Source organism: Argopecten irradians, chromosome 13, assembly GCF_041381155.1.
Source record: "Argopecten irradians isolate NY chromosome 13, Ai_NY, whole genome shotgun sequence".
NCBI lineage: Eukaryota > Metazoa > Mollusca > Bivalvia > Pectinida > Pectinidae > Argopecten > Argopecten irradians.
The window spans coordinates 4989096-5133274 of NC_091146.1; the positions used below are offsets into that span (position 1 = coordinate 4989096).

The following is a 144179-nucleotide window of genomic DNA, read 5'->3' on the forward strand; positions in this document are numbered from 1 at the left end:
TATACATGTCCTACTGTCATCGCCAATTTAACATGCTGCGATTGGTCTTTTAAGCATCCAAATGAATCTCAACGTTGCATACATAACTCCATGTTTCATATTTTGTATAATGTTTCTCAAACAGAAATGAAATTATATTCAAATTATAGAACGCTATTGCAATTTCAAAAGGCGTAAATATTCTGTAGCATTATGATAAGATACACGTACACATGGAATACCATAAAAAGTGATAAATTGCATTGTGATAAGTTTTCCCACAAAGTTTATGTAAGCATGATGTAAGAAGGGGAAGGGCATTCTTCATAGTGGTTATGAATAAAAATGTACGTCCGGGTTTTGTCTATGACGTTATAAACTAAAATGACCTTGAAAAAAAAAAACATTTGTATTACAATTTGATCTGGATAGATCGGTTAGTAAGTAATTGGCCATTAATTTGCGCTTTTTCTTATTTCTATAATAAAACAAATTCAGTTAGTATACAGTTGTTTCGAGCCACATCAGTCTACAGTCAAAACACTTTTACCCAAGATTACAGAGCATATGATTCTAAGATCTGTTTAAATACAGAGAGTCGGAACACCGATTCGATAGTATCTGTTTCGACATTCATATCATTTGTGGCTATGGAAAACAGCCTTCGAATGTTAATTTATTAAAGATGAATAAGAAATACAAAATACGGTATCATTTTTCTTAGGATTGTTTCTAAGTCATAAGCACACATCGTTTTTAATGAATGAACACTTCAATGCCATTCTCTTTACTTTTTAACTTCTGATTAATACAAATTTACCATTTAGAAGGATACTTATGAATATCTGATCATAAAAGATTGTTGTATTATACTGAAATGAGCCTCTTTCTGTTTTTAGATTAAAATGTAATACCTCACTGAACTAGTGTGTGCATTATCTGATATGACGTTAAATCTATGAAAGTTTATTGGCACACGAAGAAACGTATGCCATATATCCATGCATGGATATGGTATAACTGCAGAACAGCATGCGGTCTTGAGAATGTAACAACATAAACATGAGTAGATTAAAGTTTATATGACATCACACATGATTTATTCCTATATTAATGAGATTCATAACCCCACCACTCATCCATAATACCAAGGAAACAGGAACAGCGACAAAGCTTTTTAGTGAGTGAGTGTTGATAGATTTATTATACAATAAAGTCGGGTCATAGTACCCCGTACCGAAAACATAATGAAGCTTATTATTTGAAGCTCCTTGCCTATTCTGTATGCATACGCATAAGGCATACGATGTGTATGTTTATAATATGCATGCAAACATTGAAGATTGATCGGATAACATTTTAAAGCAAATTGTTTTTTACATAACAAATGATATAATATAACGGCAACAATCATCACGATCTTTCGGTGGTCAGGTATATCTGATAAACAGAAAACTTCTTTACGTACGGGTGCACATTCCTTCTATGTCTCATGGATGATATACTTATGGCAATGTAAATGACGATGAAGTTCTAGTGGTCACGTGATAGATATACACATACCGCCTACGTGTGCAACAGTAACATGTCTATTGCTGAGATGGGCCAATGTTACAGGCTCATTGATTGGTTGGTTGTACGGCGGATGCTGGGTATTGATGTTGAGTCGCGAGCTATTTCCCGCGGGGCGTTTTATCGTCACACAACACACAACAGAACGGATCCAACGCACGTGCAACCCTATTCTAAATCTCTTATTGGTGATGTTCGCTTTCCGTTCGGTGAATGTGAATGTGCACTGAATTATATAGCGACACAGCCTGTGAATTGTCTTTAATGTGGGAACGTATAGAGATACATGATTACGATTTCATTCGACCATGTGATTGACACACCTTTCTTGACGGAAACTTTTAAATAACGCCTTTTTCAATCGCCGCTGCAATTCTTTAAGACAGGAGGGGTTAGGAAACGCTTTGTCTTAGCGAGATTTTAATTGTTAATGAGAGAATATCTGAATAAGGATCAAACAGATTCCATCACTCATTTGTCATTACTAAATAGTTAAATGCTACCTTAGAGACATTATATATTCTGGATACTTGCGTATTTCGATTTCTTTTTGTCTTGTCATGATTTGCAAGTTGTGCCGTAACCTTTGATGTCTGAAAGAAATTGATATAAGGATTCTGAAAATATCCGTCGACATACAGTACATATTGAGCATTGTGCGAGAGCAAACTGAACGGGATTGTTTCTAACATATGTATATAGTTTAATTATGTATTTCTCTACATGTTAAACTCTTTGTAGGTCAAGCAATTTGAGTTTTACTTTTACATTTAAGCCTTGGTAATATTGAAATTATATTAGGATATCTTTACTCAGTATCGATTATGTCCTAGACGTTTATGAGTGGATTCTGATTTTATTTTTATCTGCAGGTACATTACGGAATATACGAGAAAGTTAATTGATATCGACACGAATGACTTTAAAACCAGTGTAGTATATAACAGCAAAATTTGGTTTCACAGCATATCGTCAAAAGTTAATGATTTAGAGAGCAAGTGATTATCACAATGTTTTGATAGAAAGCTGTAATTTGTGCCACTGGACGATCTGAATTATTAAAAAAGGACAATACAACGTGATATTGTATCGAACATATCAAGACAACATGGATTTCGAGGAATACAGAAAAAGAGGTAAGTGTTTTAAATTATTTCTCAGAACTCTATAGAGTTATTCTAATACAACCATTATTTATTATTGACATTATTGAAATACGGTAATATGAAGTTAGTAATTTAGAAAACAAGTTATTATTAACATATTTTGATATAAAGCTTTTTACAATAAATAAAAATACTGAAAAATAACACTCAATTGGCAATAACTTGTATGAGTTAAGATTACAATGACTTTTTTACATCATTTTTGTAATTCTTTTTATGAACAAAAAAGTAACGATCGTTTTTTTCCTGTATACAACAAATCATTAGGATTTGTCATTTGTTGGTCTATCAGGGCATCCAGTCGACCATTTACTTAAGGCAGATTCAGGAGTCAAATCATAATTTCTCAGAATTCTGGAGAGTCAAAATCAAATATTCACATGCTTCAAACTCAAATTTGAAATCTGATATTTGAGAGTCAAAAACATACTCTCAATGGTGTGCTGGATGCCCTGGACAATATAAACTCTTCTAACTGGTGACTTGGAGTCATGGTGGGTTGATTAGTTAGTTAGTTAGTTACCAGACTCAGTCTGTTGCCGGGTTTTGTGTTCACGATTAAAGTCATGGTTTACCCTCTGTGTGGACCATCATGTAGAGTAGTGTTATATAATAATGGAATTTTGAAATAAAGAAAATGTTGTACCAGGTCAGCATGTTTAGTCAGCTATTTGTATGAGGTGTTTCTGTAAATGCTCAACGTCCTTGTTTCCGTTATAACCGAGTCTAAATACATTTTAACATAAAGATCCGATACGCACATGCTCGGCCAAATTCGTCACCATTTTTACTTCTCTTTGGTTTGACCAACACATTTTTATTGAGAGTTAATAGGTGATTTCGGAAATATATCCCTTTTACTCGTATGCTGATTTGATAGATTAATTGCTAAATATCCTTGTTCCGGTTATAACCGAGTCTAATATACTACTATACAACTCGCAACATCTAACATACAAACGGTATCTCGATATCCACAACTCGTAACATCTAAATTACAAACGGTATCTCGATATCCTTATCTCGAAACATAGGTATCTCGATACAAGATCCTCGACTCCTCTTGTATGTATGTATCATTTTAGGTTACTTATCCATAACTCGCAACATCTTACTTACAAACGGTATATCGATATCCACAATTCCAAATATTTAACGTACAAACGGTATCTCGATATTCTTATCTCGAAACATCGGTATCTCGATACAAGATCCTCGACTCCTCTTGTATGTATCTATCATTTTAGGTTATTTATCCATAACTCGCAACATCTTACTTACAAACGGTATCTCGATATCCACAATTCCAAACATCTAACTTACAAACGGTATCTCGATATCCACAACTCGCAAGCAACTTCTAACGAACAAACGGTATCTCGATATCCACAACTCGTAACTTCTAACGTCTATATCCCCAACTCGCAACATCTATCGAACAAACGGTATGTCAATTAAACACCAATGTAAATGAAACGCCATCACTCGCATCAAATCGGAAAGATAATAAGAGTTAATGTAATTATGAAGCAAAATATTAACTAAGCGTTAGAGTTAACGGACATTATTTAACAGGACGTGTAAGCTAGTGTTCGTCACAGCTGAGCGTCATTTGGAATCCATCGTTAGTCTGTTATTTTCTGCAGAGACAATTTGAAATACTTAAATTGACCTATATTGATATAGCCGACTGTTACCTTTGAAAGCACTGTATTAATAGTCTATTGTGTTGTTACAGACTTACATTTGTATCGTGGAATGGAATGCTTTGTTTTAATAGAACATTTCAAAGAGATCCACTCTTTTAATTTGTAGTTAAATTTCAATTTAGTTTAACATAGTTCACATCGCATCTGGATTAGGGCTTTTTGGCAATTCACACTATGTGACGAATCAAGAATTCTGATTTTCCCCATAAGATTTATCTATACAGTAGACAGACGTTGGCCACGAAGTACTTATAATCCTATAGATCAATAATGTAGCAAGTTATCAGATTATGATAAAAAGCAGAATTGATGACACAACACCTAATTACAAAGGAGAAGAAATAGAAAATATTTTATCAATGTATGGCCTAATTAGAATGTGTTTCCCTGTTCTTGGAGTCACGGTACCTTGACAGTAATGAATATTACAGACTTCACTGTTTTCTCGTATAAAATATTTCACATCTGTGTTATTTTCAACATATTCGAGAATACATAAATTTGCGATCAAGGACTCTTAATGATAACCATACATTTATATCTGAATATTTAAATTTACTTGTCACTTCTACTGTACAAACTTACCAAGGTAAAGTGAAGTATGTGGCGGTATAACTGACACCAAAAACCTGACCATTTTGACGTCAGTAATGTTGACGTGGTGACGTCATCTGTTCACCGTCAAAATTGCTGTTCCATCTCATGGATTAAATCCTTACATGACCCTGGCTGCTAATAGGATACTAAACGAATAAAACCCAAACCCGTGAAACGATTCCATGTGGTCTGTAAGCGTCATTTCAAAATAGTTTATTTCTGTGTATACAATACTTTGTATCGCGAAACATTATATCTCACGAAAGAATTGTATCTCAAGAAAATAATTAACTCACAAAAAATCATATCTTACAAAAATTGTATTTCACGAAAAAAATTACATCTCTCAAGAAAAACAAATGTTTTATTACAGTGCAAGTATACATGTACTACAAATTAATAAGGGCGCAGCACTTCTAAGGTAACAATAACACGAAAATATAAGAAAAAACACAACCTTCAAAATTCAATCCTAAACACTGACAGCTTTATTTTGCGACCGCTATTTTTTCATACATATGGGGAGGTTGCGCGTTGCTCCGGTACTGCCCAGTAAACATATTTTTTTAACTAATGCAAATGCATAACAGGGGTAATAAAACATTTTTTTTTTATTATTTTTTAAATAATAGTATTAACACTTTGAAAATTAAAAGCTATAGAATGCAGTCAAAATATCCACCAAGGCGGAGATGAGCACAAGGAATTGTGACGTCACATAACGTCAACAAACGGCGCGAAATAATGGGATTTGCATACACGGCACTCCAGGCCTTGAATGGACACAGAGAAATCCGAATCTTTAAGTTCATTTCTTTGAGTCATATACTTCTATTGTTGAAAGTGTGTCATTCAATTTCTAATGTTTGTCTTATACATGAAATAGAAAATAAAATAAACAAGTAGAGCTTCGCTCTTCCTTTGCCGTGCATGATTCATATTAAAACATCTGGCTGCGCCCTTTAAGGCCTTGCCTTCAGTCATATATTATAGTCATGTACGCTCTATTTATAAATCCGAAACGTATGTATTCTAAATAATTTACTGTTTATATTAAAGCTGTAAGACTTTCGTCATATGAGACTATTTAATACCATGAATGGACGATTCTATATATATATATATATAAAGATCAACTGTGGATAACGTACGTGTAGGGCAGTGTTTATAGCCCGATCTGTATTATTTATGAACCACATTCTCCGACAGATTTTATATTCGCCGTAGTGTTAATAAAAGGCTGCTGATGGTATCATGAACATCTTTGTGTATGACAGGTTGACTGAATAACACCTTAAAATGTTTGCAATACCTGCTATAGAAAGTTACACGGACACAACGAATCCTGCTCGGAAGATAATGCTAGGTTGACGTTCTCAGTCTGAGTGCATTGTCATTATTTGTTTCAGAGGAGTGCTCAAATGTCACTATATCACGTACACGTGAAATCTACTTACCACACTGATCCAGGCACAATATCACATAAACACAGTACCTAGGAGTTGGTGAACTCCAAATTTAACCTTTTTGTATTGTACATAAACATAATAGCTAGGCATTGGTGAAGTCAAAATAACACAGTAGTTAGCTCCTGGTGAATACCATGTTTAACCATTTGGTATTGCCGATCATGAGTTTACTTGAACTCATGCATCTTTCCCTGTACCCATTTCTGAGCGAGTATGCAATGCTTTTTAATAATTCTCAGATCCTGATAAATATTACAAATTCTTAGATGTGGCGTTGGTACCTCTTTGCAGCCATTAATTGATATAAAATAGGCCTATATACATATAGGTTTAGATATGAAATGGAAATGTAATGTTCATCATTTGAACAACAGCTAGGTTTCACATGAGTACTTCTAATAAGGACGCCAAGAAAGCCGGGCATGTATTCTTATATTTCGATTTTCAAATGTTTTATAAGCAAAAATATAGAAAGCAATGTGATTGGACGTCAGACATAGCCTACTATCCCCTTAAAATGTTCGTGTATTCATGAAATGGTGATGTAGTGATATGTTTATAAAATGTATAGTCATCAGGTTTTTGTCACTTAATGTTTTGTATTCTATTCCAAACGATCGTTCGCAATATAATGTAACAAAACTAGTAGCAAGAGACAAGACTTAATTATTCATGATGACTTTCAACGTTATTTGCGAAAATCTAAACTGCAATGGCAACGCTGTAACTGATTCATTCCGAAGATAGTCATTTCCATTGATAAGGAATCTTTAAACGTTTTAAAAATGCCCAGACGATTCATGTAAGGCAGAGTATGTATGAGTAAGACTATGTAAAGGTAATGTTCTACTTACATCATATTCCAAGTATAATGATACCCAATGACAACATAGATACATCCCAAACTGGTGATCCTGAGTTAAAATGGACATTTGTATTTCACATTTAGCTATCACCACATCTGCTGGTTGTCAAAGGTTGTATTTTTCATCACGATATTGGATTCTGATACAAAAGATCCAACGTATTTAACCATTAACGAATTGACATGTTGTTATATTTTATACAAGTTCAATAATATAAGCAATTACAATATACGTGTACATCCTATAAAATATTCTAAGACTATTGGAATCTAGTTAACCGTAAGATACATCCATACCTATCAATTTAAGAACAAAATGTACGGCTAGTAGTGTAATGGAATTTTTCAAATAATCATAAAAATAAAAACAACAACAACAAAAACATCAAATTTGTTTTCTCCATGACACTAGTCAATCTCAGTGTTTAATTATCTCGTTTTCAGTGTCTTACTGTTACATATTTGTTCAAAATGGTGACAGAATCGTTATACATAATGAATGGATTTGTCAATACGCCGGAGGCATTCGTGTGTAAATCGGGTCATTCTGTTGCTCTAAGATACGTTCGCTGTTCAATGTTAGCTCAGGCATGTACAGTGAACGGGACGAACTATCACTAGATAAGGAAATTACAAATTGTTTAAATTCCACTCCGATATCCATACTATTTGTAGAGATTTAGTTACAATAAATCTAAATCAATAATATTTATGACGATTTCTAATTAAACTAGGTACAACAATTAATCAAGCCCAATGCCTGTAAAATACGCGTTTTAATGTTAAACTGGTCGTCATATAACTGACGAGCGTTGCCAAACAGAAGTCGAAATATTCATGAGCCGTTCTTGGGAGTTCTGTAGACTCGTTGTTACAATGTCGGATAACGTCGAATTTAATTTTTTATCAAAAGTATCCGATTCGTTACGACCCTGCTTGTTGTCTACGTAATCTTATTTCCACATGTTTTATAACACGAGTTTTTTCAATAATCTTCTGAATCATGACGAAATCCCAGCAAATACGTATATTACGATTGTTAAAGATATACACGCGGTGATGAAATTTCGTGAATTCAGCGGAAAATATTGATTGTGAATGAAAGCTGGGTTACAGTTGACATTATTTGGGTACATGTTGATTTTGTTCATACAAGTATTTGATCACTAAGACAAGAGTGTGATTGACACTTATCTCTTCTATTTGTTGATGTCCTCAATATTTGACCAGATAACAAAAACAGTTTGTTATTTCCCTAAAATACCATTTAATTATATTCACAGTAGCAGTTTTAGTTTCCAAACAAAAGTATTGTAAGATCTCAATACTTAATGTTGGTACACAAGAATGTGATTACACACCGACTTGTCTAGTCCATCAAATAGAGCATTTTCAGGTCAAAGTCACGTTACGTTCTCGCGAGACTATATATGTAATATAATATAACTACACCATCTTGGTGTAACTAGTAGTTCACATATGCCTTGCTGGGCTGATATGCATATCAAATCTCGTTTCTTAATTTCAAATCTCGTGAGAATATAATATAAACTCTCCGGATTACTTATTGATCATTTTGTGATATGTAGAATGTAATGGGCGCCATTTTGTCAACATGAAAAGTCTCGGTACACCAGACGTTTGATTTCCGCGAAGTACATACCCATCGGTTTGTGAGAGTTGACTCTGGACAGTTAGCAAGAACATTACTGAACAAGTCAACTCGATAATTAATCAAGACAACCCATACTGGCGCTAAGCCGGTCAAGTGGTCAAGTGGTCAAGGGTGTCTAAACCACACTCCTATTGTAAAGTAGGGTCGTGATAATAATACTTGTTATTAGAGTGCTCCTTAACAGATTACGTGTGCGTGGTAGTAATATGATTTGACAGTATGCTCGTGAGGTGGTATGTGAGGCAGGACATGTGTACCTAAAGAACGGGGCAAGATCGTATGTTCTCTTCTGAGAATTACGGGACCCATAGAACGGGGCGCGATCATAACTTCTCTTCTGAGAATTATGGTTACTAACGTTTACAGTCATTTCAACTTTGAACAAAAATGTCATCTTTCGATTAAACTATTGTTAGTTCCAGAGTTACTTACTCATTCCTAATTTGGAAATATATCGGGGCTAAAGGTAATGTGTATCGACCAAGGTAGAGCTGAGTCTGGTACATGTTTCTTTTATACCCAATGTTGGTTTTTCGTATAAGATCGAAGGCCCTAAAAATCATTAGAAATAACTGCAGAATTATGACCAAAGTGAATTCCGCAATGTTTTTCTTATCGAATGCATTGAGTAATAAGCTAAAATCATTCGTGTTGATAACTCATCCATCTGTCGTTGCATTTGAAATTGTAACCAGTGTTGAAAAATTTTACACGATTTGTTTCCATGCACCGTCTGCGCGAAGAGCGTCTCGCATTGGTTGTCATCTTGTTGTGAATGATAACTTTATCGTTCAAATACGAGATTCTACTAGTGCAACATCTTAGATATTTGCATATTGCAGAGGTAGCTCCCTTGCGTGTAGGTATTCATTGTGACGTCATATTTGTGAGCGCAATTTACGTCGATTTCTTCTACAATTATGACGTTACGCTCGCAAACAAATGACGTCACAATCAATACCTACCCACAAATGTAGATAACTCTTTAATATGCAAATGTAGAATAAAGTGAGTTCTTGTTAACCATTAAGAATGCAAGATTCTGGCTGGAGTCGGAATATATATATATGATACTAAATAGGAAGTGTCACAAATGTAAATAAGCAAGCTAGACTTAGAAGGTAATGCATGCATGGTATAATGCCTCTAGAAAACTATGATTTTCAAAATAATTTGATAATAAATAATGAAGTATATAAAATCATTAAACAAGAGAAAATGCCAAATGATTATAGAAATATTAGCATACATTCGAAAAATTATAATGGTTTGACGTAAAACTGAAGAACCAATTAATTCGGTTTTAGATATAAAAACACTTTCAACAAAAAAAACTTTTTGTCATAAGTGCTGTAGACTGTGTGATCAAAAATCTGAATGGTCCAGTGTCGAGCGAGCTTTACATTGTTGTAACGGGGGTCAGCAATGTAAATAGAAATATCCAAGTATAATTGCCATGACAATAGATACAGGTCAATTATCATTATCATAATTGATCATGCCATCTTTAAATAAATCTATTGCTTCACCATTCATTACAATCAGTTATTACTAGCTCCCCTCGAGGAGGGAGACAATAGTTTTAGCAACATTAACAATAAACATTGCCTTTTATAATCATTTTCAATATTTGAACTTAACCACTATAGCTGATGCAACCCGTGTATTGGTTGTACTAATTAGTATGACCGCACTGACAACATGAACGTTAATATTGACAGAGGCCTTCGGTATGTGAAATGCACTCAAATTTCGTCGTGAGAAATTCGTAACTGTCTATATATTTATTTGAACCACTTAACAAGACGTCAGGATGCATTCGAAGTGAAAATGTCTCCTCTAGATATCATGGACAAAATCACTGATAAGTTAAGCTGCATAGTAATTAGCTGCATAGACTTCAGAGTAATGTTATCAGATGATACCATCTGTTCGGTGTATTTTGACTGTACCATTCAGCACTTCAAGGTTGGCTTAAGTTTTACTGACACATGGATACAAAGGACAAAATTATCATAATACAGTGGGACACTACACTAACATACGGTATAAACCCCAAACACATGAGGTAAAAACATAACACACACACATGATATCAACGTTTCAACGTTTAAGCGTTCATTTTTCAGTTTTGTTCCAGTCGAAAACATAAGTTGGAATTTTGCTCTAATCAATGATGTATACTACATGTAAAATAACGTTTTTGTCATTATAAAAATATACAAGTGATATTGGCATAAATGGCACTTAGATCACAACATTTATGGTATTATTGATCCTTACCAAGGACCGAGCCGAGAACAAAGGACTTTGACAATCATTTGATGTTTTTTTATGTTATGTATACTCACCCCATTGTCAGCTAAAATGAATAAAATTACAAAGATGTGAAAAAAATACAAATTGGAACTATTTCCACGGATGCAATGGAGACGAAACAGGAATTCACACCACATCATATATCACCACATCATATATTGAATGCCTGAAGACTGTGCACGATACGTTGTGGTAGGTAAGTTGAAAGGATTCAGCATAAAGATTCCAGAACTCCAGTATAGAAAATAGTTAAGAAATATACCAAATCAAACCATAGTACAAAATACTTACCCAGATTACCGCTTAACTTTGTTTGCTAATAGAATAATAAAAATGACAATTTAATTTATTAAATTTATCGATCATCGCAAATTAGTCCTATTGCTACCTTGAGATAGAAATATTCAAATTGTTGTCATCAAACTGACATTTTGTCGATATCTGATTATGATATTTGTACTCAGGGTGAGTCATTCAACCAACTTAGATAATGTTGTATTCAAAATATTCAACAGATTCAAAATATTTTTTCTTCAGTTTTTATCGAGTAACCTTGTCATTTTCTAGACATTTTAGATTTGCATACAATTAAAGCAACGTATTGTTCACCTCGATATTTAACATCAAAGGCTATCTAAATTAGATTAACTATACAATGGAGTCCCTATATTGTTATCAATATCTGCACTTCTTTCGTATACCATATCAAATATACTTTTAACATGTCCTCATTCTAGAAAAAAGAAGAAGTAGTTCCTCATCCCTAAATGTCACAACACGATGTTCCAGTCTTAGTATAATGTACGTTTAAATAAATTAATGACCTGCTGTATTCTACGAATTGTAAAAAATAAAAGTCGGATTGTACGCATTCTGTTTACAGTATAGATGCGACAGCTTATAGTTAAAGTATTTATCTCTCTTTTTTGGTGTGTGTGTGGGGGGGTAGTCAGTCGGATGACTAATTAATTTATTAATAGTTTGGGGCATTTAAGCACGGCCTACCATGCATACTGTATGTTGTGTGTGGTTGAACGCTTGTTGCCCTGTTTATAGTTTTATCGCACTAAAACATCCTGCCGAAGACATCGGAAAAGCACACTTCATCCGGTCATATTATAATGAAAACGGAATAATCCGTCGTCCCACTCTCCAGGAATATACCATTTTCACACAGCTAACGTAAGCTAGATCAAAGTGTTCCATGTATGCATTTGGCATAACCTCCAAATACTGTTTCCAATTATCTACCTTTAGTTTATTTTAAGGACACGAAATGCCACGCCACTAGTGTTCCTCATAGCCCTCTAGGCAAGGCATTTATAATTGAACAACTATAGTAACTGCATTGCAGTAGGCGTCCAAATTTAGGATCGTATATGCCCTGCTCTTCCTAACTTACCTCTCTCTTACGCCTCCCATGATACCAACTGAATGTTCTGAGCCCTTGCTCCTGTGCGGAAGACTCTGGGTTCTGTTCCTGGACCGATATACACAATAGTCTATAAAAAGGTTATTTCTATTACTACTTTAAGATGCTCATCCGCCGACAGGGCATAAATGATACCCATCATTTTAACAATAATTGGTGGTTAATAGTATATATATATATATGAACAATTAACATAAAAAAATTATTTAAAACAATTTATTTTGCTTTCGGTGCATGCGCAATCAGTACTGCATTTCATATAGGACATAGTTCCAGGGAATTTTTTTGGGATGCATTCAATTATTTTTAATATTTTCATATTGATATAAAATTGGAAGCTCAAAGTTTTTATTGGTTGTAATTGTATAAATTAAGTAACTTTTGTAACTGAAGGAAATAGCAAATCGTCTTCTCCTGTTTTTGCTAGAGAAAAAATACATTTTTTCAGCGGTGGAGCATTTTTTGTGAAGAATTAAGGGAGTGGGACGACTGGTTAGGCCGTTGTCAGTATAATGTTACCGGATGTTATATGATGGTCGGTGTCCTTTGCGACATGCTTTAGTGAAATAGCACTGTAATGGTCCGACTGACACAACACGAGCAAAACATAGCGTTTCAAACTTGTCATAGCAATATAAAGACCACAACAGCAGAAGACACATCTGAATAGTTAGTAACACGCTGTAACAATGAATTTATTTCTGAGCTACAAAGAAAAGTTCACATACTCATTGTTTTGTTCATGTAAAATTGTTATCACCATTTCTGCCACAGAAGACAGTGTCAGGGGAAGTAATTAAATACAATCGACAAGGGAGGTAATTACATGTTCAACGCATTTCTTGTTGGGATTTATTGATTTTTAATATCACCGCACGAACGTCAATGATGTTGCACTTGCGAAAGTACATTTATTATTATTTCTATTCCAATGAAAATGCAGTCTTAAGATTTTCATATTTGATATGATGAAGGTTTCAACTTTTATAGAAGATATATAAATGTGTTTGTCTTAAAGAACAAACGTTTTGGTGACAGCTTGCCTTTTTATGAACAAAAGACAGGTTTGTTCCAACTGTTGCCATTATTTGACTAAATCTGAAAGATATTTAATTATTTGTGGATACAGCTGTTAATAGTCTATTTTGTTAGAAGTCAAAGTAACAGAGCCTATCATGTAAACCTTACGGGGTTTCACAGGTAGAAGATTGTCATAGTACCCGGAGGAAACCCACCGACTTAGTTAACGAACCAGCGTAGGTTTCTTGTGTTAGCAATATTACATGTCGGAACACGTTAACCATTCTACCTCCAAGTCTCGCTGGATATCAAATTTATTTGTGTCGTTGAATACCTGAAATAAGAGATCCCCCATTCATATAAAAATGGAAAATACATAGAATGGATGTAAAACAAATCTAGGTCAATCAACGAATAATTGTATCCACCGTCTACAACGGAAATGATAGGAAGTAATCTGATACCACAACACCACAAGGTCACATTGTTCTTCGAATTAAAAAAGTGAGATTTATCGTGTGCTTTATTGCCATATAAATTCTTCTGTGAAGTTCAGCTCATTATACTGTCATTTGATCACTTTATTGCACAAAAAAGCGAATGTTCAAAGAAGGCGTCGAAAAATTACATCAATGAAACCAATCCAACAAGAAAAGAAATTTCCGTGCATTTAACGAAAACGGGCGTCTCCAAAAATACTAGAACATCGTGTAACATACGAACAAGTCGCGCACTGCCCTGAAATGACCTTATTCGTTGTTAGAATGGCCAAAATCAAACCAGACATTTCGTTCCGACTGTTTTTAGATTTCGAATTGTCGTTACGACCAGTATTGAATAATTGAACTCTACCTATTAAGAGTATTACGTCATGTCTGCGTATATTACGACATTATTGATCGCGTTGAGTTCATGACCGTAACCTTAATGCTGTCGCCTCTAGTATATGTGTTTATCCAAGTGTATTTTAAGGAACGAACTTTTGTTTACTTCGACTTTACAAGCACATGCTCTGCCCACGAAACAATAAACGTTTCCAAAAGTGCTATTTTCATGGGGTCATAATTCGAATGCAAGTTTATTAATCTTTTAAATTATCAAAATCTTAATTAAGATTTGTCTTTTAAGAAAGAGCTGCCTTGATATTCAAAGGCCATGCATTCTGAAAGATAAATAGTATATTTCCATACCTTGAGGGAAGGACGGCCGAGGAAGAGCTAGGTTCATGACTGTCTAACTCGAGGCTTGCTTCCTCCGAGTGTGGATACTTCCCTGTCCTACCCTCAAGGTAAAATGTGTTAATTTGTCTGTAATTTCCAAATCAATGTTTAAAACTACTAAAAGTCTACCCGGACATAAACTCAAATTTAATGGTTTTCCTTTTAATTTTGTCAGAAACTTTGTTAAACTCGTTGCATTGTGACACACAAGAATCTGTACCACTATGCAATATTCAAAGTCAAAGAAATATTGACATATTAATTTAGTATCAAAACCATTTATACACTTTAACTGGTAAACATCAATGAGATATATGAAGGCTGTCGATGATCATTAGATCAAAGTTCTGCACGCGCATGAAGCACCAGCTTGAGGTCAAAAGTGATATAAATTATCCAATTGGACTACACAGATTGATGTTTATTTGCATACGACGGTTTAAAACTTTCTGTTTAGCACGCGAATATGTTATACGCGTGCAAACGGTCTTGCCATAGTTAAGACAGAGAAATCCTATCCTCACCGGAAGTGTAGACATCTCTGTCCGATGGGGTAGAAAAGCGTCTCTACTTCATTGTTGCCATCCGACATACATATACTTTAAACAAACTTATTTCCGCGTGCTATTGAACTTCGCGTATCTAGTATACACAGTTAGAATGGACACAACTTCAAACGGCGTGATGAAATTTACGTCAATAGTACGTGCTAGTAGTTCAATTTTGACTTGATATTTCATTTCTATTGACCCAACAGCACCAGTGTAACATTTTTAAAAACCTTCACTTATGTCATTATTATTATAATATTTTGATATTTTGTATAAGGAAAATACATGTAATGCACTTTGAGTATTTATTATATATATATAACATTGAATTCGGCTCAAGTTTGTAAAATTATATACCTTATATCTAATGAAAGAACTGTAATGATATTTTAATCTTTGAAATGTACATGTAAAGATTTCAATAATTGGTAGGTACATGTACCAGTTATATACCCATACTTAGTTGCATTGTTCTAGTCGATTAATGATTGACTTTAAATAGAATTATGTTTTATAGTCCAAGCTGTCGTCTTTATATTTAGCCCATAGCATCTCACTGACACGACCTAACGATCGAAACAGCTGTACAATAAACAAATATCTGGTGAGGAAAAACACTGTTACAAATGAAATTGTATTCAACGACGGCAAAAACATAAATTAATATTCGTACAAGAATTAGGATATTTTGGTTACTTTAAAATGTGTTGTGGTTGCTCACTTAAAGCTGATCTGTATCCGTAGTATATCCACAACTTTACCGACGGCAATTGTAGCCTTCATTATATCCAGGTCATGTTGTAGCCTTCATTATATCCAGGTCATGTTCGATTTATGTCTCATGTTACGTTTAATGATAAATCATGTGAATTTTGTGATGACAAAGGACTTTTCATCTTATCTTCATTTGCCAGGTTTATATACTAGACACCTTAACTCCTATCTATACACGTGTGTTTAATAGATTAACTTTTATATTATCAGTATGCAGTATTGTTTACATCATTTCCAGATTTGTGTTATGTGTAAAGTGCCCATCACTCCTATGTACTTTTAAATGATATGGAGATGGTGATTAATGATGACACTGTATAACTATACAAACCACCCCATGGCCATGTGCATAGTTAGATGGATAACTATCGGGTAGGTTTAAAGCAACATATAAAAAGGGCTAATATATCAATTAAGGAGTTATCGATTATGGAGATTTTCTACAGCCAATGTTATAATTAATAATGTTATTTGTATAAAAAGGGGATGGGATATCTGCCTCAAAGGTAGCGCCAATGTGTTGTAAAGGATGTCCACTTTACATGCCCGAAAACAGCGATTAAATTGGGAATCTTGTTATTTTTTCCCATTCCAAAATAGCATTCTCTTTTAAGATTTCTCTTAACGTCAACTCTCATTCTGTCTTGGTTCAATGTATACCCTTATGAAGGTTCAGGGTTATGTACCCAGGTTGCATAAAACATCAAAATATTGTTTTTGAAGTATTATTTCCTGCTATTTTGACTCCTTGCAGGAAGTTGTCACATCAAAAATATTGATGGGAATTAAAGAAGCTAGTGATGTATAGTACTTTTGCATTTATAAGAACCTATGACTATGTTTTATGTTTAGAAAAAAATATATACGGAATGTTGGTTGGGCAGTGCCGTCCAGTTACCAGCCAATGTAATTTAAAGATTTGCATGTAAGGTGTACCATGTTTGTGATATTTGAGATTGCAATATGTATTTATTGTGACAGAGTGACTCCTGACCTTCTATAGTGTTATCTCACCGCAGCCTGTCATTAAAGACACAGAACACCTCACCCGGCCTCATTATAGCGACACCAGCAAACCAGTCGTTCCATTTCCTTTATGCTGAAAGCTTAGAAGTAGTAAAACTTAAACGAATTAACAATTATGATCAGAATCATTAAGATCTTAATGCAATACAAAAGGTAAAAAGGAAGACACTTTGAACACTATATCACATTATTGGCAAAACAACATTTACTTTGACTCAAATGTACGTCAATGAAAACATTAATTAAAAAACTCATATACAAGGAATATGTTAAGTACCAGATGACCTACTATATCACTCTATTGAACCATAAAGTAGTAAATCAATAAGTATATATATGTAAAACGTATTGATATCGTCCTAGTCTAGTAGGTGGATACTGTAAATATTAACAGATTTTGTCTGTACACATACTATGAGTTATTTAAAAGTATATTGCTAAATGTGTTTACACTTATGTTATCCTATGTCTTGTACACATTGAAAGCACTCAAACAGTATGTACCGAAAGTGGGTGAATTGCCACAGCATTTCAAAAGACCCAATTTGAAGAGGAGAACGTTCGACGTTTATTCCGGTAACAAGTCCTGGATATTCTCATAATTCGGTCTTCATTTATTTCAGTGGGTTGGGATGACTTTATTTGTTTTTACTTAATTGTCATATTTAGAAAAGAAAACATTACGTTATTTACACTGACAGTGGTGGGAGTTACCTTAATACTAAATATATTGATGGTTGCTTGACATGCTTTATATATAGTGGATGGTTCTGTGAGGTCTGTATAATGTACAATGAATCTAGTAAGCATTCTGTGTATAACCAGACAACAAAAACTCCCCATGTCGTATTTGAACCATTATTAGAATATTAGAAGCTACGTCTATATCGTTTCATAGTGATAAAAGGAAACCAAAATGTACAAAGCAAGTGACCATAATTGTAGTCAAAATAATGTGTAATATTCAAGAAAAATAAAATACAAAACAAAAGCCGTGTGTACAGTTGAATATTTTGGTTCTCGGACATCATCTGTGCATCATCTTAATGGATTAATACATTGTACATATAGATATGCAGTAGTTCTTTCAACATCAAATGCCAAAATATCAGTAAAACACAAAGAAACAGTAAACGTTAATTGTAATGAAGTTTTTTTTTTCTTTACTTATTTTTTTCCTACTTCAAAAAATTTCTTTGGACATATTTGTGTTGCACTGATCATAGAAATGGTCATATCCGAGCATGTTATTATTAATAAGACCAATTAGAAAACAAACGTCTGTAAATTGTTGTTTCAAAATTCCAAATTCATCTTTTCCATTGTTTCCATTACCATTAACGTACGTAGCGTAATAAAATTCAAATAATATTTTGCAGAAACTCGCGAAATGATGAATTGAAAACTCACTATGACAGTTCTATCAAAGACTTACAGAAAAAAATGCAATATGCGTATTCATTTAGTTCAAAGTGACTAATGCGAAATGCGCTAAAATGATTTCCCCGCTGAAATGTGCACTTTTTCAGTAACTGTTAGACATTTACACATTACACCAACTAATAATACCGAAAACAACAGGTATAATTGTTTCACGGGAGTCAGATTCAAACTCTGGATATCTGTGATAAGTTTCAAATATTTTAACTGTGTGTCCACTCCCCACCTTTCAACTATCGACAAGGAGAGTTATTTGCGGAACCTCCTTTCTATTTATGTACATGCAGAAGATGTGATAATATACATTGTTTGGATTGGCATACTAAGCATTGTAACAGTGATTTTAATCTATATACATCCTTATCCTGATCCCGAAGCCTTGGGTAATTAATGGTTGTCAGAGATCTTGGCCGGTGTTAGACTCCAGACCCGTCCTCTGTCCAATTTATTACAGCATGAGACACATACACCCTCGGGCAGTGAGTTATCTCAAAAACACAACGCATTGCAAGCTTGATATACAACTTATTTAAACATTAATAGGACAGGTTTAGTATATGCTGTAAAACATGTTTATAGTAGCAACTTTGTATAACGACCACCTACTAATATGGCCACTTGTCTAGGATCCCAGACGACCAATTTCATCACAATTGTACATTTTAAGACCGTCTAATTATATAGAATGACCGGTGTTTCCCTCTGTCCATTGGGCGTCTATAGGCAGTTGTGACTGTATGGATATCGATACCATTATGAATTATGATTCATACATCTATACAATTTATATACAAACTAACTGTATGGACGGATTAAACAAAGTTGAAATATATACAATTTGTATCTTGCTGTCGTTGCTATTGTCAAGCTAACAGTGCTTGTCCACGTCACTGACGGTGTTTGGACGTTTGAGTGAAGCTCCACGCCATATGTCACTGCCGCGTGTGACATGCTAACCACTTTACACTGGCCGGAGGCCACTAGGCACTGTCTCAAGTGTTTGACTCGTGTGTTTCCGGAACACGTTCGGCCGCATTGTGTAGTATGTATCCTTCCACCTGAGAACAATATATAGTTCAATTAGTTTCTTAAGTTTAGAAAATTTACATTATTTAAGATACTCAATCGCTGACAAATGGTATGTTTTAACTATCAAAAACAGGAGCAGACGATTAAGTATTTTTCTAAAGTTACAAAAGTTACTTACTTTACACAGTTACCACCACTGAAAAGTTTGAGCTTTTAATTTGACTTCAAGTTAAAGATAGGAAAAATAATTAATTGCATCCCGAAAAAATTCCATGGCACTATATCCTATATGGAATGAAGTACTGATTGCGCATTCAACAAAGGCGAAATAAAACATTTTATATTTTTTGTGTTAATTAGACATATATATATATACAATTAAACTCCAATTATTGTTCAAATTGTGAATATCATTTATGCTCTGTCGGCGGTGGAGCATCGTTAAGTAGTGTTTATAAACAGAGTAGGAAAAATGATTAAAAAGTATTTTCGAAGAGTTAAACAAAAATATATATTTCAGGTTCCATGTCAATTATTAACATTTAGCAAAGTGAATTCAACAATTTGATTAAAGCTTTTTGCCACGTTCCTTACAAATATGTGTGGAATGATTTGGGGCATGTTGTAAATATAGTTTGCAAAGAAAATTTTGTCAAGAAATGATATACTTCCGGTATTTCCTATACCATTTTAGTGACTATTTGGAATACGTCAGTGTTACATTTTGACCTGAAACCAAAGCAGTTCAAAATGTTCTTTATTAACATCTTTTAGCATGTTTTCGTCTCATTCCAGGTTTTCAATCAAAGTTCCCCCGATAGAAAACACCATCAAATACATTCAGAATCGAGGAGTTATATCTTAGTCAAATCTTTCACCGGTTTCAAAGTTCCATTGTCAAATGATAATTTAAAAATCCTCATTGCAATTCGTTAATGTCCGTTAGTGTCCGGGAAATTCCGGGATATTTCTCAGAAAGTTCGTCTGCCGGGCACAGTATTGTTTCCATCGGTAATTGATAGCCTCGATGTCATGTGTTAATCATCTCCTGTATTTAGTCAACTTATTGGAATTAGAAGTGTCCATGGCAGTCAGAGTTGAATCAATTTATTCAGTGTCCATTTCCATGTTAATTCCGACTTACTCCCACACAAAGTATTGTCATCATTCCTTGGTTCTTATACTGGATTCGTATGATCCTAATACGGGATCGTTAAACGTAAAAATGAAGGAAGTTGTAAAACTATGGACAGAAAGTTGCCATAGTTTAAAAGTATGATTGTCATAAAAAAATATATCTCGAATGTTATAACACGCTATTCGTGTATTCCTGGTGTAACGTCTAAGGTCATGTATACCGGGTCTCCATGACATGCACAGTATTGCGCGCATGTGGGAATGTCTATCTGTTTTTTAAAACTGCAGTATACTTGTGATATGTTTCCTTGTAATAGTGAACCCAAATTAAATTGTTTTCCTACCGTAGACAATGGATATGTGATCATGCAGTGGTAGCATATTAAACACCTTTATAGCACTGGACCATGCTAACGTTAGCAAACTTTGTTCTCAAAATAAGACACTAGTTAAATATAAATATTGTGAGATTTATTTGTCTTATATATAACACATATATATATCAAATATGTATTATTTGTTTTATCTTCCACTAGTTAGGTCTCTTCATCGATTATTAAACATAATATCATTTTTACTGGTATAAACTGACTCAAAACATTCATAAATGTTATTCCCACGGGAAGAGGTGATACGTTAAATGTGTATAACCAATATCGTCGGTATGAAAAAATGTTATAAATAGAAGCACAGCCTGTACTTAAATTTATAAGATTAATTATGCATGATTATATGTATGTTTTGTTGCGATACAGGCCCGATATGGAAACACCAATGAATAGTGATTTTGAATAGATTCCGTGTCTATGTTCAAGAGAAAACTAACTTATCGTGCGGTTTACTTTTGATCATACGACGATAATCAAAATGGAAAACATGCTATCGATATCACGAACCTTATGAGATGTGGTGATAGGTTTATAAATCATTTGTTTCATCTCCAACCTACAATTATTGGTCTACCAATTGTAAGATTTATGAAGGATGACTATTTTACCATATTTAGACACATGTGTACCTATTGTCAGAACACACAGGCAGGATACCAGTTGCTGTGCCACATTGTTTTCAAACCAAGGCCAACGCTTTTCTCTCCAATTGGACATTTTTTGTCCAATGAAATTGTGGATTTATGTAGTATAGAAAGAAATGATGAGGCTGCGGTTCTGACAGTATTCCACACAATGATGAAAAAGCCATTCATCCCTGAAGTCGCATTTGAACCCTTTCAACTCAAAGGCTGGACCAGTTCATTATGGATTTAAAGGGACGAGTGCCTCAGTGTTAGTCATATTCAGATATGTGTTGTACAGCAAGACATACGGATACTTAAGATTTACATAAAACATATCTTATAGATTTTTTATACTGAAAATTAAAATGCAATAATATCTACGTAGTAAGTTTAATCTTATGAGAGAATTTACAGAACTGAAAAATAACTTGGTCAACTGTAATATCCAAAATGTCCATCTTCATTGATATTTATCAAACGATCATCTAGCAACATTTTTGTACAAATGCTTTTCATTCGTGATTGATATAATTCCATATTCCTTATCGAAAATAAATGAATTGATATTTTAATATGACTCCAAGTCTGCGGTATGTAAAACACACAACCAATTCATGACGAAAGAACAGGTCTCCATTCTTCCCTATGTTTGAGTAACTAAATCTATATAATCCAATCCCCCGTTGATTGAATGCTGTTATTTCCCAGTCTCTTATTGAGTTCTTTACTCAATGAAATGATTTGTATTAGCACCATGGTCCCTTTGGATAACTGCTTTCTTCTTTTATACATATCGATTAGAATTAAATATTAGTAATAATCCAAAGTTCCTCACATGCATTTCGATTATCTGTATTTCGGATCGATCCACAAAAATAGGAATAAACTTAATATATTTTTTCAAAATTGATCATTTAACGAAACGACCTTCAATAGGTACACACTTCATTCGATGGAAGCCACAACATGTATCTGTAATTATATAGTGAACGGCTTGTTCAGTTCTGTTTCTATTTCTGACGATTAATTCAGAGTTATTTTATGACTTTGTACGTTAATTAACGGGTTAATTAGATAAGACAATGGTTATGAGTATTGATCAACCCACAATAGCAACACATAATACGATCAAATGGCCATGCAACGTTGTATCAACAGGTCACATATTCACTGTCCCTCCTTGATGATCTGCTACTTCGATTTATGTTTCTCTCTCTCCTTGAGACTATATTCACATTATATATAATGTATAAGTATATATAATGTATAAGTATATTCAAGGACAAAGCCTTATTTTTATCGTTCATGACTTCTGTACGTCCTGTTTCTCTAGAATCACTTTATTTAACATGCAAGAAGACCAAATTATATGCCACAGTTTATTTGATTTCTCAAATGTAAATAACAAATAAATATCTATTTCACAAATTCCACATGATGGATAAGAAAAGAAAATGCAGGCTCATTAAGTTTATAAGTTCGCATTCTGTCTTCATACGTATTTTTTTTATAAACCTCTTGTATGCTTCCATCCGGGCATTCGAAAGTGATCTGTGAAATTCATATAACTTTTCATTCAAATGATGAAAAGGCATAAAATTTATAGTTTAATGCTATTTGAGGAAGGCCATATAAACTGCATCATATTTATGTGTAATACACTTGTATACATGTGTGACATGTATTTTAGAGGACTATGGTGTATTCGTGTTATACCAACTTTTGAAATCATGCCACCACATCGATCATCACACCTAACTGATCATATCACGCTGACTCAATAGAAACAAATTTATGCTTGTCGAATGGTAATAAATCGCCGATGTCGTGCACTGTGCATTCTAATATATTGTTTGTATTGGTTAAAATATAACCAAAAACATTCCACACATGATACAACGTTCATTTAGAAGGCAAAAACAAAACCTTTGAACTAAATGAAGATGTTCGTGACATGTACGTTAAAGTTATTCATTTACGAATTAATAATTCAAGTTTGTCTGTTACGAGCATTCTCATTGGCTTAAAAATTTACTTTATCAGCCCATAAAAGAAAAAAACGGCGTTGCCGTTTGTAACGTTGCTTCTGATTGGTCGAGTTGACGGCGTAATGATTTCATAGACAAGAGTCCCAAAATGAATTTTGAATAAAGAAGAGATTATCTTTAGTAAATTGAATTATAAGGATTAATTTGAACAAATTTTTTATGTTATGGAGATAGAACCAAAAATCTGAGTGTACTCTCATCATAAACCGCTTCGTGGTTTATTTAGAGTACACTCAGATTTTTGTGTTATATCTCCATAACATAAAAAATCTATTCAAGTTAATCCTTAAAGAATTTTAGTTTGACTAACGTATTTAAATATAAAATATTAATTTGAATAGCGTATCTTAATTTAAAACATTAAAGAACTATTTAAAAAAATCCTTAAATTCCAGAAAACATGGAAAAGATATCACTCTATTGTTTTTAGTTTTCTTTTCCACAGGTAAGGATATGGTGGACTACATTGCCGATTATCTGAAGACCATCAGGACGAGGCGCGTATTCCCGGATGTTCAACCTGGGTACATGCGCAATTTGGTACCGGAAACGGCTCCTACGGAAGGCGAGCCTTGGCCAGACATCTTCAGAGATATAGAGAGAGTTATTATGCCTGGGGTAAGTGTTTAAGCATCATCATTATCATTTTCACAATTGCTGAAAACGGAATATTTTCGTGGCGAACTAATTTCGCGGTTTCGTGTCTAACGGTTTTTTAATGGTGAAATGAATGGCGATTTAGAGTAACATGATTCCACTAATTGTATTCAGAATATTATCACGATATCTTGATGACTTCAGAAAAGATTTGGGAAAAATGCAACATTTGTTTCGTACTTCAACAGGTATATTTCTGAAAGTGTCTGGGCTTCAGTTAACTATATCCTTTATCTAATTTCAGATATATATGATGTCAATTTTAAAACTAAATGTTGCATTATTTGGGAATGATATAGTGTTTTTGTTTGTTTTAGCACAGATGATTGGATGTAATAAATATTGAATTGCCTTTCTCATGCTAGACCGGTATAATGTAATCAAAAGACTCATACATCCATAGACATCACTACTACCAACAAAAATGGAAAGCCATCAATAATTGCGTTCAACGCCAGAGAGCATATTGTAACCTTGACGATTCACTAACTTCTGGTAATAATAAAGAACGGAAAAAAATGAACAGAATTTATGAAGAAAGGAAAAGTAGATCATCGACCTATAGTCACGGTTCCGGCGATTTTCTCATTTCCGTCGATCAGTTGTGTAGTGTGGACGATTAGTGGCCTTTTCTCAGCACTCTGCGTAACATGAAAAATTGTGCTTACAGTATTGTAACAAAAAATTTGTCTGTACAAGAAATATCTATTTCCTACGTTTGTTTTCGAACTTTATGTAAGATGTTACGTCAACATCTTTGCACATCGCTTACAAAAGTTATAGGTGGATGGTTTACCCTGAATATCACCGTATGTTTCCTTATGAAGTCACTTCAAAGTTGAAAAAAACATAATGTGATGAAGACATAGAGTTCATAATTACTGAAAAGACAAGTCTAAAATTAGAAATGAAAAGATCGGCGATGTCATAATGGTAGCTTTGTCTTTAAAACAGTTAAAAATAATATATAAATGTTTACTGCACAAGACGTCGACGACTATTTAACTACATATCCGCCCTGTACCTCCGGTTTTTGCAATATACTGAAATGTATAAACAAATTTTAAACATTGTGTAACATACTTCTTAGTGTATAAATAGCATCCAAAGGTCTCAGCAATCTAGATGTTCCAACAGTCAAGATGATGATATACCTACACTGTACATAAAACATTGTACGTTACAGTAAGAGATGAACAGCTATATCGCTCTGCGTACTGATTTTTTACGAATATGTAAACTACGTAACTACTACTACCATTACCATTATAGTTTTATCATTTCCAATATCACTTACACTTTCCATATTGAGAATTTCTATACAAAGTTAAAACACTTTACAAATCAGCGAAATATCATTGATCTACGGTACCGCTAAAATTGGCACGTATGTGATGGATGGGTTTTGTTGTTTGGTCCGACCAGTTCCAATGGCGTAGGGATATATTTAACTAGCTGTCTGCGCTGTGAATCACACACTATATTGAATAAAATCACTCGTCCATTTAAACAGATAGCGTTATTGTATAAACAACAAACATATCCCAATAACTCCGTTAATGCAGATGTTCGGATATGATTTCGGTGTTCTATTTTTTACCTCACTTGTCGTTCTCACAAGCAATCAAGAATATGAATGAGGTTATAATTGATGTGTATAAAAGTAAACATTGTACTGGGTTGGCGATGTTCGTGGATATGATTAAAGATAAATCGAAGCAACTTCGTTCTTCAAATTTCCATTATTTCTCCCGGAAACCGGAAGTTACCTTCTAAATACAGAAAACAAGATACGGATATGAAATACGACATAATACACAAAACAGAAAGTTCCAGATATTCCATTAATAGTATTTAATAATATGCATACGTATATATTATGTATATCATAGTGCTGTACGACAAGAACTACGTAATAGCTGTTTCATTTGCTGCAGAAACTAAGATGTAATCTGATTTACCTTTCTACCCATGTGCAAGAACTTTTTGTAAACGGTGTTCTTGACTCGCTTTCACTTTTGCCCTTTTGGCTAAGTAGTGTTTCAAAAGTCTTAACCCGTAAACTGTCTGAAAATGGCCTAATTATAGAAAATATGTCAGTTTTAATTTTGAATTGAAAGGTACGAAAGACTCATGAATATCCCTTCCTGATTTCTACATCTAGTTTAAAATATAACATTCTTGAAAAATATAGAACCTTTTCAATATTGCAAATTATTTCAAAACTTGTGTTGCTATTTGGAAACGAATACAATTACGATTTAGATATCATCCGATGTCAGTGAATATTGATATAGTAAGCAGTTTGGAAGGATTCCGAATGTCATTGTTTATCTTTGGAAAGCCTCTGTTGCCATGGTAATGACGAAGAGACGTTCGATTGGTCTAAATGTATGCATCCTCCTACTTCAATACAGTTTTTATGTACGGGTTTTAAGGAAGAACAAAAATGCAATTGTACGGTCTTACGTATTGGCCATCCGTTTAATATCCGCTATGATATGCATGGATTTCCTATTTGGTACTTTTGATATAATTATCCACATATGTTACAATTGATGTGATGTTTACATATAAACCATAGGACTTGTAATTCTTTAATTTTATTATTACAAAGAGTCATTATAACCCTTCTCTCGTTGCTAGGTTACGCATTGGCAGAGTCCGTACATGCACGCCTATTTTCCCGCCCTCAACTCTTTCCCATCACTCCTAGGGGACATGTTGGCTGACGCTATCAACTGCCTTGGATTCACGTGGGTAAGTTTGATGTAACTCGGCTTACTCATCTAGCAGGGTAACTCAATTAATTCCTTGAATATCATTATCTTTGTGCGAGTATCTCTGATAATCGGGTCATTATTTGTGATCTAATAAACGCTTGTATGGATTAGGATATTTTATTGACAATGGCTGCGTATCTAGGTTAAGCGTCCAATTGCTTTGATGTGACAAGGCTATGATGACCTATGATTTAATTTCAATCTAATAATGTGTATATAGGTTCTTAATCTCACTTTATTTTATATGGGGATCTGGCAACATCCAAGTATGATGTTCAACTGTATTCATTCCATCTGACATTTCGTCACAGAATGCCTATGCTATTAACTATGTTTCGCTCTAGGGGTAAATGACTATACACACAGAAATGATTCTGACATTTTCTAAACTATTCCGTTCGTGAAATTCACCCTAAATTTTTTTGTGAGTTGATAAGTCAATTTGATGGATTACCAAGACCCCGAATTCAGATCATTTGTGATACGACATTAGAACAAGAATCTCCAATGTACCCAAATAGATTTAGTTTAGAACTTATAAAGTAAATGAGATATATTTAACATCTACTTAATAGTAATATTATTTATGGGAACTAGGTTGTCTCTTTAGATCTGAAGCTTGATGTTAAAAATTATATCATGAAAAACAAGAGGGATATGAGTTGTTGTTCGCCCCTGTGAGGTAGGCTCTGGGTTCTGTCCGCTGATCGAGACGCACCAAAGTCTATAAAATTGGTAGTTTCTGCTACTGCTTGGCGTTCAGCATACCGGGAGTGGAACGACTGGTTCGCCCTTTGTCAGTATAATGTGATCTGGTTGGGTGTGTTGCTTAGTGTCTTCCGCGGCATGCTACAGTGTTTTAGCATTACAAAAGGACAACAGTTCCACTATACAAGAAGACACAACATGAATATACCGCAGTCTCCCAAAACACACCTCGCACAACATACATGCAACACATCGCATACATGGGAGGCCGTTCTTACATGACCATACCTGTTAATAGGACGTTAATAAATCAAAGAAACAAACAAACAAATTAAGCTTATTGTATGTATAACATACGTTAAATTGTCACACTGAAAAATTAACACATAAATATGAAGTACAATGACTTCTAATAACATGTATCCGACAATGATAGGATACAACAGTAGGCATCGATGAAGGGAATATGGAGCTATTAATATGCTGTAATGCAAACGACCGAATACACTTTGCGAACAACGTATTTATTAGACCAAAAGCGTTATTGTTTAGTGTTTAATGATTTGGATTATAGTAATAAGTTTACTCAATATGTTGGGAAACAGGTGCTCAGAATGTAGTATTGCTGCAGAATGGTAAGACGTGACGATATAAAAAAACACAGTACCACCTCGTTTTTAAGTCCGTCGAGGATTCAATATCAATATGACACTAAACGGTTTTAAGCTTTACCGTTACATCCAAGATGCACTTCTGCCTGAACTTAGTTGAGATGCTTTTAAAATAAAAGGAGCAAACCCAAACAGGAATAGCTTGCAAATGATCATCATATTCAACATAATTTGATTTCATCCATCTTTACTTCTCTAATTGATTCTCAAATTATACAATGTAACTACAGTAACACAGATCTAGTAGTTATTTTTATAACAATATGCGTTTCAAATCTATAAAATATGATTATCCATTCTTTATTTAAGGCGTCCAGTCCTGCCTGTACGGAGCTGGAGACGATAGTGATGGACTGGCTGGGGAAAATGATTGGCCTTCCGTCGGAATTTCTCCACAGTAACAAACAGACAATGGGAGGCGGAGTAATTCAGGTCCGTTTGACGTCACGGCTTTAATAAACATGAAATCAAATTTAAAAAACATCATCGTAACAAGACTAAAGTTTTCCTTTGAAGAATGTAAAATTAATAGTTAAAGTACCATAGACATGTTCAAGTCTTAATTCTGATAGTTAAAAACTTCATAAAATCCGTTTTCGAAACAACGGGCTTAACATGGTTTGATAAAGAATAACAATATGACTTTATAAATGTTTAGTTAACGGCGAGTGATTCGACATTCATCGCTTTACTTGCTGCAAGAACTGAGGTTTTCCGAAAGTACAAGTGTTTACATTCGGGACTAGACGACGCTGAGATCAATGCGAGGCTGGTCGCCTACTGTTCTGACCAGGTAAACAATCACCCCAATCAAAGTCCTACGCCATCGCCAAGTGATATATCATTTCCAAATAAAAAACATTGCCTTAAATCTAAATTATTCTGTTAAAGTATTATTAATATAGCGTCTTATGTTGTTATCTCATAGTTTATGCTTCAAACAATGATGATATTGATTTTTTTGTGAAATTATAATAAAGTAAATTGCAAATATTAAGATAATCTATAGCATCACTGCAGAACAAACTGCATCATGGAAACACATTTTTTCATATATGTGTTTGTAGTTGTTTTTTCTGGGTTTTCTTTAGAACGGATAAGTATTTACCAGCATTTTTGTATCTGACTGATAAGCATTATGTGTTTATTGCTAACATGATATTTTTCATATGACCTTTTCCAGGCTCATTCCTCGGTCGAGAAGGCTGGCCTTATAGGGCTTGTGAAAATGCGGTTCGTGTGTAGCGATGATCAGCTGAGCATGCGCGGAGAAAGTCTCCGAACTGTCATTGAACGCGACCGTGAAGAAGGACTTATACCGTTCTTTGTGAGTATTTAAACTTCATTTTGAACCTCCAGTCTATGGGTTATGTGCTAGTGTGGGTCATGTGAATGACAGAATCCGTATAAGTCACGTGTCCTTGTTTTCAATCAATTAGAGAAAAACCGTTTATTATATTATATCACCGCATATATTCCTTTAAAGTCATATGTGCCGCATGATTCATATTCACGAATCAAGATAAGCTTTTAATAAATATGTTACTCATCGCCAAAAGTTACTAACATTTTGAAATTTACAGTATTTTCAATGGATTGGTTTAAATCTTACAAATATATATAAGAGCAGGAGATAACTTTTGCAGTACTGCCAAAAATCGTTATATATGCATCAATAGTGTAGCGAAAGGAGCACCTACAATCAGACCATGCAGGCAAACAGTAGTCTACAATTTCATTTAACATTTTACAGTGTCATCAGTAACTGTAAAGCAATTTCTGCAGGAAAGTTTCCATCTAAACATACATAAAGCAAACAAAACAATTTAACAGTTCATAATTTCTGTGTTGTAACTAACGTTTATAAGGCATCTGAAGCAATTTGAATGATTTTCACGGCTTAATTCATCAAACCGTACGGTTTTCAATAGATTAATTAAGAAAAATAAGCATGCAAAATTTTCAACCAACCACGGCGCATATAACTTTAACATAAACTGAAAATATCAACTTCGTCACGACTTTAAAAACAAGAGCGAAATGATTTTTTTCTTGTTTTAAATAACAAATTTAATCACATTATCAACTTTTATGACAGATGAATTTTGATTCCAAGGCAAAAACAGTCTACAGATAAGGACGTTAGCATTGCCCATGTTTTCACCACTTCATGGTCATAAGAGCAGATTAGTATACTGCAGATATAATTTTCGTTCTCATGTTTTGAGTTGCTATCTTTAAATCTGTACAATGCATAACTGAATACATGTTATGTCACTATTTTTTTCGGACACAGGCACCTGTCATTACAATTATTTCTTCAATAAACCAACGAAGATATGACTTAATCTTGACACCTGTCATCATATAACCAATTCGTTGTTTTAGCACATAACTAGTTTTACTTATATCGCTATTATAAAAAGTTATATGATAGATAGAATCTTACACTCGTGACTATGTGATATAAAATTTATCAAACTCATTAAATTATCTTATATGCTACTCGCCTAAAGGCTCGTGGCATATCAAATTATTGATAAATGATTTCATTTGATAAATTTCATATATAGTCGCCACTCATGTAAAATCCTCTATTTATTAAAATCATATTTCATTACGGGAAGCGAGTTTCCTTAACAATGTCTAAATATTTTCCTATATATAAACATTTTTTTCGTGTTCCAAAAACAGATAATCCACGCGTTGTATTCTGGAGTGGTACCAATGTTATTTAGTTTTCTTGTATAGAATTTAAATGTTTTATATAGCACATCCAAATGCTTGGAAAACTATTGTTAGTTTTTATTTAAACTTTTCAAAACATTTCCTTCTCCATCCATCAGACATTTCTGGAATCGAATCTTATGTGATTCCGTATTCTAAGCGACGTGTAGATCGTTATTTAGGCATGACACGCACAAACCGGAACTTATTCTTAATCACTCGAGAGTTTGTGTCGATAGCATTGTTCATAGATCAGAAGAGAGCTTTTACATCAGCATGATTAGACATATGCCGGGGGACAGAACTCCGTTTAACTAAAGAGGCTCCGTGATCAAATGAATTATCCCTGCTGTAAACGGCTGGAATCCTCAATTATTCATTTACGATAGAAATGAACTTGTACACATAGCACTTACTAGTCATCGAAATGTCAATCATGTCGCCAGACCGTCAGGGAGAGATCATTAATTGGTAAATACAAAAACAAAAACGTGTGAAAAATTTATAACAGCAGGAGACCAGGAGATTGACGGGTACAAATACTTAAATATTGTCCATACGGTAGAAATGGCTCCAGTAATTAGGTTGTAACGGACATTCTGAATACATCTCACAAGTATATTATTAATCGATTTGTCCTCAAAAGAGAATGGATAAAAACATCGTTCAAAAAGACAATAATTGCATTCCATGACTATAATAAGACGTTCGAAAGCTATTCTTCTGTAGAATGCTCTTAATTCAATAATGATTTCTTCTGATCTATTTCTGCCACACTTTTAGATAGATAACTAGAAATTAACACAGACCGTATACATGGAGAGGGATAGCTAAGTGTGGGGTTGACGATGGCCAAGACGTAACGGTGTTTGATATACCTTTATTTTGCCCCGTACCCTCTACCTTAGAATTCGAAACACACATTGGGGCAGTTACAAGGAACTGAGCTAATTGATGGTTTTTCTCATCGTACTCTGTTTTTTCTCCACATTCTTGACCAAGCAACTAAAATGACTGATGATTGATAGAAGATGAAATAATACAACCTTAGATTAACTTGACAATTTTGATGTTTAAAAACTTAGTTTGGCTATTATAAAAAAGTTGATTGCTTGTGTTACCATGCATCAAACGTAAACATTGTTTATTTTATTTTCATCTGATTGAAATGTAAATACTTATTCCGACTAACACTACATTACGAGTCACGATGTGATGACGCTTTTGTTTCTCTAACTTAACTTCATATATATTTCCCCCTATCTGTCTATATCAACAGAAAACGACTCTACATTACAAAATACCTGTCAATTTAACTTTGTTTTACGTGCAAGTGGCGACCTACATACTCGAAACTGCATTCTGACAGCTCTGCAAATTATTGCGTCTCTTGTTAACTGCCAGTTAACTTCGATGCATCGATTTGAAAGTCACTGAAACATGACCCTCATGGGATTGGAACTTTGGAGATACAGGACTAGGGGAAATATGATGTCTTACCGCGGCCTTTTAGCAATGAGAACAAAAAACAAATCACATAAAGGATAGCTAAATAGGTAAATATGTGATTGAAAATATTATGGACTCGTTTCATCTTGCGATGAGAGACTGATATTTATTATAGAACAGAAGATGTGAACTTCCTTTTTCGGGTGAAACATTCATGCATTATTCAGCGTGTCTTTTGTACTTATCTAAGTAACAATCACATTACCTACAAATCCTCATCGTTGTGTGAAACATTTCATGAACCGGAAATATAACTCTTTGTTGTATACCATTCCCATCATGGTTAATTGCGTGCTAGTTGTTACGATGTCAGTATTAAATCACGTGTAAATACGTCATGTATCACGTGTGTGGTGTAACTTATATAAAGATATCTATATTAAGAAATTTATAACAAGGGATTCTTATAACAACAAATATATTCTACGAACGAAATGTTCTTGTTATATTTATAAACGTTAAATTGTTTTCAACGAAAGATCAACTATGTACGCCAATTCTATTAATCAAAAATGTTAATCCAACACCTAGTTGCAATCCATTGTGTAATGAATAAACAAGTTATAATTAATGTTTCATTGTCCGTGAAGAGTCAAACACAAGTCAATATAATTGACTATAAGTCTATAAGTCCATTTAACATTGATATTGGCACTTATTTTAGGTTATGAACAGACAGATATTTGGAAAGTTATATACAAATATGCATGTTGCAGAAAATACTAAAATTGTTTTAATATAGATATAGTTTGGGTCACTGGTTTATAAAAGTCCCCGATACAAACGAGTTTACCAATGAGGCGGGTGCCATCCTTAATTCCAAAATATACGCCTTGAACAATCTATGACAATCCATATGGGTCTGAATGACTGCTTACATCAACATTCGTTAATTAACAAGTCTTCAACTGATAAGATGATATCATAAGACATAATCTATACTTTTATGCAATATTTGTATACAAATCTTGAATTTATCCAAAAGAAAAAGAAATATTAAAAAATATTAATCGATTAACTTTTCATAAAATCATAATCAGTGAATTTTTAAATGCACCGAAACTGTTACGTCCTGAACGCCCTCTATTCCGTTGTAAAGGGGACATAAATAAAAAAAATGTTTCTCAATGTATAGCATTTGTCGTTAGACTCAGATGTGTATACAATTGGGTTAAACCTTGAAATCTTTCGGTATATACTGTACATCAAATTGAGTTGGTTCTGTCAAGTAGTAAGTGTGAAACCTATACATTAAGTGATCATGAACTGATTATCTGGCAGCTCTATTGAATGATCATTGTGGACAATTCAATTCAAAGCTTTTAAGAACCTATGCATAACGATATCTTTTTCATCCTTATTGAAATATTTTAAAGTTTAAAACAATTCAAAAGTCGAGAGCAAAACACACTATTTTTCAATGAGTATTCCATTTTACTACCGTTGATCTGATACTGTTAAGTAGAATGATGTCGTGAGATTTTATTGAAGTATTACTATTTCACTGCTTTATATCTGATGATCAAATGATTACAAGGACCTTTATAATGCCCACTCCCTATATCATACGCTAAATTTGGCTTTGTTTACAAACCTTTTAAATGTATTTACCAAGGCAGTCGATCGAAACTTCAAATCTGCCATACATGTACTTCTAGTCAATATAATAGATATCTTATTTGCTTATTTTTGTTGAAGACATTTTGGTGGTATCCGGCAGGGGAAGTAATTTGCTTATTGATGTAACCTGAACAAAAGAGGATCAATAAGCCAGTGTATGAACTGTTTATTATAAGATGTGGTGTTTAAAATGTCAAATCACTTAGGATAGCGTCACAACCTAATGACGTGGAGTAAGGAAAGCCCTTCGTTTTCACAATCCTAGTACATTGCGATGACTAAAAAACATACACAATGGCAAAGTGTCGTCCATCGATCTTTAACGGCGAAAAAACATTTAGCAAACCCACATGAGGTGGAATTTTTTTCTATCTATTTTTTTCATTTTTGATGTAGTTAATCTAACAGCATTATGAACAACGTAGTTACTCATGAATCGTATTTTATGGATAAGCACAGGTTGTTTTGATATTCTTTCTCAAACGCATATAATCTCAATATGCATGTTACAAAGGTATCTGTCTTTGCGGGTAGCTATTGAATATCACGTCATGTGTTTGCGAGCGTAACGTTATGATTTTCAAAGAAATAATGCATACCTACTGGGAACGATCTAACTAATATAAAGACTGAATAACTAGACATCATATGCACTGTTTGGGTTTTAAGTATATCATAATGTCTTTGAAAACAAAATTCGATGACAAATTAATGTTTTTTCCAAAGAAATTTCTAATTATGAAGTTCAAAAAATGAATGAATATATTCCTTGACAATATTACTGGTTTCTAAAAATGACATTATATTTTTACCGATAAGCCATCCGTTCCGTTGACGCTGTGATTTGATGATGTTGTAAAGTATCTGTAGTTGCATAATACAGTCTCAGACGACATCTGTTTAAACTTTAATACACCCATATGAGAAAATGCTATAAGAGAAAACATATTAGATACATGTACATTTGTATGATAACTAGATTTTAAACTGCATACCCATAAAGTCTATAGGTTTTCATGCCGATCTATCGCAGCCTACTTGATAACTCTGACATATATGTTTTCACACTTTTTTCCACTCTGCTTGTTGGAGCCAAACTTTCTAACATTATGTTTTTGTCATTGAACATTTTGGTTGAAAATCAAATAAAACATGAATATGTGTTTCCAAATACTTATATAATCACTTACCTCTTTTAAGACTATGTTGTTGTCATTTGGCTTAGCATTCAAGTACCTTTCAAAATAAAAATTGTGATTTTAATTTTTTTTTCATTGATTATTTATATACTTTTGACAATAACATAGTCTCAGAAATATTATGAAATGTCGAAGAAACGTTGTCGCTGCAACAGTACCATTTTGGGTCATCATTTTTTCTGATACTGACTATTTTCCAGGTCTGTGCGACTCTGGGAACCACTGGAGCCTGTGCATTTGACAATCTTACGGAACTGGGACCTATTTGTACGTTATACATGTCAATATATTTGACTCATGAACATGTTTTGCTGTCTTTACCGACACAAATTTTGGTGATAAACTGTTATACTGTTAATGAATTCAATTGAATCTCAAAAAATATTGACAATAGTCATAAGGATAAGATATCAGGCATTGTACATATAAATTTTCTCTCTAAATTCCCTAAAAACTCTTCTTCGGCAATAATCGCTGTTCATCTGGAACTCTGTATGAAAATTAATGATATATACCTGAACGTAAATGAAATAAAATACAATGTAAAAGTATGCATTTTTCTTAATCCATCTGAAGTCACCGATGTTCTGAATCTCTTGGCAGGTGAAGCAGAGGGATTGTACTTGCATATCGACGCTGCGTATGCCGGAACAGCGTTTATATGCCCGGAATACCGGAAGTTCATGGCTGGAATAGAGTATGCGCATTCCATTGCATTTAATCCTTCAAAATGGCTGATGGTTCACTTCGACTGCACGGCTATGTGGTATGTATTTCATGTAGCTGTCTGTGTTCCTTTTTGATATGTTAACGAACCTGCTGCATGATACATGATTTAATAATGCAATAGCAATGCCACCAATGTATAACAGACATTCATAAAGGCATCTCCTCGCAAGCACCTATCTCACTCCAATTATTCCGATATAGGTTTCTGTATGACAATTTATACATATAACATGTTCCATGTAATAGAGAATTCATGGATATGGCCTAGCATCATTATCATTTATGTATTCGTTATATATGAATGAACTATGTTTTAGAACAATAGACCGCACTGTCCTTCATATTAACGATTCTTTAAAATTTGTCTCCACTGAACATCGCGTCATTTTAGACATCTTGCAAAATGAAGTATAAGCCATTTAACATTCGACATTCAAAATGAATCGTTTTTGGCTAAGTCGACAGCATCGTCAAAATGATAACATGTCGGTAGAATTAGATTAATGTGAAATTGGTGACAGTAATTAAATAGCCCTTTAGAATCGAGGTTTATAATGACATCAAAGTCAGATTTAGATCTTTCGTATTTGAATAGTATGTCCTCGTGCTTTTTATTTACACTTTAATTCAAAAGGAATAGAAATTATTTGCGACACTGAAAACCGCATCGACAAATTGTAATTCGATGTAATGAATCCATAAGTAAATTGAATCTGTATACTCTATATCAGATTTTAAATGTATTCTGGAAATTATCTTTATATGATAGATATCAGTATTGCCTGTTTCCATATTCTACATTGTACTTCCTAAATGCGAGTTAATTTTTCATACCCAGGGTGAAGAATAGCGGCTCTCTTCATCGTACTTTCAATGTTGACCCGCTCTATCTAAAACATGAAAATTCAGGTAAGACATTTCCCCAATATTATGACTTTTTTATCATTATTCTTTAATCGTAAATGATTTCAGTTGATCAAAATATCAACTAAGATATTTTTTCTCGATATGATTTAAAGATGATTAACAAAAATATTGATGTCTGCACACCAACTTATTTTTTCGGAGATAATTTTTTACGTTTTTATTACTAGGGATGTTTTCAAGGTTATCTAGTTTCGCGATAATGATTTCTACATGTATATGCTTCTATTTTACCTGTATTTCATATTACCTGTATTTCATATATTTTTGCAATTATTTAACGTTCATGATTTCTTACTGATAGCGATGGAATATCGTACGTGGAAATGTGTTTTCGATTTCCAAATGTTTTATTGACAAAATGTGTTAATTGTCAATAGTATTAGACATCAGGCACAGCCTATCTTAGTCTTCCCCTGATATTATATATATTGCTGATACAGGTTCGGTTTATAATGATCAGAAAGTATTTATATTTACAAAGATGAAGAAATGTGTTGATGTGCACTCCATCTGTCGAAAAACTATTGCTGGTATTGATAGAAGTGTTGTTGTTGGGTTTTTTTTTGAACATTTTTTTTTATTCAATTTCAATTTTATCAACAACACATTACATATACATGTACATTCAAACTTATAAGCATGCAATCATATCCATTTGTATAGAATTTGACAACTAAACATTAGTATAGGGTTGGCTATTTTATATGCCTTTACTTACTCTCTCACACACATATATAAGACAACACATACACAATATGATAGAAGTATTTATCCGTAAATCAAATATAGTAATATATGCATTCTAGTATATGGTAAAATAAACATAAACTTTTTTTAACTGTAAGAATTCATTAATAAAGCATCATTATTATTATAATTGAGATAATTCACGTACCACGTGAAACCCGATAACGTTTATGAGGGACTATTGTTTCTATTGGCGATGGAATGATGTCAAGAGATGATATCCCCCGCTAACATTTCAGCGGAAAGATTACAAATCTTTTACGTTTCATCACCAAGGAGATACTAGTCCCGCACAAACGTTATCATTTCACGTGGTACGTGTATAAGTCCAATTCAATCGGGGTAGGAATTGTATGAATTCACGAAGAACCCGGTGGAATAAAAAAATAATAGTGACATCAATGATTTTAATTTGGCATATTACTTGATAAGATAGATAGAGGTTACACAACGAGTAGCTGTTGGATATGGAATTTATTCCACACGAGTGAGTTATTTTTTAAAAGTTACAATAGACACGAGCTTTTGCGAGTGTCTTTTGTAACTTTTAAAAAATAACTTACGAGTGTGGAATAAATTCCATATCCAACAACCACGAGTCGTGTGACCTGTTTCTACCACAATTATATCCGCTTTTAGCTGATAAAAAAACAGCAGTTTTGGCGTCAAGCGGCGATCACAGCATAGCATGACGTCACTCGATTATTGATGACGTTGACAAATGATGACACGACACTCATAAAGACGTAGTTCGGTCAAATTTCACCGTGTCAGCCAATCAGAATGCGTACAGAGTTTATACCACGTGTGGTATAAACAAATTGTTAATTAACAGCTGCATCGTTTATTTGATACCCTGAGAGTTGAATAACACTGACTATTGTGGTAGAAAATGCATTTAAACGCGTGATTCCATTGATTTTATAAGGAAATATATTTATCAAATCAATACGCAACGATTGGTATAAAACAAAGAAAAAATACCTTTACAATATTACGTCGAATACCATCGTCTCCAACTATTTAAAGATTTGTCCGTTACGTCTGTGCAATGGAAAGCTTTCGTTATAATGTTAGATCAAGAGACAGATACTATCAGAAAGGCGTAAGGACGTGTGTTTTTATATACAAAACAAATCGAATGCATTTACAGTTTTGCTTAATGGCTTGCTATGGTACTGTGGACACCAACATTATTATTTTTACTACAACAAATGTAAAACCATATAAAATACATGTTGCAAAGTAGTATTTTTACATGATTTGCCTAATTTTCAGTCTATATAGCCGACAATACCTCTCCCCCTTCTCAGATTGACTTGAGTCACAAAATAAGGTTAAGCAGTGGGATTTGAACCATCATCGGTTCACAAGTTAAGTTATTAAGTCCAACTGGTTCAATTTATCATTATTTACATTTCCATATGTATACCGTGATCATGCCTCTGTATGTACATGTACAATTTGCTGTGTTGTTGCATTACAAAATTGACTAACTTACTACTTAATAGAACTAAATTTTGCAAATTAAAAACCAAATGAAACAATTTCAAAGTGTATCTTTCGACTGAAAAAAGACTTCTCTTTGGCGCGATCCGAGGTCCAGAGTTCGATCCCTGATCCGAGGTCCAGAGTTCGATCCCTGACAAAGGTAGTGGTTATGTTATTAAAACTTGCCCTCTGTTGCATAAACATACCCTTAAGTCCGGATATCACATGTTTTATAAAATAATGTATATAGACTTAATTGTACTTATAACTAGAACCGAAAAATCTCTTTTTTTTTTTAAATATAACTATAAAACGAGTTAGATAATTTGAGGAATTTCAAGCATTATTAGCTTACTGTTAATGCTACACTTATCTTCAATCTTTTTATAAATATAGATAGATGTATGTAATGTTGATTTGTATATCTTACACCGTCTGATGTTCCTCGGTGTCTTCCTCATTACTAAACAATAGTTCCCTATCTTAATTAATGAACCCCTGCCCTAGCAATGACTTACAAAGACAATTATGCATTATTTTTGTTGTATTTTCATCAAATATCATCTATATAGAGAGCCTGGTGTGATGATTATTATTATGTTTTTTCGGAAAAGGAGTGCAGCTTAAAAGTTGAATCAGATAAATACAAAATACGTGATATAATTACATCTGTCATGAACAGAAGATGTCTTTCTTCCTCTGTCTTATAATAAAGATAATAACGAAAATAAAAATTAAAACTGCCTTAAACTATATCCTTAAAGTTTCAGGAACATCTGCTCAAAGGAGCTTGGAAATTTAAGATACTCCTTTATTGAAATAAAACTTCTGCTACAACTCCGGTTCCCTGTTGATCTGTTGTGCTTTAGATATTTCTCATCCGGTCTGGCATTCGTGACAGAAAGACATTAGGCTAAGCTCGGAAATTCATTAAAGGTTTTATCAAAAGGCGTTAAAGGATTATATGCAAATTACGACAATAATTGTTACCGAGCAAAGATAAAATTTACAATTGAAATGCATGTGGATGGCGACGATGTGTATTAAGGAATTCAATACAGGGACGACTCGTCTATTTCAGAAATACCACACACGAGATTTGGAAGAATTCTACGAGAACAATACCTTTTCACATATCTTTACAAAGAGTAATACATATTATGAAAATCACTTTAACAGTCATAGGATAAATCAATATAACTGTACATTCATCTCAGCAAATCATCATAAATATTTGAATTTTTCATCATTTTTGAATAAAATCTATTTCGTATGTTATCGTACGGCATTCCTGTCATGAACTAAACAGTTTAATTACATAAAAATGCTATTGTCAAATTTGAATTACATTTAAGACACAAATCAAAATCCAATTTTCAATGTTCTTTTTATCTGACAGAGTCTAAATGTCAGTAAAAAGAAACTCGCGTATTGTAATACACATTAATTGTTTTCGAACATATTCCTGTTAATCAAAATTAAGATATGTAAGACATAAAACAATGCGTTAGTTGTATTTATAACTGTTATAAAAGTATATGTCCTCCCTGTATGTTCAATGTAGGTGCACAGTTTATGGCGTAAAGAAGACGTGGGAGTGTGTAAATCTTTAATTGCTATACACATTAATATAAAAGTCTCTATGTATAGATTTATACGTAGGTTTTTCATGCAAATAAAATCATACCGAAAAGGAGAATTCTAATATTAATGATGAAACATGACTGCATCGATGCACCTCAACAACGCTCGGTAATTGCGGACGTTCCTTGAACCAGTGATCCTCATCGTGGACTGTAAATATTTTCGCGTTCCACTTATTGATAAGGTCAATTCAGTGTTAAACAATTGCAACCGCCATCTATCTTCATGTCCTAATTGTCGATATTTTATTGAGGAAGACATATTACCATTCCCTTACGTACAGACCATGCAATTTAATTTGACGTCTTTATTCTTATTTGATGTAGAATCCCACAGTCTGACATTTTCTAATCAGTTTCACCAAAAAGCTTCATTATTCTGTTTGTGTAGACAGATTTCGGGGTCTCATTAATGTTTTATTGACCATCCCAAGCTCCGGGTCCTTAATGTTTACCGTGCATTTTTTCCGGACGTGTTTGAAATCTCTTTACCCCTATTAAACCACTATTTGTCAGGTTTATGGTTGGCAAGTGACTGGCCAATTAATGGCTACCGCTATTGGATCAATCTTATCAGGGATTTTGCACACTTCACCAACAAAGACCGATCCGCACTCGAAAGAAGCTGACAATACGATTGGATGATAAAATATGTGATCTGTCAATAAAATCACTCGGAATACGTTAGTGCGGACCTGTTATCTGGCTCTCAGATAAACCACAACTGACACCTACGTAATTTTGAGTACACTTCAAACAAAATTAGACGTAAATTAATTATAACCTGGACAGGGCTTAGCGTGTCAGCTGAACCATAGTCTCCCGTACAACTGTCTCCTTTTATTGTGCGATAGTTTGATCGAGATGTGGTCTAGAGAGGAAGGCTTACATTCGATTAAAATCATCTGTGATTATTATAGATCAGTAAGAGGGTTATCATTTAAATCTTATCATTGCTGATTATTTCATTCGATGTGTCTCATTGTTCGCAAATAAGAAACTCTTAAAAATGCAAATTCTGCACATTTTGTTCGCAATAAAATTTCTATTCAAGTGTACATGCCTTTTACTTTTCGAACGGTTTGTCAGACGTAAGAGTATATAATAGTTTCATTAAAAAACAGCTAGATGTCTCTCACTTCAATTTGTTCAGACATTTTTAACTTTTGTTTTCTTCTTAAATTTTTTCATGTCATATATTGCATAAGTCATTCAAACATTTTCATTGAAAAAAGACAATTTCGCAATAAAAATGACAGAGCAGGGTATACACACAATAGACGAGATACCAAAACCTTTACGAGTCAACTCATTATCGTGCGTAATTGAATTCTAAGGAATATTAGAAGAAAACTAACCTTAATAATGGAAGATTTGCGATTTTATAATTGCAAACTTACATAATTGTTAAATTGAATAAGGAAAAATGGTGATATAATTATATCATATAACATTAAATCAAATAAAAATGAAACGAAACCAATGCACTTAAACAAAAAATCATTTGAAATATAAGATTAGGCAGTTCTTGAAAGGACAGTACTTTTTGTAATTGAAGTTAAATGTTGACAAAATAAAAAAAGGGTTCATGATTACCTGGCATATTAACAAGCAAGGTAAAAATTCCCTGCATATAATTGCCGTCTTAACTCGTTTTATTATTTAAATCGTAAAAGAAGCACATTTTTTATTTGTTTTAAGAATTTTTATTTAGTCACGATATTGCAATAAGGAATTATAGTGTTAATGTTGTTGTTTCTGCGTGTGTATCTTGATACCAATAATAACACTACCACGTATATTAGGTTACTGTAAATCGTTCTTTTGTTGTCTGTTCGTTATATGCCAAACATTTTAATTTTGCGTTCAAACTCACTCGCGAAGTTACGATTTCGCAAAAAATATGTCATATTATGGATACTTTGTGATATGGACCAACTAAGACATCGCTGCCTGTAATATTATGTTATAACTATACTGTTGATATGACTACACTTATGGTATAAAGGAAGAAATATTGGTATATATATTACAGGTGCTGCCATTGACTACATGGTGAGTAAAATTAACCTGCCCACAAAAAAAAACCCTTTATATTACATCTACATATTCTCTGAGACGTGTCGCATTACCAAGGTTTTGAACAACAAGTAATCGAAGTTGGATACTCGTTTATGACATAACTGTTTTATTAAATCAGTGATCATTTTACTTTATGGATCACTAGTGCATCGATATTTCATACTGTTAATGTGGGGATATAAAGGAAAATTTACACTAATGACTCGAACCACTTTTTATCGGTAAAATCTTCCTTGTGTGTAATACATTGGGTGTAAACTTTGAGTTTGAGTTTAAACGTATTTTATTGCAAAACTAATTACAATAGGATTGGGCCCAAGTTTTCAGATTCAGATTAGATTCGGATTATTGCAAATTGCTTTAAGTACATATAAACGTTAGATTATGAATAAATACGTAAATTTTCCATTACATAACAAATGTTAGGGCATGGATAAGTTTTATAACTCGTGGCAAATTTCTTTTCAATGTTTTCAAATTAAATATGCTTAAGCTAAACTAACAGGTTTCTGTCTTATCGTTTCAATATGTTTATATAATCGTTTCTTATTCTATGTCGCACTTTACAGCACTGGCAGATTCCGCTGAGTCGGAGGTTCCGGGCCCTGAAGCTGTGGTTTGTCATCCGTTCCTTCGGTGTGGAGGGCTTACAGGCCCACGTCAGAAAGGTAAAACATGGCACTTAAAATGACACTTAAAGGCAAATAAGGCTTAAAGTTCAACTAACTAATTAACAGTGAACTGGAACAACAGCGAATTACTATTTTTGTTTTCAAAATAACCGATCGATAATTGATTTAATTATCTCTTAAATTATCCAATAGGATATAAAAGTATATTTTAAAACGACACAAGTCAGATACTCAATTCATTCTACGAATAAATCGTATTTGAAATTAAACATTAAGGAATCAAAATTCAAATATAATATCGTATCAGCGTAGGAATAATACAATTAAAATGAAATTACATGTGTATGCATTTGAATCCAGCGCTAACGGTAAATGTAAATCAATTTTTGTTTTGCAGGGAGTGTGTTTGGCCGAGAAGTTTGAGAAAATGGTCCGAAATGATGATAGATTTGAGATGCCTGCCGCTCGACATCTTGGAATGGTCGTATTCCGGCTTAAGGTAAGAAATGTGTATCGAAGTATATGTAATATTGCACATATGGAAGTATGTTTTAAATCAGATTGATATTTGAGTAAATTACGTAGTATAATGTGAGAAACGTATGTTTAAATATTTACTATTAAAAAAATTGTTTTTTTATGTAATGTGCATTGTAGACCATATATTGATATTATCTTTTTGGCGTATACTTCCATTTTATTCAATATATTCAGCTGTAACAAATATTTGATGTCCGTTTTTGTTTTAAAACAAAGAAAGAGTGTTTAGCTTAACCCAATTTAAAACAGAAATAAATCAGGTGATTCCCAAACATATTCTAAATTGTATCTTTATTTCGTTCCAGGGCGACAATGATCGCACAGAGATTCTGTTAAAACGGCTGAACAAAAGTGGGAAAATTCACATGGTACCTGCCGCACTGAAATCAAAATACGTCATTAGATTCACAGTGACGTCCCAATACACAACTGATACTGACATCGAACGCGATTGGAAAATCATTCAGGACATGGCGACTAAAGTTCTCCGGAACGAGGAATCCGACGAGGATGATGTGTTCGAGGAAACACCGCCAATTCCTGTTGTTATCGAACCAGAAGTTCTAAAACGTGTCCCTTCCTTGAAGAAAAAGGACTATGGTATGAGCTTGTTGCTAAGCAACGTTCCGTCTTCACCAAAACTCATCAACGGAAGTTTTGCCGCACTTTTTGACAACAATGATGTCATTGTTGAATTTGCTAAGGAGATCACCAACAGTGATTTTAATGGCCGGCCGATTCGGTTGTCACCAAGACGACGGATGAAACTCCGGGATCAAAACAGACAGCGGAGTCTGGATTGTGACGTCACTCCACATCGATCAATCATCAGCCGATTCAAGCAAGCATCTCTTGACTCCAAAGTTGACGAAATCCTAGAATGGTCAACTCTACAGGAAATGTCAGGAGGTCTAAATGAAATAGAGGACGGGAACGAAAGTGGAGCGGATTCGGAGAGTGACCATGGGTCAGGGGTCAAAATGAAAGTTTCAATCAATGTAGCTAATACGCTTGAAAATGATAATGAACCGGATGTACAAAAAGGTGAACTATCGAATGGAAAGGGAAATAATTCGACCAATGAAACTCTTAATGGACACATATTCTGCAAACATTGCGGTCACGTGATTAATGGGTAAGCACGTGTTATGGATCAAACTGAAACTTGTGCATAGGAAATCATCATGTCAAAAAATGTATGGAACAATTGCTGTGCAATATACAAGATATAGATATAAATAGATTATTACGCAGGATTTTATCGACTGGTTATGTAGACATTATCGTCGTTGTATAAACAGCTTAAAATGTGTTCATAACAGTACAACGCGTCCAGAACAATAACATACATGGCTAATAAGTCGTGAGCTTTGGGTAACCAACTTTCATTTTTGCTTTCAATTTGAATGTTTAATGTATAGGAACCCCCTAACGATTTCGTTGGTAAATAATATTTTCTTTGGTTGCAATGTTTTACGGAACATAAGAAGTCCAAAAACATATCAATACCTAGATGTATTACGTCAAATTAAGAAATCGCGTTTCTCTGTTTAGCTATGTGTCCTGTCATTCATCACTCCTTGTGTTCGATCTTATTTTAAACAGGCAACAGTTCCCAGTACTTTGCACTATGAACTTGCCCGATGCTGAATCCATTTTTGCGATAATAATTTTTGGTGAAATTAATAAACAATTAGTATTGTGTACTAGGTCATCATATCTACATAATAAATTTAGGACGTTTGCGGGAACCTTTGTTGAAGAATATCGTAATAAGCACAGCAAAGCCAATACTGTTCTGTGAGGAACCTACCTTTGGTAGTGTATGTCACCAAAACGGGATAGAAACACTTCCTGCCACTGAGGTTTCCAGATTATTACACAAATTGTCGTAAGTTGATTAAGAACATCTACCATTTCTGCAGTCAGCTTGTCATTTGTATGAATCTCTCCTCTTGACTCCATGCAAGTTAATAAATCCATATTCAGATTTCTGTTTTTCTAACGTTTAACTGATTTTCAAACTCAAGTTAGATTTTCTTAAAATATTCTAAAGTGACGCCGTGATGGTTTCTTTTATAATCGAAACGTAATTTTGATAATGTAACTTTATCTATTATTATTATACAGCATAAGTTCCTATGCAGTTTGTCTGTAAATCACGTTTCTTGATCCGGATTGATGCCCGATATGGGTTTCTGTCATTACATAGGTAATTGTAACAGGCAATGTGAATACTTTATGTTATACACATGGTGTTGAGTTTGTACCATGCTATACAGTGTAAGGCATCTGGTATTTTAGAAACTCAATCTTCCATGTAACACGTCTTTCCATTCGTATGGTGTTTATCACCCCATAATGAAAATAAAATCGTCATCGTGTGTAACGTTGTTTCTGATTGGCTGACAAAGTGACGTTAAGATCTCACAGTAAAAATAGTTCAGCAAGAGATGTGGTGTCTCAAGGAAACGTGTCTAGCAAATTTAGTTTTTCATTATTAACTAGGTAATGAGTATCAAGTTTCTGTAAATGATATTTCTACGATATAACTGCTAAATTATTATGCATCTGTATTGCTCTTTTTGACCTCTATCTTCTTAATGATCAGTAGACGGTATATATTGAATCTGGCCAAATTCACAAACACAAATACTTTACCAATCGAGTTTCACTAAATTTTAAAAGCACCTACTACTTTCTTTACCCCGAATCCTTTACGTCCGTGGACGGTCAATTGTCATGTATATATACGCTATATATGCTTTGTTGAGAGACATACTATTAGCCAACATTCTTTCGCGGCTACCAATTTTGTGATTTCCATTTCAAATCACGTCCGCGTTTAAAAATTTGATATAAATTCCTATAAATGTTGTAGGTAATAATTGCATTGCGGAAATTAATATTCGCAAATTCACATGGATAGCAGAATTCGCGAAAGTAAATAGCACTCGAAAGAAAGGTGGTTTATAATATATCCAGAGAACTGATGACTTTCAAATTAAAATGACTGAGCATGAACGTTTTTGTCGTTTTTATGAATTTAGTTGTAAAGCTTAAACAAAAAACCAACGGGCAAGATTCTTTTTATACGTGAACAAAAACCAAAGATGAAAAAAAAACAAGTAAACGGAAACAAGTTTGTTTTAAAGTAAGTAAACAATTATCACTTCTTGGCTACTGTCCCACATGGGATTCTTACTGACAATCTGATTAAAGCTGACAATGCAAGTTAAAAAGCATGCAATTGAAATTGAAAAAAAATAATGATTTTTTTTTTAAATTTATTTTTTTTTTTTTGGAAAATTTTTTCTGAGACATTCCCCAGTTATGACAGAGTCATATCCAAGGAAGTGGCAGCCATTTTTATTTTTGCTCTGCTTAGTAACCTTCACTGGCCAACCCCCTATATAAAGCAGGGGACTAGACACACGTGCGTCACACATGCCCCGATATTGCAAATAACAATGTCAAACTGAAAATAAACACTGCACTCACCTGACAAGGTTTCATTGAAATAATACATGAATGTGTTGTCAGCTAAATCCCAATTAATATCCAAAACGAGGTAATGAAACACTTTTTTAATATACACTAGGTTTTACACGTACACCGACACGTGTGTGTCCTTGGTACCGTATTTGTCGCTTGTTCGGGACAGGTAGTCACGTGCACATGGCAAGTCGAGTACATCGGTTACGATAATATACGTGGAGATATGTGGACGGTTAATCATTTGGATTTCTATAATTTGTGTGGAAACTTTATTTTGACAAACATGTAAATGACAACTTAGAGGATTTAATGTATTTTGTTTACGTAATAGTAGGTGATACACAGTGGACAACTGCCAGGTGTGCATGTACGTATATAGACTGAGCGCACGTGTGTCGATTCACGCGCTTTATATAGGGGTCGGTGAGAGCACCGGATACAGACAGAGCGAAAAACAAAAATGGCTGACCTCGATAGGGGATTGTCTCATAAACGATTCTTGAAATACAAGTGTGCTTAATTTTTTTTAAAATCTCAATTTAAAACTTTTTAACTTGCATTGTCAGCTTTAAGATACGAATCCTTATTATCACTTCGTTTGAGAATCTGACAACATCCCATTAGGGGTCACGTCCTAACATTTGGACGTGACCAATCCTTTGCTACCTGCAGAATATTAAAATAAAACACAGAATTATATCTGTGTACGTATTCATCTCATCCAAAGAACACAACAAAGCTAATTGTCTATGTACACTGGTACGAAATGGCGTTTTCAATTGATGTAAAAGAAAAAGGTGTAGAAAAGCGTTTGATCTGAAGTACAGTTGGTATAAAGGTCATACGAACATGGCCACGAACGGACTGCTTATTCGGATCATGATATTGTCTTACTGATGGAGGTTTGTGAAAATATGTATCGGGACATCTAAACTAACCGATCGGCTCCTGCGCCCTGTGTTTCTTGGTATGGCCATGGAGTACAGCAATACAGTTTTCGGGATGAATTAGAGGAAGGACATTTCACCACAGCAGTTGGCACACTGTTATCACAGTGTCAATACACGTACCATGATACTGTAAATCATCTGTCTTTCGCCTGCGATTTATTTTCGCGATTGATGTAACTTCGAAAAACCCGCGAATCATCTTTTACCTTGATACTATTGATTCAGAATATTACTATTTAATTGTTATTCAATGAGCAACAATTAATGTCCACGAACTTTACTTGACACTGAAACAGCGAAGTTTAGCAGCCGCGAAAGAAAGGTGGTTTTCAGTAAGTGGTTGCTGTTCATTAACAGCACATTTCAAATACAACAGTATATTTTAGTATATAATTATATATATATTTATTTAACATAAACCACTCACCACGTTATACATGTTAAAGAGTGAAACAGTGACTAGAAATGGACACACACAATTTAGAGGACCTCGCATACAAATCTACAGAAAATAGAATGGTAATTCAACCACGCGTAACGCCGTATGTCATTATTGTATGTTGTTTCTACAAGATGTAAGTTATACACCTCTGCTAATACATTCGTTATATTTCGTACACGTGTTTTCTGATATGTCCAATATGAAAGGATAAACGGTTAATAATACTCTCTAATTTTTTATAATTTAGGATTTTATAAATGTAGGAACTAGATCATACTTTCTGAAAAAAAATAAGGTAAAATATATACCTTTGCAAGTGCTTCACTATTTTCACCATCACTTTGGTCATATAAGATTTAAAGAAAAATAAGATATATTTTCAACGTCTCCACGTTCTTTTTGAGAATCAAATAATTGATATTTGGACTAGCTTATACATCAAAAGTACTGACAAGAAATGAAAACCAGTAAATGTATGGCGATAAACAACATACATGAATTCACCTAAATTCAAAATCAGTCAGTAACACGAACTTGAATCTACATGCAATAAAGATATATACCTTGCTGATAAAGCCACATATCTGATCTATAGAGGCTTAGCTATATCTAGTAACTGTCAACAGTTTTACATTCAATATCTTTTTATTAAAAAAAGAGAGAAAAACAAATTTTAAGTCATTTACATTCGAGTATCATCACTTAATCTTGGTTTTATTAATTAAAAATATAGCCTTTTTAGCAAGAATCATATGAAAACTGTTCCTCTGTGGTGTCGTATATACCTCACGAACTTATCACTTCCACAGAGAATCATCTAGACACACTAGGTTTATCAACTCTCATATTTATCCATCATTGACACTATATATACACTGATTGGAATCACATTTACTGTAACTACACATTCATACCACAAGTTTTAAACAGACAAAGAAATCCTCTCAGACAAAATCTATTTTGAAAAAAAACGTTCTACAGATTGAATACGACAAACAAATACTGAAAACGTGGTTATATTTGCCAGTGTTATATCGCAATTTTATTACTTTCGCGATAGGTGGACCTGTTAAATATTTGCATATTTACACCACAAAAATACGCGCAGATGAAATGTCAAAACGTCGTTCGTGTAAATAGTGTAAATTAAACCCAAACGTAAATTTCCACGTTTGCAGTAACTATTGGTAACAAGGTGAATATTTTGAATTTCAAAATACATATATATATGTGTATTATTCTAGAAGCTTGAAGTGGTCTGTAATAAAAATACTATTTGAGATTTAGAGTTTTTTGTCGTGTATGGTGGTATGTAAAATATCAATGAGACAACTGAGCATATGGCACAGAATGTTAACAGGAGAATAAAACAAAACATGATTTAGTTGATAAAGCACATTAGCAAATTAAATGAAAAATTAGTAATCACTAGAATATCTTTGATCAATTATATTACGTTTTATGGAGGTAAACTATAGACAATATAGGTTTTATTAATACACATATGCCTTATGCAAATACACACGCATTGCCATTTTCGTATGCAATAATGATCAACTCAATAACTAATTTTATTGTTATATGAAGGTTGATGGAGTTAACTTGAAATGGTTCACAAACCAATGTGTACTATTGAGCAGGCTGCTTGGATAAGAGGACATGGGGCAGAATGAAATGAAGATAACAGAAGTTTGTTTGGTTGGTTGAATGCCCTATTAACAACTAGTATACAGGGGCATTGCACTAAATTACCTTCGAATGTGTTACCTTACCTCAAAATATGAGGCAGACATTTTAGTTGATATTGTTATACTTCTAAGCTATTACAATTTTTATAACATCGTGTTTTTTACATTTTTCTAACAAAAATACATTTAATATCAAAACTACAAATAATGAAAGCTTACACTATACTGCACAACATGGGATGTTCGTCGTGCAGCAATGAACGTTTTTGTTGATGAACCACTAATATTAAAACGAATGCTAATTTATGCACTATTGCAAGCACTTTGGTATTAGTTAATACTGGATAGTTCTAACAACAAAGTAACTTGAATGTTTTAATCCAGGCAAGAAAGTATCGACGAACACTTCATGTTACACAGTACTGTGGTCTATATTAGTTAACAACTAAAGGTTTTACCAACAAAGTACATGTACTAGTAGATTAAATGTTCCAAATCATGGGAGAAAGTATTAAACAAATATTTGATGATATGCAGTACCGTTTTCTATATTCAGGATTCACATCATCAAATCTCTAATACTGTAAACTAAGTGTATTAAGTAATATTCCGTCTTTGCATATTACAGAGTTAGCTCCCTTGCGGGTAGGTATCGATTGTTATGTCAATATTTTGTGAGCACAATTCACGTCGTTTTTTCCGAAACGTATGACGTAACGCTCCCAAACACATGACGTCAAAATCAATACCTACCCGCAAGTGCAGATAACTCTATAATATGCGTATTAAGTAATATACGTAAATTATCTTTGATTAAAGCTCTCTTATCCTGATGTTATCATCAAATATTAGGTAGGTGATAATATCCTTTAGTAACGTTTTCAATACTGTAAAAATAATAACGCGAGATGCAAAATTACCTTCATCAATCGTTTGCTTGATGTGGTACTTAATATAAAGTAACTAAAATTTCAAAGTCACCGCCCCCCTGGTAACCTGGTTTACCTTTTTCATTTAAAACTAATTAACGTAAATAGTTCACTGTTTTTCCCATTTGTTTTGAAAATCGAATCTTAGAACGCCTTTTTTTCTTCACATAAAACTAAATTCCTGGAGGATATTACACTGAAATTGAAAGATCTGATATGTAATGATGGAATGTTTAGAACGGATGGACAGTGCCTGTCAGATATTCAGTGGCGTCAGTTATACAGCAAAGCTAGCAGCAGCATCGTATAATTGCAAGTGCCTTTACAGTAACAATTTCGTGCTTTTTGAGATGACATATTTTCAAACCTAGACTATACTAGTAAAGTTCGACATAGTTGATGCAACTCTCATGAGCAATGTACAAAAACAATCATGATGTTAACGTTAAATTCACTGCTATCAATCATTCGTATAAGAATCACATCAACCATCTAATATTAGACAGTGATTGTTGAAGTGCAGGTGCCGACATATAAAGATACAAAAACTAAAATTTAAATTTAAAGTTCAAAATTGTCATCAACAGCCAATTGTTTTGATGAAGTTTATCATTTATGGCATATTTGTAAATAAAATCTCTAGCATATCTTTTGTTTTATTTTTATTTTTGGTTCGAAAAACTGAAAAATGCATTGAGGAAATAAATTACTGTTGGCGATATGGAGATAAATCGATATTATGTAAATATAAAAATACCTGATCGTGGAGAAATTATTTATATGGTGGACGAAATAAATTCTTGGCCGAAAATGAAAGTATCACATTAATGCAAAAATATCCAATTAGTTGTTTTAATAAAACGTTTTCTCAGATCATTGAAAGCATGCAAGATACTATAATTCAGATCTATGTTCAGTAATCAATTGGATACAAAAAAGAATCGCATTAACAGATGCCTACAATCACCATTTGTTTATTCATGTATCTGAGCATAAACCACATCTAAAGCAGCTGAGGTCTTAAATCACAGTAAAGTTCACAGTAATATAGTAAAGGAAAATGAGCAAATCAAAACCCGAGATCAACTGGTTTTGGAAAGTAAACACATGTAAACATTGCAAAACATATACTACCTCAAAAGTAAAGTACATGTAATTGAAATACCGAAAGTATAAAATAAAAAGAATGTTAAATGCATGGCTTAACAATTTTTTTTAGAAATCAAAATAAAAATGAAAATATAATATTCTTGATTTTTTTCTTATCAATGTGCCATACAATTTAATAACCTGAAAATTATGCAGTTTACATAATAACACAGGCTGTTAGTCTCTCGAGATAATAATTAGTAAATCATTAAAGTAATTGATGAATTAAATTTACATTATTCAATACCTGTATCTTATTTTGTATTTGCTGCACCAAATTATGAATATACGAAATCTTATTTCGAAATCAAGTACCATTAAATATAATTATATTATACAATAAATTACGACTAAAATCTACTTCAAAACATTGATTAGAAAACTCCCGATCAAGCCTCCTCCAAAAATAGCTGAATGGATAAATAATAAAGGAAATAACTATTAAATTAAAGGAAATAATTATTAAAGGGAAGAAGTATTCATTTTGCAAAGGCAGTAGTCTACTGTAAACATACTTAGTTTGACACAATCAATTTTTAGTCTCAAATTGATGTTTAACAGGTTAGCATGGTGATAAATTTGTGCATTTGAAATAACGGTCATGCTAAAATACGCAATCATATTTTGGTCAAAATATCAAAAGCGAAAAATGCTAAAATATGTACGCTTACAGTTTTTTCTTGGAAAAACTTAATATCAAAATAATTTTACATAAATGTTTACTGATTTTATAATACAATCCTCACATTACCTACTATTTAACACTACTTAACAATGAAAACATAAAAAACTACAATCAGTCACATTTATATGGACAAACTAAACCATCATTTGAAATTAATTCTCAGACTCAGTACCTAGGGTTATGAAACATTCTTATAATTCTATTTATTATTAACCAATTTACCTTTAAAAACACAAATTAACTGTTCTACTTCTAAGAGTAGAGCAGTGCATTATGGAATTTCAGGTGGTTATTCATTATCTTTTTAGTAGTTATATTTTCAATAACAAACGTGCATTGGCAACATTTTATAGAAGGGGAGATAACTCTTATACTTTTCCCGTCTGGATGGTAATGTGTGTTGTCAAGGATTCTGTTAGCAGCATCTATTTTATCATATGCAAACGTCATCTTGATAAAGTAACCTTACTTGGTTTTAAATTACATTATATAGCTAGTATACTAATGATTGAAAGGAGACACAAAGATCTTCCAATCAAAATGAGCTGAGAACCCTGAAGGGAGACACTTATCATCCAATCAGAATGAGCTGAGAACCCTGAAAGGAGACACTTATCATCCAATCAGAATGAGCTGAGAACCCTGAAAGGAGACACTTATCATCCAATCAGAATGAGCTGAGAACCCTGAAAGGAGACACTTATCATCCAATCAGAATGAGCTGAGAACCCTGAAAGGAGACACTTATCATCCAATCAGAATGAGCTGAGAACCCTGAAAGGAGACACTTATCATCCAATCAGAATGAGCTGAGAACCCTGAAAGGAGACACTTATCATCCAATCAGAATGAGAGCTGAGAGAACCCTGAAAGGAGACACTTATCATCCAATCAGAATGAGCTGAGAACCCTGAAAGGAGACACTTATCATCCAATCAGAATGAGCTGAGAACCTAAGGAGAACATATCATCCAATCAGAAGTGAGCTGAGAACACCAATATCATCCAATCAGAATGAGCTGAGAACCCTGAAAGGAGACACTTATCATCCAATCAGAATGAGCTGAGAACCCTGAAAGGAGACACATATCATCCAATCAGAATGAGCTGAGAACCCTGAAAGGAGACACATATCATCCAATCAGAATGAGCTGAGAACCCTGAAAGGAGACACATATCATCCAATCAGAATGAGCTGAGAACCCTGAAAGGAGACACATATCATCCAATCAGAATGAGCTGAGAACCCTGAAAGGAGACACATATCATCCAATCAGAAAGAGCTGAGAACCCTGAAAGGAGACGCATATCATCCGATCAGAATGAGTAATAAAGATGGAGAATTACATGTACGTCAAAAATCAAATCAGGTTTGTCTCATATACTAACTGTGAGCGAGTTAGTTTCTAACACTTACATAACAATGATAAAATATCTATGGTGGGTACGGATGTCAGGGTGGGCGAGGACAAAGCCTGTCTAGTCATCATATTTTCTATTAAATGCATCAATATTCCTATTTTTTATAAAAAAATAAAGTTAACTTTGACAGTAAACAATCAATTATAAATATCAGGTATTTGAAAAGTTTAAAATGGTTTATTGTATCATACCAGAAGAACATTCGAGTGATTAAGAATATGTGTATGTTAATATAAGGGATTGTGAAGAGATAAGTTCAAGTTGTAAATGTTACAGCAGACAAAAAACAGATGTATAACAGAAAAAATCAGGGAAAACGTTAAAAGTGAAATTTACATGTAGAACGTATAGCATTAAAAACATGAGACTAGGGGAAAGCTGTTAAAGTGAAAGCATTGCACATAATCATTAACTTCACATCCATGCACAAACCATTTATAAAACAATACCGGAATGCTTAATACAAATTACCATGTCACATACAGTATAAAAAACCATATCAATTTTCAATCATTTTTACTTCATGTTTGTATTTGGTGTGAGAGAGAGACCCTGATTTGAGAAATCTGTATCTAGTATAATATCATACACTGATCCACTCAAATCTTCCACACCTCTTAACATACCACCCACACAATCCTCAGAAGTTTTTTTTTCTTAATCTGTGGATTTCAGATTTTTATTTTTTTCTGAACAATTATAATTTCATCGCGAAATTATAATCCTTGCAAATGTCTGTGACTTCATTCATAAATTCAGAGACATTTGTGCTGAAAGGATACTCAATTTTACACTTAGTTAAAAACTGAATTTAAAGGTACACCATCTGCCATGAGATGATGTTTTTACATGATCCAGCTAATACCACAGAAAAAAAAATAGCAATTGAATTATTGATTAATAGCCTAATTGTCGTCCAGTGATATATATCTTGGATACATGTTCAGTTAGTTTTATGATTACTTTTATTTTAGATTAATAAATGCTCAGTTAAAATATGTTTACTGAAATAATCTGCGGATTTCAAAGCAAGTTTTCAGTTTCTAAGGTAAAAAATTTATGCAAAATCACTGTTTTCTAACAGAGTTTTTAGCATTATTGAGCCCAACCAGTTACCGTTTGTTTCTAGAGCATGGCGTTAACAGCACAAACATATCATAAAGTAATCATTTTTCTTTAAGTCTTTCATTGCTCCGTGATAATATCATATATCACTGTTTTTTTTGTGTAGGCCAAGCATTTCATATCTTTGACTTATATTTTTTTTACGAAATCAAAGTATTTAGTTTTAAATGATTTAGAATTATGTTATCAGGAAGAGAATATAAATATCTTTTCAGTTGAATACTTGTAAAAATATTTGCTGAATTAAATTGACTAAATTGGGAATTCTGTCAGACAAGCCCAGACAAGTTCCATAATTCTTTTAAGTAAAAATACTGGTTTTTTTTAAGGATTATCATTTTTTGAATGAATTCATTTTGCTGTATTCATGGTCACAACTCTACGGCATAAACAGTACCCATCAAACTTAACAAACTCAATAACAAATATAATCATTTACTGATTATTTTTTCTTTTAGTGTTGTTAGTATGTGAAAATATCTTAAATATGACGCTGAACAACACACTGTGATCTCACAAAAGGATGTCGCAAAGTTTGAGGTAAAACTAACTACCAGGTACATGTAATAACTTTAAAAGTCTTACAAAAATATTTCAATCCATCTTACATATTGCCAATACTGTATATGTAGTGTTGTTACAATGTACTTTCTCTGACTTCTATCAAAATTTGACTCCTTCCAAAGGAGAAATTCAGAAATTCAAAGCCTATATATTACTGATGATTGTAAGGAATAATCAATTCAAGTAGACTAGTTACTTAATGAAATGAATTGACAATTTTATGAACAGGGAATGATACTTGATGTAAATTACAATTTGTATGAGTGTTATTATAAATGAGAAATTAACATTTGAACTATTGAAGAATATATTTAGGATTCTGCAGGTTAGTCTAGTAAAACTTCTTTGCTTGATTTTCTTTACTTTGTCTGAAAAATAGGAAAAAACAATTGAAACAATATATTCCTTTACAGTATCAATACTCAGGTCTAGAGGCAATATTCAACAATGTCAGTTTATTTGTTAAACACAACTAATAAAAGAAAACACAACCAGAATATCAAATCCTTTTGAACAGTGTTCTTCCTTAAGGATTTTTTCATGCTGGTCCTAAGGACCAGTTGACCCTAAAAGTTGCCAGTCCTGACTGAAAGTTACTGGTCTTTACGAGGTTAAAGAGTTTTTACACAAAGTATTAGTTTTACTTTATATCTGCGTATCCAGATTAGTATAGTTCACTCTGAACAAAGTTGACTAAAAACAAGAATACTACGAAAATTTGTTTTGTAAATCTGATCTTCAACCTTTCTACAATTCTACTGCCATTTTTGTTTTGTATCTATCTGTACCAAAGTTACCAGTCAAAGGACCAGCTACATGGTAAAAATTGTCTGCCCTATTATAAAGTTGCCAGTCACGGCAGAGGGACAGGTATTAATTTTGAATGCTCCTTTTGAATAGATACTATAACAAGACAGCACGTTCCGAATTAACACTCTTACAATTAGGTTAAAAAGGTTCTGAGATGGTTAGCCTAGCCATCCGAAAATGTACACTAATAAATACCCACAAATTCACTAAATCTTTGGTGTTGATGCTTCATCCTTCTTCATACTTGTACTATTACAATTAATTCATGGGTATAATTTATGAAATTATTCTCCATAAAATTACTTCTGTGTTAAGAGGGTTTTCAAGCATTTTAAGAATAAAAAACACTTACCTATAAACCATGTATCCTACTAGAATTATAATTTGTGCTCCTAGAGCAAGGAAAAATAGAAAAGGTGATACACATCCGGACTCCACAGGGGGACAGTTACCCGCCGTCGGCTGTAACAGTCAAACATGTTATAAATAGTCAAGTCATTTAAGAGTGCTATATAATTACAATTAAAGGCCCACTACCTTTCCAAAACAAAAATTAAAAAGTTTCTTATCATAATCAAAACAATAAAATTGATACTGATGGCCTAAGATTGGGCTACAACACCAAACAAGAATCATGTCTGACAGGGAAGATTCATTTGGCTGTTTTGTTGTCGTGTGCCAGACAGTCAACTAACGCACAGTGATTAGGGGGAGGAGGAGAAACATAAGACGACCCGCGTAATGAAATTTTATTTTATTTACATTGTTCAGAAGTTGATAATTAGTGTAGTATTAAGGATACATTCCTATTTATGAAATTAAAAGCCATATCATAAAGGTAGGGGGCCTTTAAAATCATAATTCTTACAATTGAACATTTTTCATAAGAACTTTCTGTAATGAGCATTCAATCATATTAGTGTAATTATATCTAGAAGTACTACTATAATCAACACTATAGATTCAAGATTTTTTTCTTGTTTGTTAGATGTTGCAGATTTTGAGTACTGCTTAGTCATTTAATTTTGCCATTGAATTATTTTGTAAAATCAAATTTGAAAATTAAATTCTTTAATAAGTTAAACTTTAAAAATCCGGCTTCAACATTATTAAATAATTTATATCTCATTATTTCATGCAGCAAATTTCATATGCATGTTAACGTTCTGTGAAATATGGAAATTATTATCCTTGCAAAATTATTTTTGATGGGATATATTCAGTCATGTAGAAATATCTGTTTTTGAGAATAAGTGTTGATAAATGTATCTATTTTGTCCGGCATTACTGTTCGTATCCTATTATGTAATCGTATTCGTTTTGTATGGCTTGATAAAGGGGCAGATCGTCTCGAAAATTTGACAATTTTGTTTTGTCCACACGGTTGGAATTACTTCCTTGTCCCATAAATGTATCAAGGTATATAAGTATAATGAAATTATGAGAAAACAATTACTCTTGTCACACCAAGTACAGATGGATCAATAGATAGCTGCAGATAACTCTGTGCTTAAAAAAAAAAGATTATTTATATCTCTATGTTAATGCTTCAAGTTATATTTTTTTTCTAAAATTAACTTAAATGTAATTGATAGTAACTGTTGTGCATAATCGGCGCCAAGTGTCATGGATATTCCTTAATCTTAAGAAATTCCTTAACAGAAGTTAAGGTGGAAATCTTTGTTAAGGAGCCTTCCTTAAAATCTGTAATACTTTCCTATGAAGAATATTTAAGTTTGGGATTTTCTTAAAGTTATGGAGTGATCATACAACTGGGACCAGTACTTGTGATTATATAACAAGAGATCCCAGAGGGATCTTGGCGCCCACCTAAGAACGATCTTTGTCTGACAAAGGAAAGAGGGATCTTTTCTCTGCTTTTCAAGCTTTTACTACATATTACTACACATGATATTTGAGAAAGATCCTTTGACTACTTTCTGAGATATATAAAAGTAACAAACTTCAATCATAAAAATCCATGATGGCTACCTGTCGGTCATCTTGTTCACCGATCAGTCCTAAAATGCAAAATGTACAACTAGACCCCTAGAAGAACCTGCACATACAATTTGAGACAGATCCTTTCAGTACATTCTTAGACATAGCGGAAAAAAACTTCAATTGTCAAAATCCAAGATGGCTTCCTGTTGGCCATCTTGTACACCGATCAATACCAAAATGCAATATGCATAACCATGGACCTAGGGGAACCTGCACATGGAATTTGAGACAGATCCCTTCAGTACTTTCAAAGAAATAGTGGTAACAAGCTTCAACTATCAAATTCCAAGATGGCGTCCTGTCGGCCATCTTGTTCACCGATCAGTCTGAAAATGTAATATGCACAACTAGACCCCTAGGGGAACCTGCACATGCAATTTGATACAGATCCCTTGAGTACTTTCTGAGAAATAGTGGTAACAACCTTTAACTATCAAAATCCAAGATGGCGGCCTGTCGGCCATCTTGTTCATCAATCATGAAATTTGAGAAGAATTCTTTTGGTACTTTCTGAGAAATAGCGGTAACAAACTTTAGACTATCAAAATCCAAGATGACGGCCTGTCGGCCATCTTCTTAACCGATTGGTCTCAAAATGCAATATGCACAACTAGGCCCCTAGGGGAACTTACATATGAAATTTGAGAAAGATCCCTTCGGTACATTATGAGAAATAGCGGTAACAAACTTTTACTATCAAAATCCAAGATGGCTGCCTGGCGGCCATTTTGTTAACCGATTGGTCCCAAAATACAATATGCACAACTAGGGCCCTAGGGGAACCTCCATATAAAATTTGAGAAACATCCCTTCAGTACTTTCTGAGAAATAGCGGTAACAAGAATTGTTAACGGACGGAAGGACGGAAGGATGGACGACGGACCACGGACAAAAAGCGATTTGAATAGCCCACCATCTGTTGATGGTGGGCTAAAAATCTAACTGATCCTTACCATGGGCCTCTGCATCAGATTGAGGGTATCTGATTTAACAGAGCGGACATTATTGTGTAGATCTCTGATGATCTGATCGATGTCTGCTGGTAGACCTCCGCCAGTTCCCCCTTGCTGAGCCCCTCCTGCTCCCACATTATTTTGTATATAACTTGCTTTTTGTTGTACATCATTTATTATTTGTCTGCAACAAAAGATAGAACATCTAGTTTCAACCCATAGAAAAAACCATCAGAATATTATCATTGTCTGAACAAAAAACCAAATAAACTTATTTTTAGAACAAAAGAATTATGAAAGAAAATAACCAAGAACCCTTATATTGTTGAAAAAGAAACATTAACCAAAAAATTTTCCATTATTTCAGACAACAAAAACCTTTCAAACTTATTATACTTGACCCTTCAGTTATTTTGATATTAAAAAACAGGCAATTTCTCCCATCTGTCAGGCTACATCTTTTCATTTAATTCAAGAAATATTCAACATCAGGAGGAAAAAAATACAAGAAGCTGAAGAGTAATCATAACACAACAATAACATGAAGAAGAAACAGAAAACACAAAATTCTCACCTAATTTCTCTAGCATTAATCATGATGTCGTTTTGATTATTGAGAACTTTGTCCACTTCATGTCTTTGAATGGTCTGGCCAAGCAATGGTTGGTTACCTCCCTGTAAACAGATACCACAACTATTCAAATGTGTGTTCATAACATAACAATGATTAGATATATATATTATATCTTTATACAAATGTTGTTGTTTTAAGATATGCCTGACTCTGGCTGTGAATCACACCTATGTTACAGTACTAGCAGATTAGGCCATACAAAAAAATATTTGTGTTTCCATTAGCCCGACTGACCCTATGAAATCAGTGCCTTCTCAAAATTTTTTATCAGTTTGCCCTAAAGCAAACAAATAACAACATTATTTTTTCTTTTGATTTTGCAACAAATCAGGAATTTTAGTACAAATTGTGTAAATTTCAGACACCAATAATCCCCTGAGAATCAAATCCATGGATTATATCAGGTTAAATATAGTCTCTTTCAGTTTTTCACTGCAAAAAACTGGAAAAAAATTAAGAAAAAAAAAATCCCTACCTACCAACCCTAAATTTTTAAAGGGAGTTACTGGAAACAAGTATATTTTTTTTATTTGGCCTTACACTAAATAAGACTCAAACATGTCATCCAGAGGTAGATCCCTAGTAAATAACAACTCACCTGTGGCTGTGCTCCACCTTGGACTTGACCTGTCGGCAGTTGACCGATTTTAGACAAAACCATTTCCTGACGGCCTAGCAGCTCGTCCAGTTTTCTATTTAAAAGTTTCAAGGAATTGTGCATTTCATTCTGTCCATCAAATATCATCTTCAGCTCCTGTTCACCCTGGGACTCAAACTAGAAAATAAAGTAAACATCATTTGATAAATAGTATGTTATATTAACTGAAAATGCATGAGATAATTTATTATACAAGACTAAAAATATCTGTAAGTCCCTATCTAATATAAACAAGGATTAATGTGGCCGACAGAATGATCATTGCATATAACTACTGGTGTCCTGAATACAAATTGTATCTATATAACGAATATCAACGGAGCATGATTGTGAAAGGAAATTCAATACATTTACAAACTTTGTATATTTGATAAGCACAATACAGATTCTTGAACTCTGATATAACGAGATTAGGTATTGATATTCCTTTCGGAAGTATGTTATGTATTGTACCTAAAAAGGACCGGTGGAACTTACCATTCCTGGCATGTCCAGATCTGGGCTAACACGGTCAGGGTGCTGTTGCTGGTATCTAAACAATAGGAAACACTTTATAAATATTTCTAATTCAGAGGTTTAATTATCTTTCAGGAGAGGCAGTACAATTGCCATTTCAGGTGGTACTTTTCTATACTATCTGTATGCTTTCTAATGTAGTTCAGCTACCAAATCAGGCGGTACCACAGCCAGGTTCAGCCAGCAAAAAGTACCTGGTACCGCCTGATAATGAAACTCCTGTAATTAATGAATTACACAGCCTATTCTCCATGTGTGTATTCAATTATCTGATGAGTCAAATTTGTTGTTATATCCCAATTTTTTCTCCACTTTATCTTACCAAAAGCAAGAATGATTCAAATATGGTAGAGTTGAATACAGGTGGGTCAAATGCATTTTATAGTTCAGCTTTAAGTGTACAAAGGGTTTTTTTCCCTTGTGTCGAACATCGAGGAATCATGCTGTCTAGGATAAATATTGATTCCAGCTTAGGCTAAGTTCACCGAGTCTGACTAATCAACAGTATCTGTGGAAATGGACCAGTCTCTTCCGTTATTGGTGACTTTCATCTGAGCTTAATCAATTACTGTACTATAACTCAGACTGCTTAAATATGTATCCAATAATCAAGAACACCATATCTATCAACCAGTTCTTCTTTTGATACTGTCCATTCATTAAGCACGGTTAAGTCAAATCATCAGTTAAGTTAAACATTTTGTCTGGTTCCATCAAATTTGACTTCTTCATGTTTTACTATATGTAAGACTTACTCTTGCTTCTGTTTTTCTAGTTGCTGGTAATAATCATCGAACTCTTTTTCATATTTTTGTTTCTCCTGATCAGGAACTTGCTGAAGGTCGGGCTATAAACAGGAAATTCAGATTAAAAACACGTAAATTAAATTTATAAGCCATCTGTATATGTATGTCATGTATCCATTAGGTGTCTATTGATATATTGTATTTGATCAATCAATGACAAATTCAACAAGTCAGCAACAATTGCTGATTGCACACAAAGCTATTGATAGTTCCATTATAGTCACAATGTTTTTTTTCTATCATTTGGACTAAAATGAAAAGCTTACAGCCACAATAAAATTTCACTTTTCCTTAAACTATTTCACCAAAAGCAACCATGTTTATTTTCTTGATCATCCAATGTGTTTGAATTGCTACCAACATTAGCTAAAGGGAAGTAACTCTAAACCAACATTACAATAGGTGTGTTGCATGGCTTCACATTTTATTGAATGAAATTTAATATAATTCACAAGTCAATACCTTTGCAATTGTAGTGTGCAACAGTTTAATTGTTGCAATAAGTGTTTTTCCTTTAACAATAATTAGATAATTTACATTATAGGCAATAGTCACTCCATTATTCACGATATTTAATGAAACATCATATGGGAAAGAAAACACATTGTATTAATATGAAGGAGATGTTTGTACCTGTTGGTCTGTATCAATCAGGGAATGTGTTAGGAAAGCCAGCACATCATGGTCATCTTGAGAGAAAAGAACGGTCGTGTTAAATTTAAGTGTACATGTAGTAAGAGGTACAGAACCGATGTTACCATCATCACAAATGGTGGGTAAATGGGTCATTTGTGTTCCACCATGACACTAAGTGGAGGTATCAATTTGTGTTGTTTTGCAGCCCATCATTTCAGGTAAACATTATATATTATATGGCGATAACTTGAAGAGTCATCAGTTTTCGTACTACTATAAACAAACTAATGTTCCCGACCAATTAAACATCCACATCATTTAAAGCCGTGAAAAATTTATAAATAAGCCGAAGGCACAGTTGAACCATTACAATCTAAGTCACAGAATTAAATTATTATGGAAATGTTGCTAGACATCAAAATATATAAGTATGTCACAGCAAAAGTAAGTTGGTTTGCAGAATTTTAAATATTGTTGGATTCTTTTCTTCTAAACTCTCAGTAACTTCTGACAGGTGGTAAATGTCAACAGTGAATAAACCAAAACTTAGCAACTTATGGATATTTGAGGCAATACAAGCCTACAAAGTGATGGAAACCTTACCAGCCAATCCCCCAGTGGCAGCAGAGATACCAAAGTACCCAGAGGTGGGCAGGATGACGTTCTCCTGTCTCAGACACAGTTCAAAGTCGTCCTTGTTACTGGTCAATCCATTGTTGAAGAAAACCTACAATTGATTTGCTTTCATTGATTTTTGTATTTCAAAAACTTTGCTAAATTAAGATTTCAAAGACAATATAGTCATAGTGTCACCATTTCTCTGCCTCTTTTGTATTTTGGATTAAAGAAATGGCAGCAGATTGTTTTCTGAAAAAATAGAAATAATTGGTTGTCGAGTAGGACATGTATCCCTCCTCCATAACTGTGAAAAAGAAGGGGAAGGTAACTTGTTTGAATATAAATTACACATATATTCACTATATAGGGATACACGTAGTTGTAACAAACTTTCACAGAAATCCCTCCAGTAGTTTAGGAGAAGTAGTGACTCAATCGTTGTGTATACAGATGGACAACCTTAATCCAGTGTACCACCTGTTTTTGTTGTGGGGCAACTTGATATGATATTTAATTTTTTTTAAAGTTTATTTTCATTCATGGTTTAAAAATAAAATACTTACAGTAAGGATGTTGTTGTAGTACTCGACTTTGATTCGGACAGGATATGGTTTGTTTCTGAAGTCACGCAAACATCCACCTGTCTGCTGTTGTAGGCCGTCACTAAAACAAAACATCACATGTTAAGGATTCAAGTTCTAAAAATGATGCATGTACCGACAATATGTCACTTTTTACAACCAAAATAACATTGGTTGATTACTCTAATGAATGCACAATTAATACTGTATACTGCTAATATCAAATAGAAGAAATAATAAAGGGAGATAAGCCAGGGTAATACTGAGAAAATGCATAATAAACATAATTATGTTTAATGTAAATAGAATAAAGTAACGTTTATCAGTGAGAGAGAAAAGGTACACTGTAAATATTAAAGGAAATATGTCAGGGTAAGGAATGAGCAAAGGAAACAACACAGAAACTAGTTACAGGCAACAGAGATGTTCACTTCACAAAGTGACACAGGGGATAAGAGGAGATACCTTTGATGGTCGTAGACTTTGGTGCCATCGTTTACCATCGCCATCACGTAGGGGTTATTGTGCTGCAAATAAATGGATAAAAAATGTACATCCTTGTTCTTTTCATTCACACTCTGACTGACAGTTTTGAATCAAAATTATTTTTTTTGGGGTTAGGATAGTTGCCTAATAACATTATATATTTTTTTATGTTTTAAGTACGTAATTTTGTTTTTAACCAGTTAAATTTCTAAGATGTTTTACACCAATACAATATCAGTTAAATTCCATCTATTACAGTGATTTACTCAATACAGGACTCATCTAGACCTGGACTCATGGTTTTCCTATTGGAGTCAATGAAATTGTAAGCTCTTATATTTCATTTTAATACCTAATGGGACTCATCAAAAAAAGAAAATTGGTGTTCTGGAGTTGCCCAAGAAAACCTACCTAAATTGTTGAGTTTAATGTAAGTGAACTTGTCATTATTTCACCGAGAGAACTGCAGACATTAAAAATAATGTAATAATTGAATTAATTAAACTATTCAGGTGAATTTACCTGTCCGTCATTGTCGAATGAGTCAAGGAAGATTGCCAGACCCTTCCATTGGTCATTACTACCGAACACTGGGCCCTCGACGCCACGCTGCTCTGTAAACCACATGGCCTGTAATGGAAAATCAGCAATCAAACTCTCTGTACAGTACACAATCTAGTATTCATAGAAGATTAACGCTCAGCTTCAATGCAACATCAATTAAGAATAACTACAGGTGTAGAAGCATGAAGCCATTTCTTTCCCCATCTGAAAGTTTCCCCAGAGAAAGAATCAGTTATTGGCCATGGCTATACCAGCTGAACATCTTACAGAAACAATAGAAAAATTCCACATTTAAAGTTTTTTATCTAAAAAAAATCTATAACTAAACTTATCAATTAGACTTATAACATATACATGTATATATCTTTTTTCTAGTGTATGCCTATATATTTTACCATTCCATCGGCACCAACACGACCTCTGCCTGCGACCTTGAAAACCATCTCCACTGACCACATGGGAAAGGTGGTCGGGTATTTGGCCCATACTTGTCCTAAAAAAGGAACATGTCAAAACAATGATAGGCAGTTTGACTAAATCTTCCATACTTTGTATTTACAGTTTGACTAAATCTTCCATATTTTGTATTTGTACCGAAAGTGAAAGGTAGAAAAACATTATTATTAGACTTGCAGTCAGATACTTTCAAGAAGAAGTATTATATCAACAAATGGTTGTATAATGTGTGCAGTTTTTTTGTGTATCAACAATTGTTTTATTCAATTCAGATCTTGACATGAAATAACTAGTACAAACATTTGAACTGAACGAGAAATTGTTTTTTCAGTGTTATCCAAGAGGTTAAGGGCTATATAATAACAATACTTGAAGCTATTTATCACCCTTGAGACATTTCCACCACTCAGGCAAACCAAAGCCTCCATATACATTTTACCAGTATACACATGCACTTAGTTTGTGATGTTACTTTAAACTTACCTTTTTTACTTCTCAGGGATGGTGTAATTCTTATGTTTTCATCACTTGCAATAGCATCTGTAATAAATCAAACAAACTGACTTTACTTCCTCTTTGATTTGATAATTTAAATCAAACTAAAATAAATGGAAACAGTTCAATGAATAAGTTTACAATGGTACTAATTTTTATTCTATATTGTGATGTTTAAAAAAAAATTAGTGACTAATAAACAAAGATAGCTTGCCTAGCTACCTTCAGCATATATATGCACATGTATAATGATAATGAAATTCTAACAATAAGAGAGGAAAATCTGCAATGTTGATGGTTAGAATATTTTTAATTCTAAATGAACTTTAACATAACTGATCATCAATAGGGAAAAATGAAAAGGGGTGTAATCTTTTTTCTGATTTTTTTTTTTCGCTCATTTTACTGAAATACACAACATTTTGCAGCACATCGTAACATAATCATAAACTACCTATAGCTGTCCTCAGTTTTAAGTTTACGCAGAACTTGATAATTTGTTAAATCAATTTTCATGTTTTGAACTAAAAGTTGGATAATTCTAATGACTTGTTATTCTTTCCTGACCAATTACCCATCTCTACACAATATCATTAATCACAGTGCATGACAAAAGGCTTAAGGCTTATTATTATTGACATTTGTGCACAATAAACCAATGGAGGAATTACATAACATGTCAGGTATTGCATTTAGATTAGCACCCCGAAGGAAAACATTGGTATGATTAAGTAGGGCCTGTCTTCAAAACTATAGTTTTATCTCAAATACAGTAACATCTATTATGTATTGCTAACACCAGAGATTTAGATATATCTGCTTACATTTATATAGTAATAAAAAGAAAAAAAATATTTTAAGACATTATATACCGGTTAGGCAGTTATTATTTCTACAAATGTTTTATTTCTCTTTTTTGAAAAATGAAAAAAATACCTGTACATGTAATTGTTCATACACATCACGAATAAATTGGTAAAAAATCTACATATGCCAATTTGTGCAATGAAATGATGGAAATAATTTAAATACTAAAGTAGGCCTACAGAAAATTGTATTTGGTAAGTACTGATAAAAGCATAAACATGTAACTGGTATATTGGTATTCATATATCATCGTGTATATCTTTATATTAAAATATCTATTTACGTTCACTGTTTAAGTAAAATGTGTTTACTTTTTACTGTATATTCACTATTCGTGTAAACATAGGTACCTGGCTCGTTTTTCAAATGAAATGTTGTAATACATAAGATAATATAATGTATTACAACATGTTACTTTTTTAAACGAGCCAGGTACGTATAGGCCTAAGCCTATGGTGTAAAATATAAATACAGGAAGGAGATATCACATGTATGAAATTTAAATAAAATATGACACATTTAAACTCATTTTTTTAATTTTGATTATAAAATCAATGAGGCTGAAGAACTTTGTCTCATTTATTTTCAGTCGATTATCAAGATCGTATGTGAAACTGAGCTCTAAAATCAACGGTTACACTTCCATATGTTCGCCGGTAACACTGTTACACGTGTACCAAACTTCCAACCAAAACACAGCTGACGACTGCCTCACTGTTCTAAAACTTACCGCCGGAATATTCCCAAAATGGCACACTTTTATCACTTTGCACCAAGTGCGGTCCTTTAAAACTGAACTTGTATTCAAATCTAGGTTTCCAGTTGATGCATTCTGCTGTAAAAAGCAGCGAAAACAGTAGCACCGTACACAACATCTTTGGTTTTGAAACCGGAAACGATTAATAAGCGCCACTTACACTGAAAATTACTAAGGGAGATAACTCTCATTTACTCGCACCTGTCAAAATATGACTGATAATCCCCGGCTGCCCGTGACAGCGAAACAAAGGGCGAGAGGCCGGGGTTTAGAATGATGACACGTAGACTAAGGCTAGAGGCACATTTATATAGGCATAGGACAGGCTCTAAATAAAGAACAACAGAGTAAATATACAACGACTTCTGTTAATTATATAATTACTAATTTTAAAGATTGGGATGCATTCCACTTTAATTTTCAGTTTAACCAGAGATTTAAATATAAAAATCTCTGGTTTAACTTTATTTATATTTTTGCCATATTGGTATATATGTATACAAGACACATATTTGTGTTTATTATTTCATTATCACTAATTGCAGCACGAGAGTTTATGTTTGCATGGCTTTTATGTGTACACTTCTGGCAATTTTCTGTATTTTTAGCCCACAATAATTAGATGGTGATCTATTCAAATCGCTATTCGTCCGTGGGACGACCGTCCGTCCGTCCTTTCGTCCACTAACAATTCTTGTTACCGCTATTTCTTAGAAAGTATTAAAGGATATCTCTCAAATTTCACAGTAGGTTTCCCTAGGGGTCTAGTTGTGCATATTGCATTTTGGGATCAATCGATCAACAAGATGACCGACAGGCCGCCATCTTGGATTTCGATATTTAAGTTTGTTACCGCTATTTCTCAGAAAGTGCTGAAGGGATTCTGCTCAAATTTCACATGTAGGTAACCCTAGGGCCCTAGATCTGCATATATAATTTTGGGACCGATCGATCAACCAGATGGCTGATAGGCTGGCATCTTGGATTTTGACAATTGAAGTTTGTTACCGCTATTTCACAACAAATACTGAAGGGAGCTGTCTCAAATTTCATGTGCATTGTCCCCTAGGTCCCTGGTTATGCTTATTGCATTTTGGTACCGATCGGTGAACAAGATGGCCGACAGAACGACATCTTGGATTTTGACAATTGGAGTTTGTTACCGCTATTTCTTAGAAAGTACTAAAGGGATCTGTGTCAAATTGCATGTGCAGGTTCACTTAGTTGTGCATATTGCATTTTCGGACCGATCGGTGAACAAGATGGCCGATAGGTCACCATTTTGGATTTTGATAGTTGAAGCATGTTACCACTATTTCTCAGAAAGTACTAAAGGGATATTGCATGTACAGGTTCCCCTAGGGGTCTAGTTGTGTATATTGCATTTTGGGACCGATCGATGAACAAGATGGCTGACAGGCCGCCATCTTTTTTTTTTTTTTTTTTTTTTTGATAGTTGAAGCTTGTTACCACTATTTCCCAGAAAGTACTGAAGTGATCTGTATCAAATTTTATATGTAAGCTCGCCTAGGACCTAACATTGCATTTTCGGACTGATCGGTCTAAAAGATGGCCGTCAGGTTTCTGGATTTTGATAATTGAAGTTTGTTACTGTTATATATCTCAGAAAGTACTCAAAGAATCTTTCTCAAATTCAATAATTATGTAGTACATTGTAATATGTAGTAAAAGTTTGAAAAACAGAGAAAAGATCCCTCTTTCGTTTGTCAGACAAAGATCATTCTTTGGTTGGCGCCAAGATCCCTCTTGGATCTCTTGTTCTAGACTGTAATATTATGATTTTATTTTGTGATATGATTATTTAATCTGTGACATGATTTACTTATTCTGTGATATCTTATAATTACTGTATGTTTATCAACTATGCTGTAAATACTGTAAGAAGAGTCTTTGACTCAGTGTGCAATCGAATGAAAATAATGTCAATTATATATTATTATAAAGAGATGCCCCCTTTCGATGCGTCTCTGGTTCGTAGTTAACGCCAGAGATAAACTACACTGTACTATGCGTCCCGGCCCGTAGTAGGGTAGGTGTATGAAGTCCACGAAATTTGCTTTTTTTTCAAGAATATTATATCCGATAAATACCCTGTAAAAAGGAAGGGTTTTAATAAGAATTACAAGTTGTTTTTAACATAACTATTTGAATGCCGAGATTCCCGAATATTACCTAGTAGCCGGATGTCCTCTGCGTTCCCAAAGAGACCAGGTCCTGTGGGGATGTAAAATAAAATGTAAATCCTTAAATTGTAAAATACTGAGAGAATGACTCCCGATACATGTTCATTATGGATTTTTTATTCTATATTTTGTGGGATAACCTTAAAATTGTAAAATACTGAGACAATAATTCCCGATACATAATTTATTTTTATTCTATATCTTGTGGGATTTATCAGTAGAAAGGAGAGAAATGTCACATTGAAACGTTTGGATTGACTGTCATCAGTATTGTCCTTATACTAATGTAAAGTAGGTGTAAGACAGGATGTAGTACAGACCCTTGAGGAACCGCTCCATTTGTAATTTTTTAACATTAAACATCCCTAGATATTTACAACCACCATGTGCACGACAAAGTAGGCCGGTTACATACATTGTAGTTGTGGAATTACGTATACGTATTGATCATGTGGACTTGCTCAACTGAAATGTACAATATTTTAGCATATTATACCAAAATTTACAATCAATACATAAATCGTTTAAACCTGATACATACACTCATTTTATACAAAGGTAACCAGATAATAAAGTAATACTTGCAAATTTTGAGAATAATGGCTGAAGGATCAAAAAGTTGCACAGCAGCAATTTTAGACTAATTTTGTATTACACGTTTTTTAAAGAACAAACTGTATATTGTTTTTTACCTGATCTTTCAAGTTAGTATATAGTCCGCTAATTATAAACCTGCCTATAATATGATTTAAAGGCAAAGCCCCAGAAGAGCGCAGCTTCATATAAAAGATTATAACATCATAACTTTATATTGTCTACATTTTACTACGAGATTAACAATAAAATATATTTCATTGAAATACACATAATATCAATAGTTAGAAAGAATTCGAAATAATCCAAATTGTTCAATATACTTCAATCTTGTTTTTATCAGATGCATATAGGAAACTTGGCAATGTCATCTTTGGCGTCAGGTTTTGTGACATCACTGCTGACGGTGCCGTGCGAGAACATACACAGTATATATTGGACCAGTAAATTTATTGCATTGTTCTCGAATAAGTGTAAATTAAAACCACTTACAGTAATCTTAAAGCGTATCCCGATGACACATTTCGTCTAGTACAGAAAATTTTAAATCTCGTCGTGCTGATAACGAAAATTAAAACATGGCTGCCTGCATGGAGGCGCGAGACTTTTCCAGCGGGACACGATTTCAAGGTCCAATGGATACTGGCCATGGAATGTATTGGTTTCTATATGCTCACACACGTATTATGGTTAGTAGAGCTTCGCTCTACGCGGCCTTTGGCCGCGCAGAGAGCTGCGCTCTTATTATTAGACTGTTTTAAAAAAAAAATATTATGCCTAATGTATTAGGCAAAAAAATACAATTGCCACTGTTTCTGTATCGATCAATTATGTTGGGGCAGATCTTTTTATATTTCCCGATAACTTGAGTGCAGAACGTGACCCGATTCGGTGCGTATGAATACCTGTAAATTAAACTTTGTAGGACTTCCTTTGACATTCCCCAAAATACAAATATCACATTATAGTGGAGCGGTTAAGCATGAAAATCGTTCAAAGTTCAAAATATGAAACTTTGCATATGGCTTCTTCAGGACATACAGTTTCAGGAAAAAATGGACTCCAAAAAATCATGGCCCCTAGCGGCCGCCATATTGGTTTTCAAAATGGCCGCCAAAAACCACCTTCTGTGACCCATAACTCACGTTCTATACCAGCTAAACCCAAACATTAAACGTCTACACCCATATTGTTGATACTTAGGAACATTCTGGTAGTGTTAAAATTCATGTAGAAGAACTGCTATTTTGTATTTCAAGATGGCCGCCAACTTTGCGAGCTATATCTTTATATACATAAACAATAATAAATGTATAATGCATTTAAATGGATAAGCTGTCTTTAAGCACATATAGCGAGAGTACTTTTATTTGTGTAGTGTTTGATACATATATAATTTGATTCTTATTTTAATTTCAACATGGCCACCATTTTGAAATCCAAGATGGCCGTTTAAATTAAAGTTGTTTTCTAATTTCACTGTAAATTATCGAGCAAAAAATTAACATTTTTTAACGTCTACGTCCATATTATTGATACTTATTATTATTGATACTTAGGATCAATCTGGTAGTGTTAAACTTCATGTTAAAAAATACCGCCATTTTGCATTCCAAGATGGTCGCCAAATTTACTACATGTGCCTATATCTATATATAATAATAATATAATGATTGGCTAAGCTGACTTTAAGCAAACAAAACATCTACAAATACAGTAAGTATTTTGTAGCTTTTGATACAAAATAATACGATTCTTATTTAGTTTTCAAAATGGCCGCCAATCTGAAATTAAAGGTACATACATTAACCGAAACGGGTGATAATTTTTGAAACATTACTTTAAAACTTGAGTCCCAAATATTATTAACTTCTGTAAATATTACACTTAGCATTATTCTCTAAACCAATATGAATAGATGAATTGAATGCAAACGTTAATTTCCATAAAGCAGGTCGTTTATGATCCCCGACGTCGTCCTTATCATTTCATCCTTTCGGACAGGTATTGAACCTTAAACTATTTCAGTGTACAGCAGTTTGAAAAAACAGTCATTTTTATGCCTGAAAGATAATTATTGTTCTAGCTAAGCACAAATTAAAGCCTACATTTTCTAGAATCCAATTTTACACGATAGCAATATTTACATTCTGGAAAGAACAGTCATACAAGAACTCAGTGCTTTAACTCTAAAAAGAGGCTTGGGCAGAGAGTTTTTAACACAAAATGTAAGTTCATACCTAATTAGAGAAAAATCATAAATTGATCTGTGAAATTTTCAAGGAGATCTTCACTATATCATCAAAAAAACACTTGAGGACCATCTCCTTTTTGAAAGTGGAATGTAAGATATCATTTGCCAGAAGAATGGAAATATTCATGGCAGCTAACGGATATATTTTGTCTAAAGCAAGAAGCCATTCAAGGCTTCAAATGGTTTATTATGACTGCAAATATTTAATGCAAATGGATGATATCACACCTCTATTCGTGACCACAGCAGGGAATAATAAAAAATTATTTAACCGAAATCATTTTGGCAGTCATTCGAGAGATACTTTGTATGATGGAGAAATATCAGACTTGCAGGCTGAAGTACTAAATACAAGGATATCATTTGGTGTTCGTCTTCCAAAGGAGGCTTCATGGATGAAATGGTCGCATTTATATTTCACAACCACGTTCATGCTCGGCCGTCAACCGCATCTCGGGCAATTTGTTGCGGATTCAGGGGAGGATATTACCTCTATTGTTAAAAATCAAATAAAATGTCAGGTAAACTGGTTCGATGTAATCCCCAACGACTCCAACATCAGGAGACTCCGCTTAAGGAAGGGCTCCGAGTAAGTTCGTAGCAAGGTTTTCTCACCAAAGCTTGGATGTCTACCTCGTCTGACATAACCCCTTGTGGTACGTCTGTAAGTTTGACAGTAGTGGTACTAGAATTAACAACAAACAAGGCCTTGCGAAGATAGTCATAAGCACATTTAAGTCAAAACTTAACAAATGTAAGCTGAACCTCCGAGCTAGAACTCCCAATCTCATTACTGGAGATGAAGGTGGAGAAGGCAAGACAGATGATGGTGTAGAATTAAGAACAGATATGAATCGCTATGCTAGCAGTGCAGTATATGCAAACTAAATCTACCGAAATCGCATAGCCACCGTCAGTAAAACATGCATACGACACCAAGTACTGGGTGAAAATATATCGTAGCGATGGAGAACAGAAGAACAATAAGCCTTCAAACTAAGTGCAAACAATGGAGATGATAGAGAGTATAAATAATATTAGGACCACATAGACAGGAAACTAACTTATAGTCAGATATTGATCTGGAACCTTGCCGAATTTAGTTCTTGTTGGCGTCGATATATGACCAAAAAATGGGACCGATAGTGCAGGCTGCTGATTGTGCCACCAAGAACTCTTTGGCGTTACAACCCAAGCTCCTTAAAAAGTATAGCGGTTGCCATGAGAAGGCGCTAAGTAAATTGACAGACATCCTGAAAAGAGAAAAAAACAAAGAAGCCCTAGCCACTAAAAGAAAATACTTTCATCAACTTTGCTAAAGGACGATAGGGATGACAGACGTCTGTATGATCTGAAGAAGGAATTAAACACACAAATGAGAAATAAGGTGGATTGTTTTCCCAGACACAGTGAAATGTGTGTGTAGATGTACTCAAGTGGCTATGGATGACTTGACAGTTCCAAAGGAGTTACTCTATGAGGAAGGATTTGAAAGGAAAAAGACGAAGTATTAAGGTTTGGTAGAAGATGTCAATACTCTAGAATGTAGGAATGGGTGTTCCTGTTTCCTGCACGCTCAACTTAAAAGCTATTGCCAACATTGAAAGTATAATGAGTAGTGACAAGAAATCAACTGTGGATTGACTGTCAAAAACAGAAGAGAATGCACCCTATTGATCGCAGTAGAAGTGACAAGGTATTAATTAGGTGTTATCTGCAAATGGGCAGTGATTTGGTCAATCGCTGTTGACTTGCAACTTTGAGGATGTTCGAGTTGATCATTCGATAAAACCCATGAAAGATGATCCTCTAATGACGCCAGCACAGTTGCAATTCAAGGCATTTCATATACAGTATCAAAATTTTAAGAGTGTTAACATAATTTTTTGCTCGATCACTTACAGAGTGAAATACGGAAACAACTTTAATTTAAACGGACGTCTTGGATTTCAAAATGGCGGTCATGTTGAAATTGAAATAATCAAATTACATATAAATGTATTTTTGTATCAAACACTACAAAAATATAAGTACTCTCACTATATTTGTTTAAAGACAGCTTATAAAGATATATAAAGATATAGCTCGCAAAGTTGGCAGCCATCTTGAAATACGAAATAGAGGTCCTTCTACATGAGGTTTAACACTACCAGAATGTTCCTAAGTATCAATAATATAGGTGTAGACGTTTAAAGTTTGGGTTTAGCTGGTATAGAACGTAAGATATGGGTCACATAAGTTGGCTTTTGGCGGCCATTTTGAAAACCAATATGGCGGCCGCTATAGGGGTCATGCTTTTTTGGGGGTCCATTTTTTTCCTGAAACCTTATGTTCCAAAGAAGCCATATGCAAAGTTTCATGCTTTCTTCAAACTTTGAACAATTTTGCCGAAAAATCGACCTTAGCCGCTCCAATATTATGAGACATTAGGATACATACAGTAAAACTTGTTTATTTTTTAATATATTATTGATATTTGACATTAATAAAATAACTGAAATGTGGTAACTATTTTTTGTAAATTCGTGGATAAAAGGGCGGGTTTATAACAAGCTGTCAGCCAACGGTGTGCTTTTTTGAACGGTTGTTGTACAGGGGTAAACATGACGGCAGTATAATTTTGACGGCGAATAACACGCGGTTAATGTATAGTTTAAAGAAAATATTGTAATTACAATGTATAAGGATTAACCTCTTACTTTGTTTAGTTTATGAGATGATAAACCTAATAGAACGTTTACGCAACTTACCTCGTGTTCAACATTACAACATTTTACATAATCTTTTCAAACATGAATATCGAAAATCAATGCAGATTTTTACTTGGTGATCGTTCAAATTTATACTTGCCAGACAAACAATGGGAGGTTATGATGATAAATGTGGCGAGTAATACTAAATAAATGCTACGCGAGATGGTAAACTAACTTTTTAATAAATAATCACAAATTTAACATTATCATATTGTTTATATTGTATTACTTGTAATTTATATAAAATAACAACTACCATGTATTTTCTTTATTTATAAACATAGTCTATCAATGCTAAACAACTATTGTTTAAATAAGTGAATTATTATAGTTAAATAATGAATTAGCTGAATATGAGATGCATTTGGACACTTTATTATAATACTTTATACAAGTGTTGTAATTTGTGTAAACAAAGAAGTAATGTGTATTTGTATATTATAATCATTTATATATGTAATCTATCAATGATAAACATATATTGTTTAATTATGTGAATTATTCTAGTTAAATAATGGATAGGCTTAATATGAGATGCATTTGGAAATTACATTGTATATTATAATATTGTATGTTATAGTTTCACACTAATATTATTATATGTTACCATTTTATGTAAAATGACACAGAATCTCCTTCAAGGAGGGAATATAGAATGTCTGTCTGTCTGTCTGTCTGTCTCCATTGGGTTTATCATCTCATAAACTAAACAAAGTAAGAAGTTAATCCTTAAGTACATAAGGATCAATCTAACGTTACTGTCTCAACTGTCGTTGTACATACAATGCAGCAAACCTCCAGGTGGTGTACGAAGTGATTAGGTCACTTGCCTTTCACCTACCAGGTCATATCCCAGGGGTGAATATAACGACAGTGATTGTAACCCCCGGAATACCGAGGATGTAGGTGCATGTGACCGCGTAAAATACCAACAGACACATTTCTCGCTGTCCTTTGTGATTTTATTTTGTCTGTTTTTTTTATAAATAATATTGTTAACAAAGTTTCGATTCCTGGAATTAACTTCAAACCCTATGTTTACTGTATGTAACATATATTTCATCTGATGTAAAATTCATTTCTCATAAAATATGAAAATATTGTAAAATTAGACGTAAGATATACAGTTCATTGTATCGCAAGATTGATGTTTTTTTATTAGAAAATAAACTATTAAAACGTTATCAAGTACGTATACATTTCTATAGTTGTCTTCGATAAAGTAATCAAATCAAACTTCTAGTATTCAAGTAATTTTCTGTAAACCGCTGAAAACACCACAAAGACTAAACCTGTCAATTATGATAAAAACGGAAGTAAACAGTTTGATAATCAGGTTTAATGTGTGGAGCCAGAATTTAGCGGGAGAAAAACAAACACAAAAAAAAATGATTATAATAAAATATATGTACGTTAAAATGAAATTTAGATCTAAATTGTCTTCTCAAAACAGCATACAATTTAGGCACTGGACAATATTGATATGATACACAAATACACAATATGTTTTATTAATACCAGAACAGCGACGTATTTAACATGTTCGTGTACAATGCCTGTAACAGAGAGTCATTAGCCACTTACTCAGAAAAGTTACAATCCTGTATTATTTAGTTTACAACACAGTACAACACAACAGCGAGAGGGACAATTCTACAATAATCCCCCATCATACGACAAAATAAATGTCAGATCTTCTTTCTGTGAATTTCTCAATTTATTTTCTTTCTTATAGTGCACAATAATAAGTCTCTGGCATCACCTTAACGTTTCTATAGAGAACCACTACTGTTACTGTCTGGGACGACTTAATTTGATCATGTGATATGCTTAACGACATATTCACGACGATTTGATTTCGCCATTAAGAGTCATATTAAACCTGTACTCAAAGCGTATTTTTTCAGCTATTGATTACTGAAGTTTCTGATCATTTACAAGACACGCGAAGTTATCTAATCGCACCAGAAAATGAGTTTGTTTGCAGTGCACATAGCTACTTTCTCGCGGTATGTCAAAGATAGTCGGCCACCAGACTCTATGTCAGATGTTCTCAGTGGACTTCTAATACTATAATGTTCCGATAGTCGGCCACCAGACTCTATGTCAGATGTTATCAGTGGACTTCTAATACTATAATGTTCCGATAGTCGGCCACCAGACTCTATGTCAGATGTTCTCAGTGGACTTCTAATACTATAATGTTCCGATAGTCGGCCACCAGACTCTATGTCAGATGTTATCAGTGGACTTCTAATACTATAATGTTCCGATAGTCGGCCACCAGACTCTATGTCAGATGTTATCAGTGGACTTCTAATACTATAATGTTCCGATAGTCGGCCACCAGACTCTGTGTCAGATGTTCTCAGTGGACTTCTAATACTATAATGTTCCGATAGTCGGCCACCAGACTCTATGTCAGATGTTATCAATGCACTTCTAATACTATAATGTTCCGATAGTCGGCCATCAGACTCTATGTCAGATGTTCTCAGTGGACTTCTAATACTATAATATTCCGATAGTCGGCCACCAGACTATACGTCAGATGTTCTCAGTGGACTTCTAATACTATAATGTTCCGATAGTCGGCCACCAGACTCTACGTCAGATGTTCTCAGTGGACTTCTAATACTATAATGTTCCGATAGTCGGCCACCAGACTCTGTGTCAGATGTTCTCAGTGGACTTCTAATACTATAATGTTCCGATAGTCGGCCACCAGACTCTACGTCAGATGTTCTCAGTGGACTTCTAATACTATAATGTTCCGATAGTCGGCCACCAGACTCTACGTCAGATGTTCTCAGTGGACTTCTAATACTATAATGTTCCGATAGTCGGCCACCAGACTCTACGTCAGATGTTCTCAGTGGACTTCTATAATAGTCATATCAAATGTTCCGAATAGTAGTCGGCCACCAGACTCTACGTCAGATGTTCTCAGTGGACTTCTAATACTATAATGTTCCGATAGTCGGCCACCAGACTCTATGTCAGATGTTCTCAGTGGACTTCTTAATACTATAATGTTCCGATAGTCGGCCACCAGACTCTGTGTCAGATGTTCTCAGTGGACTTCTAATACTATAATGTTCCGATAGTCGGCCACCAGATCTAGTCGATGTAGTGTCAGATATGTCGTTCCTCAGTGGACTTCTAATACTATAATGTTCCGATAGTCGGCCACCAGACTATATGTCAGATGTTTCTCAGTGGACTTCTAATACTATAATGTTCGATAGTCGGCCACCAGATCTAGTCATATGTTGCACCAGATATTAGACGTCAGATGTTCTCAGTGGACTTCTAATACTATAATGTTCCGATAGTCGGCCACCAGACTCTACGTCAGATGTTCTCAGTGGACTTCTAATACTATAATGTTCCGATAGTCGGCCACCAGAATCTATGTCAGATGTTTTCAGTGGACTTCTAATACTATAATGTTCCGATAGTCGGCCACCAGACTCTACATGTATGTCAGATGTTCTCAGTGGACATCTAATACTATAATGTTCCGATAGTCGGCCACCAGACTCTGTGTCAGATGTTCTCAGTGGACTTCTAATACTATAATGATTAGTATGAAAATTAGAATCAGATCTGTCAATTGATCACAAGTTAAACTACCATTTACACAACACTTTGGATATCGCTGGGTAAACTACATTTGTGACAACATTCTTTTTGACTTTACTAGAATGTTATTGTCACAGTGTATGTCCATAAGATTTAAGGGTATATGACGCGAGGATACTCCACGTTTTCACCGCTGCACAGCCATTTTGTATTTTTAGTCTTTTGAGAACCAACATTTTGCACTTATTTTTTTTGTTTTCATGACGACACAGTCAAATTACCCATCAACCTACAACAAAATTGATACAAGTGACATTGATACGACGATGTTAGAGAGACATTAACTTGATGCCACAATTATAGACAAGTCATACACAATACAAATAGACATAATGAGAGAGACAACATTCAAATTCGGTTTGAACTGATAATCCAATCCGACTCTCACTTCCTGGAGCAGCCAGGATGGGATCTTCATCATACCAGATAATCCCTATGTATGTTAAAACAAGTAAAGGTTATGCTTGCAAAACCTTTAACATTAAAGCCCTCTGTATGGATTTACTATAGCTACTGCTTTAAAACTAAGCTATTGTGAATAAATACTTTTCGCTTGCAATCTAAACTTAAGCCTTCTTGTATGGAGTTCGCAAACTCTAAATCTAACAATACTCCCTCGTGAATACAATTAGCTAAGTAGCTCTCTCAAAATAAGCCCCTGGATAAATTAAGCTAGTTTACGCTCGAAAAATAAGATTTTGTGAATATATTTAGCTTGCTAGCACTCTCACAATGAGCCCCCTGAATAGATTTAACTAGCTATCTCTCAAAATAAGCCCTCGTGCGTGAATAGATGTAGCTAGCAAGCTCTCTCAAAATAAGCTCTCGTGAATAAATTTAGCTAGCTAACACTCTCACAATAAACCCCCTGATTGGATTTAGGTAGCTAGCTCTCTCAGAATTAGCGCCTTTAAGAGATCTATCTAGCTAGCTCTCGAACAATAACCTCTTGCGAATAGATTTAGCTAGCTAGTACTCTCAAAAATGTCGCCCTTGAATATGTTTTGCTAGCTAGCAATCGAACTATACGCTCGAGATCTTATGAACAGAGTTAGCTAGCTAGCATTCGAACAATATGCTAGCTAGAACTCCCAAAATAATCCCCCTGAATAAATTTAGCTAAGTGGTTCTTTCACATTAAGCCCTAAATAAGATGTAATAAGATATAGCTAGCTAGAACTGACCTTCGGGTATATAAAAATATTTGAATAACTGGCATTCTAAAGGTAAATCATCATGCATGAATTTATCTAGCTAGCATTCATTTAAAGCCATGCTATTGAAACTTAGTGATATCTTACGGAGTTAGCTAGCATTCAAGATGAGGAGGAACTGTCCCACACATAGATGCCACGCCAAACTATTTGTCTTGACAGAGGTTTCGTTTTTGCGTATTTGGCCGTTTCTGTCAGAATGATAACACTATTCCTATGCATTAATTAAAACAAATCAAATTGTGTATTATGACTAATCGTACAGTCACCATAGCCAGGAAGGCCTTTCTTAATTGATCTTTTCACTACATATCTAACTATAAACAGGCGTAGAAGAACAGGGCCAATACGCACGATTCCAGGAATCAAACCCGTGTCTTCTTGGGAAAAACTAAGACTCTGAGCCAAAGAAGCATGCATGTTTAAACCTATGTACAAGGCACATTGACCCGTTCCTTCCGCTTAGTGACAGAGGCTGTATTTAACACCATGTACAAGACACACATACCCTCTCTTTTTTACACAAGGATGCTGCAGTTAATAGTTCTCTAAGTGTCCTATTGGTTTTTCCACATTGATTTCATAACTATGCTTTTGAAACAAACATTTTCCAAGAGTATTTCCAAGAAAACAACTCCATTTTGTTAATATGAAATGCATTCAGTGGCCATGATATAGTACGCAAGTGATTTTTTCTCTCCTAAATTCAACTACAAAATTTCATGTAAAAACCCTTATTTTAAAATAATGGAAATGTTCTTCCGTTGCAATACCGGGTATGTCTGGGTTTGTGAGCGATTTTATCCAAACAACGTTTGATGACGTCAACATCTCCTTCTTTTTCTATAGCAAAATGCCGTCATAAAAATACATAAATATATTTAGAATAGATTTATCGATAAATATGACACGGAATATATTCTAGATATTTTATAAAGGAGGCATAATTGTTGTTCGTCAGTACATAATTACGTCTGAAGACTTGGGAATAAAAATTATGTCAAATCACTTCCGTCCTGTATTATGGCCACTGCTGTGGGTTGTGAGAGTCATATCGACCATGAAAAACTCCATATTGAACATTCATAATTTTATGATAGAGTCTACGGGTTTGTGGACCAAACCCATCTAAACTTACATTGCTGTAAACACCTTTGAAGTGTTTGATTTATTCATAAACTATTCATGCTTAAGAAGTAGAAAATCCTTTATCTGTCTTCAGGTCAAAATCAGTTACTCTGTCTACATATCTTACTGAGTTAATCCCCCCCAAAGCGGGTACGTATGCTTGTGACGTCATTCTTTTATGAGCGAAACTGTCACAATCAATACCTACCATTTGGACAACTTGTAATATGCAAAAAATAATGATCATCCGCTCTCAAACAGAAGAGTTAATATATAGACAAAGACAGAGAAAGAGCTAAAACGAAATGTACTCCAGTGTCAAGGTCACACAGACGGTGCTGGTTCCTCCCTGACCTCTATTGAAGAAATGCTGTCCATCTTCCTTCCGGAGTCATTCGAAGTACTCAATATTTTTAACGAACGGATAGCATAGGGATGCTGAGTTTGTCCAGCCTTCCGTCGTCGTCTACACTGGAAAATACTAACCATCTGCAACAACCTTTTCCTGAATAGACTACCGGAAATGCCGTAGAGGATAAAGTTAATGGAATGGTTGACGGTGTTGCACAGTTCCAGTATAACGTTTACCAGATAGCTCGTTGAATCTGGAGAGTACTGAGGACCTTCCATCCAAGCCATCATGCTTCCATACGCCATCGGTAGGGAGGTGAGCACATACACGGCTGATACACCCATCAATATGCCGATTGTTTGTTTGATGGAGTCTTCATCTGTAGATTTACTTCTTTCGTTTTCATCCTTCTTCTTCCGGTTCATGATCACCCGCCTTCGAATCATTGCACTGTAGAGCATGCGCAGTGTGATTATGTTAAAAACGCAGATCAAACAGACGGGAGCAATGAAATAAACCACCAAATCTATCATCACGGTATACTGCAGGCAATAGTCCAATGTAAACTCCGGATAAACACAGACGTTGTCTTCCCACTCCCAGCAGATGTTTGGAAAATTTATGCCACAGATAATCAGAAATAGCACCAGTGACGTCATCACGGACCGTTTTTTGGTGCAGTAGACAGATACCTTGAATGGAAAGCAAATGGCAATGAAACGGTCGACTGTCACTGCAACTATAATCCACGATGAAAACTGTGAGAAAACGAAAACCAGGGCATACTTGACGGAACATAGAAAAAAGGATATATTCTCATAGAACAGTGTTTGGTTCAAGACTTCAATCCATCCCATCAACGCGCCCACGATGATGAAAGAGAGATCCGACAAAGCCAGTACACTGAGGTAGAGGAAGAACGACGAATCCTTCGACAGTTGTATAAGGACGACGAAAGAGAGGAAATTGCCGATGACTCCGATAGGGACGAGGATAGGGTAGACGATATAGTAGAGGAGGTCGCCTGTCTCGTAGACACTAGCGTCATAATAGTACTCATTGTCATAGTCTGTTCCGTTTACTGTAATGTTAGGTGAGGTTTCATTGAAGAGGCTTGCTGAAATTGATAGAAAATAATATTAAAATATTCAATATTCAAGTTGATTTTTCCTAAACCAAATATTTAGAGACTTGTATTGTTTTGTTTGCTCGCTGCCCATTAGCATTATTTAAATTAGAATCTTTGCGAGATATTCGGTTTGGTTTACTAGGGTCATGTAAGGTCGTGCCAGGTTTAGATAGTGGAGGAAAGCTGGAGTACCCGGAGAAAAACCGCTGACCATTGGTCAGTGTCTTGTAACTGCCTTACACAGGATTCGAACAAGCAACCCATAGGTGATAATATGTCAGGACATCTTTACTTGACCATTAAGGGACTTAGTATTCCATAATAAACTTTCTTGTACATACAGTGAATTAATACGTTTTGAGGGATTGGCGTTGAGTACGTAATTCTGCTAACGTATTATACAATTGATATTATTATTTTGAGAACAAATTTAGTTATTTTTAATATGTAGGCGAATATTTCTAAATATTAAATCAATAACAATAAACGATTTAACCTGAGGATTACAGCTTCACTTATTAAAAGTTAATACGTAGCAGACGGTTATATGATAAAAAGATGACACGTATGAGACGGTTAGATTGATAACAAGATGAGACGGTTGAGACGGTTAGATTGATAAAAAGATGAGACGGTAGATTGATAAAAAGTTAAAACTTATAAGACGGTTAGATTAATAAAAAGAGGAGACGGTACATTGATAAAAAGATGAGACTTTTGAGACGGTTAGATTGATAAAACTGTGAGACGGTTAGATTAATAAGAAGAGACATTAAGAATGATAAAAAATGAGACAATTAGATTGATAAAAAGATGAGTCGATTAGATTGATAAAAGATGAGACGGTTAAATTGATAAAAAGATGAGAGGGTTAGATTGGTAAAAGATGAGACGGTTAAATTGATAAAAAGATGAGACGTTAAAATTGATAAAAAAATGAGACGGTTGGATTGATAAAAGATGAGACGTTTAGATAGATAAACATTGAGACAATTAGTCCTCCTCTGTATTTTCAATAATGTCATATATCAACCTTGTACATCCGCCAATATATCTATCTTTGAGGAAGCCCTTTTGTGTTTCACTAATGATATTATCTAAAACTGTTTTGAGTCTATTTGAAATAACTGAAGAAATATTTTGTAATCTACATTCAGTAAAGTTATCGGCCTCTAATCTTTTACATATAATTTAGATTTACCTTCTTTTGGAATACATGCAATCAGCCCTTGGCGTTATGATATAGAAAGTATTCCCTCGTCATAAGATTGATTAAGCTAATTAATTAAAACCCTGTTGATATCAGTCCAAAAGAATTTTTAAATTCAACAGTAAACCCATTCATCCAGGTGACTTATTGTTATTAATATTTTTCAGTGATTTCAGACATTCCCGGTAATTTATTGCCCCCTCTAGTCTACTACTTTGTTCATTGGTTAATTTATTTATGAAGGGATTTCCATCATCAAAAAATGTTTCATTTACAGGAGTATCACTGATATCTGAACTGGAGTATAGTGATTGATAAAAAAATTTTTGCTCTTCTAAAATTTATTGTATGTTTGTAAGTTCCTCACCTGTCTCTATAATTAGCTTTGGGATTAACTTTTCTTGACAATGCCTTTTTTTCTAAATTGTAAAAAAAACACAAAAACTAGAACTTCTCTCGCCTTCGATTTTCCATTTTGATTTGGCTCTCAGTATAATGCCCTTAATTTTGTTTTCTCTTATCAATTTCAACTCATTTTCTATTTCTTCAAATTCATTTTGATATCTATTTTCCTCTTGCTGTAATTTCCCTAGTTTTAACTCTAGATCATTCTCTATTTTATTCCTCTCACCCTTGTTGAATGTTGAGTAGGCAATAGTTTTCCCCCTAATCATTAATTTCAAAGTTTCCCAAAAAAGTTGATCACTTATTGATAATAATACATTGTTAATGTCTTCTTCCTCAGGATTGATAGCATATTGTTCAACAGTATCCCTAATACAATTTTTGACAAGATTTATATATTCAATATCATTTAATAGACTATTGTTGAACTTCCATGTTCCTTTTCCTTTGGGCTGATCAATGAATTTTATGATTAAAGAAATTGGCGAGTGATCAGATCTATAACTTGTACCAATATCAGTTTTACATACAAAGGGAATTAAACTTGATGAAATAAAAAAAATAATCAAGTCTAGCTTGTTTTCTGTGGGGACCATTATACGTGTATTTTCACGAAGAAGCAATTGATCTAATAGAAAATTATATAATTCACTATCTGTGTCGTTGGGACCATAAACTACCACAAGTGTTAAATTGCTATTACTTGAGATGATGTTTATATCTAACATAATAGTATTACCTGTCCTGTCTTTTGTTACTGATAAAAGTTTATAACTAAATGTATTATTAAAAGTAACAGCAACACCACGGCTCATTGATGTGTACGAGTTGAACCAAGCTTCATAACCCCATTCAGATTTCCACTTATTCTCTACTTCTGTTTTTGAATGAGTATCAATTAAAAAAATTATATCATATTTATTTTTATACCTTTCGAAAATGTCACGTCTTTTTACTTGATCTGAAGATAAACCCCTACAATTTACACTACATATTTTCAAACCCTTAGTCGCAAAGCATCAACAATATGATTACTATAAGTATTGTTTTCCAAATATACATGAGTTGCGTGTGTTTTTCAAAGATCTTAAAGTTTGATGTAGACATTATGTACAACGTTCCTTCATTGACATGACAAAAACATAGAATATGACTTATTTTACATATGAAAAACACCCCGTTACCTACCCAAAAAAGAAAAAGCAATATTGCTTTAATACATATAAAGAGACAAAAAAGACAAATTTCTGTCTCCTTTTCACTAAACATTAACCGGTATAATACCAGTATGTAAATTATTGAAATAAATACAGCAAAATACATTTCGAAGATACACTATCAAAATACAATACCTCGTCATATTAAAACTATCTGTATCTTTTCAATGCCTTATTTTCAACAAAATTGATAAAATTAAAACAATAGAGATGTCTACACAAATGCCATATAGGCAAAACGGCTTTCCAATTGTACAGGCTGTGGATGTTGATTCGTTACATTCGTTTATCTTGAGAAGAAAAAGAAATATGTAACATTATTACGTATCACAAACAATTCTGTAACCATTACATACTCTGGCATTTCAACTCTTCAGCAAATAACCAACTATGTTCCAATTGGTTTTATTGATAATTCAAAGTACATTTTATCAAATTCAAATTCAAGGAGAACAAGACTTTAATTCGAAGGTATATTAGAGGATGTTTTCATATCAAATATGCCAGAGATGAAAACTGCCAATTATGTAAAATGTATTGTATATTATATCATTATACCAACATTCTACCAATACCAATCCCATCAATATCATAGTTTTTCCCAGTTTCAAAGTCATTTTATGTATATTCATTATAAGATAACATAATTCATAACATATACTTTTTTCACTTTTTGAACAATTACTTGACTTACACTAAGATTGATAAAAAGATGAGTCGATTAGATTGATAAAAATATGAGACGGTTTAATTAATAAGTCGAACAATCCAAATTAAGTGTTGTCGCAAACTTTGTGACATTGCGGTTTTTCAAAGAAGATCGAATTATGCGTGCTAATGATGTTAAGGTCTATACTTGTAGCGTAAATGCAAAGTGGTCGTTTCAGATTTCAGAAATTCAAAAATCGTGTATGCAAACATCAGTGTTGCCTTTTGATCAGCTTTATAAAGAATATATAAAATTAAAATATGAAACTGGACCCGGGTCGCTAGCTCATAGAAAACAAATGCACAGATTTCATTATACACCATCTCCAAGTAATTGAACTAATATTCTTCTCACCAAAGTTAGCGAGCGAACAACAGTATATACCAGGTAAAAATGCCGGAAAATTATACTCTACCGACATTCCAATCGTCATGAATGCATATTCCAATCGTTCGTTTTATCATTTTGAAAAAATACTACCCCAAACAACATGTGAGGATGGCCTTATGTTTGTATATTAAAACGTTTATTTCAGCCAATAATAGTTTTACTCTTTTTTTATTTTGCTTTTATTCTAGGTCACATGTTTCATATTGTGAACTAATATCGAGGCAATTTTTTTTCTATTTATCATACTTTTATTTCATTGGGATAAAAAAAATTAACTGAATTCATTTAGTAATTTTAAGTATGTATCTTCAATGTCTATATGCTAGGCTACGTTATGTATTTTACCAATGTAAAATATTGTATAAGGAGGGCTCCATATAAGCTTGGATACAATTTCTCTTTGTGTATTAGATACAAGTAAATAACAAACAATCAAATAAAAATAAAAAAATACTTTAAAATTGTGGTCTATGAAAAAAACCTTTTAGTTGTTTAGTCTCTATAAAAGATTACAGGAAATTATATTTGCCTTTTGACCTTGTAAAGTGTGTGCATTATCATGAGGCCAAAACAAATACACGTGTATTTCTGTTTAGGGTTACCCGACCGACCCTAACTTTTTACCCCCGACCCTATTTTTCCACTTTTCTACGAAAAAAAATAAAAGTCGGGATTTCGATCTCAGACTCCGGTACCGGTCACTATATTAGAGTGAAAGACACAAAAAATAAATGTCGACCTACCTACCCTATTTTTTTTTTTTTTTTTTTTTTTTTTTTTTTTGGCCAATGTAATCTTAAACAGACTTGTATTTTTTGGCCTAACGATTTTTCCACATATGTATATCTCTTGTAACGAGAATTTAACTTTGATATACAAAAGAAATAATAATAAACAGCCAAAACAAACTCTAATTAATGCCGTTGGTTGAAAAGGCCTGAATTACGCAAACATATATATTTATTAGTGAGTGGGATATTCAATATATTTAGACATAGAATAAAATGTATGTATAAATCGGGGTAAAAATATTGAAGGCCCGATCTATTTCCGTCAAAAAAATTAACAGTTTAATTAATAACAAATATAGCATCAAAACCTCCGTATCCGGTCTGAGATTTAAGTTAAAACATCACGTGAATGCAAAGTTCCCTGTGGTAATCTATGCTAACAGGGCGGTACAGTTCACAATTTGGTCACGTAGTGTAATGAGTCAACTTTATCCACAGTATTGAGCATGACGCCAGAAAATGTAAGACGTCCCGCGTTACGAGAATTAACATTTGATAATCTGTTTTAAAATGATAGGTGTGCTATCAACAGTAGTGTAATAACTTTGGAGAGTCCATAAATCTGTTTAACACGTTATTCAGTTTAATTGGACTGTAAATAAAACCTTAAATTAAAATCCCGCTTTAATGAGCAATTAAACCTCATTATATGTACATGTATTTAGAAATGAAACATGCTTTGCAACAACAATCTACATAAAATGTTCACCTGTGAGTCGCAAATATTAATAAATTTAGAGATTAGAGAGCAATTTAGATTGAAATAGCCCAGTAAGGAATTCATTTTTCCATGTCTGTATACCTTTGTACTATTTAATTGTTTCTCCTACATTACTCTGGCGCTGTACGATTTCATTTTATGTCGATTCTCCCTTTAAGGAGAACAATTGTCATAGATTTTACAATAAATTATTGTCGTAATATACATGTATTTTTATAGTTTTATTGTTTTATGTATTTAGACTCAAAATCAATTATAAACATAATTTGTTTTTGGTTTTATTTGTTCTCATCAACGGAATATTACAAATTACAGGCCAGGCACGCATTGACGTTTGCGATTCATGATTTTCAAAGTGATACTAAAAACAATTTGAATTTGAATATTGATTTAATTATGTATTTATATATATTTATATATATTACAATATAATCAGTACAAAATTACATTATACAAAAGCGAAATGGAACAAGATTGAAAGAGTGAAAAAATAAATGAATTAAACTATTGACTCTTTGTTACAAATATTCAGGATGAGTTTTAAGCGATTTATATATGTTTTTTTAAATTTTTTTTTTACTTCTACCTTAGGGTATGGAAACCAAATAATATAACGAAGCAATAAAAATTGTAGTTTTCATTTTTCAAAATTATGAAAAAATGTATTTTGTAATAACGAGAGGATTATGTCGTAATTACAAAAAATTATATACTTACAGTTGTCTCCTTATTATAAGGCTATAAGAATTTCCAAGTAGCCATAATTGCAACTAAGATTTATTTAAATAGATGATATATAAGTTTACTTACCTGCTTCCATTGTGTCGCTGGCAGTAAAATGATGTCAACCTTAGGGGACCCGTCAGTATTTTATATACAAACGTTATATCACCCTTCGGATGACCGGAATAAACAATTATGGCTTCGGAAATTAACTTCTAGGGGTAACGAAACTCGAGTGTTTTCTTGCCCAGTAGGTGTACCGTATAGACATTAGTTTATGTAAGGTAATTATCATTCATTTTGTCCAGTACGGAAAGTCCATTCCACTGGGCGTTTATAAAGGTCATATCAACGACAGGTGAGTGTCATCACTCTATTGATTAAAACGGCTAGTACCACCAGTTGAAAAGTTCATGAATACCAAGCCAATTAACTTCCGTCTGTGGTAACTCCCTAGTATTACATCAAAATCTTCGTTATTCTCCCTAGAACGTAATACAATATGCATGTATTTTCGGATACACTGGTGCCTAATCATATTTGTATAAGTTGATACTGTGTTCGATACATGTGACTGATGTCAGCTCACAGGTTGCTGAAATGTACACCGTGGTTAATTCCAAGAATGATGAAGCCGTCACCAAATGCACTAGATTATATATGTATGTCACTGATCCCTGATCACCAGTCCATCAGCCAACTATCGATTTTTCTTTGCACAAAATCTGACTTTCTGATTGGTCAACTTATTTTCACATCAGTAACCGAAAAAAAAATCCAAGAATGATTTATAAAACCTGACGTTATCGTAACGTCACAACATAAGAGACATCTATATTGCGTATTGATTTGGAAAATTTCTTGAAAAACCAATGGGATTTAACACTAAAGGTATTTTGCTTTATCAAATAGTTTTATTAAGATTATTATAAGTGTTTCAATGTCATTGGGTTTTCACATTATGTAACCAAATATGTTTTGTAATTCCTTAAAGATGCTCCGCCGCCGACAGAGCATAAATGATATTCATTATTTGAACAATAACTAGTGTTCAATCGTGTGTATGTATGTCTAATTAACACAAAAATAATATATATATATATTCATTTTGCCTTTGGTGCATGCGGAATCAGTACTTCATTCCATATAGGACATAGTGCGTCGGAATTTTTTCGGGATGCAATTAATTATTTTTCATATTTTTAACTTGACGAAGAATTAAAATCTAAAAATTTCAATGGTGGTAATTGTGTAAAGTAAGAAATTTTTGTAACTGAAGAAAAATACTAAATCGTCTGCTCCTGTTTTTGATAATGAAAACAATACTATTTGTCGGCGGTGGAGCATCTTTAAGGAAATAAAAATATAGTGACACTGATTCCTAAATACTGTTCTGCTGTATTCCAACATACGGGAATGAGCCATACAGCTAATGATTCGAAGCATCACAATGATTTCATGTTGATGATGCCATATATCTTATCATGCATTGAAATTGCTGGTCAATTTTGGTGGTGAATAAAATATTAACAGCTCTTCAGTATGAAACTTACGACACATATAAATTAAATGGTGCATGCCTTATTCGAAACGGCTTAAAATAGGATCTAAAACAAGACTGATAATTTTGCGATAGTAATTAGCTTATTGTGAACACTACGTTCAATTGGGAGGAAAATTCGTTCAACTGGGAGGAAATAAATGATTTTCGTTTTTTACACGCGCAGGTAATCTTTTTCAAACAGAAAGCTTTGACTTTTTATTTGAATTTTCGGGGGTCTCCAACTCAATGCTAGAAATCTGACAGGCTTGGTTCAATATTAATGTCAAATGTTTGCATCAAAAAACATTATCCAGAAAAATGTTCTATCTGTAATGTTACAAACAAAATATAATTTACTCATTATTTAGTTACAGCTGGATTTGTTAAGAAAAAAAGGTTATCAATGGTATCCCGTAAATGATACCTTATTACATGTGATTTATTGATAGAGAATGTATGACCATTAACAACATAACGAGACAAGCACAGGTATATCATTATCAAAATTTGGTTATCGAAGAACAGTAGTTCCGCTTCAAATTCCATTCGGAAGAATTATCATACTGCGTTATATGACCACACCCATCAGACAGAATGTTTTTAGATGTACAGAATATCGTTTGTTTCCTCTCATAAAGTTATATAGTGCCACTAATTGACTGGAAGACCTTGGTCAGAATTCCGAGTAGTTCATACAAACATGTACAAATAGGACTTTTTATTTATTTAGGTTCTTTTTATATCTTTCCTTTGTTATACAAGACTATTTGTTATAATTGATCTCTGCACTAAGTATTTTTAATACTATATTTATAACCATGTAACTATCATAGGCATTTCTTTCCGACCGAAATACTAGTTTTGAAATTCATATATTTATTATTCATTCATTTCAACATTATTCTCAATATTTTTTGTGTGTTTTTGACTAAAACGATAGGATATTCTTCATAGACGCATGGAAAGGAACGTTCGTTTTTTGTCTATGACTACATAAATCGGAAAAATAATGATTAGAATTGTTATTCTTATTCTTGTATAACGTCATAATGTTTCACGTACAAAAAAAAAAAAAAAAAAAAAAAAAAAATGACCTTCAACTTCTAACCAATATCAAAATGTAGGGTTTTCTCAATCAAATGGAAATATTTTTATCTATACTCAAATGACACGCAATAACCCAGTCAGCTTGTATCTATGAAAAGTCAACAATAGAATTGTTAATCAAATTTGTGTAAAATAACCAATTAAAATTAGCAATAATAATTAATTTAAATTTCTTTATTATGGCATAAAGATGTTTTTCTTTTTATTTCATGTACGCCCAGTCTGATGACTTTGGTGTGGTTTCTGTTGAATACGTCATGTCGTCCATGTCGTAAGCATTGTATATTAAACTCTCGCAACCATATTAAAGATATGCTCTACCGCCGACAGAACATAACCGATACTTATGATTTGTTTAATCGTGTACATAATTAATACAATATACATATAAGACCATTTATTTTGCATTTGATGCATGCACAGTCAGTACTTAATTCCATATAGGCCATTGTAACATGGAATTTTTTTCAGGACGCAGTTAATACTGTTTTAATGTTTTTATCGTGAAGTAAAACAAGAAGCTCAAACTTTTCAATGATGGTAATGATATGAATTAAGTAACATTTTTTAAGGAAGAAAAATGCTCAATCGTCTTCTCCTTTTTTAATTGATTTAGAGAAAAAATACCATTTGTCGGTGGTGGAGCATCTTTACGCACACCATCTATTGATCAAGTAGTTGATTGTACTTAACGCTCTGTTATAAATTAACAGCTACCGATATTTAAGGAAGATCTTCCCTTTATGCAATGTGTTGTTTGTGAAAACGTCTATTAGTTGTGGGAGACTGTGGTATATCCATGTTATAACCATATGTAGCGGAACTATTGTCTTTTTAGAGTGTTGTGTCACCTAACCATGTCGTTAAAACACCACACAAGAGTCGCGAAGAAGAAGAAAAGATTAGCGTAAGTAAGCGTATATCAAGGCTACATAAACTAGACTAGTGTGTAGTACATCAGTTGGCTATTCTACCACTCACTACAGATGTATCACAAACCCTAATAATATCGTCTTATGCCTGTAATTACCACCATAACGGGATTTAATGCTGGTTCCTGTGTATGTAATTGTCGGACAAGATTATTTTACTGGCTGTATATTTAACAAAATGAAAATTGTATTTTACTTACTTCTGTTTTTAATTCCACTTGGTACACTATAGTTCAAACGATAACAAAGAACATTGACCTAACATAAAATCAGTGTTTTTAATAAAAAAAAATAATTGACCTGATGTTTGTCGTCATATGGTTTTATATAGGCCCTGGAGTGATTTGTACGAGAGACAAAAATAACTCTGGTTACAAAATAGCGCAGATTTAATTCGATATCATCTGTATAATTTCAATAGCGAACAAAATAATATGAAATCAAAATGATCTTTAGACCATGTTTTACTTTTATTTGAACTTCGGTTGGTATGCTTTATTTGCGGAGTATTGATCACGGTCATAGTAGTGATCAGAGTTGCTGGGGAGGAATCGGATAGCATTTATAACAAGAGTCTTTAAAACAATACCATTAATGCCAACGAGTTTTAAAAACAATATCATTTACACCAAGAGTCTTAAAAACAATATCATTTACACCAAGAATCTTAAAAACAATATCATTTACACCAAGAGTCATAAAAACAATATCATTTATAACAAGATTCTTAAAAACAATATCATTTATAACAAGATTCTTAAATCCAATATCATTTACACCAGGAATCTTAAAACAAATATCATTTATAACAAGATTCTTAAAAACAATATCATTTATAACAAGATTCTTAAAAACAATATCATTTATACCAAGAGTCTTAAAAACAATATAATTTATAACAAGAGTTTTAAAAACAATATCATTAATACTCACGAGTCTTAAAACAATATCACTAACACCAACGAGTTTTAAAACAATATCACTAACACCAACGAGTTTTAAAACAATATCATTACCACAAACGAGTTTTAAAACAATATCATTAATACCAACAAGTCTTAAAACAATACCATTATCACCAACGAGTCTTAAAACAACACCATTACCACCAACGAGTCTTAAAACAACACCATTACCACCAACGAGTCTTAAAACAATACCATTACCACCAACGAGTTTTTAAATCAATACCATTACCACCAACGAGTCTTAAAACAACACCATTACCACCAACGAGTCTTAAAACAACACCATTACCACCAACGAGTCTTAAAACAACACCATTACCACCAACGAGTCTTAAAACAATACCATTACCACCAACGAGTCTTAAAACAACACCATTACCACCAACGAGTCTTAAAACAATACCATTACCACCAACGAGTCTTAAAACAATACCATTACCACCAACGAGTCTTAAAACAATACCATTACCACCAACGAGTCTTAAAACAACACCATTACCACCAACGAGTCTTAAAACAACACCATTACCACCAACGAGTCTTAAATCAACACCATTATCACCAACGAGTCTTAAACAATACTATTACCACCAACGAGTCTTAAAACAACACCATTACCACCAACGAGTCTTAAATCAACACCATTACCACCAAGAGTCTTAAAACACCATACACCAAGAGTCTTAAACACCATTACCACCAACGAGTCTTAAATCAACACCATTACCACCAACGAGTCTTAAAACAATACCATTACCACCAACGAGTCTTAAAACAACACCATTACCACCAACGAGTCTTAAAACAATACCATTACCACCAACGAGTCTTAAAACAACACCATTACCACCAACGAGTCTTAAAACAATACCATTACCACCAACGAGTCTTAAAACAATACCATTACCACCAAGTCTTAAATCAACACCATTACCACCAACGAGTCTTAAAACAATACCATTACCACCAACGAGTCTTAAAACAACACCATTACCACCAACAAGTCTTAAATCAACACCATTACCACCAACGAGTCTTAAACAATACCATTACCACCAACGAGTCTTAAAACAACACCATTACCACCAACAAGTCTTAAATCAACACCATTACCACCAACGAGTCTTAAAACAATACCATTACCACCAACGAGTCTTAAAACAACACCATTACCACCAACGAGTCTTAAAACAATACCATTACCACCAAAGAGTCTTAAAAACAACACCATTACCACCAACGAGTCTTAAAACAATACCATTAATACCAACAAGTCTTAAATCAACACCATTTACCACCAACGAGTCTTAAAACAATACCAATACCACCAACAAGTCTTAAAACAACACCATTACCACCAACGAGTCTTAAAACAATACCATTAACACCAACGAGTCTTAAAACAATACCAGTAACATCAACGAGGAAAACAATACAAAAAATACCAACAAGTCTTAAAACAATAATTATTGATTGTAAAACAATCAATAAGTTTAAAGAAGTTTTATGTACTACAACGGAACCGACTTTCACCAATGGACACTTAGGTGGACTTTTTATTGTCATTTGGATAACATCAACCGTTCATAGACGTGCCGGATTTGAAATTACTGCGAAATGGAGTATCAATTACAAATTAATATCTCAACGATTAATATTGCCCTAAGCTATTGTAAGTCTATCCCGCAATATTTTTCACACTCTTATATTCGGTTCTGTTAAAGGTCAAGAAAATGCCAAAATATATCTTATATTTCAATAAAGAAATGACATATCGTCAAAGGCTCACTAATTTTCCGAAACGGCTTTAATTTTTTAAAATGTAAATGTAAAACGAGAATGATAATTTCATATAGTCGCAAAAGTTTATAGCTTACCGTTAATACTACACTAAAAATCATCCTCAAACAATTAAATTGAAATAGATTAAATGTTTATTTTTATTTTTTTGGCGGGTCGGGTCGTCTTATGTTTGCCGCCGTCGTCCTAATTACCGCGTGTTAGTTGAATACCACTGCGCCAGACGACAAAACAACGAAATGAATCTTCACTGTTAACATAGATAACGGAGGGAATCTAGTATTTATTTGATTTTGGTACATCGTCTTACATTGTAGGCCATCAAATGACATTTTCTGATGTTATGGTTGTTTTTAAGAAAATTGATTTTTTTTTCTTTTAAACCTAGATGTTTTCCATGACAAAATCAACTTTTAGTTTTGCCATTGGACGTCATTAACAGATAGTAAAGAATTTTGGGAGATTGTGTTCGATTTTAAGTAAAACATGTAAAAGAAAAAAATAGTCTTGCATGTACATTATTAGTTACTATGGTAACTAGGAGTGTTTCATAATTTATAAGTTACCATGATGACGAAACACCATTGGGAATTATATATAAAAAAATCGCGGCGACTTAATGTCGCGTTTTTATAACTAGCGATATGATGTCGGGATTTAGACTCGTGTGTTGTAAAAGTTCCTAAAGTTATTGTACATTCTCCACATAAAACTCGATACAAATCTGTAGAACGAAAATGGCCATTTTATAAAGATGATAACATCTTATATAAGATGACGGTTATTCAAAACTTTATTAAAAAATCATTAAAAATTAAATATGAAAATAACATGAAAGACGTTGAATGATGACATACAAAATAAAGGCATGGTTATATCGTTATGATGAGGACTCTATATTTATTTAACACGTAACTGACTATTCCAATAAACGTTGTTACAACATTTCACCGTGGGGACCGGATTAGGGTAACTTCAGTTATCCAACATGGCAACGGTACAAATATACGTGAAAATCGTTCTGTCTGTTCACATAGTAGACGGGTAAGCGTAAGTCATATTCACAGAGATCCAAAGATGTTGGATTTAAGCATGTAAAATTGAGTATGATTAGGGTAAATCAAAAGTGATTTTTAGGATAACTATGTGCAGGTATGATGCGGGTGACTTTAATTTTGAATTACTTAGCTGCTGTGGTCACGGGCATAATGTATAAGAATGATTGACCTTCGATGGAGTAGTCCTCTTAACATGAATTATAAAGATAACTAGTTACATTTTTATTTAAGATTTTCTTAAACAGTTACACTTCACCATTTTGAGATAATCATACCTGTACTTACATATGATTTTCCGAACATAAGACATTGTAAAACATTTAACATGACATAAATCAGGGTCTAAAAACCGAGACAAAGTGAACATTTGAATTGCATCAAATAAGTTGAATGTATATTGCCAATGCACAATCATAATAAGACACGATGACTTGTACGTGAGCGCTATGAATATACTGCGACGGAAATATCATTACTGCATAATTTAGCAACGTTTGTTTGCTAATTTTATGGCGGACAATAATGTAGTCATAAGGATTAATATCGCAGTGAGGTGGCTGTTTTAGTAAAGCCCCTGTGGAACCATTCCTCAAGAAAAACGAATTGCATTGTATTCTGATTTTGAAAGGTGTAAATCAAATTCTTGAAACTACGTGTACAAGCGATCAAATACATAAAATATTTGAATTGTTGTTGATTAAAGACATTGGGAAAATTTGTTTTTCATGCTTGATTTCCACGTCTGTGGATCTCTATCCATATGCCTTACGTTTAATCAACATTTACCCGGTATTATTAGAAGACACGATTTACTCCAAAGAGGATGGACTTGTGAATTATAGGTTAACGAGAACTGTGCTAGATTTTTTTTCAGATTTAATACTCAAGCAAGCAGCTTGTGAATTGTGTTTTCAGTTTACTCTGTGTTCCACAGATATCGATAGGTTAATATCGTGATATTATTATCTAGTCAAATGTTGAGATAATTTCTTATGTAGAATAAAGTTACTCGTATTATACCCAGAAAGGGAGATGTAGAGTTATACATAGATATATGTATTAGAGCTACAATGTACATTATATGAAACAGACTATCGTTACATTATAAGCGCTTTATTGATACAAACTGTAGCTAAGCCTCGTTTCGGGATTACCTGCCAAGATGGCTGCTGTGTACTAACGTGTTTTGTTTACCATGCCAATTGAATACAGTTACACAGTTTAACAGTGTCTCTACGTCATATATACAACAACACAACAGCGTAGTAGAGTCTTCATCCAGTGTGAAAGGGCCTTTAATAGTTACCATATAGTAAAACAATCCAATACCATTCCTTAAAGCTTGCCCCTCTGTCTGTCGGTGGATATGGTATAGATGATTGATTAAAGACACCTTAGTCTCGTTATCAATACCAGCTACAGACTTAATATGTAGGAAATATTAATGTAAAGATGTAACACCAACATATTTATGCATTGAAATTGAAACAGATCCAGAGGTCTATTCGAAGAATGTGTATAAAGGATAAACAACGGTACAATAATGTATAAATGTCACAATAAAAAGATTCACAATCAGTACACAAACACGTAAAATATACAGAGAGAGTACACAAACACGTAAAATATACAGAGACAGTACACAAACACGTAAAATATACAGAGACAGTACACAAACACGTAAAATATACAGAGAGAGTACACAAACACGTAAAATATACAGAGACAGTACACAAACACGTAAAATATACAGAGAGAGTACACAAACACGTAAAATATACAGAGAGAGTACACAAACACGTAAAATATACAGAGACAGTACACAAACACGTAAAATATACAGAGAGTACACAAACACGTAAAATATACAGAGAGAGTACACAAACACGTAAAATATACAGAGACAGTACACAAACACGTAAAATATACAGAGACAGTACACAAACACGTAAAATATACAGAGAGAGTACACAAACACGTAAAATATACAGAGACAGTACTCAATCACGTAAATTATACAGAGACACAAGTAAAGTATGTCACTACTTATATTACATGATGAATTTAGCATATACAGTTTGATAAACATATCGTATTAGTACATGTAAGTAAAAAATATTTTTTTGTAAGTTTATGATTTCCAGTTAAAACGACCAATTAAACTTGTATAATAACTACATTAGTAAGGATATTATCAGCGTGTTCATATCCATACGGTTTTGAAATTGTTAAGTCAGAAGATAATGTACTATCATATTAAAATTTAATAACCACATAAACATGCATTTCTTTTTTTCCACGAATTGAGATAACGTTGTGACATGTTATTTTAACTCATTCACCCCTATAGACACAATGTAATTTGAAATGTCTCAAAGGCGGGGACATTCCATTATGAATTTGAGGGGTGAATGAGTTGACAACACTTATATAGCCGGTTCGTAGCGGATGCTGGTGGATACTGGAATACCCTATAAAATCTCAAGTGGCCAGGCAGTTGGATACGTATTTATTTTCATCCGATCAATTAGCAAGCCTCGGTCGTCCTGATGAAGATAACGTGTGTTACAAAGATGACAACCGAACAAAGTGTAGTCGCTACATTTGTATTACTTCCGCACTGACCCGTACTGCTCACTGCAGAGTTAACTTTGACCATTGTCTATCGCATTTTAGAAAGACATCGACAACATCAATTGTATGTCACCTTAAATGGTTCAAGGACCAAATGTGTTTTGAAGGCTTGTGAATTCGAGTTAAAGAGAAGCTAGGGATAATAAGCATGTGGCATATTTTATCTATTTTATATATAACCCTGGTCAATAATATTCGCAATAAACGAAGTACCTTTAGGCTAGAGAGACTTTTTCTTTATCTTGTTCGGTTGAGCGAAAAATATAGAGGTCCCGAGTTCGAAATCTGGCGGAAGCAGTGATTTTATATAAAATACTCCATTTTTTTACATTTACCCCATGTATGGACTCAGGAATCATACTCAACGATGCTTACGAAAGAATACTCGAGGACGGGTTAATTCCTTGGCAGAGAGTATGGATCCCTGATCTATACTAACCAAGATATACTCCTAGGCAAGAGAGACCTTCTCATTTGGTCAATCGGTTGAGCGTAAGACTATCAATTTAGGGGTCCCGAATTCGATTCTTGACGGAGGCAGTAATTGCATTTATATAAAACCCTGCACACTGTTACATATGCGTCTATGTCCTGAAGTTACTGAGTGACCGTTTCTATAGAAAAGTAAATATGGGAAAAGGTCAAACAGGTGACGGTTGACACGCCAGCAATTTTCCTATTTACTGAATAGAAAGGGTGTTCTGATGACTCTCTTCAGGTGACATTTTGTTTCCTTTTCTTGCACGTCTGCAGCACGCGCAAAGGAACGCGAACAAACGGGCTGTGTCAGAGAGGATGATGCAACCAATCAAAAGAGCCATTATCGCACCGCTCAGAGTTCCCATGACAACACTACTGTGCCGTGAATCGTAAACGCTGGTCATCCTGCGGCGAAACAGGGAAGTACTCCGTTTAGAAACAGAGAGGTTGGTTTTTAGTTCTGTCATCAGTATATCGAGTTCCTTTTCAGTAAATGTGACGTTCTTCTTTGGACAACACACACAATGAGCACTGGTGTTTGCAGTAACAGACTGAAGGGTTGTCGTGAGCGTTGATATCTGGTTATTATCAGTCTCTGTTAAGTAATTGGAGAAGAATGTGATGAGGGTGAGCATGTTCCATTCATGGTTTTACAAAATCATAAAATTTAAATATGAATTTATCAGATTTATGTTAAGAAAGCGAAATTATGGCTTATATAGCTTACAGGACACCAAACAACCATTATGGGAATAGCTCGGGGAGCAATTAACCACCTTTCTTTCGCGGCTTTTGATAATTTCTTGATTTCTGGTTCAAAACATTTTTGCGGAGATTAAAATTCACGGATTTAAAATTGAATTGAAATTTGTTTTAATTTAATTGTGCAAAAATGGTCACGAAAGAAAATCGGTAAACAGTATCACTGCTATAATCGTGAACATTTCATTAACGAAATGTCAAGAAATACTTGGATCATATATACCCTTAAAGCCAGATTGCTATAATTCAAACCAGGTGAAATTAGATTTTCTGTTTTACAGATCAAATCACTACCTATTACGATTGATGTTCTTACCGATATCGCATAAAGATGCTGCTTTGTCAGTCTTGCAATCTCCAGTTTCTAATTTAAAGCCGGCCATCTGGACACACTGACGTCTGACACAGTCCTTCGGCTGGGCTGCTGACCATTCCAGTGTGTCATTGAATTGGTTTCCGTTCAACCAGCGATAACTATCACACGTGTTACTGTCAGTGTAGAGCCCTATCCAGTATGTTCCGGTACGTCTGTAATATTGAAATTTACTCCGTCAGTACTGACGGACTGAGACAAGAGGATGTAACTTGGATTGATAAGAATGGTAATTTAATACAAGTGTGCGAGTGTCTAATAACTGTTTATGTAGACTGGAGGTAAGGGGAGATAATTATGAATATTTCATTTAAGTGTAAGATGTTGTGGCACTTTAATAAAATATTTAAATTTGAAATATTGAAACCACAAAGTCATTCGTAAATATGAACCTACAACAGAAATCGGAGATATTGTTGGATATGAAAATAGAAAATAGGTTACGTTTTCGCAAAACGGGTGTAACTTACGAGTGGGTGTAGAGATACACAAGGATACGACCACTCGTAACCTACACATGCTTTGTGAAACAGGCTGTAATATATACAATCGTTATAGCTACAGCGTCTTTGTCAAACGGTAACTAGGTTCATTAGAGAGATTGGCAACTCAACTAAGTTTATAATCGGAAAAGGGTACCCTTTATGTGTCTGTTCGTAGAATTTGACTCTTTCCAATTTGCATTCGAATTGTATATGATTGCCAACTAAAAAAGCGCTCAATTCTTAAATACTTACACCGGAGAATTCGTTGATAGGTCATCTTCCGATATCATTTTGTTCACCTTTGCTATGTTGTCTAATACTAACAACTGTCCGGGTGTTCCTGCGCAGATCGCCTTGGCGGAGTTCCATGTGAACTGCTTTTCATTAACATAAATTTTCAATGAAGAAACAGGGAAACCTGGAAAATAGCAAGTGAGGTTTATAAGTTTATTTCTCCTGAAATGCGTTTAGTTTAACTATGACATAATCAACTAATGAATATAACGATAGTAGTTATAATTTCTGGTTTATTAAGGATGTCTTACCAAGTGTATAATGGGTTAATTTCTAGATTGATCAAATACGATTACCGTCGATTTATATACCCCTCCCTTGTAATCCCAACAGTTGATAAGAACTATAAAGCCCAGATATTTATTAATAGAATTCAGTATACAACTAATAACTTGGTTTAAGGATTTTACATAAATAAGTGACTAGACTGCCTTGAAATCTGAAGATTGCTAGGATTATTCTGCCCTTTAACACAACAATCTTCTAACTACATATACTGCTAGCTAGCCTATTTACAAACAAAGTCTTTGAACCGGTTAGGCAACTTGCGTTCCCTGGTTGGACGGTTTAATATGGGACTGTCTATCCGCTCGGACACTTTCTCTGGAGTAGGTGGAGTCTGACTCTGTTTGACCGGTGTCGCAGGTGTTACGATACTCGGTGTGACCTCAGGTTCATTCGAAACCATGGGTGGTTCGAACTCATGATCCACTTCTGGAGTCTTGGCTGAGCTTGTGTTCCACTCTCCGTAGTCTGTTCGTTTTCGCACATGATCGATGTGACGTCTGATCGTGTGTCCTTCATTTATGGTCACTGTATAAGAAACTGGACCTGTTTTAGCCTCAATCTTCCCTGGTAACCACTTCGGACCTTTTGCGAAATTCTTAACATAAACTTTGTCCCCAGGTTGCAGTGTAGATGTTCGATCTTTCGACGACTTGTCGTGATACATCTTTTGTTTACTCTGCCGTTCTGTAACCTTTAGTTTTAAGTCTGGCCGTACTAAATCGAGTTTGGTTCGAATCCGACGTCCCATCAGTAACTCACAGGGAGCCACTCCAGTGGTTGTTTGTGGTGTTACTCTGTAAGTCAACAGAAATCGAGCTAATTTCTATTCTACATTCCCCTCGGACTGTTTGCGAATTCCATCCTTGATTGTTTGCACGGCTCGCTCAACAAGTCCATTTGATGCTGGATGATAAGGAGCACTCCTGACATGCTGAATACCATTTTGCTTCATGAAGTGTTTGAACTCATCACTAGTGAAGCTAGGGGCATTATCTGATACGATCATCTCAGGTAGTCCGTGTGTGCTGAATGTCACCCTGAGCTTCTCTATTGTCACTGATGACGTAGAGCTGTTCATAACATGAACCTCAATCCATTTCGAGTGAGCGTCTATGATCACCAAGATCATTTTGTTCATGAATGGTCCCGCATAGTCTATATGTAGTCTGGACCATGGACGACTAGGCCATTCCCAGGGATGTAATGGTGCCTCAGGCGGGGGTTTCCTGTGTAATTGGACAAACAGAACAACTCCCTACTGTCTCTTCCAAATCTGAATCTAGTCCTGGCCACCACACATATCCTCGGGCGAGATTTTTTATCCTGTTCTCTCCAGGATGACCCTCATGCAGACTCTGGAGCATGGTTGGTTGACCCTTCAGGGGTATGATTACTCTACTCCCCCTGAGTATACATCCGTCTTGAATACTGAGCTCTGACCTGACCTTAAAATAGGGTGTGATTAACTGGTCTGGACTCTTAGCTGGCCAACCTGATTGCACCAAGTTTCGCACTCTGGACAAGACTGGGTCTTGATCTGTCCACTGCTTAATCTGGGTTGCGTTAATGGGCGAGTCCTCGATCTGTTCCATAGCAAGGATTACCTCCCCTGGTACTGGAGGTTCTTTGGATAGTTCTAACATAGGTAAGCGACTCAATCCATCCGCATAATTCCTTTGTCCTTCACGATAGACAAGGGTATACTCGTAAGCTGCCAGCGTTAATGCCCAACGTTGGATACGTGCTGCAGAAAGTTCTGGCACTCTCTTATCCTCCTTCAGTAGACCTAACAGCGGTTTGTGGTCTGTATAAAGAGTGAAAGGTTGTCCGTACAGGTATTGATGAAATTTCTTCACTCCAAACACCAATGCTAGACCTTCCTTTTCCAAGTGTGAGTAGTTCCTCTCAGCTGGTGAAAGAGTACGAGAGGCATAACCGACAGGTCGTTCCGAACCATCTTCCATCTTCAACGCTAACACTGCTCCTATTCCATAAGGAGACGCATCACAACAGAGTATGATGGGTTTTTCAGGGTCGTAGTGCACCAGCACTTCTGCTGACATCAACAGCTCCTTAGCCGCTTTAAATGCCTTATCTTGCTGTTTCTCCCACTTCCATTTGCAGTTCTGTGATAATAATTCATGCAGGGGAGACAACACTGTCGACAGGTTAGGTAGGAATCTGTTGTAAAAATTCAGCATTCCCAGGAAAGCCTGTAGTTCCTTTACATTGTTCGGTGGAGGCATACTCTGAATGGCCTTCACCTTGTCAGGTATAGGATGTATGCCCTCCTCCGACACCCTGTGTCCTAGATAAATAACCTCTTTAGCTAGGAAAATACATTTCTTCCGTTTTAACCGTATCCCTCTGGATGCCAACCTTTTAAGTACTTCACGTACATTTGACAAATGCTCCGATCTGGTTGCACCTGTAACCAGGATGTCATCGATACGCACGATGACTCTTTGAATTCCTTGTAGGATGTTCTCCATCGTCCTTTGGAAGATCCCTGGAGCAGAAGCAACTCCGTATGGAAGGCGGTTATAACTATATAACCCCTTGTGAGTGTTTATCGTCACATAAGGTTTCGATTCCTCTTCAAGCTCTAATTGCTGGTAAGCATTGCTGAGATCAAGTTTGGTGAATTCCTTTCCACCACTTAAGGTTGCGTATAAGTCATCGATTTTCGGAATCGGATAATTGTCTAACTTCGACACCTCGTTGACCGTTATTTTGTAATCGCCACAAATTCGTACCGACTTATCCTCCTTAACAATAGGAACAATAGGTGCGGCCCATTCCGAAAACTCAACAGGCTTGATAGTACCCTCCTTGACCAACCGATCAAGTTCTGACTCTATCTTCTCTCGTAGAGCGTATGGTACTGGTCTCGGTTTGAAATAACGTGGTCTGACATCAGGCTCAATATAGATGTGTGCTTTCACACCTTTCACTGTACCAAGTTCCTCTGTGAAAACCTCTTTAAACTCGTGAACGATATTTTCAACGCTGTCTGGCACCTCAGGCTCTGATTTGATAGTGTGAACTATCTCTGTCCAATCCAGCTTTATTTTGTTAAGCCAGTCTCGACCCAATAGGCTTGGGCCATTCCCTTCCACTACGACTAGTGGTAGTCGTTCTGCTTGGCCTTTGTTGTATGATACATTCACTTGGCCAACTCCCAAAATAGGAATTTCCTCACCTGTATAAGTCTTAAGCCGTTTCTCTGACTTCCTAAATGCTACGCGAATTCCCTGCTGTCTCACTGTAGCACGACTTAAAATGGTAGCAGATGCACCTGTATCGACCTCCATTTGAACTGAGCGACCTTCAATGTTCATGTTCACTAGGTATGGGTCTTTCTTACCCTCGGATAGACGAAACATGGAATAAACCTCGTTGTCATCATCACTATCATTTAGGTAGTGTGTTCCAGTTGAGCGTTTCTTATCCCCAAAACTGCTCGGTGTCGTTTTGTGTTTCACATGCTTTTGTGTCTTTTGCTTCCCTGATCGACATTTCTTGGCAATGTGTCCTTTCTTTCCACACGAAAAACATTCCGCATCCTTGAATTTGCATTCAGCCCTTGGGTGGTTACCCCCACACCCTGAGCACTCATATTTATGATCCATGTTTTTGACAACTTTAGCACCATGTTCATGCTTGCATTTAGACCTGTTACTAATCTTATGTATTTGGGTGGTCGCTGATTTGGTTTGCTGTAGATCTGCCACATTCTTACTAGCCATTTCCATTGCCGTGGCTGTGTCCAGTGCCATTTTGAACGTCAATTGGCCCATCGATAACAGACGCCTCTGAATCCTGTCATCGTTTACACCACATACCAATCGATCTCTGAGCATACTTTCAAGAGTGTCCCCAAAATTACAGTCTTCTGTTAAGCGACGTAATTCTGCTACATAGTTAGCAACTGATTCGCCATTTTGTCGGAATCTATTATGGAATTTGTACCTTTGTACGATTTCTGAAGGTTTCGGATGTTGATGGTTTTGTACGAGAGTTTTCAGTTCATCAAATGTCTTATCGCCCGGTTTAGCCGGGGCTACCAAACTGCTAATCAGTTTATACGTTTTGCCGCCACATACCGATAACAAAACTGACCTTTGTTTTCCTGCATCGGTAATCTCGTTGGCTGCGAAGTAATGTTCCAACCGTTCAACGTATTGGCTCCAAACCTCCGTTTCACTTTTAAACTCGTCGATTTTCCCAAAAGTCGCCATCCTGTTCTGTGTAGTGTGTACCTCGTCCACTTCCTCGTCGCCAATTGTAATAAACGATGATTGCCTCTGTGGGTTCATGTGTTGTTTATTTCAAACATAGTAACGTACAGCAGCCCACCAAGATGGCTGGGCGGAAAGCATGGTCATCAAGGGAGATAACTCTAATGTACAACTCAATGAAACTATCGGTGCGTTCGTTTTACAATACTTATTACAGTAGTATTGATGTACACCTATACCAAACATTACATGTCTCTTCTAAAGCTGATAACAGGGAAGTGTCATAGATAGGCTGTTTGTTTGTTTGATTAATTTACGTCCTATTAACATGTTAGCCAGGATCATGCAAGTACGGCCTCCCATGTATGCGGTGTGTAGCGTGTGGGTACAGGTGTTTGGCTCTATAGACATTTTTCTTTCTATATGTAATACTGTATTACATACATAATGTCTATAGAGTCAAACGCCTGTGGTGTTGGTAGTGCGAGGTGTTTTTTTAGGAGACTGCGGTATGTTCGTGTTGTGTCGTCTTGTATAGTGGAACTGTTGCCTTTTTATAGTGCTATATCACTGAAGCATGCTGCCGGATACACCAAGTATTTTCAAGCCTTCGGATTGGTTGAGACTATATATAAGTTGAGAGCCGGGACAAGTATATTTATTTTTTTGATATCATTTAAATATTTTTAACTTGCATTGTCAGCTTTAAGTTCACAAACAGTTTTCATTGGGGACAGAATTATTATGAAATGCTGAACACAGATTGCTTTCTTGTAGCTTTCAAACCGTTCGACACTTTATTATTTTCGATTTTTGCTCATATATAGGAAACCAAGGGGGTAATTGTGGTATTATTTGCCACTTAATATTGTACTGTGCGTAAAGACGTGAATCGCCCAGTAAAGATTCTATCAGCTATATACTGCCCTGGTTTGAACATGACATAATCTCGTAAACTATGGTTTTTATTTAGTCTTTTTATATTCCTTTGTACCTGAAACGTTTCCCTCGGACTAATTGCTCTCTTCTAGAATGTCCATAATTTACCTAAATTTAGTGTTCTTTGATTTCCCAAGCGTCGGTTGCCACCGGTATCTCTTCATTTGACTGCTCGTTTTCTCTAGCTTGGATTATTATGGCAATTTCAAACTGCCAACATCCCTGTCAGAGCTTAATTGAACATTGAGATTCAGTGTAAAACCAGAACCTGTCCATGGTTAGAGTGCCACCGCACTCCAGCTTTGCATCTAGTACTTTCACACAGTCGCGGTGATGTAAACCTACATGGCAATGATATAGCTGATGACACTGATTGCACGGGTAGTATCCATATTGGTCACGCGTGGACAGTGATTTGTAAATAGAATATCTTTTCAATATCTGTCTGTTACACAGCTTCTCTCGGAACGTGAAGCTTTGTTTTGAGTGCCGTGGGGTCATCGATTGTCCATACATTCTAGTATCCCATGTCATGTTGTCACATGTATAGTCGATCCGACAATACCATCACCCTAAACCGTCAGGAACCTAACGGGCACCAACTGATGCAATTTACTTGGTTCACGAGAAACATGATCCATCTCTTAAATAAATAGATGTTACCATGTGTGTTTTTGTTTGTGGTTTTAAAGTCTACACAATAAAGACCAGTGGATATATAGTCTAATAACACCGATTTTATTCAGAAATTGATTACAACATATGAATAAGTAAAACATTTATTTCTTTTTAGTAAATTATCAACATTTGTTAAGATTTTATAAAACGCAAATGATCACAACACATTACCATATTTTGTACAAGTTCTAGTTCGATAATTCTAAAATGGTGGATTTGCCAATTCAAACCAGCGCTCTGCTACACGCTGTGATAATGACAGCACTCCAATATCAAGTCCCAAATAGCAAATGCACATTACATAATATAAACAATGTAATTTACTGACTTCAAAAAAGCAATAAAATTTGATTAAGATTAAGTATCGTATAAAAAGAATCATGTGAAAAAAAACGTATTTCTAATATTGGTCATGCATGTTAGTGTTAAACCAACAAATGGATTTTAAATATATTGTATAGTATCTCATCTTGGGAATTCTTAGGCTCGATTTTATCGTAACTCAGGCACTTTGTAAAGATGATACACTCATTAAAAGCAGATGAATGAAACAATTATATGATGGACTGTTTCACACTCTCAAAAATACAAAATAATCAATAATTCTGAAATCAGTGATATATTGACTATCAACTGACCAGATTTGAGATTTGAAATACAATGTTACAAAGTATTGGACAATTTTATACTAACACTATTACTAAATTGTACATTGTATAATCAGACTAACATTTTCTTAAAATATTTAAATTGAGGAATTTTATTCTGCATCCCCTACATTTTTTATATACCATCATTTTTTTTTTTTACTTTTGGTTGAGTGTCTTCACGTTAAACGCCCCTAATTTTGCTAAATTGAATTAAAGCGCAAACTCAATTTTGATTAGGTTAGCGCATATATGGCTTCGCGTAACCGCAAAAATGCCAAATGAACACAAACAAAAATGCAAAAATTGCTCTCATATTTAAGCTCAAAATGACCTTTTACTTTTGATAAAATACTGGTTTAACCTTTGTGCGTTATTTATTTTCTTTCAACTTGAAGAAGAGGTATTATTATAATCAAATTTCAGGCTGTGGTGCTCGTTATCAAGTGATGTAGTAATTATATTGGTAAATGACACGTCAGATACAGACGATAACAATAGATTTCTGTCTGTAGCGTTAATGTACCTAAATCTATATCAAACAGGTCAATATTCACGTGTTCATACACGGAACCTTCTACACATATGATTATTCATAATTAAAGTCTGGGTGTCCTTAATACCACATACAACACACACTCACAGCCAAACTAAACCGAAATGAATGACAAATTTACTTTACATAACAGTAAAAATCAAATTAAATTTGAAAGAAGATCTAAGAAAATAAGATAACAAAACAACCACATAATAAAATCGTAATCTAACCTTTAAATTTATTCATCTCAAGGGCAAAACTAAAAGCAAAGGTCAGGCACAGATTTGTGCGGAGCTTTCATATGATACAAGATTGTCAGAGGATAACCGTTCTCTTTCCCATCGACAAGACCCACTTCGCAAATTTAGGTCAAAAAGAGGTCATTGGGATGACGAAAATTACAAGGATTTATTATAATAACTTCGGAAATTCGTCTACATACGTAGTCTGATGTATTTAATTTTGACGTTTTCCTGTCAAACGCCAAATAAGCCAAAATACGACAACATCCAAAATAGTCCAATTTACAATAGAACAAAGACAATGTTCCTGATAAGGATGTTTTTGACTTTACACTTCTCGATTACATTTATTAATCTGTATTTGTCGACTCCACGTTTTGGTAATGTCTCTACAGGTAGTCGATATCCGCTTTATAATGTAAATAGTTTTCAGGATTATCAGGCTAACTGCTCATGTCAATACCGAACGTTGAGGATGCACGGATATTACAATCCAAAAATATGATTAAAAAAAACCCAAATAAATCACAAATCAAAGATTACTCAAGCATAGACAAAAGCAATAAAAAAATATAGATTTTAAAATTTAACAGCAACACGATGAGTTAAGAGAAAATACTTTACATCCCTAACAAGCAATTCAAGTTTTTGTTTTTTTTTGTATTCGTTTTTTGAAATGATTATCGATTACTCCTCAAATAGTTTTACGTCTCGGTGAGTCAGTAAATCAGGTATAGTCAGTGACAGTCGACATTAAAAAATATTCATCATGCGACATTTTGATTTCGATATGGTATTTACATATGGGTAAATCAGCTTTGTGGGCAGATTGTGTGGTATAAAACACTGGTTATCATTCCAGTATATTGAACGTTATTGATATCATATATCACTTCAGATACATATTTAGTTTATATATTTCATAAATCATCATGTGATCCTACTTAAATAACTGTCTCTCTACTTGAATTCTCAATTGGGACTCTTAAGTAAGGGTGATCATTATTAAGGTTTTATTTTATTTTGGATACCGAATAAAATACTACCTATCTATTGTTTTTAATATGTGTAAACATTTGAAAGTTTAGGATAAAAAGTATTTAACAAGCTGCATATAAATAGGTGTTGAGATTGGTTAAAGAATTGAATAGGTTCTATAAAGAAACTTATCACCATATGGCATCTGCAATGCTCATTATATATTGATGCCATGGAGTGTATCAGAAATTGAAAAAAGTTAGATCAACCAAAATTAACCAACATGTTTAATAGCAAAGTATGATATATCTTGTGTATAAATATAACTTATCAAAAGTGACGTTTTGTATGATCACGTGATGTATTGCATTCTGGCTGTAATACAATGTAGTTTATACTATACTGTAGATGTAAATATGGTGATTTTAGCTGTACTGCCAAAATTCATTTTCAGCTCTTATTTGTTCTTGCAAAATGAATTGTAAGTATTGAAATTCTCAAAATGTTGGTAATTGTCGGTAATGAATAGCATATTAAATACTCTTCTTGGTTCGTGAATATGAAATCCACGGCACATATAACTTTAACTGGCATTAGATAAGAGCATTGTTTGATGTAACAATAATGAAATGAACAAATATGTTAAAATGTATTTCGGATAAAAATACTAACCACGTGACATGACGTAAACATGTGACATAAAACTGCAAACATAAACACTGTTATATGACGTTAGTAGGTAGGCACCTAACATACAACTAGAACGTTGAAAGGCATTTACGGATTTTACCGGACGAATCTCTCTATTAGCCCTTCGTGATTAAATGAATCATCCGACTGAATTAATTTTGTAGTCTGTATTTACCGGAAACCTTTGGAGGATAGTCGTAGAGAGCAGGCCCAATAAAACCCAGGCTCTATTTACACTTAATACTACTTCCGGCTGTTTCTAAGTTGCGCGAAAAAAAATCAATAGCAGAGTCTATTTCCATGATCGATGTAAAATACGATTTAGACAAGTGATGGGTAATGATAATTGTCCTGGGTCGTTGATCATTTATACACTTCAATAATGAGATAATGAGAGCCCGTATCAAGGGTTGACCCTACTCAACAGACTCTGGTATAATCGTGTGCCGTTTGGAACTGGCACGGGGAGCTTTCTTGTTTTCGGTTTTCGTAATTGACAAACCATTTCCACAAGCGTCTTTCTGAAGTCACTACTCATAGTGCAATATAAAATGAAGTTTATAGAGTTGTTGACCAAAGCTATTATATCCATCGCATCTCCTAGAGGAATGTAAACGTGCTCGAAGAAACCTTTTAGGAAGAGACTCAATAGGATTAGAATACCTTGAGGTAGTTCCGTGACAACAAATAGTATTATAACGACCAATAACATATAAGTTGTTTTAGTAGTATCATAAGATTTCTGTGTTGTCAGATTATTATTTGTCCACATACGCCTTTTCACTATCATGGTGTTTCGTAGAGTCCGTAAAAGGATACCTCCATAAGCCGTTATCAGAATACAAGGCAGGAATTTGGCTAAGATGCTGTATAAAAGGAGATTAATCATCACCACAGGTTTAACCTGGGCCGTCCCTAGGTGGAAGTCCTCCAAGATATAGACCGTAGAATTATCCGACAGTGGCACGAGTTTGTTGGAGACAAAATTTGGTACCAATAGTAAAATGGAACATACATAAATAACAAACACTACAATTCTAGCCCGAATTTTTCGTCGCATGTGTGTGAGGCTTCCTTTTGAGGGAGACTGAAGATGGACATATCGAAAAATGGCTAACGCCACGCCAAGCCAGATAGAAATGGTATGTGTCGTAGAAGTGAAATTGATATGGAACAACAGAAATCTCATCCAGGGTAGACTATTTTTCTCTGGGGACACACTGAAGGGTGAAAACGAACAATAATAATGTACAGCGAATGGAACGTAGGATATCATCGTTCAACAAATCTGACACCGCCATCCACGTCAGGATAAAGTTAATAGGCGTCCTCATATGACGTCTGGTCAGCACGGTGATATTTATCAAATTAGAGGGTATTCCAAACAGACACACTACCAAACTCACGTAACCATGGTAATACATGTAATTGGCGCTGACTTTCTCCAGAGCCTCGTTTCTGAATGTTTCCGTGACGCTGATGTTGCCGTGTATGATGGTTTCCTCAGCCATTCTCTCAGCTATCCGATAAATACTCAACTGTTCCTCCATATTTTAAACGCCATTGTACACGTAGAAGTCACTTTTGCCAGTACCTTCTTTATCATTCTGCAAAAGAAAGATAAAGAAATTAAAAATTGACATCTGTTTTCATATAAGTAATGTGTTCTGATATACGTAGAAGTATTTATTAGTTTTCAAATGGGTATTAAAAATGACTAAACTTTCAGCAACAAGCTTATGTTATTTTCTACAGTAAGGCCATGACTGCCCTGATTGTGCATGACTTTATACTATGTACATCACTGACAGATGACGAACCAATTGCCACCTTGTCTTATTCGGACGTTTCTATAATTTCATAGCAATGACTGTTGTTTTAATTTACTATGTCCTTAATACTCTTTTTCCAGATGCATTTGAACTTAAGCGTTTTAATAACTCAAAGATTGATTTATCAGTTTGTTTAACCTCAAAGGACAATTAGAAAACAGCTAACAACTAATTGGCAACTGTTTTGACTCGAGAAAACAAATTTATTACATTAAACATCAAAGTAATATTTGAAACATGAATGCGCACCAAATTGCTTTCTAGGTTAAGACGACAACTACTAGATCATTCGATGCAACTGAAATTTGCCTTTAAAGGAAATATTCTAAAACTGGAAATTCAAATTGAATAGTTGCGTTGATTGAATATTTCATTGTACAATCAAGGCAGTTTTGAGGCATTTACACAAATCATCAATGATGTCACACTCGTCACCACTAGAACACCGCCTAAAGGACAACAGCAAAGATTATAGGTTATTTGAAAATATACAAACAATTAATCATCCACTGGTAGCATAGAACGGAGTCACGTGTTCAATGCGACACGAGTTACTAAAATTCAGGTCAAATCGTGTTATATTTTTCTAGTCTGATCCGCAAACAGCACAATACCAGTAGATGTACAATTTGTTATGTCAACCAGACCATAATTATTGAAAACAAATATCAATCAATCAATTTCTAAAATGCTTTTCCATACCAAAATGTTTTAATCATTAGACACCAAGTTGTTTTAACATTGGTTCCGTTTCCATGGAAAAAGTAATTTACAGAAGCATAGCAGGATTCGGCTAAATGGATTGAAAATAGACTTATAGCGCTAACTGGATTGGGCATTTACAGCCCGCATGTTGGATTCAGGGGTCTATATGCTGATCAAGGTCTTAGCATGTTAGTTAAAATAGATCAGAATATTATCGTAAAGGGCAAAATTTATGTTATATACATTATACGCTAATTAATTAATTATTTACAGTTGACATGTATTGCAGTGACATCTTCGATGCCAGTGATTTCTTCAAGGACGTACTCGACGCCATGGCGACTATCTATGTGTTTCACCTCACAGGAAGTTCTAATTTCGGAACGAGCCAGTTAGCTTCAAACTCGTACAAATACAAATCTATTTTCAAAAAAAACTAACAAGATTGAAAGGCAGTATTATTCATGAGGATAAGCTATTTGTGCTGATGTTCGTCTTATTTACAGTCAATAATTGACGAGTTATTGGAAACAGATTTGTTTAGTTCATATTATTATATCTTTGTATAAAGGTATCAATGAAGAAGATTACATTCGGTCGTCAGTAAGGAATTTAACCTTTTCAATTTCAGATTTTACCGTTGTGTTTCGTAAGGTATAACAAAATAAGACTTCCTTAATAACCCATCAGAATGAGCGCACACAAATAATGCATTTTCTGTCATCACCGTGAAGTTCAGGGACAAAGGAATTGTAAATAGATACCTAGACTGAAGGCAACGTTGATTAAACTAGAAGAACCTATTATAGCCCTGAGCTATTTTAAAGTTCACACGTCAACGCGCGTGCATTACAAACGAAATGAAATTTTCTGTAATGTGTTGCTAAGTAACGGACGAGGATACTCTTTGTATATGTAGTATATTTAAAAAAAAATATTTTCATGTTTTTTTTAATAACAGTCTTTTATCGCATTGTTCAAAACTCATGATAAAATATTTCATAACACTACATTAAAATTTATTTGTTTTGGACATTGATAAAATTCTTTCAGAAGTGCCATATGTAATAGTTTTTTTAAACATCCAAATAAGAAACTTAAATAGGTATCTTTGTTTGTTTGTATATCATTGTTGCAACATGCAATCCTCAAAACGACTTTCAGCACTATTGACGTATAATTTATACATCTTCCATTTCTATTGGGGAATACTCCATTTCTATTGGGGGATATTCCATTTCTATTGGGGCATACTCCATTTCCATTGGGGCATACTCCATTTCTATTGGAGGATACTCCATTTCTATTGGGGCATACTCCATTTCTATTGGGGGATATTCCATTTCTATTGGGGGATACTCCATTTCTATTGGGGCATACTCCATTTCTATTTGGGGATACTCCATTTCTATTGGGGGATACTCCATTTCTATTGGGGCATACTCCATTTCTATTGGGGCATACTCCATTTCTATTGGGGCATACTCCATTTCTATTGGGGCATACTCCATTTCTATTGGGGCATACTCCATTTCTATTGGGGCATACTCCATTTCTATTGGGACATACTCCATTTTTATTTGGACAAAATCCATTTCAACTGAGGCATACTCCATTTCTATTGGGCATACTACGTTTCGATATGAGCATGCTCCATTTTTATTGGGGCATATTCCATTTCTATTGGGCATATTCCATTTCTATTGGGCATTTTCCATTTCTATTGGGCATATTCCATTTCTATTGGGCATATTCCATTTCTATTGAGGCATACTCAATTTTTTGTGGGCATATTCCATTTCATTGGGCTTTCAATTTCTGATGGGGCTTACTCCATTCCTTTTGGGGTATATTCCATTTTATTAGTGCTTACTTCATTTCTTTTTAGGCATATTCAATTTCTATCGGGGCATACTTTATTTAAATTTAGCTTACTCCATTTCTATTGGGGCATACTCCATTTTCATTTGGGCTTACTCCATTTCTAACGGGGCGAATTCTATTTCTATTGGGGCATACATAATTTCTATTTGGCATATTCCATTTCCATTTGGGCTTACCCCATTTCTAACGGGGCGAATTCTATTTCTATTTTGGCTTACTCTATTTCTATTGGGGCTTACACTATTTTTATTTGGCATACTGCGTTTCTATTTGAGCATGCTACGTTTTTATTGGGGCATATTCCATTTCTATTGGGGCATATTCCATTTCCATTGGGCTTTCAATTTCAAATGGGGCTTACTCCATTCCTTTTGGGATATATTCCATTTCTATTAAGGCTTACTTCATTTCCTTTTGGGCATATTCAATTTCTATCGGAGCATACTTCATTTCTTTTGGGATTTCTATTCAAGCATACGCTATTTTGACTGACATCTATCTTATCTAATCGTCCTGTGCCATTTAATTTCAATATTTTACAACGCAATACATCGGCACAACGATATCCACTAGTTGTAAATACATATCTTTTTTTATTTACATCCTCTGTATTTAATAAAACACTTATCGTTGTCGCGTAGGGCTGTGCGTTAGTCAGTGTCAGGTCTCATTATCAGGTATAGCGTCGTTAGCTGGAGATGAACTCCTTTTATTAGGTTTCAGTTGCTGTGCAATTAATATTTTCTGGATGCAATGACTCCGCATTTCTCTTTGCTATTTCTTTGTATTGGATGGGATTTGTGACGGAACTTTAGATCTACCACATAAAATTGCTACACTAATTAGCGTTTGTCATGTAATGGTATAAAAGATTGTTAGTATTTAGTGCGTCAATCTCATCCATTTCAAACGTCATGCTGATTTAGTCGTAGACCCCTACCTATTTTAGTGTGTTTCTCTCGGCTATTACAAACATCATGCTAATTTAGTCATAGACTCTACCTATTTTAGTGTGTCTCTCTCAGCCATTTCAAACATCATGCTGATTTAGTCGTTGACCCCGCCTATTTTAGTGTGTCTATCTCAGTCATTTCAAACATCATGCTGATTTAGTCGTTGACCCCGCCTATTTTAGTGTGTCTATCTCAGTCATTTCAAACATCATGCTAATTTAGTCGTTGACCCTGCCTATTTTAGTGTGTCTATCTCAGTCATTACAAACATTATGTTGATTTAGTCATAGACCCTACCTATTTTAGTGTGTCTATATCAGTCATTACAAACATCATGCTGATTTTGTCATAGACCCTACCTATTTTAGTGTGTCTATCTCATCCATTACAAACATCATGCTGATTATGTCGTAGACCCTACCTATTTTAGTGTGTGTCTATCTCAGCCATTACAAACATCATGCTGATTTAGACTTTGACCTTACCTATTTTAGTGTGTCTATCTCAGCCATTACAAACATCATGCTGATTTAGTCGTAGACCCTACCTATTTTAGTGTGTCTGTCTCAGCTATTACAAACATCATGCTGATCTAGTCGTTGACCTTACTTATTTTAGTGTGTCTATCTCAGCGGAGACTTTTTCACTTCCTGTATATTTGTGATCATTTCCGCGAACTTGAAGATCCATTGATAATAAAGAAATAATAAGCATGGTTAGTTATATGGTACCTTGTTGATGTTAGAAATTACTTTGTTTCTTACCAAATATGTTACCATTTTGTACCCCAGTTATAAAAGAACAAAAATCAAAAGAACAGATGTATAAATTATGTTCAATAGATAAATAGTAGGGGCTATTTTTCCCTACATGACTAGAAAAAATCGGTAATATACGATTTCTCCCAGAATAATATTATTATCGCAGATTTCCGTCAGAATAATGTTATTGTCGTAGACTTATATTCTGAAAACAACAAGAATAGAATACAATCTGTTTTTGATAAAAAGTTCCGAAAACAGATATAATACAGAAGCTATTGGATTATCTAGCCACGAAACTCCATAGGTAGATTCACACTATGAATACAGAAAATAATAGTCGTTAATCTGAGGCCGATTTCCCTTTCTCCTGGCGACCAGACTGCACTTACATTCACGACGTTATGACAGCCTTAAATGCTGCTTTATTAAATGTATTGATATTAGCTTGACTACGACGATATCTGTACGTAAGTGGCTATACAACAATAATCTTATAAACGAGTTTATTGAATTGATTTGTCTCGAGTTATCATGCTATTTTATGATCAAATACAATCACATTACATAATGTATATGGCGAAGTGTATGTATGCACCGCAGTTGCTTAATGATTAATCAATTCAGATTTCATAACGTGTTAGCTCCACAGTATGTGAGACTGCTTCCCTCAGGATGGTGGATTTTCTCGAGGTACTCCGGCTTTCCACCACATGAAACGTCCTGAAATGACCATGACTGTTGATAGAGTGTTCAGCTAATCCAACCAAACTAAACGATAGTACGGTGATATCCACCACACGAAAGGTATCTATTACGGAAAGGCGTAAAAATAATGTTGGTTTTTTTCGTCTTGAATATCTTATACCAAGACACAATCGAATAAACCATGCGAACATTTAAATTATACTTTAACATTAAAGAAATAAGATAGTAATTCACCATGTGTTTTTGCACCGATGATTTGTCTTTGTTATTTTTTTTAATAAGGGCTAAAATCCGAAAGCTAATACAATATGAACCATAATTAGGTTTTTGTTTTTCAAACTCCACAAATACATTTACCAAAATAAGACCACATGAAATGTGTGAAAAAGCAAATATCCATAATCGCTATTTTTGCAATGGAAGTAAATAATATTTATGAGAAAGTTATAGATAAACAATAATCAATTATAACAATAGAAGGTTACATTTACAAATATCTGTTTAATACAATTTCGTATTTGTCTCTGAATTAAAGGCAGATTGCAGTTCCAATATAGATTAAGTGATTGTTCCAGCTGGTTTAATAACTTTAAGAGAACCGCCTAAAGTTTTCAATGTACATAAAACGATGTGTGTTTTGAAAGAGAAACAAAATAAAATCTTTGAAATAATGAGTTAAACCGCAACCTACTGCTGGTTGTATCTTCAAATGGATAGAAAGGTGACCTCAATACGACCCGGTAGATTTCAATTCATTAGCGACTTGTAAACATTTTATGATGAAATATCAAATATCGCCACATGCAGTGCGTAGGACGTGTGACCAGTCATGTAGTTTTGATTTATCATTAGTAAGGTTGTGTAAACTCTCACAATTACAGGTGAGCAATGTTCCCCGGCGGGGAGGTTAGCTATTTAGTTATGATTAAGTTCCCTGAACATGGACATTGTTATATGAAAAAAATATGTAAAAACATTGCTTCCATAAGCGATGTTATATTATTATTTACTTTAAAATATCTATTGAAACTCGGGGGTATATTTGCTATGGTCCATTTATAAATACATATAACAGACAGACCTTTTCCGACCTTGCACGTGAAAATCGAAAATAAGTTTTGGTTCATTTTTGATGCCTTACATAAAAGTACGTACCAACCTTTTACTTTGTTTACCATCCTAAACAACAAAACTTACCCTCTTAAAGAACACTTCATCTACCAAACTTTAACATACCTCTATGTAATCACTGTCATTACTAGACCAAAGTTCGGAACTATTGATTGTGAAGTTGGTATAGAAAGAATAAACACATGAGCCAAAAATAGGGCATTATTGCTCCTTGTGAAAGCATTCTAAAATATATCGAAAAGAGCAAAATAACATCCCATACTACGGCACGTACGGGGGTGTAAAAAGACGGATACATCATACGTAGATAGAATTAAGCAATTATCATTAGTGGGAAATGTGCAGAAAGAATATATCATAACTGTTTAAAAATACACTGACGTTAATCCAATTCTAGAATGTTAGTCGCCAGGGTGTTGCGAGTTTTGACATTATGTTTTGACACTATGTTTTCCACATCGACACTTATTGATAGGTAAATAAATTCAATCTAGCACATCTATAAAAATAAGCTGAAATCTATTGCATTAATACATTACAGGCCAAAAAGTTTTTTAAATTAGAGATACACGCAATAGTTCCATTATTTCAAATGACTTTGATGGTTGAAGAATAATAATCTTCAAATAGATGGGGAAAGTATGTTAACGCATTTAAGCAATTAACGGGAGTAACAATCTTAATCCTATTGCACTTAGCACAAAACATAAACACAGGTCAGACATGAGATATATAATTATAATAGTTCTATTCTTCAATAGCGTTGTGATAATAAACAATATACATTAAAAGTGATGGAATTGTAGATTAAACCTTCATTAATAAAACAAACATGCTTGTGATCAAAAACATCCACAAGCCGTGATCCCCAAGACGCACAATCAGTTCACGACTACGTTCAAGTAAGGGTTTGTAACCGTTTAGCAATTTACAGGTGAGTTATATTCCCCTGCGGAAAGGCCTTTAATTATCATTCATAGTGGTGATAAGATCCAAACTGCTATTTGCTACTATCAACATGCCATGTGTGTTATTAAAACAGAATCGATTGCATGAAATATTTCAATTATAATTTGTATGGGTACAAACGACATTCTCTGTCGTACTATCAGTAACTGTATGCCACATGATTATGATCTATATCCCGTGAAACACGTAAAAGGAAAAAAAGAAACCCACTTCATATATAGCAATAGACGTGAAAAAACGCATTCGCATGGATATAGTTGCGCAGGTAAATGCGAATAAATTCAACATCATAATCTCTTGAAAAGTACAAACACGAGTAACCCACCTCTTTACAACGAGACGCCAACTTTATGTTCTGGTAAACTGAATCCTGTTAAACAAACACACAGTTTTTCCTCCTTATATATCTCCAAATTTGTTCAGGGTTTCCCTTTGCCCTGAGGACTGATGACTTCTCTCATATATTGACTACGTGCCTTTCTGGTTTCTTTTTGCATTCTTGATTTGATGTTTCGGTATCTTTTCCAGGCTTGTGAGGTTTTCGGATTATCTTACTTTGTCATATGCTCTCCGTTTTATCTCGATAATCAATTATGGTGTTATTTGCCCTTGGATTTATGAATTTAAAACAAGAGAGCTGGTTAGGGACATACTTTCTATGGCTAAAGTGATACTGTTTTTGAAGAGGTCAAATCTTTGACTGATATCAATATTTTCTGTTAAAATAGTGTTCAAGCCATCCTTGATATAGAATCGCAGCATCTTATCGATATCAGCGTTATCTCAGAGTAGTATGGTTCTTCTTGATTGTTTTTAGGCGAGGTGGACATTCTGATATCTATCAATACAATATGACGCCCTGACAATCCGGCAAAAACTTATATTTACATGTATTGACTAGAGCTGGCCTATTGGAAAGGAACAAATCAAGAGTGTTGTTGAATCTAGTTGGAAAGTCAAGTTTTAGTTCCAGCTACAGATCATTGAACATAGAAAGAAATTGTCCGCTCATGGATTTTGGTTAATTGTTACTAGAAATGTGATCTGCTAGCCAAGAAATAACACGGAGATTGAAGTCGCCACCAATCCATAGTTGATGATTAGGAATTCCCTTTACAAAGGATGACACTTTATTGATTATGACTCATGTCCTATCCGGGCCTCGAATTCACGATCACACACTTCACTCATGAAATGTTAATCCCATAAAAAGACATTTAATGAAATCGAGTTGATTTTAATTTTATGAGAAATATTTTTCTCTCATACCTACACGTATAATACTGGCTGGTCCAGGACAATACACTCATGTCGCCTGAAGCTGTACATAGGTATTAAACACGTCTGACAATATATGCCAATATATAATCAAGGTGATTAACTCGATTGGCCAGATAAACCAACTCAATTACGGGGAAAATGTGTTTGTGAAATAACCGTTGAAGTTATGTAGCTGGCATTTGTCTCGATTGAAAGACAGATTATTTATCTTTATTTTGGAATATAGTTTACCGTAGACCATATTGTAGAAGTGTTGTAATGTACCCAAGGACACATCGGAAAATTGTCAAATTTCGATTAGTCGGACACGCATCTATCCGGCGAACACCAACCCGCGACTCAAGAGGAAAACTGATGAACTATGAGTGCATGTCAACGTCAGTCCTTTGAATTAATGCATCTTGGACTTAAAAACAAACTTACTTGTAACTTTGTCCGAACTATAAAACTATCCTGTCACTCGCTCCTTGCTGTTAATTATTTTATATACATTTGTACACCTGTATATGCATACATGATTTACGCCAGGTATGTCTTGGCGGCACACACAAACAGTGTAATTATGTCTCATTCGCACGAATTGTATGTGCTCGGATCATAAGGTTTAATTTTACTGACGTATAAATCGTTCTTTTACTTTGAATATAGATACACCTTTATTACTTCTGCGCAAATATTAACATCGTAATGCTATATGACCATTTTGAACTTTATAACAATCATACAAATTAATATATCGAAAAAATTCGCGGATATTTATTTGAAATCGCGAATTTAAGTCGATCGCGAAATTTGTTAAAGTAAATAGCATGCAAATAAAAGTTGGTATATTTTAAGCATTGATGTCACTATTTTTGAACTTCATCAGGGTATGAAAGAAATTTTGTTTGCAAACTGTGTGCAAACAAAATAAATTTCATAACCTGATGAAGCTCAAGGATAGTGACGCCGATGCTTATAATTAAAACGTCAGGTTTTCGCACCATTCTTGGATTTTTTTCTTCATAATATATGACGAAAAAGTATCAGCCAATCAGAAAGTCGGATTTAGTATGAAAACAAATAAAAATTAATTATAGAAGTGATGAATGAACGTAAACATATTTCCATTCACCATTCCAGTATTGCATATACATTTACCTTTTAATTCCTCTCATTTCGGTCCATTTTTTTGTAGCAGTTTCGAGTTGTTTACAAGCATGACTCAGTAACACCCGACCATTTGTCCATTTGTAGCGAGCAATGTCGATTCTTTGTTTCCTTTCTCGATGCATTTCGAGATCTGCTTCAAGTTCATTCTCTAAAGCACTTCCATAACTGCCACTGAAGATAGAGTCTGAAAAGCAGTATCATATTTAGGTAATCAGTATTATGTAATTGGGTGGAGGAACAGTTATATCAATACCCCTTCCACAAATACATTGTATAGTTAAATATACAATAAATATATTACCTTATTGATGACCAATCATTCCATATGAAATTTATGAGTCTCAGAAGTGTTTATTTAATTTGCCTACCTTGGCCAGCTCAATTAAAACTTTGGGATGAGTTTCATAAAATTTCATATGAAATTAACGCAAGATACTTTTATGACATTATTATATAGCCAGAAGAGTTACGTGTAATTATAAGTATAGCCCCTATATATATAGCTGGGTGATCGGGTGGTGTAGTGGTTAAGCCACTCGCCTTTCACCTAGCCGGCTGGGGTTCGATCCCTGGCACGGACGTGAAAAGGTTAGGGGTCACCTGCCTGATCACGTGAGTTTACTCCGGGCACTCGGTTTCCTCCCACACTAAGATCCCTCACGCGCTTACATCCGGGCCATCGAGAGTGATTTACATAAGTTGTATAAATAAAGTTTATATTTTTTATATATATATATATATATAGCTACCGCATTGTTGATTTATTACATAACTATTATGGAATATTTTTAAAAAATTGAAAGTAAAACAAAATGAAGGAAAAGTGAAATGCAGCATAATTATGGCCTACAGCATCTGAATCATACAATAATTAGGTGTGTGGAGGTGATAAAAATGGCCTTTAGCTATACTGTATATTCCAAGGTTGTTAAGGATTAGACTTGTACTTTTTAAGAAAAAGAGCTAAGTATAGTTTAGCACCACTAAGTTTCACAGCCTCTGTATCCCACACCCTGAAATGAATCATACAACAATTGGGTGTATTGAGGTGATAATGCTGTCCTTTAGTTAAGTTTGGTTGGGATCGGACATACACTTTTTGAGAAACAGAGTTAAACCCAGAACTTTGAAGTTAAACGTTGACGACAACACTGCTGTTGCCGTTGGCAAAGTAAAACCATAATATCGTCTTTGCGAACTGTCATTGCGGGCAATACAAAAATCAACATTTTGAAGAAATTAAATGGTAGACAGTGCATGAAACATGATGACTATATATAAGTCATCCAGATCCTGTCCCTAAGGGTCAGATGACCTAAATCGAATATGTATCACATAATAAGAGGTCAGTTGTAGTTTTTAAACTACATGAAATTAATAAAATCATATAAAAGACAAAAGGTGCTGGTAATAAGAAAACTGGACCAGGTGTGCACACAATTTGCTATATACTGTTTACTATATATGTAACTAATATTGAATAGCAACTATCTTCAAGCCATTGCCCGGATTGAATATTCTCACATCATTCTTTAATGACATTAAGCAATGACTTCATAATTAATTTCATCCATTGACAATCAATCAAGTTATATTGCGCTTAGTGACATATTCAAAAATAATACATGTGAAAAAGGATACTGGATATCAGACAGATTTTTCAGAGACCAAATACAATAATTGTAAATGTGCAATGTTTCATTGCACTTTTATTCAATTCAATTTTGTACTGAAGTTTGACTGCATTGAAATTTGATTAATGTGTAAAATGTGTACTTACTAAGGAGTTCTTCTTGCTCTTGGTATAACTTGTTGAGTTGGTCGTTACCAACCTTGGCTTCTGCTGCTTGTTTTTCAACTTGTTTGATTTCTTTTTCATTCTCCTCCAGAAACTTTAGCACCTTTTCTTGCTCTGCTAATGCTTCCAAATGCTCCGCCTTAAATCATACAAAAACAATTTTATCATAGTACATTTTGACTTTTTATGATGCATTAAGAGCCTATTGAAGGTATTCCTTTACTGAAATAGTGCTGTATTTTCCAAATGTTCTTTTAATATATAGCCAATATCAAATATATTACTTGATTTTAGAATAAATTTTAAAAGAAACTGTTCAAGGTGGCTTCCTTTAGTAAACTTTTGCTTTATCTTCCCAAATTTGTGTCAATAATTTCCAACCTAGAAAATCTCTAAAATATGAATACTGGCCTGCATGCTTACATAAGAGGAGAAAATATAAGACAAAGTTAAAAGTTCCTTCATCAAGTGTGTCAATCACTGTGAAATTAGTCAGTCCTGGGATTAGGCTCTTTTGAATCAAAGAATAGAACATGATATACATCTATTTGTATGTTTGTTTTATAAAAAAACGTTATGTCCTATTAATGGACAGGGGCATGTAGGGACTTCCTTCCATGTATGTTCGGTGTAGCGTGTATGAAATGTGTGTTTCATGTTTCGGGAGACTGTGGTATATTATACAAATATTCCATGGGTAAAACTACTGTGCTCTAGTTCATAATATTTAACCCGAGGTGATGGTAATCAACAAATGTTATATTGCACGAGGCCAAAGGCCGAGTGCAATATAACATTTGTTGATTAACATCACCGAGGGGTAAATATTATGAACTAGAGCACAGTAACCATGGAATATTTGTTTTATTACATAATCACCAGTTTTTCAGTTGAGTATTTTTTTATTAAACGAATACGACAATCACTTAACAAAATCATCAACACCGTACCGTACGGAAAAAAACTTAATATTCTATTGAAGATTGACGTATAGCACACGTACGTCACTTTGTAACTCCGGTTTGGATGTCTTATTGTCTGTTTTCACATTATTAGACCTGCTTGCAGCCTTTTAATCTAATACATTCATCGTGTCCGTTCTTTCCTCGGTACAGTAAACGTCTACATGACATGCTTGATTTGAGATCTATAAATCCAGCGCGAATTTGAGCGTGAACCTTTGTGACGTCATAATAACATAATTCACTGTTACTCGCAATTCCTTGGAAGTTTTCTACAAAACTAGACAACAACAGCGAGGTGTTCCTAAAGCTGTGCAATATAACATCTTGAACCGTGCAATATAACGTTTCCATGGAAGCGTGCAATATAACTTCGAACCGTGCAATATAACAAGGTTTTATTGAACGGTCAGTGTAATAGTTGAAAATATTATATTTCTTCATATATAGATTGGTGTAAACAAATTATGTAATAATTTACTTTAAACTTGTAATCAAAGGTAAATACCTAAACTAAAACAGCTTTTATTTATTAAAATGGCAATGTAAAATGAAATTGATAATTTCATAGCATCTCAAAATTTAACATTACACTTATCATCACTTGTTGAACGATTTAATCAAAATAAATGAAATATTAATTTTCATAATGAAGGTAACTGATGTCTCCCCTCATCATCCTGTTATTGCTGCACACAAGTTGAAAGTATTCACTGCGTTAGATAGCAAAACAGCACAATCTTCATTGTAACAAATCCTATACATTGTAGATTACAATGTTTTAACATTATTATAGACTCTCAATAAAAATCTTCTAATGCTATTTGATGTTTCACAACCGCAGCAGGCTTTTAAAGTCAGAGGTCTGGATTTGATCCCTAGAGAAATGTGTTAAATTGATGATAAATCAACTTTGCTCTGTGAGAGTAACAGTAATAAATAATTGTTAATACCAGGTATATTTCTACAAGTACAGGGCTATATGGACTATATACTCACTTATAAATCCTAATAGTTATAGTATACTATCATTAGTATAGATATGTAGTCCTGTAACTGGAAACAAGGTAAAACAGTGTAGGGATTATTTAATATGGTAGCTAACTTTCAATAGGTTATAATACTTGAAGAAAAAAAATAACATGGGCAAATTTCCATCCAGTTATGGCAAATGTAATTTTAAGGATAGAGAAACCCAAAACCATGGTATACTATTGGTATATCAACTAAACTATTGCCATCTTTACTCTAACATATGGGGAGACAACCCAAAAACTATAAAATATAAGAGGAAAATATGGCCTTAGAATACAATTACTTTCATTATTTGTCATACTAAAGAAAAATGAAAATAATGTATTTTTTTAAATTTTGCAAAAAAATTTGATTAAACTAAGCTGTGGTCGAGTTAGAAACCCAGAACCTGCTTGTTTTCAAGATATCTTCACATGCATATCACAAACCTACAATGTGATATGAAAATCCAGAAAAAGACAAAAAATCACCACTCAAGCCTTATCACACAGGGTGTCCTTATACCACACAATAAACCTCCAAAAATGGGTTAAAAACAAATTCTACCGGTAGTACAGCTAGATATTACACTAAAATTATACGCAAAAATTATACACAGATGCAATAGCTAAGTCGAAAAATTGTATGGTAACATTTCTAAAAATTCAAAATGCACTACATTGTCTACAACGAACAGGAAGTCTTATTGTGGTCTAAGGCCATAAAAATTTAAGTGGAGACCACAAACCATGGTATATACATTGATGGTTGTCCTTTTCAATCACATTATATTAGTGGTAGGTTATTTCTTGTGTATCCATTTTCTTTTTCCGCCTTTGTTCATAGTTAAGAGGGGACAACCCCAACACTATAGAACATAAGATGGACACAAATCCATGTTTTCATTTTCCTTTTGCACTTAGATTTAGATTTCAAGGGAGACAATCCAAATCCCATGGCCATCAGGTATATTCCATGTTTGCCGTTTTTTTTCTCAAACTTTAACTAATTGGGAGACAACCCCTAATTCATGTGACATTGGAGGTCATGATCCATTTCCCATGTATATCCTCACCAGTAAAATAGGCAACTGATAATTCATAATAATTAAAGTAAGATATATACAATTATCTTTTCTTTCTCCATGTGACTTCTACTCAAGGGGAGACAACTGATAATGCATAATAATTAAAGTAAGATACTGTATATACAATTATCTTTTCTTTCTCCATGTGACTTCTACTCAAGTGGAGACAACTGATAATGCATAATAATTAAAGTAAGATACTGTATATACAATTATCTTTTCTTTCTCCATGTGACTTCTACTCAAGGGGAGACAACTGATAATTCATAATAATTAAAGTAAGATATATACAATTATCTTTTCTTTCTACAAGTCTATTCAAGGGGAGACAACTGATAATTCATGGTAACTTAGGGTGTAGATACCCAATTTCTTTTTCCTGCTCCATGTCTATTCTAACCTAAGGGAAGACAACTGGTAATTCATCGTAAATCAGAATAATTAAGACACTGAATTACCTTTTCTTGCTGATGTCTATATTCTAACCTAGGGGAGACATCTGGTAATTCATGGTAAATTAGGATAATTAAGACACTGAATTAGCTTTTCTTGCTGATGTCTATATTCTAAATAACCTAGGGGGAGATAACATGATAATTATAAATTAAGATACACAATTACCTTTTTCTTCATTCATGTCTACTCAAGGGGAGATAACAATAATTCATGGAAGATACATGTAAGAGTTACCTTCTCTCGCGCCATCTCCTCATCATATTGCTTCTGTCCTTTAGCAAGAACTGCCTGTTCCATTTCCTTAACAACTCTTTCCACATCATCCAACTCTTTTTTCCTGTCACCAAAATATCAAAAACTACTTAACTCAAAATTACATGTGATAATATAAATACACATTTAATATTTATGTGGAAACTGCAACATAAAGGGCAACAGTAGCTGAATGGTTAAGATGTCCTGACATATTATCACAAGCCCTCTACCTCTGGGTGGCGAGTTTATATCATATGTGGGGCAGTTTTCAGGTGCTAAATATTGGTTGTTGGTTTTTCTCCAGGTACTCCGGTTTTCCTTCAACATCAAACCTGGTACATCCTAACATGGCCCTGGTTTTTAAAAGGTTGTAATACTAAACAATCCATACCAAATCCAACAGAAGTTTAGAAAATTAAATACGGGTGAGTGGCAGTTGTAAATTAATATACCCAATCTTTGGTTGTTGGAGACCCATAGTTGAGAGTATATGTGATGCTTCAATACACTCATAGAGGCATAGTGCAACCATTCATAGGTCTCTGGTAATGCATTTGTCAGGATAGATAGAAAATTAACTCTGATTCATATTTTTTTTTTAATGCTATTGCTGATATTTGCATATAGACATGCGATATTAAACAAGATATCACTTGGGTCGGTAAACGACACCATTATCGATGCCAAACCCCCCTGTTTTTTCCAAATTACAATGGAAAATTTCCAATTCAAATCGCCAAAAAACAAATAAAACCTAGAAATCTGAAACCGTCTTCTCTCCACTCATTGATTAAACTAAAACTAAAAACCAAATACACTCTGAAGATATGGTAGTTAACTTTTGACAAAATAAAATATCTTTACAAAATCTAATCACTTATAATTATACCATGTTCAGTAATGGGTAACTTTTTCCCAAACTGCTCTTTTTTGCGATTAAAAATTCCCAATTTGTTACAAAAACTTTTTTCCAAAATACCCTGAAAATGTTTGTATGTCAAAAATATAGCCAGGTTTTACTCATTATTACAGATGACTATTAAAACAACATTACACAAATCATTAAAGTGTAAATCACTGGATGATGGGGCTTATTGTACTAAACCGCTGTCTTTGTATGATACAGAGTTGTCTCTCTTTTAAGACATTGTATCGACTAATCATTATTTTACAGGTGAGAAATGTTTCTTTTTCACACGCAAAAAAGTAAACATGATATTTTAATTCCCAACAAAAACAAAAAAACAATAACAATGTAAATGCAAATGCAGAATACCTTTTGCATCATTTAACTTACATTTAATTAAACCTGTCATATTTATATCAGATATACAAAAAAGCTTTACATACGTCTTTTGACTTTTTTCTTCCAATTGCTGCTTTAGTGTTTTGTTCTCTGTTTGAAGGCTCCCAAGGCGGCCCTGAAGTTCCTCATACGCCTTACGAGTGTTCTTTATCTCCAACTCGTGAATTTGATTATCCAACTTGATGTAATTATTCAGCGTATCCACAGACAATGCCATGGTGATTCTTCTGGTATGCTAGGTAATATCAAATACTAATCTGTTATTTAACAAACATAAACAAACCAAACACAAATCTTTCTAATTGTTACGTAAAAAAAAATAGAATAAACAAGAAATTTTATCTTGATATGCCATACTACCCTTGCAGGTAGGTATTATCATTTTGTTCAGAAAAATTAACATGAATTTTGATTGCGAAATAATGACGTCATAATTCATACCATCAATCAAGGGAGACAAATCTGTATAATTTGGTAATCTATAAATAATGAGTTACTGTGGTAGCTATATTTGGACCAAATTTAGAGTTTTCGTGAAATAATGGCAATGCCATAAATCAATGTAAGAAATCAATAAAGAAACTATATGTTTAGTGAGCTTAATTGAGGCATTGAAAAAGGGGGAGGGGCGCATATCAGAACAGGGGCATCAAGCTATTGGAAGGTCTCAATTTCAGTGAGAAGTGCATGTAGCAGAAATGGCCAATCCTCGGTGACATTGTAGATCATTCGGTAGAGCAAAATGGTATAATGGTCGAAAGTCTTTGGTTCAGAGTTCTGTTATGGGCACTAAATTTCTCCTCTCCAGCTCTACATTTCTTTTAATATTTTTGATTGGTGCCAAATTCCGTACCACAGCATATTAGTACATGTATTTGAAAATGGAAATGAAAACAATCACATCTTTACTATATGTAAAAGGGCAAGAATAGTGTGCTGCCAACCATATACAGGCTTACACATGGGACCTAAGAATTACTGGTCCGCCGCTCAACTGACTGAACTAAGACCTAAGAATTACTGGTCCGCCACTCCACTGACTGAACTTAGACCTAAGAATTACTGGTCCGCCACTCCACTGACTGAACTAAGACCTAAGAATTACTGGTCCGCCACTCCACTGACTGAACTAAGACCTAAGAATTACTGGTCCGCCACTCCACTGACTGAACTAAGACCTAAGAATTACTGGTCCGCCACTCCACTGACTGAACTAAGACCTAAGAATTACTGGTCTGCCACTCCACTGTCTGAACTAAGACCTAAGAATTACTGGTCTGCCACTCCACTGTCTGAACTAAGACCTAAGAATTACTGGTCGGCCTCTCCACTGACTGAACTTAGAACTAAGAATTACTGGTCCTCCACTCCACTGACTGAACTTAGACCTATGAATTACTGGTCCGCCGCTCAACTGACTGAACTAAGACCTAAGAATTACACTGGTCCGCCACTCCACTGACTGAACTTAGACCTAAGAATTACTGGTCCGCCACTCCACTGTCACTGAACTAAGACCTAAGAATTACTGGTCTGCCACTCCACTGTCTGAACTAAGACCTAAGAATTACTGGTCGGCCTCTCCACTGACTGAACTTAGACCTAAGAATTACTGGTCCTCCACTCCACTGACTGAACTTAGACCTATGAATAACTGGTCCGCCGCTCAACTGACTGAACTAAGACCTAAGAATTACACTGGTCCGCCACTCCACTGACTGAACTTAGACCTAAGAATTACTGGTCTGCCACTCCACTGACTGAACTGAACGGAAATTCCCCTAGCATGAAGCTAGAAGGTGACCATATCAATATGTACAAATAAAACTTGCTACAACTATACACTATTAATATGTTACACTACAAAAGTAGTATATCGAGTGTAACAGTAGAGAGGAAAATATAGCAGCCAGACCTGGATTCCATGACGGGAACTCTCGCACAAATGTTCTACCGCTGATCATGAGCTACATGGTCACCAATGAGCGATCCAGTCCAATTCCACTACACTTCTCCCTGCTTTTTGTTATTTTCGAAGGTCTTCGTCCTCAAAGACATACAAGACCCTTATACCAAAATCATGGGTATTTTAGTTGGGCGCCAATTTTGTAACAGGAGAGGAGAAAACGTAGCTGCTAGACCACAACTAGTCAAATGCTCTACAGCTGAGCTACCTGGTCACCGATGACAGAAACATATGTGTATAATATAAACTTTATATATACAGTAACAAGCCAAAAGTCTTCGTAATTTTTTATTTTTCCCTATATATTCTATGTAATTTTACATTTTTTCTTTGGTTTTTCCTGATCTCATCTATTAACAGATTTTAACCAATTTTGGCATTCTTGTAGAAAATTATCTACACTTTCAGCTCATAATATTTGTATAATTTTCCGATATTTTGTTTTCAAAATATTTTTTTTTGTGCACCACTTAAACTTTTGACATCATTTTCTTCTTTATTCTTACCAAAATGGCAAGGATAAAGTTTTGCATGGTTATGAAATATGGTTTTCTCAAAAAGTGCATAAAGGAAAATTATGTAAATATTATGAGCTGCAAGTGTAGATAGTTTTCTACAAGTATGCAAAAATATGATTAAAATCCGCGCTGTTATAGTGTTGTATTGGAATGAGTGATGAAACGATCTAGTTGTGGGCAAAGGGGAAATAACTCTAAATCACATTTGGAACGCTTTTGTTGTAAAAGATAGAAAAATTGAGAAGAATTCGAATCTAATAGATGTTACTTGCAGTACTCCTAACAGTATGTATACTTCAGGCTGTGACCCCATTTCGCACCTCGACACACCAATTCGATGGAGTGACCATGCTGACGGGATCACGGAGAACAACGTTAACCGCTATAACGCCATGGCGGGAAACGGAATGAACTGTGCTGTGACAAATACTGAAATGTCATACCCTGATGACCATCCAAATATGAATATGCTACCTCGTCCATATTTCTCACAGACTCCCAACGGGAACCCTGGGTACCGTTTACCACAGACAGATTTCCCTCAACCAGACGGTAATCATAATGTTCACGTTCCCGCCCATAACTCATCACGTGGCCATGGAGTCGCACCGACATTTATCATTCGAGACGTCGTCCCAGATAAACATTTAAGATTTTCGGGATTCATGAATGAAGATGGAGAGAAGTTTTTGCGTGAGTTTCACAGTTATCTCACACTCTCTGGACTAGTTGATAACCACGAACAAATTATAGCGTGTTTTCATTTGAGGCTACAAGGCCCTGCCTTGGTCTGGTTTGACACGCTCACTAGTAATCAGAGACTGTCATGGCCCCAGATTGAGGCCAGCTTTTGTCAAGAGTACTGTGGAGACAATCCAGCCCTCATTGCTGAGGAGGCCAACTGGCATCATTTGAAACGTCATCCCTCAGAAGCAATTGAAGAGTATCATGCAGTTGTTGTGAGGAAAGGCTTGCGTTTACAAAAAAGTGAACGTGATATGGCAAAAAATCATTGAAGGCTTACCGTCTCAACTTCTGTTTTTTGTACGAGCTGGACTACCACAGGACGGGTATCAACTCTTCCTGACGCCCTTCATTCAGCAAAGATTGGAGAAAGTCATGGTTATCGCCAAGACTTCAGTGTTTCACACGATGTCGTTCAACCATCTATCAGTGCTCTTAAGAAGAGTGACGCCGAAGATGCCACGGTGACAGCCCTTAATCAGATCTGTGAATGCCTAGATAAGCTGGAAAAGTTACAGAAAAAGACCAAAGACTCCAAATCCAGAGGTCAAAGTCCGAAGACCAACGAGGAGAACAGGACGTGCTTCAAATGTCAAGGTCAGGGACATATCAAACCTAATTGTAATTGGGTTGGCATTGGACAAGTTTCCCCATCGCTTCTTTGTAATTTGTGTAAACAGAACGGACACAGCGCAAAGTGTTGTAGGCTATCTTTGTCTACTACCACAGATATCGATGTTTGTCAACTGTGTAGCGAGACAGGCTATACCGCATCGAAGTGTCCGCAGTTAAACAGTCTCGGCCTGGGACTGACGCGCACCTCTCAGGCCTCTGTGTAGAGGAAATGAACCCAAAGACAGTCCAGATGATTGATAACTCGCGATTGGTGACTGGTAGAGTTCAGCACGAACTAACATCTTCTAGTGATACGGACAGTACTGAGCAGCAGCCAAAGATAACAACAGACAATCGCTTTATGTATCTGAATGTATATGCAGGTTGTTTACCAGTTACAGCTCTGCTTGATTCAGGCAGTGAAATTAATGTCATATCAAAGCAATTGTTTGATGCTTTACCTCAATCTGCTATTTCAAATTGTTCACAGAGTCAAATGAAAATTGTTGTAGCTAGTAACAGTACTGTTAAAATTTTTGGCACAGCTAGCTAGTGTTAACCTCAATCATAGTGTAGCCAGTATGAGCTCGAGTAAGCCATACAGTGTATTTATATATATTTTAGATGAAGCATCGCACCCTATGATACTTGATGTTGAATATTTACGTTCACACAATATTGTTCTAGATTTCAGTGCAGGTGCTAGTTTTCATGGCAAGAAAAATACTACAAAGATTTTATGTATTCATTCTTTTGTTGTTGAACCAAACTCGGAATGTGTAGTTATAGTGGGAAACATTCAAGTGATATCCAGATTGGTATGCAAGGGATTTGTGAAATTCATCCTCAACTACGGTTTAAGGGTTTATTAGTAGTTGTAAATCTGTAGCAACATGTTCTCCTGATCATTTAGTACAGATTAAGATTTTGAACCCAACCATTATGACAGTATCCATGTAAATAAGAAGTCTGTACTGTCATATTGTAGGTTATGTGATAACACTGTAGATATTGTTTCTTTTTCATGTAATCAAATCCAGGAATTTTTGTCTCCAAACATGACATCACATAGTAGTGAATTTTGTGATCATGACATGTACACTAGTAGCACTACATGTAGTAGTGATGAGGAGGTACCTCCCCTGACCACAGTCTAGATTTCCAGAAATTTAGCGAGTACTAGCTTTGAACTAAATTCAGAGTTATCATCTGATGAGAAGTCTAGGTTACTTCAATGCTTGTACACTCACAGAGATGTTTTATGACGGATGAAAATCCAGGTTTAGGTCTTACCAATCTTGTTAAACATAAGATTATGTTAAAACCTGCTGCTGTCTCTAAACATCAGCGTCCTTAACGGTTACCTCCTGACAAAAAGGAAGTGTTAAGACACCAATTAGATGAGTTGTTAGAACAAGGTATTATTGCTGCAGTCAGTGAGGAAGAGGAAGTACCTATAACAAGTCCAATTGTTTTAGTGTCTAAACGCTCTAAGCCTAAATCTGTAGGTGACTTGCCCATAACTAGAGAGCTTAGTCTCTCCTCATACAGGTTCTGTTGTGATTTCAGGTATCTTAACACACAAACACAAGATTTCAGATACACGATACCTGATTTACAAGACCTGACTGAATCCTTCTCGGAGCGCACCCCTAACTTTATAACACTTTTGGATTTGCGCTCGGGATTTTTCCAAATGCCTATTTCTGAGGATTCTTGTAAATATACTGCTTTTAATACTTGTAATGGTACTTTCAAATTTCTCAGACTTCCAATGGGTCTCCGTACAGCCCCAAATACTTTCCAACTTTTACTGGATAAAGTGCTCAAAGGTTTTACATTTGTTTCAGTATTATGTTATTTAGATGATATATGTATCATATCTGAGACATTTGAACAACATTTATCTGATGTAAATGAGGTATTGAATCGATTGAAACAAGCAGGATTAAAACTCGGACCACAGTAGTGCGTGTTCGTACAGAGTTCCTGTGTTTTCCTCGGACATTCGATTTCCAAGGATACATGCTTTAGGATTATTCAACTGGTTTAGAAAATTTATCAAAAAATTTAGTGCTATAGCTGGACCTTTATACAAACTTCTCAAGAAAGGCACACCATTTGTATGGACACAGGAACATAGTGAGTGTTTCCAGATATTGAAAGATAGTTTGGTAAACTCGAACATTTTAGCTTTTCCGCGATACAATTTGGAATTCCGCATCTCAGTAGATACCAGCAGCAAGGGTATTGGCTACATGTTATATCAACGTTATGAGGATGAATCTGACCATATTGTTCGTTTTGGGTCTAAAGGACTTACACGTTATCAACAATCTTATGGTCCAACCAAACTTGAACTAACTGGAGTTGTTACAAGTGTATTAGACTGTGCATCATACGTACGAGGTCGCCATTTCGTAATTGAATGTGATCATGAAGCACTATGCGCATTATATCAAAAACAACTCAAGGGTGCAATTTACGAGCGCTGGTTAGCAATGTTACAACCATTTGACTTTGATATCATCTACAAACCTGCATCAGAAATGGTAGTCCCCGATGCTCTCTCTCGTAATACAGAGTTTCCGGAAATGCTTGGATCCAGCCCTGATGAAGATGACCCCTACTTTGACAATGTTGAGGAAAAACCTACCACGGTACAAGTTATTTCACCGAACTCTACGGTTATCAACACATTTAGTAATGTCAATCATGTACGTGTCAAGCATAAACAGGACATTTTATCAGTATATGATGCGGACACAGAAGACAATGTTGAAGATCATGTTAGTCATCGAGTCAAACAGTCGAACAAGCGTCTACATGTACAAACACACAACCCAGTCAGTGTTATATACCCCAAGTCTACATATAAATCCGATATGTTGGAAGATGAGAAAGGCGATCATTGTGTTATCACTAATGACACACGCAAGTCTTGTGATATTAGTGCTCACCTTACTCCAGAACATTTTGATGCCAAAAACGACGTTAGTCAAGCTATATGTATGCAGGAAATCCATCGGTAGATGTTAAAACCTGTGAACGAACTTGTAAACCGGAAGTTAAATCGGATATTCCAACATGCAATACGGACAGCTTGATACCGACAACTAGCAACAAGAATGACAATTTTGGTCAGACAAGGCATAAGGGAGACAATCCTAGACGGACAACAAGCAACAAATATGTGTGTGATACTAATTGCTCTCAAAGCAGTAGTGATTCACAGATTTTTGTTAATGTTAAGGACAACACATGTATATTAAATGGTACTGATTACTCAGCAATGAGAGACAATATCATTACTTCAGAGGACCGTGATCAGTTCGACTTTCACAATGTACCTACACATGAACAGAGTACTGATGAGAGCAATGATGGACAAACACGAAGCTCAAGCGACACTACAACAGATGAGGAATTTGTTGAAACATATCTTAATCAACTAGATATACCTGTCATGTCTATAGATAGCATCATAGCTAAACAGAAGCAAGACCATGAACTTTTTCCTATAATCAACTATCTGTCCAAAGGGAAGTTACCCAAATCTCAACGCAAATCGAGACTTGTCCTACGACAGCAAGCTGACTATTTCATTCACGGAATTCTTTTCCATTCGCGTGTGGCTAGAGCGAAGCGGACACAGACTCTATCTCATTATCAACTTGTTGTACCCAAGTCATTGATACCTACAGTTCTTCAACTGTTTCATGATTCACCGCTCGCAGGACATAGTGGTATACAGGATACTGTGGATAGACTCAAAGAACATTATTTTTTCTCACGCCTAGCAACAGTTGTATCAGATTATGTGAAATCCTGCCACGAGTGTCAAGCCAGGAAAATAACCAAAGTACATAGACAAAATAAAATCATGGCATATCCGACACCTTCGGAACCTTTTTCTGTATGGGAAATAGACTTATATGGACCACTTCCACATACTACAAAGGGAAACCTCTATGTCTTGACAGCAGTGGACTTATTCTAAAAATTTATTGTGACAATACCTATCCCTGCCAAAGATGCTGTAACAGTGTCAGAAGCACTCTTTACACTCTTCACAACCTATGGTGTCTGTGATACATTGATCAGCGACCAAGGTACAGAGTTCACTGCTAAAGTTACATCAGCACTCTGTGATCTACTTGATATACCCCAACAGTTTACTCCCAGCTTCATACACCATTGTCTAGGAGCTTGTGAGAGGACTCATAACACCCTTGGAGTTCGTCTTACTCCCTACATGAATGATGAGTGTAATAATTGGGACACAGTTTTACCTGCTGTTACATTTTCTATGAACAACTCTGTACACAAAAGCACAGGATTTTCACCATTTGAGGTTATTTTTGCCCAGCGACCAAAGTTTCCTCTTGTTAATCATACGAAGGATCTGAAATCTCTTCCAGTAGACATGAGAGATTACGTCGCTCAAAAGCAACAACTCTTAAATGACATTCGTACTGATCTACATGCAAATGTACAAAAACCCAACATCATATGTTGACAGCTACCAATCAGGGTAAAGACCTTATAGATCTCAAGCCAGGAGATTATGTTTACATGACTAATGAATACACAGGACCTGCAAAGAAACTTCATCATCATTATGATGGTCCTTATGTCATTGATGAACACGTCAGTGGCCACATGGTCACACTAACTGACCCTACAGGAAAGAAATCTTTTCCTCAACCTATTCATGTTGACCGTTTGAAGATTGTTCATTTACGACAACCATCACCGTCAAATTTTTTCCCAGTTACCTCGAAACGGACCTTTCAGACTACAGGTACCCAAACTCTGACTGTAATGTTTGACAAGGGAGATAATCGACAGAGTAATTCCCCTTTGATGTCTTCATCTAACCAGGATGATGCGCTAGTAAAGGAATCCTCAGCTCTGCTGCCACGACGACAATTACCTAAACCTCCTGTTCAATCCCATCGTCCACAGAGACAGATACGGAAACCTCTGCGGTACAGAGATTCTGATCACATTGACCCAGACATTGTTTTTGCCACCCAAGATCCTACCACTTCTAAGGTCAAAGTGAAAAAAGTGCTTGCTCAACGACAAACTGCAGCTGGTATTCAGTATCTTGTACATGCGGTTGGAGAGCCAGCTCAGTTAGCAACTTGGTGTCCTGCCTCAAGTTAGAACACTAAAGCTCTACAGTTAATCGCTAAATGCCAACCTAAATGTGTTTAGTTATTTGTATTAACTACTTTATAAACCAAGCCTGATTATTGTAAGTGAAATGAACATTCTTTAGTATAATCCTAGGCTTGTTTCATCTCCAATTTCATAGTTGAATTTGAAATTGACCAGTATTTAAACAAGTTTCTTTGTATTGTTTTGAATATAATGACTCATGTTTATATTTCAAATTTTTTTATGTCAACACCATTTTATGATTTTCCACTATTGTTTTTTTTTAATAAGTATTACTCAATGTTACTACGGACACAGTAGACTACAATATGGTTACACCATTGTTGATCACATACATTCCTCATCAATACATTTGTGTACCATAGGAGTATTTTGTATACTTGTAATAATTTTCACATTTCTTTCCCTTGTGTGACTTTGTATGCAAAGACATGTGCGTTTTATCTTGAACTCTTATGATAATTGCCAATATTCTTATTAAGGTATCATATTCCCTCGATTTTTCGATCATGTATCTGAAATGTTGTACCTATGGCTACAATGAGTTATAACATACCACCATTTTATATCAACATGTACACATTTTTGAGTGAGAAATCTTATGGTCTATCAACTCTAAGTGAATATTGAATATTGAATTATAATGTATGTTGTATGTACCTCATATGATTAGCCTGGTAAACTTTGACCAAACTGAATGATACCATATTAATTGATGTTCACTGTATTTCATATACACTACTGTTTGAATTATGTTTTCTTTCTTTGATACTTTTGGGTCAATTTAATGCTTCAGTAGCATTACTGTGTTTAAAACTTACTCATTACTCCAATTTCATGTATTTTTTTTTTTTTTTTACAAAACCAAATTTACCAATTGAAATAATTCCCCTCATACTATTTAGTAATATACTGTTCAATGTATTTTAAATGCAACTGTTTGCATTTCTTATATTAACTGAATTTCATGTAATTTTACTCTTTAGTGTCCATGCACTGAATCTTTTCATCACTCATGGTAAAATTTTTGATACATTGGGCAAAAATTTTATTTTAAGGGGCGGCATGTTATAGTGTTGTATTGGAATGAGTGATGAAACGATCTAGTTGTGGTCAAAGGGGAAATAACTCTAAATCACACTTGGAACTCTTTTGTTGTAAAAGATAGAAAAATTAAGAAGAATAAAAGGAAGCCAATGAACGGACGTGTTGCTGTCACTCACTCATTCCCCAAACCCATGAAGCAACACACAACAGCGCCTAGATGAGATCAGGAAAAATCTAAGAAAAAATGTAAAAATACATAGAATATATAGGGAAAAATAAAAATTACGAAGACTTTTGGCACACGACTGTATGATTATCTTGGACGATTTAATAATATATTGGTATACTTAATTAATGACGATGTGAGTATGAATGATGATCATTGATGAGGCTGAGGGATGTGAATGTGATGGTCAATTTTTGAGGATGATTATAGTACATGAAGATGGCATTATATTGAAATTATGCTGAATATGGTGTGATGAGGTGTGTATGATGTGAGTGAGATAACCATGTATCTGTATATGTAAAATCTTCAAAAATAAAATAAATATAAAAAAAAGACTTTTGGCACACGACTGTATATATGTAGTGTATAATGAAGATCTGTATTTCAATCAGATTGACATCTCCCCTCCAAACACCTCTATATTACATATATTTACAGTGTGTGTATAGATTTACATGCACATTGTATAATTTATGTATTTCGCAATACCTAATTTTCCAAATATCTAGTCAACCAGTCAACTGATGTATAGATAAAATTGTGGACGTCACAATTTATGATGTAATTCATTAGCACTATACACACGATACCTGATTTCTAGGTATACGTTTGAAATTCTCATCGTCATAAAACATGAAGGGGAACTCATTTATCTATGGTACAGCTGTCTAGTGTATATATATGTATAACGTACATCTACATATGTGCGTATCTGTGTATATATGGGCTAATTTCTACACTGTTAAAAACGAACCCTACATAATCCATACTTATAGAATACAGTATAATTTACAGAATTGTTTAATCATGCTGTAAAGCATTAAATTGGGACTGTAAATATCATATATTTGCTACCATCCCAGTTGTGATATTTATTTACATCCAACTGGATCTATCATTCCGGAAAAATTAACGAGGTCAGTTGTCACTTGAACAGGTGCCCATTATAAATCTGTTGCATTACATTATACAGTACCGACGCCAGAATCATGTGAACTCAATGCTTCTCGTATTTAGGGATATTTTTTTATGTTAAGAGCATATGCTGATATAAATACCTCAATGTACTGCAGCAAAATCCACCGGAATTATGTCCTAACCGCTGTCCACAGTTTTTTACGGAAGTGACGTTTTGTATACGCTCACCATAGAGATTATAACAACGTACATATTAATAGCTGAATCGGACTAATAAATCCGGAATTGCTTCGCTGGAAGTATGAAAATGATACTGTAAAGTTATAATTTTGACTTTATCAACCAATAAACATAATAATAAATAAAATGAAAAAAAAAACAATTCGTAACAAATGCACAAACAAAATATATATAAAAAATATACATGTAAACATGGATTTAATAATAAAAATGAACAAAAAATAGGGTAAAGTGATCGTAAGTCGGACACCCTTTGTGTTCAGAACAGCAGTACGTCGAGATATGAAGACCACTGTTAATCTAATGTGTACCGTCCGAGAGAGCACACTTTCTGCATCATATTTCCATTTCGATACTCTCGTTTTTTACCTTACGATACAATACAGAGCAAATGAGAGTCGGACGCATTTGACTTTGAGTCGGACAGTCCAGATTGCTTTGATATTATGTCGGACAATCGGATTAAAGGTGATAAAAACAGATTTTAAATATGCTATTTTTGTGTTGATATTTGTTTATTGTGGTGCACTTTATGATTTCCAACAAAAAATACAGGTTGTATTTGACGTAATTTCCATAAAATGTGCTTGAAACGAAGTCCACAACGACCCTTGTCTAGAACGATCGCATCGCTTATCGCCCCTGATATCACCAGGTGGCCGTAGATTCGTGACGTCATTTGAGACCAACAGCTGTGACAAGAGCCGGGAAACTCAGTGGGGCAGTGTTGCGGTATTGGCGATTATAGATATTTAAAACAGTCGCGCTACGTGTAGTTGCTATATTGAATAGTGGAAGTGAATCCGTATATAATATATAATCTATAACATACAATGATATAATAAAAACGATAGCTTACTCATTCTTATCGTCATATTCTGGGCTATAAAATTGTTATGTTCAGTATGTTAAAGATGCTCCACCGCTGACAAATGGTACAGACGATTTAGTATTTTTCTTCAGTTACAAAAGTTACTTACTTTACACCATTACCACCATTGAACAGTTTGTGAGCTTCTACTTTTACTTCAAGTGGAAAACATGAAATATAATTAATGCATCCCGAAAAAAATCCATGTTACTATATCCTATATGGAATGAAGTACTGATTGCGCATGCACCAAAGGCGAAATAAATTATTCTATATTATTGTTTGTGTTAATTAGACATATATATACACGATTAAACACCAATTATTGTTCAAATGATGAATATCATTTATGCTCTGTCGGCGGTGGAGCATCTTTAAAAGCCATTTGACACCGTGTACGTGTGCATGTGTGTCACTGACTCAGGTTCAAGGGGGTTGCGCTTGACTTTTGTCTGTAACTTAAAACTCAAAACATAGACTTTAAAGTTAAACCAACAAGAAGAAATATAACTTTACAAGTAAATGGACCTAAATTACAACGAGACTACATGCTACATGCACATACATGTACATATTATAATGCATATTTATAAAAAAAAACCGCCACCCTTCATACCCTATCCAAAACCCTATGATACCACGATGCCCCTATCCCGCCTTATGTACGTACTGTACACCTCTATATTTCCTATTTGAAACTTAATCCTTCAGAACACCGCACAGAAAGGGCTAGACTTATTTATTTTCTTAAAGTTCTATAATGAGTTTTACGGATGTGTACGAAATAGAATAAGATGTACAGTAGTAACAATACACGCACGGCCGATAAAAAAGACGGGACACAAAACACAGATACTAGATACAATGCCCTAATATGGATGACATGTACTCGTGGACAAGATACACATGTAATAGTTCAACTAACACAGGACCATGAAACAACATGTATTTCTTATAAAACACAAATCATTTACAAGACCGCTTCATTATATTTTCTAACCGTGCGCAGTTTTGGAATCCGAAATAAGAAACCTGTCGACCTTAGTAAATTTTAAAAGTATACGCACAGACCACAGCACACTAGATAGCCTATTGACCATTATGAGACGATCTAGGGGTCTAAATAAAAAAAAATCGGTAAAATTCGCATTCTACATATATATACGCAAGTGTACTATGTAGAATATAACAGGAAATTAATGAGTACTAAAATTGGCCAAATTTGCGAGCATTGTGGTGTTTTGGGGGTTCGGGGGAGACCCCGATAAAGATTTAGATTTACAATTTAGAATGACTGAGATATGAGTTTCACGATGTAATTTGATGATTTTGCGAGGGCTTAGGGCGAGAGATTTTGTTTTTTGGGGGTCCTAAGGTCCCCCCCGAGAAGGAAAAAATATTACTAAATGTATTTACGATTGCTGAGATGAGTTTTACGATGTATTTTGATGACTTTAGAGCGTTCTTAACATG

General features: G+C 34.4%; 6 protein-coding genes and 1 pseudogene across 7 annotated transcripts; 2 read left to right on the forward strand and 5 right to left on the reverse strand.

The window, feature by feature from the left end:
* Positions 1–1820: 1820 nt before the first annotated feature.
* On the forward strand, positions 1821–47732 carry LOC138306220 (aromatic-L-amino-acid decarboxylase-like). Its single transcript, XM_069246622.1, has 14 exons — positions 1821–1942; positions 2424–2687; positions 24489–24661; positions 27347–27460; positions 29172–29294; positions 29521–29655; positions 30046–30189; positions 36118–36184; positions 36521–36683; positions 37485–37555; positions 43490–43509; positions 44106–44204; positions 44566–44667; positions 45014–47732. The coding sequence occupies exons 2-14, from the start codon at positions 2660–2662 to the stop codon at positions 45845–45847; spliced, it is 2073 nt and encodes a 690-aa protein (XP_069102723.1). The 5' UTR covers positions 1821–1942; positions 2424–2659; the 3' UTR covers positions 45848–47732.
* A 1812-nt stretch (positions 47733–49544) lies between these two features.
* Positions 49545–69143, reverse strand: LOC138306765 (protein ERGIC-53-like). The gene is made up of 16 exons (XM_069247235.1): positions 68975–69143; positions 67366–67422; positions 66822–66919; positions 66385–66492; positions 65842–65903; positions 65359–65458; positions 64781–64904; positions 64175–64230; positions 63491–63582; positions 62697–62751; positions 62160–62336; positions 61502–61602; positions 60928–61111; positions 58323–58432; positions 55077–57528; positions 49545–55002 (listed from the first exon to the last, which is right to left on the reverse strand). Exons 1-15 carry the CDS (start codon positions 69117–69119, stop codon positions 57492–57494), a joined length of 1506 nt encoding a protein of 501 aa, XP_069103336.1. The 5' UTR covers positions 69120–69143; the 3' UTR covers positions 49545–55002; positions 55077–57491.
* Positions 69144–81404: 12261 nt separating this feature from the next.
* Positions 81405–103828, reverse strand: LOC138306614 (uncharacterized). Its single transcript, XM_069247052.1, has 4 exons — positions 103393–103828; positions 102835–103000; positions 102041–102252; positions 81405–84262 (listed from the first exon to the last, which is right to left on the reverse strand). Exons 1-4 carry the CDS (start codon positions 103826–103828, stop codon positions 83118–83120), a joined length of 1959 nt encoding a protein of 652 aa, XP_069103153.1. The 3' UTR covers positions 81405–83117.
* Positions 103829–112371: 8543 nt separating this feature from the next.
* Positions 112372–113693, reverse strand: LOC138306494 (G-protein coupled receptor dmsr-1-like; annotated as a pseudogene).
* Positions 113694–115835: 2142 nt separating this feature from the next.
* LOC138306615 (uncharacterized) lies at positions 115836–116270 on the reverse strand. The gene has a single exon (XM_069247054.1). It carries the CDS (start codon positions 116268–116270, stop codon positions 115836–115838), a length of 435 nt encoding a protein of 144 aa, XP_069103155.1.
* A 7055-nt stretch (positions 116271–123325) lies between these two features.
* Positions 123326–141818, reverse strand: LOC138306078 (arginine and glutamate-rich protein 1-like). 2 transcript variants are annotated; one of them, XM_069246431.1, is made up of 6 exons: positions 141736–141804; positions 140608–140682; positions 130416–130606; positions 129045–129147; positions 125274–125430; positions 123326–123677 (listed from the first exon to the last, which is right to left on the reverse strand). In XM_069246431.1, the coding sequence occupies exons 3-6, from the start codon at positions 130586–130588 to the stop codon at positions 123478–123480; spliced, it is 633 nt and encodes a 210-aa protein (XP_069102532.1). In that variant the 5' UTR covers positions 130589–130606; positions 140608–140682; positions 141736–141804; the 3' UTR covers positions 123326–123477. The 2 variants fall into 2 exon arrangements, with proteins under 2 accessions (XP_069102532.1, XP_069102531.1); XM_069246430.1 differs by lacking the exon at positions 140608–140682 and having other exon boundaries at positions 123332–123677; positions 141736–141818.
* On the forward strand, positions 137507–138733 carry LOC138306616 (uncharacterized). The gene is made up of 2 exons (XM_069247055.1): positions 137507–137960; positions 138249–138733. Exons 1-2 carry the CDS (start codon positions 137507–137509, stop codon positions 138731–138733), a joined length of 939 nt encoding a protein of 312 aa, XP_069103156.1.
* Positions 141819–144179: the final 2361 nt, after the last annotated feature.

Coding starts and splice junctions, on each gene's coding strand:
- LOC138306220 (XM_069246622.1), top strand. CDS start 2,660: ATGGATTTCGAGGAATACAGAAAAAGAG. Junction 29,656..30,045: donor TCGCCTACTGTTCTGACCAG/GTAAACAATCAC, acceptor GACCTTTTCCAG/GCTCATTCCTCGGTCGAGAA. Junction 44,668..45,013: donor TGGTCGTATTCCGGCTTAAG/GTAAGAAATGTG, acceptor ATTTCGTTCCAG/GGCGACAATGATCGCACAGA.
- LOC138306765 (XM_069247235.1), bottom strand. CDS start 69,119: ATGTTGTGTACGGTGCTACTGTTTTCGCTGCTTTTTACAGCAGAATGC. Junction 64,905..65,358: donor ACTACAACAACATCCTTACT/GTAAGTATTTTA, acceptor AATCAATTGTAG/GTTTTCTTCAACAATGGATT. Junction 58,433..60,927: donor ATCTGATGCAGAGGCCCATG/GTAAGGATCAGT, acceptor TGACTGTTACAG/CCGACGGCGGGTAACTGTCC.
- LOC138306614 (XM_069247052.1), bottom strand. CDS start 103,828: ATGTATCACGACAAGTCGTCGAAAGATCGAACATCTACACTGCAACCT. Junction 103,001..103,392: donor CCGGTTCAAAGACTTTGTTT/GTAAATAGGCTA, acceptor GCTATTTTCCAG/GTTTCCCTGTTTCTTCATTG. Junction 84,263..102,040: donor AGCATCTTTATGCGATATCG/GTAAGAACATCA, acceptor TATCAATTTCAG/CAAGCCTCTTCAATGAAACC.
- LOC138306615 (XM_069247054.1), bottom strand. CDS start 116,270: ATGGAGTATGCCTCAGTTGAAATGGATTTTGTCCAAATAAAAATGGAG.
- LOC138306078 (XM_069246431.1), bottom strand. CDS start 130,588: ATGGCATTGTCTGTGGATACGCTGAATAATTACATCAAGTTGGATAAT. Junction 125,431..129,044: donor AGGAGATGGCGCGAGAGAAG/GTAACTCTTACA, acceptor GTATGATTTAAG/GCGGAGCATTTGGAAGCATT. Junction 123,678..125,273: donor AGAGCAAGAAGAACTCCTTA/GTAAGTACACAT, acceptor ACTGCTTTTCAG/ACTCTATCTTCAGTGGCAGT.
- LOC138306616 (XM_069247055.1), top strand. CDS start 137,507: ATGAGAGACAATATCATTACTTCAGAGGACCGTGATCAGTTCGACTTT. Junction 137,961..138,248: donor ACCGCTCGCAGGACATAGTG/GTATACAGGATA, acceptor TCCCTGCCAAAG/ATGCTGTAACAGTGTCAGAA.